Source organism: Myotis daubentonii, chromosome 16, assembly GCF_963259705.1.
Source record: "Myotis daubentonii chromosome 16, mMyoDau2.1, whole genome shotgun sequence".
Taxonomy (NCBI): Eukaryota; Metazoa; Chordata; class Mammalia; order Chiroptera; family Vespertilionidae; genus Myotis; species Myotis daubentonii.
In genome coordinates, this window is record NC_081855.1 from 46,028,660 (window position 1) to 46,167,550 (window position 138,891).

The window sequence follows — 138,891 nt, forward strand, 5'->3', positions numbered from 1 at the left end:
GAGTGATGGGAAAGCTCTTATTGCTCAATAAAAGCTTCTTGGGGAATTCTGGCTGGGGGTGTCATTGAGCTAACCAGGAGCCCATGAAATAATAATCCCACTCATTAGCCTCTGTCATCCAAGCTCTGGGCTGGCTCCACCCTCCCGCATCCCTGAGCCCTTAAAGGGATTTCACTTTGGAAAGTCTCAAGACAAGAGACCCAAACATCCCAAGAATTCTAGTTCAATCCAAGGTGCTGCTGAAGATGTTGTTGGGGTCCTAGGGTGCCTGGGCCAGCACGCTGGCCCTCGGCTCCTCCTCCCACCCGAGGAGCTGTCTTTCCCACCTGGCCAGGAGCGTGGGCACAACCCCCTGGGGCTGGGACCAGTTAAGATGACTCACCAACGGGTGTGGGAGATTCTGGGCAGAACACCCTGGGACCTTCGACCTCCTCCAATTCACACAGAGTTTCTGAGGACACTGCCCACACCCCCAAGCCCAGCGAGGTGAGCTTTTCTAACTCACTCACTTCCACGCTGGGGTTGGGGGGCAGGAGGGGGCTCTGCCAAGCCCCAGACTTGAGCTTAGAAACCCAAGTCCCAAAGCGTGTTCCTGAAAGCAGTCTTTTCAGACGGAGTAGGAGGGAGGGGAGCGGGAGGCTGGCTTCCCCACGCTGCCCTATGCCAGGCCAAAGTGTCAAATCGGGGAGGGGAAAGTTTCCTGGCCAGCTGGGCAAAGAAGAGGCAGGTGGCCTTGGAAAGCCTGAGGTCTGGGTTCATTCCCGGCTCCAGCTCGGAACCCAAATCTTCCTTCTCACTTAGTCTGAGGCTCGCCAGCCTCACGGTCCAGTCCTGCGGTTCCTGGCCCCTCCCTGTCCCGATATCCAGGGTTCCCAGGCGGCTTCCCACACCCCCTCCCCCACGCTCTTGCACACGTGCTAACCGGTTTCCATCCCGCAAAACCCTCGCACACACACCTACGGTGCAGGGGCGGAAAGGCTCCCTTTGACAGCCCTTCTAGGCAAGGGGGAGGGGGGGATTGGGAAGAGGAGGAAGAGGATGGAAGGGAAGAGGGCGGGGGAGGAGGCCGCAGGAAGGCCCGAGATGCAGGAAGCAGCTGGGAGTGGGGGGAGGCTTTGTGCCTGAGTTGTTCTCTGGGTCCTAGGGTCCACAATGTTCCTCGTTTTCTGGGATCTGTGGAGTGAAGCAGTGCATCTGGGCCTGTCACGGTTAGAGGGCGGACCTCCTCTCCCAGGCCCCGGAGGCTGGAGGCTGGAGGCTGGAGAGGAGTAGAGGGCAACCCCAGGCCCCTTGTTTGCAAGCGGGGGTGGGGGGTGGGTGGGGTGATGTGAGGGAGCATCAAAACATCTTTATGGCCCTGTCGGGTTTGGCTCAGTGGGTAGAGGGTCGGCCTGCAGACTGAAAGGTCCCAGGTTTGATTCCGGTGGGGGGGCAGGGGAGGGGAGGATGTACCTTGGTTGTGGGCACCTCCTCCAGTGGGAGGTGTGCAGGAGGCAGCTGGTCGATATTTTGTTTCTCTCTTATCGATGTTTCTAACTCTCTGTCCCTCTCCCTTCCTCTCTGTAAAAAATAAAAAATATATATTTAAAAAACCCCAAAAAACATCTTTGTGGGGTGCTAAGACAGAGGACGCGCAGGTCACTGCCGCCCTTCGGCCTTCCTCCCCGCACACAGCGGCCAGGATCCTCTTAGAGCAGAGACCCGAACCTGGGCCTCCAGCATCGTTCCTCCAAACGCCTTCCTTTTTGAGAAGGGAGGTGGCCTAGGAGGGGCATGAAGACAGGGACCTGCCGCCTCCCTTCCAGCCTGGGTGCAGAGCAGGCCGGTGACCGGACAACCCCTGCAGACTCCCCCAGGGACAAGGCCCGCTGGCGCTGGCGGGAGAACCATTTCCTTTCTCCAGCCCCTTCCTCCTCCTCCACGAGGCCAGCAACACGGGGCCGAGGTTTCACACCTGGAGGGTGGGTGCCCCAGGCTCCCCGTGGGAGCTTGTTAAAATGCAGATTCCTGGGGCAGGCTGCCGAGCTTCTACTTCACCAAGTTTGGGGAGCCCCCCCCAATATCTGCATTTTTAAACATTTAGGATCCCAGAGCGGTTTTGAGGCTGATGGCCTTGAACATGCCAGGGAGCTCAAAGGCCTTCAGGGAAATACTCGTTGGCCCCTCCCCACTGATCTCTCCTCCGAGGTGGAAAGGGGCGGCACTGAGACCACTGCGGTTGGGTTGCCTCCCCCCAGTATAGAGTGGGGGTGCGGTTCTGTGGGCTGCGATAAGCCGCAGTCGGAGGTTGGGATGGAAGCGTTTAAGCGGACTGGCCAGGGCCTGGGGTCAGCGGAAGGCTGTCGGCGTGCGGCCGGCGTGGGATCGGGAGGGGACGCGTCGGAGTGGAGGGGAAGGGGAGGGCTCACAGGCGCCGGCCCCGGAAATCCGATCCCTCTAGGACCCAGAGGTGCCAGTTCCCCGGCGGCGGCGGCGGCGAGAAGGGCAGCCGCTCGGTCTCCGGCAGCCGCCGCTCGGGCTGAGCCAGAGAAAGACCGAGGCTCGGGGCGCGGGGGGGAGGGAGGGAGGGAGGGTGGCGCGGCGGCGGAACGGCCCGGGCCGGCCGAGTAGCCATGGGCACCGGGGTGCCGGGCCCCCCGAGAGCCAAGGTCCCTGGCCGGGGTGGGGGACACCCGGGCTGCCAGCCCCGCTGACACCGCCTCGGACGATGTGAGCCGGCGCCTCCGCCGCTGCTTCGCGGGCAGGGCGCGCGGTCCCACCGGCCCCGCCGCCGTTTTCCGGATTGGGTTTGGGTTGGGGGCGACCGGACCAGGCCGCTCGAGCTTGGAAGGGGGGCTGGCTGTCTTGGGCAGCTTGATTGGCGGAGACGACCCACACCGGGGCTCGCAGATTTTTTTTTCTCCTTTTTTTTTTTTTTAAGCGGCCTTAACTGTCTCTGGCAGCTTGGTTTTGGGGGAGCCTATAAAAAGGCCTTTCGGGGTTTCTTTTCTCGCGGGGGGAGGGGGCGGTGGTTCCGACTTGGCCAGCCGCCTGTCGGAGGGGGGGAGCAGGGAGCGGGGGCATGCGAGCCCGGCTCCCCCCATCATGATGAAGACGGAGCCGCGGGGGCCCGGGGGTCCCCTCCGGAGCGCCTCCCCGCACCGCAGCGCCTACGAGGCGGGCATCCAGGCGCTCAAGCCGCCCGACGCGCCCGGGCCCGACGAGGCCCCCAAGGCAGCCCACCACAAGAAATATGGCTCCAACGTCCACCGCATCAAAAGTATGTTCCTGCAGATGGGCACCACGGCGGGGCCTCCGGGCGAGGCGGGGGGCGCCGCCGCCGCCGCCGGCCCCACCGAGGCCCCGCGGGCGCCCGAGCGCGGCGTGCGCCTGTCGCTGCCCAGGGCCAGCAGCCTGAACGAGAACGTGGACCACAGCGCCCTGCTCAAGCTGGGCACCAGCGTGTCCGAGCGCGTGAGCCGCTTCGACTCCAAGCCCGCGCCCTCCGCGCAGCCCGCGCCGCCGCCGCACCCGCCGTCCCGGCTGCAGGAGACGCGGAAGCTGTTCGAACGGAGCGCCCCGGCCGCGGGCGGCGACAAGGAGGCGGCGGCGCGGCGGCTGCTGCGGCAGGAGCGCGCCGGCCTGCAGGACCGGAAGCTGGACGTCGTGGTGCGCTTCAACGGCAGCACCGAGGCCCTGGACAAGCTGGACGCCGACGCCGTGTCGCCGACGGTCAGCCAGCTCAGCGCCGTCTTCGAGAAGGCCGACTCCAGGACCGGCCCCCACCGCGGGCCCGGGCCGCCCCGGGCCACGGCCGCCGGGGCGCCCCCGGTCAACTCGAAGCTGGTCAGTAAGCGGTCCCGGGTGTTCCAGCCGCCGCCGCCACCGCCCGCCCCGTCGGGGGATGCCCCCGCCGAGAAAGAGCGCGGCCCCGCCGGGCAGCAGCCCCCGCAGCACCGAGTGGCCCCCGCCCGGCCGCCCCCCAAGCCCCGGGAGGTGCGCAAGATCAAGCCGGTGGAGGTGGAGGAGAGCGGGGAGTCGGAGGCCGAGGCGGCGCCTGGGGAGGTGATCCAGGCGGAGGTGACAGTCCACGCGGCCCTGGAGAATGGCAGCACCCGGGCCGCCGCAGCCAGCCCCGCACCCGAAGAGCAGAAGGCCCCAGGGGCCCCCGAGGAAGAGGCGGCGGCCGCGGGGGCGCCTGAGCGAGGGGTGGGCCATGGCCGGGGCCCGGAGGTGGCCCCGGAGGAGGCGGATGAGTCCAAGAAAGAGGACTTCTCCGAGGCGGACTTGGTGGACGTGAGCGCCTACAGCGGGCTCGGGGAGGACTCCGGGGGCAGTGCCCTGGAGGAGGACGATGAAGACGACGATGAGGATGGGGAGCCCCCCTATGAGCCCGAGTCGGGGTGCATGGAGATCCCGGGGCTGTCGGAGGAAGAGGACCCGGTTCCCAGCCGGAAGATCCATTTCAGCACGGCGCCCATCCAAGTAAGTGACCCCCCTCCCCGCCCCGCCCCGCGCCGCCCCTGCCTGCCACGTGCACGCTGTCGCCCCCACTTTGCCCGTGGAGTTTGGCAGGCTGAGTCAGCCCCTGCCACTCAGCCCCTTCCCAGAAGTTGCCACCCGGAGGGGGAGTGGGGGAGTGCCCCTGTTTGTCAGAAGGGGAGGACTTTCAGGCCCCGAGACAGGGATGGCCTGCCTGGACCTGCCTCAGGTTCCCCTGTCTGCTGCCCCGCCCAGCGCTCCCGCCGCACCCCTCCCTGCCCAGTCCCCCCCGCAAGGGTCCTGGGGCACCTGCTTTCCCTTTCATTCCCAGTCATTCTTCCTCCAGAGGTGCCAGAGGCAAAGGCTTGGGTGTGTGTGTGTGTGTGTGTGTCCCCAGGAGAGCCTCCCCCTATTGGTCCTTACCCAGCTCTGGGCAGGAGGGGGGCAGGGGAGCTTGGAAACACCCTCTGGACTCCCCCTGTGTAGGAGCTGTTTAGGATGTGGGAGGGAGGAGCCAGGAACTCCCCAAAATTAAGGAACAGGGGACCATAGCCCTAACTCCGTCGGTCTTGTATGTAGCCCCCACCCCAGCTTTGCAGAAGTGAAAGAGGGAAGCAGTTCTTTGAGGGTGAGCTGGGCTTGGGTCATGTGACTGGGGGTGGGGGAAGGCCAGTGCTGGGGCCCTCTTTCTAGGGGTCTGGGTGGGCCAGGGGGAAGTGTTGGGTGCCACAGGGAATAGGTACTTGGTGTGGCCCTTGAGGGGGCTATGCCTTCAGCTGGCCAGGGAGGAGGGGGTGGGGCTGGGGACACCCCCCCCCCCCCTCCAGGGGACCTGGCAGCAGCCTGCATGCCTTTGCTCTTGGCTGCTCAATAGGACAGGCTCCCAAGGCCTTGGCAGGCCCTAAACGCTCTTGGCTATGTTCTCTGGTGCCCTGACAGGGATGGGAACTGCCCCTTTGGGAGGTCTCAGTTGGCCCCCTCACCCCCACCACGCTTGGTGATTCTTTATACACGGTGCCAGTGCCCTGAGCTCCTCAGAGCAGTGCTGGTGTGGGGGAGGGGGCATCCCCTGGGGAGACAAGAACCTCAGGCCACCTCCCCCTTTTTTCTACCCCCCACTTCTGACTGGCACATTCAGCCTAGATGGCCCTTTCTCACCACCCCTGGTTCAGCGGCCAGGTCCACTGCATGGGGGTGCCAGGTTCCAGGACTGTTCTTGGCCTGGACCCTGCCCCTCCCCTCCTGAGTCAACCCCTCATCTGTTTGCTTGCAGTTTCCATAACGACTGGTGGACACTGAAGCTGGCCCAGTTTCCTCTCACTTGTCAGAGTATCTTAACCTCTAGCTCTCTCATCAAGGGGCCTGAGAGGTGCTATCCCCACTAGGCCAGCCCCTTCCCCAGCTATGACCTTAAAGTCCTTTCTCAATCCTCTTTCCCTCCTGAAGCCGTGAGATCCTGGAGGGAACTGAGGATTATGGGGTTTCTTGGGATGCTAAGGAAGGGTGGGGGGCACTGAGGAAGTCAGGAACGCCCCCAGCCCCCCACCAGTTCTCTGAGCCGCCTGATCCCCTCAGAGGTGGAATTTGGTCTTTTAGACCTGGGCTTCTGACTGTCTATATTTGACACCTTACCCTGATTTTGGGCTAAAAAATAGCGCATGATTTGGAGCAGTGCTCCCCGACTCCCTGGTGACTGCCGCTGCCTGAGTGTGAGAGCCGGTGGAGTGTGGTCCTGCCTTATTGTGTCTGACTTTTGACCTTGTTGGGATTTCCTCCTCCCCACCCTGGGCAGCGGTCCCCATTTTCCCCTCTCCCTGCCCCCACTCTGCGTGGATGCTCAGTCCAGGGCCTCGTGTCCCGCTGGTGACCCAGTTATTGCCTTTGTGGAGGCTTCTGCTGAGGACAGAGCTCCCAGTTCCAGATTGTCACCTGGGCCCAGGGCTCTCGGAGAGGCTGGGCACCGTGAGGGGTGGTCTGGGCCCTCTGAGCCTGAGGCCTGAGTTTCCTGCAGGACTTCATAGACTGAGAACAGAAGATGAGGGCAGAACCCAGGGCAGGCTGTGAGGGTGTTTTGGAGGTCACTGCTTGTGTTCGTGCGCGCACACACTGTGAGACTGCATCGGGGAGGGGCTTGGTGACCCAGGCCACCACAAAGACGGTGATGAAGGGACCCTGACTCAGAGGCAAAAGTGGGCCAAACCCAGTTTGCCCGGTCTCAGCTCACACCAGCTCCTGTCCTAGGGCCTGGGACACGTGTGCAATGAGGACAAAGTCACAGGCGACCCGCCCACCAGAGCCCAGCTGGGCACCCTCTCATCCTGCCCTACCACTGGCTAACCCAGGGCAGCGGACCTGGCATTTGCACCCTGTGCAGACTGGGTCGCCCTCCCTCCAGGGGGCTTGGAGGCTGCTGGCCAGGTGTCATGAGGGCAGTCCAACGGCCTGCTGCACGATGACGAGCGTTAAGGGCCTGAGCTTGAGTTTCTCTGATGCTGTGAAACTGAGGGCAATGAGTTGCGTGGCCACATAGCTCCCCTTCCCCAGCCATGCTCCCAGGCTCACCCTGGGAGTGAGCCTCTGGGCTTGGGGGCATGGGCACAGGAGCCCAAACTAAAGCTGGGACCCCAGAGTGCTGCCTGCCCTGTGCTCCTGGGACACTGTACAGGAGGAGAGGGGCCCGGCAGGTTCTCGGGGAAGGCAGTGCCCCACTCCAGCTCCTCAGGCCCAGTCATCTGACAGAGCTGCGCCCACCCATTCTCGCCCCCACTAAGCTCCAAGTGGTGCCAACCTGTCGCTGCAGGCAGTGAAGCAGGAACAAGTCATGATACCCCAAATGGTGCTCATTAACCTCCCACTGGGGGCTCCCCTGCCTGGGCCCACAATCAGGCACTCCCACAGCCCCTGCCCTATCTTCTGTTCCTGGGAGGAGGGTCGGGCTGGGGGACCCCCCCCACTTTGTGCTGAGAGATTTGGGAAGAGGAGGACAGCAGAGGGGCACAGGGGACAAGGCAGAGCTGAGCTGGCCTTGGGGCCACCGCGAAGGCTGGGTTTGCTTGTCTCATCGAGGCCCAGTGCACTGGAGACAGGGCCAGCCTCAGAGAGCAGTGGTCCTACCTAGAGGGAGACTGAGGCCTGCAGGCAAGGCCATAGGTGTTCTCTCTGCTCCTACCATCTGAGGGGCACCTTAGGTGGAGGGCCTGCCCTTCCCCCATGAGGGTGGAGGTGGCCATTCCTGCCTCCCTCCCCCACCCTGGCCTCAACTTCAGGTTCAGGTCAGCCCTGTCCTCTCCATCTCTGTGTCTCCTGCTCCCCTCCCCCTCCCTGCATCTCACACCGCTCCCTCCTCTCTCCCCATCTGGCATCCTCCAGCATCTCCATTCTTTCTCCCCTCCGCCTCTTTCCCTCGCCTGCTCAGCCTGTTCCTTCTGCTGTCCTGCCCCCTGTGTCCATGTCTGTATCTGCCCTCGCCTCGGTCTGGCTCTCCCTCACCTCTTACTCGCTATTTGCCCCTGTCTGTTGGTCGTTCTCTGTCCTGGGGACCTGGGTTCCTGAGTCGGGCAGTTTGTCCAGCATGGCCCTTCTTTTGCTTCTCCTGTCGGCCATGCTTACACTGTTGGGGCTGCAGAAGAGAATCGTGGTGTGGACTGGGCTAGGCTGTGGCCCTTTCTCTCCCATGGACTCCACAACTAGAAGGGCCTTCACTCCAAGCTGGGCTTATCCTGGGCTGGGGGAGACCTTCACCTGTCTAGGGGGTGGAGAAGGCCTCTGGTAGGAGGGGAGCATCGGTGGGTGGCACAGCCTGCCCTCTTGGCATCCCCAAGCCAGTTCTGTCCTTGCCCTCTGACCAGTGTCCCCTCCCCAGGTGTTCAGCACCTACTCCAACGAGGACTACGATCGTCGCAACGAGGACGTGGACCCCATGGCGGCCTCAGCGGAGTATGAGCTGGAGAAGCGGGTGGAGCGGTTGGAGCTGTTCCCTGTGGAGCTGGAGAAGGGTGAGCGGCCAGGCCTGGCCACGTGGGTCTCCTCTCGGGTGCCAGCTTCTGCCCGGGGCCCCTGTCAGCAACCCACAGCCACACGGACTCCAGTCTAGCCCCAGGCTCCCACCACCAGTGCTGTGTGCTCCTTCAGTCGCCAGGCTCCCGAGGGCACGGTGGGGGCTGTCCTGGGCTGTGTGCTGGCCAGACATGATGGGAGACCTAAGGGGGCGGCAGACATGGTGGGACAGTCACATCTAACTACGCCCTTAGGCGCTGTAATAGGTGCTGGGGAAGCCCGGAGGGGCTGAAATAACGGCGTTTTACAGGAGACCTGACCAGACTTGGGATGGGGGTTCCCCAAGGAAGTGATGTTTGAGTTGGGCTCTGAAAAGGAGTTCAGGGGAGTTTTGGGGGAAGAGAGAAGGCGGGCTTGGCTGGATTTGGACAGTGAGGGGAAGAAGGGCGTGCAAGCAAGGCCTCGAGACCATGTGAAGGACACTGCCTTTTCCCTAAGATGGACTGGTGTGGGAGAGGTATTCCAGAAAGACCTCTCCAGGCCCTAGCCGGTTTGGCTCAGTGGATAGAGCATCAGCCTGCAGACCTAAGGGTCCTGGGTTTGATTTCAGTCAAGAGCATGTACCTCCTCCCCGGCCCAGCTGCACACAGGAGGCAACCAATTGGTGTGTTTCTCTCACATCGATATTTTTCTCTGTCTTTTCCTCTCTCTTCCACTCTCTCTAAAAATCAAATGGAAAATATCCTCAGGTGAGGATTCAAAAAAGAAAGCCCACTCCAGGCTGTGCTTTGGGGAGAAGGATCCTAGGACGACTGGTGTGGACAAGATGGTGGCCGTGCGGGAGGGAAGTGGGTGGCCTGAGAGGTCCTGGGGAGGCAGATCTTTAGGGTCTGGTGGTGGTTTGGCTTGGGCAAAGGCTGTGAGGGGGAGGGAGGAATCCAGGTGACTCCCAGGCCCCAGGAGGGAGTGGCAGACAGGAAGAGCCAGTTTGTGGGGGAAGACCATGAGTTGGGATGTCAGAGGCCCGCGGGAGGGGCGGTGCAGCTGGGAGAGAAGAGCGGGAAGTCTTTGAAGCTGTGAGTATGGATGAGATTGCTTAAAGAAGAGTGAGCCCATTGCCGCCACCCGACTCCATCCGCATCCCCCACACACCCTCGTGTGCACACACGGTAGCCTCTGGCCCGCCCATGAGGGTCACCCTCATCAGGCCCCGCTGCCCATCCATTCTGTGGTGGACAGAGGGCAGGGAGTGACCCAAGAGCATCCTAGTCGACTTGGCAAAGACAGGGTGGACAAAACTGCACCCCTTCCCCAGTTGTGGGACACTCCCAAGCGTGGAGGGGGGCCATGCCCCAGAGTGAGGGCTGGGGATGGGGTGCATCTCTCACGTTGTCCCCTGCAAGCCCTGAGCTAGACCCCCTTGTTCCTCCTTCTCCATGGCCCCCCAGCATCTCACTGCCCTCTGCTCCACAGACTCCGAGGGCCTGGGCATCAGCATCATCGGCATGGGGGCCGGGGCAGACATGGGCCTGGAGAAGCTGGGCATCTTCGTCAAGACTGTGACTGAGGGCGGTGCAGCCCACCGGGATGGCAGGTACCGCCTCTCCCTCTCGTCCTCTGTAGGTGGGTCACTGAGCCAGGCTGGGCTCAGATGGTGGTGGAGCAACACTGTGCCAGGTGCTGGTCGAGGCCTGGGGCCACAGCATGAACTTGCATTCTAGGGGGGGCTGAGGATGAGGGCTGGTTTGGGTGTCTGACTGTGTGTGGGGGGGGGGGCCAGGGTAGGGAGAGCATGAGCATGGAGACTGTGTGCCTGGTGGAGTATGTTTGAGCATTCCCTCCTTCATTCCTCAAATATCTGATTCCTGACTCTGTCCTGGGGCTGGTGCCAGGCCCCGGGGAGTCAGTGATGAGATACTTGCCCTTAGGAATCATGTGGGTGGTGTGGTGTGGTGTGGTGTGGTGTGGTGTGGTGTGGTGTGGTGAGGCAGACATTCAAGTGGACACAGAAAATGGTGAAATGGAGGAAAAATACAGGGCGCCATGAAGGCATAAAAAGGAGGGCTTGGCCTCCCACCCAAGTGAGGCTACGACCTTAAATTTCCTTTGGTACCAGGCAGCTCAGTACAACTGCCCAAGGGTAGCTGCTACACCCTCTTTGGGAAAGCAATTTGGCAATATTTACCAAAGCCTTAAGGAAGTAATCCTAAATGCAGAAAGGCTTTCTGCATGAAGATGCCCATCACAGTATCTATAGAAAAATAAAAAGTCATGTCTGTACAGCAGCAGCACGCCCAGATAGAGTATGGTGCTTCCCTCCTGATGAGATAACTTTGTTTACAATGAGCAACGTGGGGATATGTCCAGTGACAAAATGTAGGATGCACATTGTAAATAAAATCTGATCATCAGCCCTGAATTAAAAAAAGGGGGGGAGGGGGACTTGATCTCTCTGGGTATCAGGGAAGGCTTCTTGGAGGAAGTGACATTGCAGCTGAGACCTGAAGGATGAGCAGAAGTTAACTAGGCTAAAAAGGAGTATTAGGTGCAGGCAGGGGACCAAAAGCAGGCAGTTATGGCTGGAGCCTAGAGAACAGAGGGGATCCAGGTGTGTGGTGTGGCTAGAAAGACGGTGCAGAGGAAACTGCTCCTTCCGTGTGTCATGTGTGCCTGTGTTTTGATATCTGAGCTAGAGGGGGTATCTGTGGGTCAGAAGGTTCTGGAAGGACCTCCTGGAGTCCTGGGAAGCCCAGTGGCCCTTCTGTGGACAGCTCCACTGTATGTGTCTTGCAGCAGGGAAGTGGGAAGGGCTCAGGGCACCCCGGGGTTGTAAGTGGGAGGTTGACATCAAGGGTGCCTTGTGGTGGTACCTCCAACGCAGATGCCTTTCATGTGACAGAGGTGAGTGGGTATCCCCGTGAGGGCTAATGACTTTGGGGTCATGTTGCTAGAGGTGGGTTGCCTCCATCAGAGGCCTTTTGCCCACTGCAACCCAGGTGGCATGGGGGGGAGGGGCAGAGAAGAGGAAGAGGATAGTCCCTGCTCTTTCACTTACCTCCTCATTGGGACTTTCCAGAACCCTTCCTGTGGTCACCTGGTTGGCAGTTTGGGGAGTGTGTGCATGGGAGAGAGTGTCCACAGGCTCGTACCCACATGTGAGGCATGTGAAGTGTTTACAATAGGCTGCGTCCTCCCTTTCCTCATTGGAGCTCTGTGAGAAGGCTTGGGGCTCGAGGGAGGTCCCCTCATTCCATCCCTCTCAGCAGGCCATGCTGGACCACCCCCATCTCTCCCCTTGTGAGGAGAACAGGCTTCATTCAGATGCACAGCTGGACTGTTGGGGGTTGTGCACCAGTGTCAGGGTGAGAGGACCCTGTGGTACAGAGTGTGAACATGAGTGTGTGGGGCAGGAAGGAAATCTTCAGACCAGGTCTCTGCAGACTTGTATGTGTAAGAGGGCTGTGGGCCTTGCCACTGTGCGTGGCGGGTGTGATCTCTGGTGGACGTCACACTGCTCTGTCGGGTGAGGCAGGAGGAGACACGGGTGTGATTGTCATGGGAAGGGAGCTTGACGCTGCTCCTGTTCCCGGGCACCTATGTGCTTTGCTTGCTCAGGTCACTGCCCACACAGTGGGTCTGGCTGCTACCTGATCCTCAGGCCTCATGCATTTTATGCAGGTAGACAAAGTACCAGGTCCCTGTGGGGACTGAGCCTTGAGTTTCTAATGGGAAGGGGCCACCTCTACCCTAGCTCCACAGGTCCCCTCATGATGCCCTAACCAGTGTCACCTCCCCTAGGATCCAGGTGAACGACCTCCTGGTGGAGGTGGACGGAACCAGTCTGGTGGGAGTGACCCAGAGCTTTGCAGCCTCCGTGCTCCGGAACACCAAGGGCCGCGTGCGGTGAGGGCCGGGCGGGTGGGGTAGGTGGAGACTGGGAGCAGGCAGGAGGCTCGGCCTTCATCCGGCCACTCTGCCCATTTGCCCACACAGTTAAGATTCTGCGTGACCCAACTTACAGAGGAGGTCCCACTGCGTCCCTGCCTGAAGGAATTGCTGTGCCCATATCCCTTGCCTCAAGCCTACCTTCCCATCCTGAGCCCGTGACCGCTGCTGGCCACCAGCACTCGGGCTCCAAGGCCCGCTGTCCACCGCACCTCCAAACTGGCCTCTTGGGCTCATTCTCCCCCTGCCTGTCCAGGCTCATTCATTGGAAAACCAAGATGTACAGGGAGGATGCCATGCAGACTGAAAGGACTTTTCTCCCTGAGCCTGTCAGTGAAGGGGATTGTGCTAGAAGCTCCCTGTGTCTCTCTCTGGCAAAACATTCAGGGATCACTCCTGCCCCCTCCGAGGGGCACTGCCCCCAGGAAAGGGTGGTGGAGAGAAACAGGATGTGGGTGGCCACGGAGAGGAGGGGCTGGTGCCTGGAAGTTCCACTATTTCCTCTCCATCCTAATCTCCAGTCACCATCATCCCGCCCCTTCCTGAAGCTCAGGGCCTTGGAGCCTATACAGTACAAGACAGCCCTCCACAGCCCCTGCCCTGCTGGGGTGGTTCAGGTTCGCCATCCCCTGCCTCGTTTCCTCCCACATGGTGGGGTCAGAGCCCCTACACTGGCAGCTCCTGAACGCACGTCCCCTGCAGCCCAGACTGAAGTTTGGCTGGCATCACCCCTCCCCCAAAACCGGCCAGTGGGCCTTTGCCTCTCCTGGGAAGGAAACTCAATAAGGGCCCCCGGCTCCCCCATTCATTATTAACGTTCTGCAGCCTCTGGGCTCAGCCCTCTCATTTCACCTCCCCTGGGAGGGCCTGGGTGTGGAGAGAGGAGCACCAGCGGGGAGGATGGTGCCGTTCACCCAGCTGAGGACAGAGGCAAAAGGAATGACACTGGTGTCCCTGCAGGTTTATGATTGGCCGGGAGCGGCCCGGTGAGCAGAGCGAGGTGGCTCAGCTAATTCAGCAGACCCTGGAACAGGAGCGATGGCAGCGAGAGATGATGGAGCAGAGATACGCCCAGTATGGGGAGGACGATGAGGAGGTAGGGACTCCTGGCCTGGCTGCCAGCGGCATCGCCCCCTGGTGGCCGGATGGAGCTTTACAGACACCCTCCTCCTCCACCGCTTTCCCAGGCCTTGTGAAGAAGCCGGGAGCACCATTCCCTGTCCTAGGGGAGCCCCCACTCTGAGGGGACAGCACAGCCCCTAGCCCCAGGGGCCATAATCTGAGGAAGGAGACAGCTCCAGGCTGTCTCTTCAGGGGCCTCTCTTATGGGGGGATTGCCCATGCCTTCAGGGGAGACACACACCATGGCCCCAGTCTGATGGGGGCGACATGAACCAGACCCCTAAGGGGCTCCCAGTTTGACGTGGGCTGACTATTGCAGCCTAAGCCCGCCTGTCAGGCCTGCGGAAGGCTGGGATGGGCAGGGCACACGGCCTCCTCTCTCCGCAGACCGGAGAGTACGCCACCGACGAGGAGGAGGAGCTGAGCCCCACGTTCCCAGGCGGCGAGATGGCCATCGAGGTGTTCGAGTTGGCAGAGAACGAGGATGCCTTGTCCCCTGTGGACATGGAGCCCGAGAAGCTGGTGCACAAGTTCAAGGAGGTGGGAGGATGGGGTCCTGGGGGGGAGAGGGGAGGGTAAGGTGGGCCAGCATCCCACCTGCAGCTCTGCCAACCCCCCGCCCCCCGGCCCGTGAACTGATCACCTGCCCCGCTCCCCTGCAGCTCCAGATCAAGCATGCTGTGACTGAGGCAGAGATCCAGCAGCTGAAAAGAAAGGTGAGGGGAGTGTGTGGAGGGGGGAGGAACAGGGTCTGAGGGCTAGAGGGATGACCCCCCACCCCACACCTGCACACTGACACTTGCCTACCTTCCTCTACCCACAAGCACGTATAGGGCAAGCTGTCCTTAGGCAAGGGAGGGCAGGGTAAAGAACTCGAGCTCTGGACACGTCTGCCCACCATTCACTTGCTGCTCAGTGCCTCAGTCTTCTCATCTATAAAATGGGGTAATAATAGTGCCAATACCATAGGATCCTTGTGAGGATTAAGTGAGATATCCAGGGAAAGTCCTTAGCGCAGTGTCTGACACATCATAGGTGCTCAGTAAAAGGCTGTACAATCAGCTATTATCCCAAAGCACACTGACTTACATTCTAGATGTCTTCATGTCCATGCTGTCCCACGTGAGTCCTCTACACACAGGGCCAGTGATAGATGCGTACTGCCCAGAGATACTCACAGGCACATGCCAGCCTGGGCCCCGGGCACACAGTACCCACAGAGCCATTCACCAGACACCTACTCTGTGCAGGCAGAACACGGAGATGCTGGACTTACGCTTCACACGTGCATCACCCTGGATGTGTAGACTCCCTTTGCGTTGCTCTAAGACACACAGGCATGGCCATCGCACAGGAGGAGTGTCACAGGACATGTGCCTTCTCACGAGGTGCTGATGCTAACGCTCCCAGATGGTGACACACACGTGACATCCACAGTCACACGTATGCACCGCACACAGACACCCACACAAGCATGTTGGGTGCTAACTCTCGCAGGCATGGAGATGCACAGACTCCAGATGAAAAACTTGTATCGGGCCCCTGCTGGACCAGGACATTAGGAGTTCCAACTCCCGGGGGGCTTTTCGTGTAGTGGGGAGAAGCAGGGGTACACAGCCATGTGGACACGGTACACCGAGGTACACGTGTGTGCACGCCCACATGTGGGTTTACACCCACTGTGCATGGAGAAGGGAGAGTGTGAAGCGGAGCCTGGGAGAGGAGGTTAGATGCTTGCTGGCAGGAGACAAGCTTGAGCTCGGAGGCTGGCTTTGGAGGAGGCCGTGGGCTGTAGCAGCCGTTGCCGTGGGAGATGTGGGAGCAGAGCTGGCTGCCAGGGTGGGCGTAGCTGCAGTGTCCTGACTTCCCCCGAAGGACCCTAGCCTTGGACCTGTGGCCACCTGGGGGCCGCAAGGAGGAAGACCACTGCCTGTGAAGTGGGAGGACACAAGGGTAGGTGGGCAGGACTTGGAAGCCAGCGAACTTAGGAGGCAGGTGCAGGCCAGAGCTGCCCAGCGTATGGCAGAGGGTGCGGAAGGGAAGGCTGGGTTGGAGCTGCATTTCTGAGGTGGAGATGGCAGGCCAGGTTCCTGGGTGGGTGCAGAGCATTAAGGGGCAGGGTAAGTCCAAGGCCTGTTCATGCTCTCAGTCAGTAAACATCTGGCTGCCCGCACTATTCCGGTCCCTGTGATAGGCAGAAGCAGGTTTGGTCCTTGCCCTTGTGCAGCTCCGAGTCTGCGCACCAATGACTGTATCGTTACAGACGGACCTGGGCTTTGTGGGAGAGGACAGACAGGGTTGTGAGCTCTGAAGAGCAGCAGGACCTGATGGGGGTGGGGCGTGGGGCTGTGCTGTTGGAGGTGCTCCAGGAGACTTCTCTGGGGAAGTGACACTCTGAGCAGAGAACCCAAGGGTGAGCTAGTGGGAAATGATGAGGCAAGGGGGAGGGGAGATGGGAACACTCCAGGCAGAGGGAACAGCACGGGCAAACGCTATGTGCCAGGAGGATTTGCAGGAAGGCCTGTGTGGCTGGGGCCTAGAGAGCAAGTGGCATTTGCAGCCAACAAGGTCGGAGGGCAGGCAGGGGCTTGAGGCTGAGCACTGGGGTGATGGTGAGAGAGGATGGCATCTTTGAACAGAGGTGGGCTGGACAGAAAGGAGGCATACCTTTGGGGTCGGAGTGGGGGCCTGGTGCCTGTGAGGAGTTGGAAGTGATGTTAGGCTGGAGCTCAGGACTCAGGGCTCCGAGTGCACAAATGGGGTGTGGGAGGTGAGAGAGAGAACAGAGGCTCCAGGACTGAGCCGTTGGAGACGGGAGGTCTGCACTGGCGTAGCCTGCGAGCTGGGAGAGGGGCCAGGATTGTTCAAGAAGCCACAGAAGCAGGGACTGGTCAATAGGCCAGAGGTGCAGAGGGGACAGAGCGTAGTGGTGACTTTTCCCTGTTCCGCTCTCACATCTACCACCTCACGGTAGCCCTTGTGAGCGTGGCAAGGCAAACATCACTCCCATTTTACAGATTAGAAGACTGAGACTTAAGACAGAAGTTGCCTTGCCCCAAGTCACAGAGCTAATCAGTGACTAACCCAGGCCCCCTGCCTTTGGAGAGCAGGAGTGTGGCGCATTGTCAGGGACTCCAGCTGGGAGCTCTGAGGCCGAGGTCCCACCTCTTCCTTCTCTGGTTTCAGGTCTCAGGTTCAGCCAAATAAGAGTCAGTAGTTAGGGAGCAGTGGGCTCCATATCTGCAGAATCATCCAGAGGTTCTGGCCCAGGGAAAGATGGGGGTGCTCCTGGGCTCCCTCGGGCCCCCACCAACCCAGGGCCATCCTTCCTCTCGCAGCTGCAGAGCCTGGAGCAGGAGAAGGGGCGGTGGCGGGTGGAGAAGGCCCAGCTGGAGCAGAGTGTGGAAGAGAACAAGGAGCGCATGGAGAAGCTGGAGGGCTACTGGGGTGAGGCCCAGAGTCTGTGCCAAGCTGTGGATGAGCACCTGCGGGAGACCCAGGCCCAGTACCAGGCCCTGGAGCGCAAGTACAGCAAGGCCAAGCGCCTCATCAAGGACTACCAGCAGAAGTATGTGGCCGGGGCCTGGGGGGCACTGAGGGGCCTTGGTCGCAGTCCTTCCCCATCCCCAGCTGAGTAGGGAGGTGAGGAGCATAGAAGGTGGAGAGCCCGTGGTGGGGGTACCTGGGCCCGGAATGATGACCAGACCCCAGAGGCTTTGGGAACACCTCGGCCTCCCTGACCTGAGAACAGGGAGAGCGCAGAGCTGCCCAGTAGAGCTGAGGATAGGATTGAGAACCCTGACACTTTCTGGGTGGAAGCCAGGCCACACACCCTTACCCACCATCTGTCCCCCGCTGACCACCAGGGAGATCGAGTTCCTGAAAAAGGAGACGGCACAGCGCCGGGTTCTGGAGGAGTCGGAGCTGGCCAGGAAGGAGGAGATGGACAAGCTCCTGGACAAGGTAGGCCCAGGGTGCCCTGGGGGCAGGGCCTTATGGAGGTAATGGCAGGGAATCCCCCATCGGGCACCCGCTCTGGATCTCAGTCATGCTGCTGGCCGAGAGCTCAGGGCCATGTCCCCACCAGTGGACACAAGGAGTGGGGCCCATGCCTGACCCTTCTCCCCTTTGTTTTCCAGATCTCAGAACTGGAAGGAAACCTGCAAACACTGAGGAATTCCAATTCTACTTAGCAGGAATCTTTCCTTGACCAGACAATAACTAACCCCTCCCACTGTCCTCCCTCCCGTCCTCAATATTTCACCCCACCCCCTACCAGCCTGGGGACAGGTGCCCCGACTCCCCCACCCCTCTGCCCCACCTCCCCCAGCTTCAGGGACCAGAGGGCCCATATCACAGGCCCCATTATGGTGGCCCCGGGCAGACAGGTGGCTGGAAGGATGGCCTTCTTACTTCATGGGGCTGAGGCACAGAGGCCGAGGGATGCTGAGGGCTGGCCTGGGTGGTGGATGGACACAAGGATCTGCAGACCAAACTGCCAGACTTTACAACCTCCAGCCTTTGTCTCTGGACTGGAATGGGGCTGAGGGCTCTCCCAGCATTTCACCACCTGGAGGCTGCTCCCTGCCCACAGGCTCCTTGACTTGAGATTCTACCTTTTTGGCCCCTCCCCTCCCCCATCATTGTGCTGTCTCTGTTTCATTCTGATCCTCCTGGAAGGGGTTGCCTCCACACCTTCTCCCATTCCTGTTTCCCCTCCCAGGAGGGATTGAGTCCACCCCAGAGCCTGGAGGCTGGGCCTGGCCCTGCACTGATGTCTCATGTATCCTTCAGGAAAAGGGGAGTAAGAGTAGGGAGAGGGGGGCAGAAGCCCTCAGTTTCTCCTTGTGCCTCCCACCTGCCCTTCCCTGGTGCCAAATAGCCATAACCTCTTCCTGGAACTGTTCTGTGGCCTCTCGGGTCGTTTCCTGTCCAACCCTGGGAATTCTGGGATGAGAGGAAATCAGCTTTTAGGGGGCTGGCTGCAGAGACCTGGTCTTAGGCAAGAGAAGCATTTCTTACTGAGAGCCAGGCCCTGCCCTGCCCAGGGCCACACATGGAAGCCTTGTACTAACACCAGAGATTCAGCCTCACCCACCCACACCCACACCCACACCCACACCCTTCCAATGTTTTGACTGGAGGGCAACATTTTACTAAACTTTTTGGAGACCAGGGCTGCCCTGCTGACAGCCTGCTTTCTAAGTGAAATTGACTTGTTTCCTCACTTTAACCCCAAATTGGGGCTTGGACCAAGGGAGGTGAGGACCCTCTCAGGTCCCCCTCCCCTTTCAGAATCCATCTCTCATTTTACCCCTCCCTAATGCCCCTGCCCCAGCCTGGGTTTTTGGCTTCTCCTCATCCCCTATAAATAGACCATGCCATCTATCAGTATTTCTTCCCTCTCCCCTCCCTGTCTCCAGACGTTTCCCTACCCCTGAAAGAGCTGGCTGTCTCAGTGGCCTGGCCCATGCACTTCACCTATGCCCTCGCAGACGGAGGGGGCGGGGCCAGGCAGGTGGGGCCGCAGGCGCTTCTGGTTGCTCTGGCCAGTGTCGGTCCCCATCCCGCCCTCTGCAGGACTGCGTCTCTGTATATAATATATATATGTATGTATTGTTTCCGGTTTTGTACGGACCATGCCCTCTGTCAGGTCGTCCCCATAAACGCAGCCCCCAGAGCCTCGCTGCCTGGTTTCTTGATTCACGGGAGGGCGGTGGAGGGAGGACAGGGATGCCCGTCTTGCCCAGTGGTCTCCCACCACCGGTGCTTCTCCGTCCCCGAGTACCTTTCCAAGGAAAGCCCTGGTTCCCAGGCACGCCCTCTCTGCTACTATTGCCCCATCAGCACCCACGCTTTTTTATCCATTCCAACTGGGCAAAGCTGGGTTTCTAGAGAGTTCCTTAGGTGCATCCCATTCCTCTTTTACAAGGCGTTGATGGAATTCCAGGATGGGTTAGATAGGGTCAGATGAACCCCAAGTCCCTCCCTGGAGAAATCCTCTAGCCTGATGGGGATACCCAGCCCCTGCTCTCACAAGGCACCCTGAAGAATCTGAGGTTTCCAGGAGGTGGCAGCTGGGGGTGGGAGGTGACATGTCAGAGCAGTTTTGACCCCAGGGTCATAGAGAACCCCTCTGGGGGCCCACTAGAGAGGCCTTAAATAGTCTTAAGCCTCCTGCTCTGTGCCAGCAGGTCTGGTTGCTAACTCCCCAGCTCTAATATGAATGGGCCTGGGAGTCCAAATGCCAGGGTTCCAGGGACCAACCTTGGTGAAGTCCCAAAGAGGTGAGATCAGGGGGAAGAGGGCTGGACTTGGCCATTTCCAGCGGCAGCCCCACCTTGCTCGGGGCACTGGTGTGTGTGTGTGTGTGAAAACTAAAGCACAAGGCACTGGTGTTCAGTGGCCTGACCCCCCCAAGGAGAGTCTCACATTTCCCTTTGCCCTACGAAGTGCAAGTTCCAACATCAGGGCCCTTCAAGGTCACCTTGGTGGGTCCGGGACACCTGAGAGAGTGGCCGCAGTGGTAGTCTGCCCCTGAAGCACCCTTGCCGATGGCTCTATCACACACGTTTCACTCATGTCAAGCCACATCCTGGCTTCCCATGGCTTGCCTTCTCAGACCTCCTAGTTCACCTCAGGACCACACAGGACCCATCCAGTCCTGCCACCCACCCGAGGGTCACCTGGAAACCTGGGGGTGACGACCATGCCTCTCAAGGCATCATCTCCAAGTGGACCATTCTTGGAACTCTTCTGCAAGATCTCTAGGTGGCTGAATCCCAGGGTCAAACCACAAGGTCATAGGTGCTGGCTCCAGAGTTAGAGGTCACTGGGGCCCTGCTCAGGAAACAGCCAAGAAGTGAAGCGCTGGGCCTCCCTGAGTGGGGAGGGAGACATGGGGTTGCGCGTCCAGGGTGCGATCCTGCTGCTCATCTGTCCTGGGTCCTAGGGGAGGGGCCTGCACATGGTATGATCCAAAAGTTGGGCCAAGTAGGCCCCCGCCTCACATCTAAGCCTGTGTGTGGCTTTGCTGAGAGAGATTCTCAGGCCTGAGATGTGACTTGCCCATGAGCTACGTCCATGTTTGGGGCTATGTGCCAAGGGGCTATGGGCAGGCCTATATGAGGCTTACTGCCTCAGCCCACCCTGTCACCTGCCCAGTCTTAGGAGGTTGGGTAGTTTGGGGGCAACTCCAACACTTGCCATTGGGGAGGGAAATCAGATAAAGGTTTTAATTCCCAGAAGCGTAGGCACCCTCCCATAGAACCTGCCCCTCACCCCCAGCACTGACATTGCATACCCATCCCTACAGGGACCATATAATCAATCACCCTACTCCAGCCTCCCACCCGGATCTCACCAGATGCCTGCAAGTCACGTCTATAAAGACCCCGGACAATAAATAGGCTGTCACCAAAGTCACCACCACCTCCCTCATCACAAGCCAGCCAGCACCCCCTGGCTGCCAGCAGATTCTAAAGACACCCAGAGACTCAACATGCCACCTCTCACAGCCCCTCAGAGACCTGAGACGGCAGAGACACTGGCCATTGGGGAGCTCTTCCTACAGACCACACCCCTGTCCCGAGCTCCAGACCTCACCTCCTGCTCTTAAACAAGCCACGTTCATTCTTCTAAGCCTCTGTTTTCTCCTCTTTAAATGGAGAGTGATTGGAACACCTGCCTCATTCTTAATCCGAGAACAATGCTTAGTACAGTGCCTGGCACCTCCCAAGCCAGCGCAGTATGGTAGCTAGCTGTCGACTTTTACATTATCTCCCCTCGGCTGGCCTGCCTCCACCTCCAGCTCACCAGGTCCAAGTCTGATCTCATCCCTCTCATCCCCTCATCCCTGCCAGCTCCACCTCCAGGGCCAAGCCCTGCAGTCATCCTAGACCCCTCCTCCCTCAGTGGCCAGCCAGGCCCCAAATGCTGTCCATCTTTTCCCTTCTACATCCTGAATAGTTGTCAACTTGGTCTTTGATCTTCATGCCCACCGCCATCCTCTCTCTACAGCCTCACGGGGGTGTCCCTGGCTCCAGGCTGCCCTCTCCTGACCAGACGCCACGGAGGAGCCAGGGGTTCCTCCTAAAATGCAAGCCCGACCCCCTCCCTCCCCTGTTACTTCCCCTGCCGCTGAGGGCAAATGCCAGCCCTCGGTCCAGCCGGTCACCTCCACCTCTGCAGCCTCACTGCTCCTCTCTTCTCTCCACCCCCACCCCGCCTCTCACCCCGGCCCCACGAGCACTTCCACCCCGGCCTGGCTGCGGGAGTAGCCACCCTGTCACCTCCTCCAGGAATCCTTCCGGATCACCTCCATCCCCTTCCTCACCCCGCCTCCCGGCGCGGCCCAGCGCCCCGCACCCCCACCCCGTGCGCTCTCCCGGCGCGCAGGTACCCTCCGTGGACCAGGCCTCCCCCCGCCCCCCTCCCCCCGGGCTCCGCCGCCAGCCCCACGGCCGGGACCGGGTTGGTCCGTTCCCCGCGGTCCCCTCGGGCCTCCGCGCCCGCGACCACGCGGTGGAGGTCTGTTCAGTGGACGAATCAGGAGCCTGCGCGGACCTTGCAGAGGAGGCGGGAGCCCCGGGGGTGCTGAGGGGGGCCGCTCCCCCCGGGCCCCGACTCCCGGGCTGAGAAGTAGCGACAACTCCGAACCCCTCGCCGGGCCGCCGGCCGCCTCCGCCCCTCCCCCTCCCCCCGCTCTTTGTCTCCCGGGCGCCCACCTCCCCGCCGCGCGCCCCCTGCATCGCCCCTTCCGGGGGACCCCGAGACCCCCACCGCCGCGACGCGACGCGCAACGGCCTGCCCGGCGGGGGAGGGGCCGCGTCCAGGGGGCCTGGCAGGCGGGGAGGTGGCTGGCGCTCTCTCTCTCTCTCTCTCTCTCTCTCTCTCTCTCTCTCTCTCTCTCTCTCTCTCTTTCTCTCCCTCTCCCTCCTTCCCCCTCCCCCTCCCCCTCCCCCCCTCACACGCACACACACTCACGCACACGCACGGAGCATCCTCCCATTAGGTCTCCCGGTCCAGCCCCGCCGGCGCCTCCTGCTCGCAGCAAACCCTCCCCAGCGCTCCCCACGCCCCCCCTCCGGCTTCGGGACCCTCCTCGCCGCCCCCACCCCACTCCTGGGATGGAGCGGACCGAGCCCGCCCGGAGCCCCCCGCGGCCGGGGTGACGGCCCCCGCCCGGAGCACCAGGGGCCCGGGGGGTTCCTTAGGCGCCGGCCGCTGAAGATGACCGATGCTGGAGGTGAGGGGCCGGGACGGGCGGGCGGGGAAGCGGGCTGCGGGGGACCCCGAGGGGGGCTGGACGGAGTGAAGCGGCGGGGCCTTTCTTCCCCGTCCCTCGGGGGCTGCGCGGAGCCCGGGAGCCGGGCTGCCAGGGGAGGGGACGGAGACAGGATGGTGTCCCTAATCCTCTCCCTCCAGCCCGCTGCCGGGATAAATTAATTTAAAAACTGGCGTGGGAGGAGGGGGAGAGGGCTTAACTCTTTCTCGTCCAGCGCCGCGAGGGGCTGATGGATTGGGAAGAAACTGTCCGAGAGGCTCTGATGGGGGAGTGGGGCCCTAGGGGTGCAGTGGGTGCCCTGCCCTCCACCTCTCCCCCAGCTCCAGCGGCGCCGGGGGGGGGGCACGCTTGCCCGACGCCCCCAGCCTGGGCCTATGGGAGAGGGGCTCGGCTTTCTCTGGCTGCCCAACTGCCTCCTCGCACCCCAGCCTCCTCTGCCGGCCATTCCTCAGCCTTTCCCAGTTGCACTTCTCTCTCGGTCCGTTCTGCTCCTCCTGGGCGCCTTTCCTCCAGCTGCCCGGCCGGGGCCACCCCTCTCCGCAGCCCCCCTTGGGCCTCACTCGGGGCTGCCGGTGGCCTCTCCACCTCCGCTCTCCCCAGCCCCGCTGTCTCCTCTCCTTCCTTCTCTCTGGGGCTCTTGGACTGACCCCCGCCCCCCAACCGGTCTGTTCCTACTACCCCTCTCTCTCCGGGCTGTGCCCCTTTCTTTCTCTTTCCCCTTCCCCTGGGTCCCAAGAAGCTTTGAGCTCACCTGGCTCCCAGAAAAGGGTCAAAGGTCATTGGAGCTCCTCTTCCGAGAATTGGAAGGAGCGCCCAGTAGAGTCAGAGCTCGGACTGTGAGCGGAGGGTCAGGTTCATCTCTCCCTGTGGCCGTTACCTGGCTGTGTGTGTGTGTGTGTGTGTGTGTGTGTGTGTGTGTGTGTGTAGGAGTGTGATGGCTCAGTTTGGAATGAGGGGGTTGAGTGGGAGAGGCCTGGTGACCCCCTGGATGTCCTGCCTCCAGAGTAAGGAGGGTCCCCCAGCCACAGGGAGTTCTGGGTGAAGGTGGGGAAGAAAGCAGTTTGTGCTGAATCAGGATGGATTGGGCGCAGGTGGGAGCTGGAAGCCCCGCCCTCCCCTGAGGGCACCTGACAGAGGACTCCTTTCACCCGAGGGTCTCCACCTGGACTGGCCTTGAATAAAGAACACGTGGGCCCCTTGCTTCCCTCGGTGGTTAGAGCGGTGGGTTGGGGGTTCGATTCCCAGTCAAGGCATGTACCTGGTTGCAGGTTCAATCCCTGGCCCAGTTGGTTGGGCTGCTGGAGGGGGAGGCAACCAATTGATGTATCTCTCTCACATCGATATTTCTCTCTCTTTCCCCCTCCCTTCCACTCTCTCTAAAAATCAATGGGAAAAATATCCTCACTACTCGGGCGAGGATTAAAAAAATTTGAAATCAATAAAAATGTTAAGAAAAGAGCACATGGGATCTCCATGTCAGGTTGTCTAAGAGAGGAGTCACCACAGCTTCCCTCAGGGAGCCTCCATTCTTATCTTTTTTTAAATTTACTTTTTCTTTTTAAATCCTCACCCAAGGATATGCTTGTTTGTTTGCTATTGATTTGAGAGAGAGAAAGACCAGTGTGAGAGAGAAACATCTATCAGTGGATCAGTTGTCTCCAGTATGTACCTGACCGGGGATCGGACCCTCAACCTGAGTATGTATCCTGACCCGGAATCCAACCCATGACCTTTCCTGTGTGGGACAATGCTCCAGCCAACGCAGCCATACCGGCCAGGGCTCATTCTTACCTTCAGAGCGTCCCTGGTCTGGTGGGGAATACTGCCCCCGCTCCTCAGGGAGCTCCCATTCAGCTGTGGGAGAGATGTGACCCACTTAGGGAATCAATGAAATATGAAAAATTCCTCACTTCCCAGTGCTTGGGTAAGGGTGGATTTAGAAGTTATGTAGACACATGGGAGGACGGAGGGCTATCTAGGACGGCTTTCTGGAGGAGGTGGCAGCTGTGTGCTGGGGAATGAGGAAATGTGGTTTATTCTTAGGGGTAGCCTCCCTGCCCCTCTGGCCCTTCAGGACAGGAAGAGGGGTCCTACAACTTCTTTGCTACTTGCACCCAGAGTTCAGGAATGGCAGGAGGGTTCTTGGAGGGCCTGTATACCTGGCCCCTTCTGATACCTCATTTCCTGTTTTCAGCCCCAAGCACCCATAGAGCCTGCTTCTCCCAGTTCTAGCCAGTATGGAGCAGCCCCCTTTCCTCTACCTTTCTCCCCTCGGTGTCCTTTCCTTATGAGCATCTTCCAAAACTGCAGATCCTCACCCAGGATAGGGCTGAGGGGCGGGAGACCCGGGTCAAGGTGGCGTTCTGCCAATTATCTCCTGCATCTTGGTTTTCACACCTGTAACGTGGGAATACTAAGAGTCCCAAGCCTGGCTAGCGCTCCGTGAGACGATGTCTCTGTAATAACGGGACAGCTGGGAAAGGCCCAGGCACGTGACTTAGCTTTCTTACACCTACCACATGTCTGGTCTAACCCAGTGCCCTGCCCTTCTCATGCAGACCGGAGTGTTAGAAGTAACTGGAGCCCTAGCCAGTTTGGTTCAGTGGATAGAGCGTCGGCTTGTGGACCAAAGGGTCCCGGGGTTGATTCGGTCAAGGGCATGTACTTTGGTTGTAGGCTCCTCCCCAGCCCAGGCCCTGGTCGGGGCTCATGCAGGAGGCAACCAATGGATGTGTTTCTCTCACATCAATGTTTCTGTCTTTCCTTCTCTCTTCCATTCTCCCTAAAAATCAATGGAAAAATATCCTGGGGTGAGAATGAAAAAACAAACAAACAAAAAAGCAGTAACTGGAGATCATGGCCCTGGAATGCAGTGTGCCCTGCCCCTGAGCTTCCTCGCTCCCCCTTCATCCAGTATCCCCCTGCCCCTCTGACACCCAGGCCTTGGTGTCGGCTGCTGCAATCCTATATCTGCTAGGAAGCCCCAATTGCTTCAACTGCACATATCCTGCTTCCCCACCTGCCCTCCTTGCTTCCCACCAAAACCACAAAATCAGCCCCCCACCCATCTGCACTTCTTCCCAGAACATGCTCAATGCATCATAGAGAGTTGGCTGTCCACTGCTGTGCTGTGAGTACTCCTCGTACCCTCTGGCATCTGTGAGTCTGTCTAGAACTGCGAGTTTGTCAAGAACAGTGGCTCTGCTGCTGATGGCGCCAGCTTCCTGAGTAGCTCGTGTTCAGGAAGGCAGGTGGTGAGCGCACCAATGATGGGGGTAGGGAGGTAGGACTGGGTGATAGATTGGAAGGCGGATGGGTGGATAGTATGAACTGATGGATGCAAAGATGGATGGATGGAGGGATGATGGGTGGATGGATGGAGGGATGGATGGATGGAGGGATGATGAGTAGATGAATGTGTAAGTAGGGAGGGAGGTAGATGGATGGAGGGAGGGAGGGATGGATGGATGATGGGTGGATGAATGTGTAAATAGGGAGGGAGGGAGGTGGATGGATGGAGGGATGGATGGATGGAGGGATGGATGATGGGTGGATGAATGTGTAAGTAGGGAGGGAGGGAGGGAGGTGGATGGATGGATGGAGGGAGGGATGGATGGATGGATGGATGGATGATGGGTGGATGAATGTGTAGGTAGGGAGGGAGGGAGGCAGGTGGATGGATGGATGGAGGGAGGGATGGATGGATGGATGGATGATGGGTGGATGAGTGTGTAGGTAGGTAGGGAGGGAGGCAGGTGGATGGATGGATGGAGGGAGGGATGGATGGATGGATGGATGGATGGATGGATGATGGGTGGATGAATGTGTAAGTAGGGAGGGAGGGAGGGAGGTGGATGGATGGAGGGAGGGAGGGATGGAGGGATGGATGATGGGTGGATGAGTGTGTAGGTAGGGAGGTAGGTAGATGGATGGTGGAAGAACCTGAGTTCTGGTCCTGATATTGCCGTTAACTTGTTATGTGATCTTAGGCCATTCTCCCTGTTGCTTTATTTGTAAAATGAGTGGATTGGATTTAAGAATCTCCAAGATTTCTCCTAGATTTTCTGTTGGACAGTTTATGATGAGTGAAAGTTTTCTGGGAAAGCTAACGAAGGAAAGGCCTGAGAGAGTGAAGGGGGAACGTACTGTGACCTGGGTGGAGGCACACGGCAAATCAACTGGGACCATGACCACGGGACTCAGCCTGTGTCTACACCTTGGACCTGCTTCTGCCCCTGCCTTCTGCTCTGCCTCCTGCCCCACCCGCCACAATCCGGGCTATCGCTGTCGCTATCGTTCAGATAACTTCTCTTCCAGGGGCCTGAGGAAGAGTTCTGAGGGGAGGGGAGGGGCCAGAGGCCAGGAGCAGGTAGCCATTGCTGGCTCCCTGGTCTCCACCAACCTGAAGCTCTTACCCATGGTTTTTCTCTGTCTGCCCCTTTGTTCTCCCCAGCTCTCTTGAGCCATGGCTTCTTCAAAGCTCCGAGAAGCCGCTGATGAGGTGTTTGGTAAGTTCTGTTTGGCTCTGTCTCTCGCCAAGGCCACCTGGCCCTTGGTGTGGGGTGGCAGGGAGGAGTGAGTCCCTTGGGGACTTTAGTGTGTGTGTGTGAGTGTGTATGTTGTGGTCGTACAGCCTGATTCTTTGTCACACATCTGGACATGGCAATTACAACAGCAGCAATATTAATAAGGATCCTCTTTTAATAAGTGCTGTCTCATGCCAGGCACCAAGGCCAGCACCCCCATCTCACACGCCCGTCTCATTGAATCCTCACACTGATGCTAGGGAGTGTCCGTTTCACAGACAAGGAGCTCGGCACAGTGCTGGAGTGACTTGCTTTAAAGATCACGTGGTAGGTTCATGGCAGAGCTGGGACTCCAGGCTGCCAGTTCCCTGCTCTCGGTCACGGTGCGGTACACCTGTACCCGCCAGGACAGGTGACACACATCACTTTTAATCTGCATACACAAGGGACCTCACTCTGCATGGATGTACACAGAACTCAAATGCATAACACGCAGTCTCAGTACACCCTGGGTGCGTGCACACACCTGCCTGCGTCCTTCACCCCCTGCGACCTTTCTATTGTATGAATTGGGGATAGACAGCCAGCAGGGCAGAGTTCCCAGCATACAGTGGGGTGGAAAGGCTGTTTCCCAGCTGGAATTGGTGCAGGAGTCAGTGAGCAAGGGAACATGGAGGAGAGGTGGAGACGGACGGAAGCGCCTGAAGCCGGTCGTGTGCAGCTTTCAGAACTCACATTGGTGTGCATGACCTTGAGGGGCTTCTGGGTGTGGAAGGCCACAGGGCCTCCCAGCTTCTCCTCCCCTGACTTCTCATCTCCACCTTCCTTCCCTTTCCTCCTCCCCCTCCCCTGCTCACCTCCTTCTCCCCTGCCCCTGCCACATGCCCTGGCCATGCCAGGAACTGCGCCTCCCTGCTCCTGGGGGATGCCGCTTTCCACTCACTCTCCCTGGGAACTGTGAAGGGTTTGCCTCTAGGACAACCCCCCCCACCCGCCGCCATGAACTGCGGCTGGGCCTCAGACTCAGACTTGGAGCTGCTCCACCTCCACCCAGGCCTGGCCTGACCTCTGGCCTGACAGAGCCCCTTCGTCCTCCACTCCCCTCTCCCACCCAACCCTTCCTGTTTTCCTTCTCCCTGACAGCCCTGCCTGCTTCCCCAAGGCGAAAGGCAATTAAATATTCAAGACTTCCCACTGCCCTGGGCCTGAGTAGCTCCCAGGGGGAGAGTGGGGAGGGAAGCATCTGGAGGGAAGGATGGAAGAAAGGGAGAGGCTGGGAGAGCCAGGGCTGGAGGAGGGACTGCCCCACCTTGCTCCCTAGATCCTCCAAGGTAAGATGGCCATGGTCCTGTGGTCATGGCCCAGAGTCAGGAGCAAAGGGCCCTCTCCCTGGCCCTCCTCTTTCTCCCCATCCCTATGCATGTATGTGAGTGTGTGTAACAGACACATGCCAACAGTATTTTGTTGTGGGAAACCAAACGTAGGGAGAATAGCACTGTGCACTCCATCATGTAACTCAGGGTGGCTGGTCACCCGCTGAGCCCTAGCACCCCCCAGAGTGGCAAGAACGCTGGCCTGGGAGCCCGGAGACCTGCATGCCATGACCTCTGCCCCTGGGTTAAACCTTTCCTCCCCCGGCCTCACCTTCCCTACCTGTGAGATGAGGGTTTGGACTCAGAAGTCACTCCCATCTAGGCCTCAGAGGAGGTACAGCGGCTTGTTAGTTACAAACCGAGCCTTGGGAGCCAGGCTGCCTGTAACCCGCCGGCTCTTCACCAGCCATATTAAGGCTGCCTGGGGATTCCCGGAGTCTCTTCTCATAGGGCTGTGGGAGGTTTAAACGAGCTAGTAATTGTGAAGCACTTAGACCAGCCAGTGAGTATTAGCTGTCCTCACTGCTTCCAGTGTCAGGGGGCAGGGAACAGAGGGCTCCCTCCCCCAGCTCAGCCCAGGGAGCCTTCCCCAGCTCAGCCCAGGGCCTGCACTGCTGGCTGCACTGGCGCCTGCTGGTCGCCGGGCACTCCAAGCCCGAGACCATGCCATCCCCTCTTGTTCTTTCTGCAGCCTTGGCTCTGTATTGTCACCCACACCTCAGCCTGGCGACCTCATCTAGAACAGTGGCCCCAGTCACTGCCTGTCTTCCTCCTACATTTGACAAATGTTAGAGGTACCGCCGAACAAGCCAAAGTCACCGCCATCATGGAGCGTGAATTCTAGCCCAGGGCCGAGCAGGGGGGCGGGTAACAAAGCCCACACGACTAAACAGGGAGAGGGTAGAAGTGCAGGGTGCTGTGCAGAGGATGGGACGTGGGCAGTGTTGGGCAGTGACCTCACCAGCACTTGCGTGGAACTGGGGTCCAGCTCTGCACCTGCCCATGGAAGTGTGGCTTTACCTCGCTTGTCAAACGCCTACTGAGCACCTACCCTTGCCAGGCCCTGCACCAGGCTCGTAGGGTACCCATGGACAGGCAAGGGTGTCACTTCTGCTGTGTAGACTGGCATGGGACACTCATGCCCAACCAGATCATAGTGGCTGTCCGGAGTGGGGGGAGGCGACGAGGTGACATGTTGGAGTAGAGGGCCAAAGGGTGGCGAGTGATGGAGCGGAGAGAGGGAGCACAGGGATGGAGGTGGGACAGAAGGTAGAGGCGGGTGTCGGGGTATCAGTATAAGCGGTTCCATCCAGTGCCCACTGCAGCCAGTGCCTGTGAGCACTTACCACGTCACAGGCGTTATGGGGAAGCACGTTACATGGATTCTCTTATGTGGTGCTCACGGCTCCGTAAGGAAGAGACTGCTGGTATGGCCCCGTTTCACAGACGAGGAAGCAGTTAGCTAAACGGAAGTAACTTGTTCCGGGCCGACCAGCCAGCAATTGGCAGGACTGGGTTCAACCCAGGCCCTCTGGCCCCAGGGCTTCTGCTCTTAACCAAGGTGTGCCTATCCGAGCACGCTGTGCCGAGGAGGGAGTGAGGCAGCTCAGCAGAGGGGGCGCTGGGCCCCTCAGGACTTGAATGGAGGGCCGAGGGCATGGACTTGATGTTGGGATGACCACTTCCCACCCCTCACCCCTGACCCTCTGCCTGGGGTTTCAAAAGCAGGAGAGTATGAGACACAGTCAGAACTGTGCTTTAGGATTTCTTCTAACTTGTAGAAAATGGGAGGGGAGAGAGAACAGAGCCTGCACACGTTAGGAGCAGGGAACTAAGAATGGAGGGTGCTGAGGCCATGCTCTGGGACAGTGGGGTAGGGTGAGGGTGGTGGTGGAGGGGGAGGTGGGAAGCTGGGGAAGGCCTGGCCTAAGGCAATCAGTCCTGTTGGAGAAAGAGGCCAGGTTCCAGGGGTGTGAGGAGGCAAACCTGTCCTTTCATTAAAATAATATTTTCTAACCACTACATACCAGGCACCATTCTGTGCCTGTGTTAGAGCAATGGACAAAATAGAAACATCTGTGCTGGTGGAGCTGACCCTCTAAAGAGTGCAGAGAGACAGTAAATGAAATAAGATATACAGTATTCTAGGGAATGATACACAACACAGGAAAAAATAGATATGTGAAAAATAGGTTCTGGGGTTATTATAGATTATTAGAGGCCTGGTGCATGAAATTCATGCACTCAGGGGGAGTCCCTCAGCCCGGCCTGCACCCTCTCGCAGTTCAGGAGCCCTTGGGGATGTCCGAATGCTGGCTTAAGCGGGCCTAAGCTGGCAGTCAGACATCCTTAGCACTACTGCAGAGGAGGGAGAGGCTCCTGCCACCGCTGCTGCGTTCACCAGCTGTGAGCCGGGCTTCTGGCTGAGCGGTGCTCCCCCTGTGGGAGCGCAGTGACCACCAGAGGGCAGCTCCTGCGTTGAGTGTCTGCCCCCTGGTGGTCAGTGTGCATCATAGCGACCGGTCATTCTGCTGTTGGTCTGTTTGCATATTAGCCTTTTATTATTATAGATTATGTGGTCGGGGAAGTCCTCAGAGTATTTAAGCCAAGACCGGAAGGAGGTGAGAACCATGCAGAAATCGTGGCTAGAGCCTGCAGGACAGGAAGAGGAAGTGCAAAGGTCCTGAGGTGCAGGTTAGGCTAACATGAGGAAGAGCCAGGCAACCAGGACGGCTGGAGTGGGGAGAGGGAGAGAAGCAGAAGCTCAGAGAGGTGGCACAGAGTCTCTCAGAGGGCAGACTCGGGTGGAAGGCTCCTGGGAGACGCAGGTTCTTCCTCTGTGTGAGATGGAAGTCACAGAGGAGTGACACGGGCTGACATGTTTTATCAGGATCACTCTGGTGGCGGTGTTGAAAATAGACTGTAAATGGGAAAAGGAGGAGGAGGGAATACCAGCTGGGAGGCGAGAGGAGATGATGACCTAGACAGGCTGTGAGGAGTTCTCTTTCGTCTCCCCTCCTCTACCTTACCCTTTCCTTCCTTCCCCTCCTCTCCCCTATCCTCTCTTTTTCTCCCCTACTCTTCTGTGGACTGTCTCTCCTTTCTCCCCATATGCATACATGCATGTGAGTGTGCGTAACACAGACACATACGAACACTATTTTATTGTGGGAACTCAAAAGCGGAGATAATAGCATTGTGCTCTCCATGATATGCATGTACTTGTCACTCAGCCGCAACCATCGTCGGCGTGTGGATTAGCCGCGCTCCGTCTGTCCCTTTGCGCGCTCCACTCCTCTGCCCCAGGATTATTTTGAACCTAATCCAAAACATCTTGTCATTTCACCATAAATATTTCAGTCCGTGTAGATATCTGCCAGAAGCGGAGCGAAGAGGAACTGGACGGATGGGTGGGTAGGGCGGGAGGGAGAAAGAGGACCCAGCGATGACTCCAGGGGTTTGCTCGAGAAGCTGGAAGGATAAAGCTGCCATTTGCTGAGCTGGGCACACTGGGAGGAGCAGCTTGGGGGTGGGGAGTCCAGTTCTGACATGCGCATTGAAGATGCCCATTGGCCATGCACGTGGAGATGTCAGGTAGGCAGCTGGACACATGAATGACCACCTGGGTCTGAGGCTGAGGGTCAGGGCAGCAACTGGGTGAAGGAGGAGGCCTTTCACTGAGCCACGGGACAGAGAAACCAGTTTGAGGCCAGGTGGTGGGTTTGTTTTGATGGGTTGAGTATGAGGTGCCTGGTAGGTGCTGAGGTGCCCAGGTTTGGGATTCAGGGGCGGGGTCAGGGCCGGAAATAGACATGGGTGGTTGTTAAGCCAGGAGAGCCTCTGGGATGTCTGCAGACAAGAGAAAGAGGAGCAGACAGCACAGAACCGGCCTGGGGGATGGGAGGGGTCCCTGAACTCACTGGAGGTAGGGTAGGAAGGTCTAAATCCATCCTGAAGTCCCGGAAGAACCTTCTCTGCCTGGCGACTCGGAGGTTGAGAGACACACTGGGAGCAGTAGGGTTTATGCATGACCCACTCGCTGGGTTTGCCAGCTCTTCCTCCACATCCCCAGCCAGGACGTGGCCCTGGGGCACAGACCCCAGGACAGGCCCCCGGCCTCAGGGCACTGTGAGTTTTCCTCCCTGCAGCTGCCACTGGGTTGTGTGTGTGGAGGGGGAGGGGGCGGGGAGCAGGGATCCCTCTGCTCCAGTTCCCCGGAGAGCCAGTGGTGCTATCTGAGTGTGACCCCGAGCACGGCACAGCAAGCCGGTGTCCCCAGCGGGGCCAGCCTCTGGAGCCAGACTAGCCAGGCTCCAGTCCCAGACCACTGCTAGCTGGTGGCTTCAGGCAGACCTTCCCTCCCTGAGCCTCAAGTTTGCTCAGCTCTAAAATGTGCATAATAACTGCCCGAGCCTGGTGCAGTGGGCACTTCCTCAGTGATAGCCATTGCTACCGTGATCTCTCCAGTCTCATCCCCCAGCCCTTCCCTCCACAAACCTATACCCTCCAACTGCCTGGGAGGTGCCCCTTTGGCCCCGCTGCCCTACTTCCCAGCATTGCATATATGAGTCTCGCCAACCTGGCATATGCAGATCTTAAAACCCAGCCCTGGCGTGTCCTCCTCTGACCCAGCCAGCCAGGGCGGTCCTGTCCCCCCCCCCCCCCCGCCCCACCTGTGAGGGTTCCATCACCCGGCTGTATCTATGTGCCCACGTGTCTGCTTCCCCGGAGACTGAGAGAGACCATTACCCATCTCATCTGCACTCCCAGTGCCTGGCACTCGGAAACATCCATTGAATGCCTGGGGCGTGAGTGCAGGTGGCCACTGGAGGTGGGCCTCTGGGCTTGCTGTCCTCATGCATCTGGTCTCTGCCCCTCCCCCCGGTTTGCAGACCTAGACTTGGCTGTGCCAGAGACCGTCAGACTGGACAGCAGTTTACACAAAGCCCGGGCCCAACTGCTGGCCAAAGGCCGTAGACACCGGCCTTCCCGCTCCAGGCTTCGGGACAGTGCCAGCTCTGCAGAGGACGGTGAAGGCTCCGATGGGCCCGGAGGCAAGGTTGGGGCCGCCCACCCAATCACACAACCCCACCCACTCTTCTTGCCCCTGGAGAGCCCCTCCGCACCCTCTTCCAGGGAAGCCACACACCCAGGCTTCTGATCTAATAATGCTCACAAGCTGTAGCTACCTTCACATTTGGCTCATTTCATCCTTAAGGAAGAGATTATCATCCTCATCTTACAGATGAGAAAACGGAGGCTCAGAGGTTCCGTCACAAAGTCACACAGTAATGGAAGGAGGTGGGATTCAACCCCAGCCTATGTGACTGCCCCTGTTCCCCCCTCGCACTGCCCAGCCACCCCTCCGCCCGCATGGGGAGAACCCCCTCTAGGTCCCCGAAAGACAGGCGCCTCAGAGGCTCCCGTGCAGTTTACAGGGCGAGCCTGGCGCCCAGCCCTCAGGGAAGCGGGGAGGAGGGATGGCGGTGAGCGGCTGCCCCTCCCGCAGGTGACCGACGGCTGCGGGAGCCCCCTGCACCGGCTGCGCTCGCCCTTGCACTCGGGCCCAGGGTCTCCGGCCGTGGGCTCGTTCTGCCTGGAGCCTCCGGGGTTGCGGCGCAGCCTGGATGAGGATGAGCCGCCACCCTCGCCGCTCACTCGCTACCGACCCCTGCACAACGCCGCATCGCACGAGGGCCTGGCCGCCGCCTCCTGCTCGCCGCCGCGCTCCGCGCCCTCCTCGGACAGCTCGCCCAGCTTTGTGCGCCGCCACCTGCGTGCGGAGCCGCACAGCGAAGGTGAGCGAGGCCCGCGCGGCGCCCCCTGCTGGTGCGCGCGGGGACCGCAGCGGCACCGAAGCCCAGGGCTGGACCGGGTGCAGAGCGGCTGGGGGCTGGGGTGGTGACGGTGGTTAACACCTCGTTTCACTCATCTGCGCGCCTACGACGGGACGCTGGGCGCACAAGCGAGCAAACATGCAGTTTCTCAGCCTCCGGGGGCTTGTAGTTTCCGGGAGGAACAATGAAATAGTTTCTTATAGTCCACCGGTTGGCGACCGGCTCCAAAGGTTTCCTTAAAGCAGCGGTCTCCAACCTTTCGGACCTCGCGGACCACCGGTAGGCGACAGCTGGTAGCGGGCAAGAGGAAAACTGGGTCTAGGTGGGACACTGCTTCTCTGATGGAGAGACAGCGCCTGCAAGCCAAGCCAAGTCCTTATTTTATAGCCAGATTCCACGAGGTAAAGTAAGGGCGTGGTCAGGATGTTTACAATGTTCTCCAGGGTTTCGAATCCACTCAATTACACGCACCTGATCAAGCTTTGTTTCCTTGCTGCACCTCCCGCAGCCCATATCACTCAGCCACGTGGGGCCACAGGTTCGAACCATAAGGTCAAGCTTACTAGGTTCAACCATAGCCTTTGGCTGTCATTGTGCTGGGACTTGCACGTGGCTTTGTCACGAGAGGACCGTGCCCTCTCACTAGTCCCAGGCTTGAACCTGTCCAAACGCTGTAGCCGCTGCCACAAGGGAGCATATAAAAGGTGACAGGACCTAGTTGGGAGCATCCTGGAAGGCTTCTCTGGGGAAGTGACATGTGGTGCAAGATTGGAAGGCTGGTTAGAAGTTGGCCCAGATAAAATTAACACGAAATAGTAGTGGTCTCTACCTTTTCAGAGTCGTTTATGGTTTGCATAAGGTTTTCATAAACATCCCATTAGGTCCCATGAAATATCCCCGTATTTGAGATGAAGGGAGCTCAGAGTAAGGGTGACTGTCCTGGGTCACACAGCCAGTGAGGGGCACCAGAGCCAGATGGCATGATTCTAAGTCGGGAGAAATTTCCACCACCTCACACCGGCAGCTGGAGGAGGCAGGTAGGCAACCACACGGGCTGTTTCCTTCCCTCTTCCCCAAAAGATGACAGTCGGGATGCCAGCCCACCTGAGCCTGCCAGTCCCACCATTGGCCTGGATAAGAAGACTCGCCGGAAGTTCCTGGACCTGGGGTGAGTGGAGGAGGGACCAGAGCCAAAGGCGTGGAGCTGTTGGGGCGCAGGGTAGTACAGTGGGCAGCATGGGCCCACCCCCCTCTTCCCTCCCCGTAGGGTCACCTTACGCCGAGCATCTACTAGCAAGAGCCGGAAGGATAAGGGCAGCAACCGCCTGTCCATGGGCAGCAGGTAAGTGGTACCCACCACACCTCAGCCTCAGCTTCTACCCATAATTCCCTGTGGGCCCGGCCCTCTCCTCGGTGCCCACACCCAAGCAGGCTGCTCTCTCCACAGGGAGTCGGTGGAGGGGTCCAGCAGGTCGGCGGGCTCCCCGTTCCTGCCCTTTTCCTGGTTCACAGACAGTGGCAAGGGCTCGGCGTCCTCCGGCAGCACCACCTCCCCTGCCTGCTCCCCTAAACATGAGAGCTTCAGCCCTAAGAAGTCAGCTTCTCAGGTAAGTCCATGGCCTTCTTGCCCCCATACTGGCCCTCGGGCTCAGATGACATGGGAGCATACTCCACTCTGGCTCGGGCTGGGATCAGGCAGTCCTAGAGTCCATTAGTCCTCCATAAAGCCATTCGGTGGCTCACTCATTCATCCATCTGTTTGTGCATTCACTTGTTCACGTATTCATATTCTGATCAGTTAAGTTGTTGATTCATTCATTGCTTCATCAGTTCAGCACATCACTAAATACTATGATTCCCCTAGCGTATACCCAGCCTGAGGTCTCCTCTATTCCTGCTAACTTTTCTGCCTGGCTCATTCTAGCCCCATGTCCTCCCACAGGCCTCAGCTCCTAGTGCCTCTCACGAGTCACCAAGTCATGTGGTGCCTGCCCAGCTCCTGGCTCATGCATAGGGTGCCTGGTGCCTCGTCCAGGACATCTCCGTCCAGATGGGGGTGGGTGGTTTGCGGGGACTCCCTTGAGCTGGGGGCAAGCTTTCTGCTCAGCAGCATGCACACCCTCCCATCTAGGAATCCACCCTGAGTGATGACTCCACACCCCCCAGCAGCAGCCCCAAGATCCCGAGTGGTCCCCGGCAGGAGACCAAGTGCTCCTACCCCTACCACACGCTGTCCCAGTCTTCGGATGAGGTGAGCAGGCCCTGGCCTCTGACTCTGCCGGGTGTGCAGGCCCCAGGCCAGGTCTGCCCCCCTCACTCTCCTTGGTCTCCGCCCCAGTTCCTGGATGAACCTCTTCCCACGATCCACCACTGGACCAGTCAGCAGGTGGGCCAGTGGCTGCACAGCCTCAACCTGGAGCAGTATGCCGCCGAGTTTGCCGCCCGGCAGGTGGACGGGCCGCAGCTCCTGCAGCTGGATGGGAGCAAACTGAAGGTGGGTCAGCCTGAGGCAGCCTTCAAGGACTGGGCTCCCCTACCCTGACCTTGTCACTCCTATTGCCCTAACCTCTGCCGTCTAGGTAGGGTCCCTGGCCCGATCTTTGTACTCTGAAAGTGAAACTGAAACCCAGTTCTTCAGTTTGACCTTCAAGCTCCAGGCCTTGACCTTTAGGGCTTCATCTCATCTAACTCTTGACTCTGATGAGTCTCCTGGTGTCGTGGGAAGCAGGCCTCTCCCCTGATCACCTTGTCCGATTCTCAGTGGAGGCGGGTGGTAATGGAGGGGGATCAGGAGGGGCCTGATGTTTGTGCTGGGAGGTTCTGGCCTGTTTCCACCCTCTGCCAAGTTGCTTGGGGAAGGAGTGGGGAGGAGAGCCCCCCGGGAAGTCTCTCGAGTGGGAAGGGGCCTCACCAACTGACCAGCTGTGTGACCTTGGGCAAGTTGCACCCCATCTCTGGGCATCAGGGTCATGGCCAGGCTGAAATTCTGAGTGGAGGAGTGGGAGCCAGGGATTATGGGAAGTGGAGGACGGTGGGGGCTGGGGTGCTGGTAAAGGGCCTGGTACTCCCCACCCTCTTCTCTCCCAACTACTCCCGTTCACATTCTTGCCCTGAGGGTTCTGATCCACTGGCAGGTCTGGGAGGTGGCGGCTGCACTTCAGGGAGGACAGGTGGAGCTCCGGGGAGGGCACACCTGGACACACAGAACCTGGGGGTGGTTCTGGGGCGCTGTCCCTCACTCTCAGCTCCTACCCCAGAGCCTGGGGCTCAGCAGCTCGCATGACCGGGCACTGGTGAAGCGGAAGGTGAAGGAGCTGGCGGCGGCCGCTGAGAAGGAGCGCAAGGCCCAGGAGAAGGCTGCCCGGCAGCGCGAGAAGCTCCGGCGCCGGGAGCAGGAGGCCAAGAAGACCTAGAGGAGAGCGAGGAGGCATGGCACCCAGGCACGGGCAGCCGCCGCTCGGCGGGCACAGGCTCCCGGGGAAGTGGAGCCTGGGCGCCAAGCTTGGGCTGGCCCGGCCCCACGGCCTCAGGGGTACATGCCCTCTCTCATCTTGTCACTCTGTCTGGACCAAGATCCCCCAGAAAGGGAGGCCCAGGGAGAGGGCCCAGTACTAAATCGCCTTCCAGGACTGGCTTGGCACAGAGTTCCTGGGGGAGGTTGCAGATCATGGGAAGAGGGCAGGGAGGCCAGGGCTGAAGGCAGCCTGGGAGCCCAGAGGTCCCTGGGTCAGCCTGACTCTCTGTCCTCAGGCCACCGTGGTGCTGGGGCCTGCAGTGAGCTGGCATGTCTACCTGCCTGCCTCCCAGAGGCCCTGCCATGGGGCCAGGGTCCCAGGGCTGTCAGGTGGCTGAGCACCCGGGGAGGAGTGGGTGGGTGGAGTCGGTCCTCTCGGCTCTCCAAGGTGGCTGTGTGTGGGAGAGCCCTCTGTTCCCAGGGAGGCTGGTGGGCACTGCAGCCCGCTGCACTCAGGGTAGACTCCAGTCTCCTCCTCAACCGGAGAGCAGAGCAAGCAGCACGGCTGTCCGCGCCGTCTGTGCAGACTTCAGGCGAAGGGAGGATGAAACCCTCCTTTTCTTCCCCTGCCCTGCGGCCCCAATGACGAAAGGACACCTTACAGTCCTCCCCTCCCGGGGCCCAGCTAGGCCTGTGTTTGCCCTGCTCTCTAAGGCAGGCCCACTCCTCCTCCGGCTGCCCTCAGAGGGCACCTGAGCCCTCCCTGCCCACAGAACAAACTCAGAGCTGGTGGGGACACAGGACGCCCCCTACCGATGCCTGTGTGGGACTGAACTGGCGAATCCTCACCTTAGCCGGGCAGAGGCAACTCTGGGTCCCCTGGAAACTGCTAGATTGGCAGGGTTTGTCAGCCCTCCCTCACTTGGAAGACAGTGCAGGCTCTGCCTACAAGGAGGGGTGGGGCCAGCCCCCACCCCGTGGGGATGGAGTGTATCCCAGCAGCCCAGGGATGGCACCTGTCCTTGTCGGGAGGTGCACTCCGGGCTAGAAAACTAGCCCAGCTTCTGGAGCACTGGCCAGTTTCCAGTGGGGCTACGGGGCCTCTGACTAGAAGTGGCCCCACCCCTGCATCTGCCTGGAGGGGGGGACAGGACCCAGCGCATGCCGACTCCCTTCATTCCTGCCCAGGGCCTGTGGCTTGAGGGCCACCCCGTCCCTGGGACCCAGCCCTTTGCTGCTCTTTGCTAGAGGAGGGCTTCAGAGGGAAACAGATACGGGGGCACTGGCACCACCTGGGCCCGGTGGAGGCTGGTGGGGAGGTTGGCGGGCACCCGGGTCCTGGAAACTATCGGGAGCTCTATGGGTGCCCACCTGCATGTGAAGGGGGAGGCAGTACTCAATTTATTTCAATAAACACTTATGATGTGCCAGTGATCTCTGTCTTCCTGGCTGGGGGCTGGCCTGGGCTCTGTCCCTGTGGTAACACTGAGTCATGCCCTGAGCTGTCCGAGCATCCCGAGCGTGTCATATGCTGGTCACAGGGGCTGCAGTCTGCACGCACTTGTCTTTTGTTTGTCCTGTGGCTCTCCCCCCACCCACCCCCGCCTCCCCCAGGAAAGCAGCCAGGCTGAATTCTCATTGCATCTCTTTACTGTGGATGTCCCTGCCACCATCACAGCCACTGGGAAGAGCACACAACTTTAACCCCCCGTGTGCTAAGGGGAAGGGTGGGGACACTCGGGGCTATAAAACTAGCTATGTACAGAGTATTAGGGAGAACGCCACCCCAGGCATGCACATGTCTGGGCACAGTGGGAGCCGGGGTGGAGCTCAGGTGGATGGTGTGGATGTGAGGCGGGCAGGTGGGTGTGTGCATGTTAGGACGTGCAGGGAAGGGCTTGGGAGGCGGCAGAAATAGTGCTGGGCCCCCTGCTCCAAGCAGCCAGCTGGGCGTGTACCTCAGGGTCCTCCCAGGCTCCTCACTTTAGGGGTGAGGTCCTGGTAAGAACCCCTTCCCTCCTAACCTGGACCTGAAGCTCAGAGTGGAGGGTGAGGCTGCCAGGCCAGGTCCCGCCCAGGGGTCCAAGGGTGCAACCCCTTTCCCCACCCACCACCGAGATCTGGGGGACCCTTTCCTCCTGCTGACACGGACCAGGGCTGGGGTGCCTGGGCAGACTAAGGGGAAAGGGCAAGCAGGGCATCTGTTTGGAAGGCCAGGCTGTGGAGGGCGGTGAGGGGGACCCTGGCAGGAAAATGGCAGCGCTGGTATCAGGACTGCCATGGGGACACCCCAGCAGGTGGAGACATCCCCCAATCCTCAGGGATCTCCCACAGAGATTGGACACTGGGGAGACCACCTCAGAATCGCCAGACAGACAGATTGGCACTTAGGGGTCACCACAGCCTGGTCACCGCCGTGACTTCCATAGAGACAGGAGCTGGTCATTGGGGAGTCTCCCCACCTGGGGGCAGGGGACGGGGAGGGCAGCCGTGGTGGCCAGTCCCAGAGGCAGCAAGCAGTCCATCCTCTCAGGTGCAGAGGTGCCCTGGCCCCTAAGTGACACGGTACGTGGACGTGTTCTTGGGCTCCGTGCTGGGGACGCACCAGTCGCCGGCCTCCTGGATGGTCTGGTAGTGGCGCCAGGCTGACTTGTTGTAGACGGGCAGGCGCTCCACCGAGTCCGTGGACAGGGCCTGGGGAGCGTCAGGCTCAGCCTCGCCCACTGCCCCGCGCCTTGCCCACTGCTCAGCAGTCCACCCAGGCCCCAGGGCGGGCTGTGCTGGCCACTGACTGTATCAGCCCCGCCAAGTGCCAGACACGCTGAGACAACCCAGCCTGGCCCAGGGAGACCCTCAAGGGCCTGTCCCTCTGTCTTGCTCCTGCCCATTCGAGGCGGCTGCTCAGAGGGTCTGGGAGGGAGGCTGGGCCGAGTGTCCTTGAAGAAGGTCACCAGCTCTGGGCCTCCACGTCCTCCTGAGCTGAATGACAAATTCTCTACGGCCCCCCGCCTTCCGTCTGGGTCTAACAAGTCAAGCGTCCCCAGAGCAGGGGTCTTAGTCCGGACCATGGACTCCCTGAAACTGCCTGCCAGGGTGGGAGCGTCTGGGGCCTGGGGGCCTGTAGCTTTGCTCTGATTCTGTCTGGAACTAGGCAAGGGCTGGAGGGATGGAAAAGGAATCTAAGAGCCGGCGGATCCTGCCGGACCCGCCCACCAGCAGGGACCCTCACCTTGAGATAGATGACGGCGTCCGTCCCAAAGCCCTCCATGGAGAAGAGCTGCAGGTCCCCCTGGAAGTACTTGGCATAGAGGCGGGAAATGGGGAGCCCGTACCCGAAGCCAGCCTGCAAGCAGACAGGACGGGAGTGTGATGAGGAGGCTGGCGCTGCAGCGACAGGTATACTGAGGGGTGCTGAGCTGGGGTCATGCAAGGGGTCCCCAGGACTCAGATGGGAGGGGACACAAGAAACAGGAGGCTCTGGGGCAAGACAGGAGCTATGGGGTGAAGGTCAGTCTGGGGGGGGCACTGTGGGTGTGGGGGCGTTAGCAGGGCAAGGGGAGGAGCTAGGTCCTGGCAGCCGGGGGATCTGGACAGGTCCTGGGGCTCCTCTGAGTCCCAGTTTCCCAAACCCAGCTCTGCCTACTCCCCTGGGAATGGACAGGGTGCTGAGTTGAACAAATGGTTAGTAACTTTGGGGGGAGAGACACGGGGGAGGGAGAACTGAGGAAGGGTGACGGACAGACCCACAGATAGGTAGGGAGGGGCAGGCTGGGCAGAGACAGGAGGAGCAGGGGCCAGCCTCGGGAGAGGTGACGGACACCACACACAGCCACATGAGAAGGGGGAGACCCTGAGAGACAAGGAAGCGAGAGAGGGAGGGTGACAGTTTGAGGAGAGAGGAAGAGGCAGGATCCTTTAGGGGCAGGAGGGGAGCTGGAACGAAGCCATCTCACCAATGGGGTGCCCCCCGTGCCAGGCTGGGGCGTGGGTGCTGTGGAGTACATGTAGCTGAAGAGTTGTTCGATCTTCCTCAAGGGGACACCCCCACCTCGGTCACTCATCTAGGGGAGATGAGACATGGGGGCTCTCCAGCCTGTTTTCCACACCCCCGCAACCCCTGACCCCCTCGATCTTCTCCTGGGTTTCCTCACCCCCAGGGTCTTCCCAAGCCCACCTCCTGGCAGGAGGGAAATGCCTCCCACTTCCCCCCAAAGTCAAGGGTTACATACTTTGATGGACAGGTCTTCCTCTCCCAAGGCCACCATGACCTTGACAGGAGGGAGAACGAGGCTGGATTCATGGCTTTCCACGGTGGCTCGCATGGCATTCTGCGGAGGGAAAGAGGGAAGGACGAGTGAGAGCAGCCGGGCCCTAGCCGCCTCCAACCCCGCAAAGTGCCATCCCAGCCGCCTCACCTTGAAGAGTTCAAAAAGCATGTGGTAGAGATGGGAGGGGACATAAACCATGTGAACTGGCTGTTTAGGGTCGGACGCTGCGGGGAAGTCAAGACCAAAGATTAGGAAATGCATTCACCCCGCATCTAGCGCCCAACACTCACCACCATCCATTAACCATCCACCTGCTGCTCAGTTCACCGAGCATTCACTCATCCATCTACCCGTTCACTCAGTGTCCATTCAACAGTCTATCCATATAGTACCATCCATTACACAATGTCCATCGTCCATCGATCCATCCACCCTGTCCATTCAATATCCACCAATTCCTCTATCTACTCACCCATTGTCCATCCAGCCCTCCAATGGTCCTTCAGTCTATGCATCTGTTCAAACATCTATCCTTTCCATCTATCTGTTCATTCATAGAGTATATCTCCACCCTTCCATTCACCCGTTTATCTATCCATCTATTCATCATTTAAGCATCATTTAGTATCCATCTCTCCTGTACCCAGCCTCCTAGCATTCACCTGGACACCAGAACCCCCTGCTTTCACCCTGGGGGGGGAGGGCAGGGTACTGCCCAGGTGATGCTGACATCAGTCCCGTTTCCCAAGAATCACTGTCGCCTGGAGTTTCTTGGTGTTAGGGACTAAGCATTTTCCCCTGGTGTCTGGCACAGAGATTTGTAGGTAGCAGGAGCTCAATAAATGTGCAATGGATCAAGGAATGAAGGGCTCTCAGGCCCTGTGCTGGGCAGTGAGGACATAAAGAGAAATAAAATTCAGCCCTACCCTCTTAGAAATGCAAGTCTAGACCGAGAAACACACAACTGACTTTCACATCAGGTGCTGTACCCAGAGCTGGAAGCCAAGCCCCGGGCTGGATACCAAAGTGAAGTGGCCTGCCTCTGCCCTCAGGTCTTGGTCCCCAGGTAATTCAAACAGTGCGATGCAGAGGTACACAGGGACAGGCTGGTGCCCGGCTGGCTTCTCTGGGAGGCCTGGGGAGGCTTTCGGAGGAGCTGGACTTGAACTGGGCCTCAGCGAACATTAGGATATAGGCAGGTGACTGTCGGGTACAGGGCACGAAACACCTCAGATTTCTGGCACACGGGCAGGGCGTGGCTGAGGGGCAGCTGGGGGAGGGGTGGAGGTAGCTCCCAGGTCCCTGATCCTCCTCTCCCCTGTCCTCACCGGCTCTCAACAAGCCCTGACACCACTATCTCCAAGATATTTATCAAACCCACCCTCTACTTCTCACCTCTGAGGCCTTCCCCTGCCCTTGCCTGGATTCCTGCAGCGACCTCTTAGCTGCTCTTCCAGCGTCCTCTCTGCCTCCTCTAAGTATCTTTAGAATGTAAGTTGTCAGATCCTGTCATCACCGGTGCTACAAACCCTCCAATGGCTCCTGCTGCACTCAAAATCCCAGCTGCTGTCCGTGGCCCACGGGCCCGGCACGCCCCGGCCTCTCTCCAGCCCATCACCCCTGCGATCTCCGAGCCCCACCACACTGCTCCTTCTGGCCCTTGACTGCCCTGTCCCAAGCAGGACCCTGTCACTGTGCTCTGGAGCCATTCTTCCCTTCCTCATTCACTAATAGATACCCCTCCCCCAGGGCTTTCACTGGCACACGGCTACCCAGCTGGAGACGAATTCTGTGTCCCTTGCGGCTGGGTAGCCAGGTGACTTAGGGAAGTGATGTGTTTGGGCCCTGCCTTCCCCGTGCCCTTCTCCAGGCTGGAGGGGGAAACCTCTTCTGGAATTAAGCCCCTGTTATTTGGATTCTGGGAAGGCAGCCAGACTAACAGCCCAGCTAATCCACCATTCTGCCCATCACCGTCACGTGACCCCATTGTGTTTCCTGCCAGTCCCTTCACATGATATGAAAGTGTCTTGTACGCTGTTTGTTCATTGGACAAAGGCTTCATTCCTCCACCTCCCGGCACCAAGAATGGCAGCTCCATAAGCACAGGGACCTTGCCTGCTATGTTTACTGCTGGATAAACGCAGGTTTACCTTGTTCGCATGGAAAAAGACATGCAGCTATGATTACGACAATAGCTTTATCGACTCAAATTAACGTCACAAGGCAACTGTAAACCTCTGTATTTACTAAGTGAATAATAATACTAATAAAAAATAGCTCTGCTTCTCCCCTATCCAGATTACAGTTCATTTCCTAACTCCCACGTCCCAGCCCTTGGACACACACACACACACACACACACACACACACACAAACGCGCGCGCACACGCACACGCAGCCTTGCTCACTCACTGTTGATCTCCTGGATCTCCAGATCCGGTGATGCCATATAGTACTTGTCACACAGGAGCTTGGCCATGTCATAGGCATCTGAGAGAAGAGGGGTCATCCAGGGAATGGGGGGCTCACCCAGCAAGCAGTCCTCTTGGCACCAACACCGGGCATCCCCAACACTAAACCCAGGGGGATGTGGCCCCCACCCACTGGGGAATGGGTCACCCTCCGGCCAGGGAAGCTTGGCGGGGTCCCTGGGCTCCTCTGGGGACCAGGCGCACGGGGAAGGCTCACCTTTCACCACCTCAGAGATGCAACAGTTGGGGTCGATGCTGCCGATGTGTTTGGGGTGGGCCGGGTTGGTGCTGCCGTCAAAGATCAGGGCTGCGGGGGAAGGAGGGAGCTGCTGTTGGGGCTCTCCCTCCTCCCCAGGGCTCTCCACTCTCTACCTCCATTCCTAACGCCTCTGACCCTAAAGCTGCCCCCCTCCCCACCCTCCTGCCCTCTCTCCTCTGACCGACCCCTCCAGTGAGAGTTTTACGAATAACACACTGAACACTTTTTAAAGGGGTGGCCTGATTCCGGAAACAGTTAAAACGATGGATCTCACGCTGCCATGCCGCCCGCCCCCCGCCTCCCCCCCCCCCCCGCCCCCTGCTCACTGTGCTGGTTGATGAGCATGCGGATGGAGATGCGGCTGAGGTAGAAGCGGTCCAGGAAGTACTGGATGTTCTGGTTGGACACGGGGTCATCGCCGTAGGCGTCCTTGTACTCGAGCACGCCCTGTGCCATGGTGGGCACCACGTCGTTGTGGCGGTTCCGGATGGTGACCAGGGCCTCGGTGAACCTGCGGGGGAGGGCGGATGTTGGCCCCCACCCAGGCCCAGCCTAGAGACACCCTCAGACTCTCCTCTGCGTCTGGCCTCCTCGCCACGGTCACCCACTCAACCCTTCTCAACCCGGTGATCACTCAGCACCCACCCCATTCCTCCCGAAGCCCTCACTGACCTTCCCACTGCCTGCCTGACTGCCTGGGAGCTCCCCCATCAGACTCAGGGGCCGGGCCTGGATCCCCCATCAGACTCAGGGCACCCCGAGGACAGGCGCTGTCTCCCCCGTCAGACAGGATATCCTGAGGGCAGGGGTCATGTCGTCCATCCTGCCCGCACTTCTGCCCCTGGGACCATGACCGTAGATGCCGCTCGCCTACACCTGCCCTCCAGCCCCCAACAGGGCCCTCACTCACTGGCTCAGGGTGCGTTGGTCCTCTGGGTCCTTGTCCAGGAACACCATGATATCCAGGAGGCTCTGGACATACCTGTGGGCAGGGAACAGGGGGAGACATCGCCTCAGCTCTGGGCGGGCCCCCTTCCCCCCCTCGACTCAGCTGCCCCCGCCCGGGTTTTGTCCCTCATGTGGGCACCGCATGGAGCTGCGCTGGCTGATAAGCTGCATCCCAAACCCTCTTCCTCCATGTGCGTGAGTCTCCCTGACAACAGTGAGTTATGCAAGAAAGCCTCTAATGTGTTGGTCCCCCTTCGAGCACCTTTGCTTTGGGATCCTAGAACAGGAGTCTCAGAAGGGCCTTGCAGACCATCCATCCAAAGGGTCTCAAGGATTAGAAGACTGAGGCTCAGACGGGGCACGGACACAAGGGCTGGCAGTGAGAGGAGGCTGGGCAAGTCACTCTACCTCCCTGAGCCCCGTCATGGAAACTGTCTGCCCACAGGTGTTGCAGGCCATGGGCTCCCCCAGAGAGGGGGCTGCGTGAGGACAGACCATACCCCCGACTTGGGGCTTGGCGGGCTTGGGCTGGGCACCAGGAGCCGTGCCATCTGCCAGGGAACTGGATTAAATGGGAGCTGGGAAGAACTGGGGGTGGGGTGGGCAGGCCCAGCTCTGACAAGCCTGAGCGCTCACTCCCCTCCGAAGGGCCAGCAGGACTGGTGCCTCCATCTGTAGGCCTGGTCAGGAGGCCAGCTTCCCGAGGCTCTAGAGAGCTGGCAACCAAGGGGAGTGCTGGGAAGCCCTAACTAACTCAGGGACAGCAGGAGGCGAGCTACTGCAAGGGAGTTCGGCCGACCTGTGGCAGCAGGTGGTACCGATCCGGAGCCACTGTTCCCTGCTCCCCTGAGCCAGGACACCCACAGTTTCCCCGCTAACAAGCCTCTTGCAGCTTGTTCTACTGGGGGAGGCGGAGAGCTGAGCCTCTCTCTGGCAGAAACACTTCCAGCCAATAGGAAGGAGGGCTACCCATGTCCCTGAGCAGGGAGGGCCCCTGGGGCCTACCAGCCTCTCAGAAGAGGCTCCTCCCTCTCTTGCTTCAGACGGGAGAGAAGCCCTAGCAGGTTTGGCTCAGTGGATAGAGCATCAGCCTGTGGACCGAAGGGTCCCGGGTTCGATTCTAGCAAGGGCACATGCCCCAGTTGCTGGCTCAATCCCCACTAGGGGGCGTTCAGGTGGCAGCCGATCAATGATTCTCTCTCATCATTGATGTTTCTCTCTCTCCCTCTCCCTTCCTCTCTGAAATCAATAAAAAAACCTTTGTTTTTTTTTTTAAAAAAAAAAGACGAGAGTTTGAGAGAGCTAGTTTTGGAGCTGGCTCTGCAGGGTCCCATTCCTGGCTTTTGTTCCTTGGGCTGTGTGGCCCTGGGTAAGTCACGGAGCCTCTCTGGGCTTGGGTCTCCTCATCAGAAGGGGTGGGGGTGGGGTTTATACTAAATGCTATCACTGCTTCTTGTCGGGATTAAATGTGATAATTAGCTCAGTGCCCAGTACACAGTGAGCGCTCGCTACGTTTCTGCTCTCGCTGACCAGTGGGTCAAACCCTGTCAGCAGCTGAGTGCATCCTGAGTCCTGAGGTGGCATGTGACACCCTCCTCCTGGGCACAGGCTCTGACCACACCATGCTTTCCCCATCATGCTCGGGGCAGCCAGTGCTGTCAGGCACCGGGCTGTCCCCGCCTGGTGCGCCCCGTGCTCCTCAGGTGGCAGCACAGAGAGCAGAAGATGGGGCATCCCAGAGAGAAGAGATTGGCCCATCCCTGCAGCCCCAGCAGGCAGAGTGGCACTCCTAAGGCCTCACCCTGTCTCCCTGGAGAATACTAACAGCTAACGCTGACACAGTGCCCGCCAGTGCACACCTGTGCTCAGAGTCTACGCAGGCCCCTCACCTCCAAGTCACCTTGGTGAGCATACAGTACAGTAAGTCCTCACTTAACGCTGTCATACGTTCTGTCACCTTAAGCAAAGCAGGGATAGCGAAACCAGTCTTACCAGAGGCTACGTGATATAAACAAGAGCTAAATTCCTACAGCATCTCATCGATGTTATAATGAAATGACAAAGAACGACGCAATAGTTTCCGAGGACCTGCAGTATGTCCCCCTTTTTGCAGACAAGGAAACCGGCTCAGAGAGGGCAGGGGAGAGGCCCCCGGCCACACAGTAAGCAGCTGCGCTGGAATTCAAACCCAGGTCGGTCTGAGGTCAAGCCCACACCACATGGCCAACTGCGCCCCATGCGCACTGGTCCTAACAGCGATGCCGATGTCGGTGGTCATGGCAGGCAGCAGTTCCCGCAGCATTTCCTGGGCACCGGCCTTGTGCCAGGGCTCTGCTCCATGCTTCCCTGCTTCCCATGGCAACCTCCACCATCACCACAGAAGGTAGCTGCTACTGCCCATTTCATAGGTGAGAAGTTAACCTGCAAAGGGAGGTTTCTCTCTCGCAGGCCTGTGTGACTCCGATTCCTCGTTCCCTAATCATGCCCAGCATTAAGCTTCGCGTTCACGTGATTCTTGCACAGAGAGGGGTTTGGGGAGGGGGCCTGCAAGTGCGCAATGCTGGGGACAGGTAGAGAGAGGAAGGGGAGCAGACCAGCTGGAGAGTGGGGGCCCTGGAATCCCTTCCCAAGACGCAGAGGGCAGGCAGAGAGGGAGGGGTGGGAGCTAGAGGCCCTGGCCAGCTTGGTGGTACCTGGCCAGGAGCAGGGAGGTCAGTGCCCAGGGGTAGGGTTAGTGCTCTAGTTGCAAGCACCGCCCCTCGTGGCTGCCTACTGAACCATAGAGGGCAGAAAGGGGCCTGGCCACATGGGCAATGAAGTACAGCAAAGGGCACCAGAACAGACTGGCAACGGGCAGGGCCGGGATGGGGAGAGCTGCCAGCCCCAGGCCTCAGTCTCCTGGACTGTGAGGCAGGGTTCAGGCTCCTTGCCTGCCTCCCTCATGGGGCCGCTCCTGCAGGGGAGTAGTTCTGGGTGTACTCTTGGACGGGAGAGCAGGGGATGAGGATTTTCCCAGGGGACCCCAGTCTTGGCCTGACCCCTGCAAGGGCCCGGCACACACAAGGGTCAGGGCCAGATCTTGGTCCTAAGGACAAGACACTGGGGCTGGAGCCACGCTGGCTCCCGAGCTGCACAGCCCTCCGAGGGCCCGAGAAAGAACTGGGCTTGGACACGGGAGGCCTGAAAGCAGCGGTGCAATGACAGGCGCGTCACTTCCGGTTTACACCCTGGCAGGCAGCACAGGCAGCACAGGCGGCGTGGGGGCCGCATATGCCTAGGGAGGGCCGGGCCTGCCAACCTCAGCAGTAAACAAGGCCGCCAAGCCTCCCTTAGTGAGATCTGGAGCTCCCCCCTCCTACACACACACACACGCACACACGCACACACGCACACACACGCACGCACACACACGCCCAAACCCTGCCTTTTGAGGCTTTGTAGCCAGTTCAGCCGGGACAGGGGAGGGAGAAGGGGTGGAATGCCAGAGAGGAGGAGGAGGAGGGAGTGTGGGCATGTATGTGTGCGCAGCAATGTTGGAATGAGTGTGCATCGGGGGAGAGGTGCACAGAGCCTTGTATGGAAGGAGGCAGCGCTGATGCGTGTGGAGTATGTGTAAGTCTGTGTGCCCGTGGGTGTGTGTGAGTGTGTGTGTCTTGTGCATTAGTGTCCATGCCTCTGGGGACAAGGGTGTGGACAGGCAATGGGCGTTGGGGAGGGGAGAGGGGCGGATGTGTCCTGCACCTAGAAGTCACTCTGTGGAAGGGTGGGGGGTGGGGACCCTGACCAGGCAGACTTGAGCCCATTCAGGTCTCCATCTGCAAAATGGGGCTCACAGCAGTGGCCCTCGGAGATGATGCAGCCACTCGTTTCCACTCTGATTATGTAAGGAGTGGCTGAGGGAGCCAATGGGAGGGCTTGGCTAAAGCCCCAGCCTGGGCCTGGCAGAGCGGGCTGTGGCTGTGGGAGACTGTGCTGATGGTGGCTGTTCTCTTCAAGGGCCAGGATGTTTTCCTGCGGGGGGGGGGGGGTCCTCCGCAGGTGGGGTTTGGCATCCATACCCCTTGCTGACCCGCAAGGGAGGTTCCTAAGGTGCTGACCTGCGATATGACCTCCCACCCCTCTCCCCGGCAAAGACTCTCATTAGTGACTTACTGTTGTCGGATTCGACTCTGCTACTCTCCGGTACCCTCCATTTCCCCACCGACTCCGCACCCTCCCTCAGGCTGTCCTCCTCTCCTACAGGAGTCAAGGCTGCCCTGTCTGTGCTCCAGCAACACTAGCCATCAAGCAAGATCCTGTGACGTGAATCCTCCTTTCCCACCGACTGTGATGTGGAATCTGACCCCAGGCCACTGCCCAGAATGCAGCCCTCCGCCTTTCCCTTCAAGAATGCAGCCTCCAGCACACCCAGCCTGGGTGGGAATCCCAGCTCTCCCACGGACTGAGCGATCTCGGGCAAGGTTCCTAATCTCGCTGAACCTCGGTTACTCGTTGATACAATGGGGAGAGTAACAAGGCCTGCTTCCCAGGGCTGCTGTGAAGGTTAAACAGCTAATACGGAGACACACTTCGAGCAGTTTCTGATGCACAGCAGGCCCCCAGGTCTGTTTCCTATGTCATCGTCATCATTATCGTCACTACATGGTCTCAGAGAACTTCTGCCATAACCTTTGCCTGGAGGTGCTGCGGCCAGAAGCCAGGGGCATCGCTTGTATTTACAGACCCCCCCCCCCCCTTCACATCTAGCAGTGGCACTCGGCCCTTAGAAACAGCCTGGATCCCCATTTTACAGATGAGGAAACCAAGGCTCAGAGAGGCCATGTGGTTTATACCAAGGATTAAGGTCCCAGCAAGCAGCAAAGCCAAGCCTCAGAGTCAAGCTTGCTTGCTGATGCCACACCCAGGGCTTTCCAGCACCTTCCAGTCACTTCCAAACAGGGCCCCCTATACGAAGTTTGTCCAGCTGAAATAATTTATCAGGTTCATTTAACCAGGACTTCTCCTCTTGCTCTTGGTTCCTGCCTAGCACCTCTCCCAGCCGAGTAGAAACTCCATTAGCTATTGCCCCATATTGACTATTAACCACCACCACCACCGCCACCACGACTACTACTAGTATTTGTACAGGACTTTTCCGTTTTGTTCCTTATTCATCAGACTTTGAAGCTAGTGGCCTTCTTGTCATACGCCCCGGTAGGTCATCCCCCTCCTCGCATGCAAACTCTGCCCACCTCTACCGCCCCCATCCCCCAAGCTGGCAGGGGGTTCTCCTGGAGGAGGGCTGCATGCTCTCAAGGCTGCCACCTCATCCCTGTCCTGACTGGACAGTCCCTCCTTCCCTCAGACCTCACTCTCTCTTGCTGCAGCCAATGCCCGTTCTGGCAACAACCTCCGCAGGCTGATTCCCCAGGGTGCCAGGCACTCCAGCAATCCCTTCGCCAGCTCTCCGAGTCATCACTGGGGCTGTTTTCTCTTGTCTAACTTCACTCCCTCCTGCTGTCGGTTAACATTACTGACAGAAGAAGGCAGGCCAAGTTCCCACATGTGTAGCTGATTTTCAGGAAGGGACTTTGTGGGGCCCTGGGGATGTCATGGGCAGTTCAGCAGCTCCCTGTCCCACCCTCCCCGCAATCCCTGGCTCTCCCAGGAACACAGTGTCCAGAGAGGGCCTGAGAAGCCAAGTCCTGGAGTCAGGGATCAGCTGAGAGGCAGCCAAGTCAATCAGCCAGATAGAGCCAGAGACGGGGTAGAGAACAGATGGCACCTTCTGTCTCCCCCCTATGACCTCCATGCTGCCCCACGGTGGGAAATGCGCGTTAGCTCTGAGGTTCTGAGGTCTGGGATCTGGGAGGGGCAGGGCTCAGCAAGGGGTAACTTGGTTGGGCTACATGAAAATCATCTCTGTCCCCCCCATCCCACCTTCACAGCTTTCACCAGTAGCTCCACATCCACAAAACAAGTTCTTGGATGCCTTTGCCCGGCACTTTCCTGCCTCCACGCCTTCGCACTAGCAGCTCCTTGGGCCTGGAATGCCCTTCCCTTCTTTCTAGATCCAGCTCATGGAGGCCCAGTGACAAATCGCCTCCTCTATGCCTTTCATATCCATTTCAACTGCCCTACAACTTTCTGGTTCAACTAACATTCACTCTGCACAGGCCGGGTGCCTGGCTTTGTGCACAAAACACTTTCCTTCCATATTGCATCTCATCTAATTAGAATAAGTCATGCATATGCAGATCCACGCATAGAAAAAATACCGGGAGGGCTCCAATAAAACCTTATGGAGCTGAGCCAGAGCACTGAGTGTTTGGTTATGGGGTGGAGGGCAGTGGTTGGCATTCTCTTCTACCTACTTTTTTGTGTGTTTTCCAAATGCCAAAGTCAACACGTTATACTTCCTCAATGAGGGTAAAAAGCCCCAACCGGTGTTCCTTTTAAATAATATTTTTATTCTTAAATAAAACTAAACCTTCAGCAGCTCACTGTTCCTACCACTATCTATGTAGTGCTTAATTCGACTTCTTTTATTCTGCCTCCCGCCACCCCACCCCCGCCAAGATCATGGGCTCCCCTAGTTTGACCTTGGGCTCCCCTAGTTTGACCTTGGGCTCAGGGTTGGTGCGCTGCTCCTGAATCCAAAAGGAAACCGCAGCCTGATCACACCCAGGGCAGCCAGACCGAGCAAGATTTCCGGAACCCAAGACCAACCATGGTTAGCCACCTATATGCCCAGGTATAGAGTAAACGTAGTTATTCTCTACGTGACTGGCACGGGCTAATATCATCCAATTACTTAACTCTGGACAGAGCTCTTGAGTGAGCGTTACCGAGAATTTTCCTCTGGTGCTGCTGCTTTGTGCAATAAACTTGTGACCTTTGCCCTCAGAAACTCTCTGGGTGTAGGGCCTGTGCCTGTTTGAGTGTTTTCCAATCCAAACCAGTGTGACTTGTAGCTCGGACGATATGACTTGAAGATTGGCTTCTTCCTGTTTCTGTCTCCCAGCGTTGCCTCCGGTGAATATCACCGGCAGGCGCTGGGTTTTCAGGGCCAGGGCTGGGGGCGAAGGCTGATGTTAGCCTGACGAGGTTATGGCAGTGAAAGGGAGTTCCTAGGTGAATCTGGGCTTTCCAGAGAAAGGAGGGTGGTAAGACACGAGGCTGGGAGCCTGATCTCAGTCCCTGCTTTGGCCTAGCATTTTGCTTGACTTTGAGTAACGCCCCAGGCTCCTGGAGCGCTGTGCCTCCCCTCTGTCCCCGCCTCTGTCAAGGCTGCTGGGAGCATGGAGACTCCATCTCTGAGCCCAGGGCATCTGGCCATGGAGGGAGGTGTGGGGGCCTGGCCAGGGGTCTCACCAGCTCTGTACCAGCTGCACCGAGGGTGTGCCCAGCACCCGGTCAGGAAGCAGGTTGATCTCTTTCATGATGTTGGCCAGGCGCACGGGCAGCTCCTGCCTGAGGAAGGTGAAGGAGGTTTTCTCACAGGCATTACTGGACCCTGGAGGGAGAGAGAGAAAGAGGTGAGCGCACGAAGCTGCACACCATCGGAGCCAGAGGATGTCTCAAGGGTCAGGTTGATTCAGTCCTTCATTTCCTGAGGATTCAGAGAAGTGATCCGGGCACAGAGCAGGCAGCTCTCCCAATGCCCTGCAGTGTTCTGACCTCCCCACCACCCCGTCTAACCCGCTGGGGAGCGGCATCCTCTCCTCACCCCCAGCTGAACCCTGCTTTCCTCCAACAGCAGGGGGCAGATCCACTCCCAGGCCCATGTGGAGCTGGCTCCCCTGGCCTCAGTGACCTCACTGCTTCTCTTTCTTTCCCTCCTACCAGACACTCACTTCGGGGTAACTGATCCAGGTGGGCAGAGCAGGCTGGGAAATCCATCCCTTCCCAGGCCTGGGCCCTGGCTGAGGGGAGTTATTCCTGGACCACTGCAGCTACAGGCCCCCAGCATCAGCTCTGGCCCAACCCAGCATCACCCAACTGGTCTTGATGACCACGGTAGGCTGCCCCTGCGTTAATGCCCACCACCTGTGAGGCAGTTAGGGCCAAAGGATGGTAACCCAAATAACCTGGTCCTTGGCTTGGCTTCCAAATGGAAAGATGGTGAAGGACTGAATGAGGCCACAGGCTACCGTCAGGAGACCCAGGTTCAAGTCCAGGTTTTGCTTCCAAATCTGTCGCTCAGGACATGTCACGATCCTTCTGAAGGCCTCAGTTTCCCCCACTGTACTACACGTGGACCAGACTCTACTGTGAGCCCCTCCCAGCTGTGACATTTGTATAACTGGGGTCCATCCAGTCTGGACTAAACTTCTGCTGGGGGTTTCGAGTGGGCACAGGAGGCTTTCCTACATGGGGGCAGCCCAAACGGGTACAGGGCAGGTGGCCAAGTCCAGGAAACAGGTGCTCTGTGTCCTGGCTGCCCCCTCCCTGCCCACTCCCAACAATGACGCAGCTGTAACCTGAGCCAGACACTGTCTCCTCAAGTCCTGAGAGTCCCAGGCACCCCCTCCTAATCCCCAGGTGGCATCATGCAAACAACGTATAGTCAGACGGGGCCCACACGGTGACTCTGTCACCAGCTGGCACAGCCTTGCTCCTGGTCCAGAGCCACCCCCAGAACCCTGATGGCGGGTGTTCCTAGCCTAGGAACCCAGGGGCAGGCAGCCGCGGGTGGGCACAAGTCACCTGACTCCATCTCGTGGTGCCCTGGGCCCCGGCCCAGCTGGGGACACCAGTCAGGCCTAAGGGGATTTGATCTTCAAGTGTCCTTGCCCACAGCGACAGCTGGGGGGTCGGCTCCGTCAGTGAGTGGAGGGATCCCGGTCTGGGCCTCTCTCCTGTGGGCATCTTCTGAAAGAGCCCCTTCCCCACTGACCCCTCCCAGGTCTCCTTCCAGATGGCCCGCACCTCCCAGTGCTCCCCACCAGCGGCCCCCCCCCATTTCCTCTCTGTCTCCCACTCTTAGCGTCAACAGGATCCTTTATATAAGCCTGGACGGGGACCCCCTACCTCCTTCCTGCCCTAATAGCACCCATCCACTGCCCCTTATTCTCCAAGACCCTCACAAAGCCCAGTAAGACACCCTGGGCCCCTCCCCCTATTCAATGCCCCTTACTGCCCACGAATAGTCTAGTCCAGGAACCCTTCAGCCCAGGTACCCACGACCCCTTCGGGCTGGGTGGTCCCTGCCTCCCCGTTAACCCTTTCCTGCCCCGCTGCCCTCCCAGCAACCCTTCCCCGGCACGCAGGGCCTCTCTCTTCCGCGTGCATCCTTCTTGGCCGGGACCGCTCCATCCGCTCCACCCAGCACCCGCGAGGCCCACTCCGTACCGAAGTCCAGGAACTGCTTCATGGACAGCGGGGACGGGGAGAACTTGCTGAAGTGCTCGATGTACTTGGGCGCCCCGGCCAGGGACGCGTTCTTCAGCAGCGCGCGGAGCCAGCGCATGGCGGCGGGGTCGGGGTCGAGGTCGCGCTCAGGTGGCCGCGCAGCGGGCTCTCGCGCTCGACTCGGCCCGGCCCGGTTCGGCCCAACCCGGCCTAGCGGTTCCACCGCTCCTCCCCTGGCCCTGGCCGTCCTCCAAAACCCGGCCAATCGGCTGGAGGCGGCTCCCCGTCGCCGCCAATGGCCGCTCACAAACAACTCCGGGCCAGCCAATCGCGTCCCGCTCCGGCACGTGGCTTCCCTCCCGGGCCCGCCCCCTCGCCCGGGTTGGCTGGGAACGGCCTGTTGTTTTCTTCAGGCCGCGCGGAGAGCCCGCCCCCCTCGGCTCCCTCCGCGGGGTCCCCGGCCCGGCCGCCGCTTAACCCCTCGGTCCCAGAGGCCCGTGATCTCCTCCTCCTTCGCCGCCTCTTCCCTCCCGCTCCGTCCGCGAACCTCCAGTCTTGTCTTCCCTGATACGGCCCGGGTGGCTTTCAACGCGTCCCTGTGCTCCCAGAGGCCCTGTGTCACCCTGATCCCCACCTGCTCGCCCGCAGTGGGGTCCCAGCCCAGGGGACAGGGACTGTGAATGTTCACACACTTCGGGGGGGAGGATGCAGCCCCCCGGACTCGCTCATACAGTCGCTCAGCCCGCCCACGCCACAAAGACCCAGCCACCAGCGGAGGCGAGGCAGCCGCTACCATCAGCGCTACGAGTGCAGAGTTCAAAACACTTTTTATTCTCCTCCAGCTCATTTGACCTGAGAAGGCAATTCCTCCTCCCTGGGCTTCCCTGAAGAAACGTCCAAGAAGGTGATTTGTGTTGGGGGGGCCAGGGAGCCCCCTTTCTCCAGCAGCCCCAGCTCTCTGGGAGGAGCGTAGCGCGCCCTCTCGCGGTTGGACGTGGTACGTCCTATCCACCGACTCGCCTTTTTGATGGTTTTGCCTTTTCACTGTTCAGTCCTGGGCCTACACTTGCCAAGTGCTTAATATGTGCTAGGCTTTGTGCTGGGAACAGTAAACACAGACAGGATTAAGGCACATCATTTCTCAGTTTGGGAGCTAGCTGCATGAGTAAATAACTAAATGAATAGACGTAACAGAATGAGGTTATAGCCAACACAGAGCTATGGGCAAGGCCTCACAGGGAAGGGACTCTTAGCTGATGAATAATAACCTATGTGCCAGGCACTGTTTGTGCATTTTATCATTTAATTCTTCACCAGCTCTATGATGCTATTAATAGCTCCATTTTATAGATGAGGAAACTGAGGCTCATTTACAGCAAATCTGAACTTGTTACTTCTCTTGCTTACAGCCTTTCAAATACTCTCCACTTTTTCTTTTTTTTTTGACTCTCCACTTTTTACTGGAGTCTTTCAAGTTCTCACATGATCTGCGTTGGCTTAACTGTCTAGCTAGCCTCATTTCTCCATATTCCACTGCTCAACTCCAAACCATACTTCTCTTCTGCCTTGAGTCAGCCTCCAGTCTCCAAGCGGTTGCAAATGCTGTCTCTTCTGCCTGGATACGAGAGCCAGGCCCCTCTTCTGTAACGGTTGGGAGGTGCTGTGGCCCCAAGGAGCTCAGGAAGCTTGGCGGTATAGAGGGTCCTTTTATGAAAGTGGGCATTGTTGTGTCTCTGCCATTATGTTTCTTTCATAAAAGTGTAGCTGCACCAGTCCTGAAAATGACTTATTCTCGTGTGTGTGTGTGTCTCATCTAAACAGCTGCTCGCAGGAGCCTGGGGACTGGGCCCCTGAAGCTGGCTGGAAGGATGCATATAGATGCCACCTTTTTCTTTTCTTTTTTAAAATATATTTTTTATTGATTTCAGAGAGGAAGGGAGAGGGAGAGAGAGAAACGTCAATGATGAGATAGAATCATTAATCAGCTGCCTCCTGCACGCCCCACACTGGGGATTGAGCCTGCAACCCTGGCATGTGCCCTGACCAGGAATCGAACCATGATCTCCTGGCTCATAGGTCAATACCAACCACTGAGCCACACCAGCCAGGCAATCCCACCTTTCTCTTAGGCAGGAGGTGGCTGCAACGGTCTGGACTGAGCTGGTTCAACTGGAGCTGGACTTTAATAACCTACATATTATTGCTGACCTAGAGAATAACAGATTCTGGAAAATAAACTGAGGCGTCCGATGACTGGTTTTGAGAGCTCTGGGTAGGGGTTGAGGTTTCTTTTCCTAGAGGAACTGGACAGCCCACTGCCAATCGACCTGGGAGCCAGCAAATCCCAGCACAGAAAGGGGAGTGGGGCGCTGGGCCCACGACTCTGTGAGGTGGGCTCTTATGGAGGGGCGGGGGGCAGGCAGCTGCCGCATTGAGGCGGGCTGGGAGGTACCCAGGCAGACGGCAGGAGCAGCTCCCCGGAGAACGTCCTGGTCTATGGGCTCTCAGAGAACCTGTGTCTAGACTTCTCCGGGTAATAAAATCGGTGAAGTCTCACCAAAGGCCACAGCCTTGGGGAAAGTGACTAGAAGGACCTGTGCCATCATTTAGGAGGAGGTCAAGGGGAAAAGAGCCTTCCTCCATTCCCGAGGCCTGTGTGGAGGGACCAACCTAGGGCAGAGGAGGAAGCGGAGGGTTTGATCCGATGCTGGGGAGGGGGCGATGTCAGCTCAGGACTGAAGCACTCCGGGGGGGGGGGGGGAGTGTCCATGCGATGAGGGCTCCCAGAATCCTGCCCGGAAGGAGGCCTTGGGTCACTGGTTCACCTCCTGATTATCTACTCATCATGACACCTGCAGGTGGTGGGGGGAAATTGAGGCAGAAAAGCTGGTCCTCACCTGAGTTAAGCCACTGGGGCTCTCAGCTCCCCACCCTTGCACCCAGGCTCCTGCCACTGTTACCTAGGACTACCTGTTTCTACAGCACGTAGCTTCCTGCCTCTTCCAGACCCTGCATATCACCCTCCCTCCTGCTCCCTCCCCAGCACCAGCTCACTGGCCACCAAAAGCCATGTTTTATTCCATCCGCTCTACTCAAGCCTTCCTGCTCCTCTTGCGTTCTGCATTTCAGTTCCCCGTGTATGACCAGCCCTTAGACTAGAGCGTCCCTGAGAGCAGGGGAGGTATCTCCTCCATCGGCCTTAAGACCCCTGCATTGCGCTTTGTCCACCTGGGGGGCAGCCAGACGTCATGGTCCGTCAGAATGGAGGAGGAGGGGTGAGGGGTGGAGGCAGCTGCAGTGTGTACAAACGGGGAGCTGTTTATTGGTGTGAGAAGCCTATGTACAAAGAAGGCACAAGGAGGGGGAGGGAGCTCCCCTGCTACAGTACCGTGGAAGGGGCGGGGGGCCTGCTGACAGGCAGGGGGCAGGAGGGGGTTTCCGGAACCAGCCTCGACTTCCCGAATGGGCCTCAGGACTCAGCCCATAGGGAGGAAGGCAGAGCTGGTTGACGATGAAAGCCAAGGCCAGCCAAGAACTCCACTTCAAGGCCCCCAGCCCATGGTGGGTGGGGACAGAGTGAGGTGTGGCCGATGGGTCAGGGACAGGGCTCCCTCCCTGTCCTACATTCAAGTGTCGCTCCCTCTGCGATCTCTGGGGTCTCTCCAGGCCCTGCAGATGCCAGGACGGTAGTGGTGGGTGAGGAGTGGCATTTCCTCTGTATCCTTCCAGCATCTCCTCGGCCTGGGACCAGCCAGTCTGCTCCTCGGTGGAGGATGCCTCTGTGCTCCCAAGGCGGTCCCGGCGCCGCGTGTCCAGGTTGCCTAGCAGCTTGTCCATCCTTGTTCCTTCGGGCTGCGTTCCCCACTAGAGCACGCCGCGGCTGAGGACAGAGGCTTCGCAGCGGTCCATGAAAGAGAGCCATCCTGTGACCTTCTTTCTAGTTCATTCTGCTCTCGCGCCTGAGCATGCCAAGTCCTGCAAACGCCTCCTTGGACAGCCTCAGGCAGATCCAGCCCCACCCGCGTTCTCCCTCACGGTGTCAGGAACTACAGCTTGGAGGCTGTGGGCCGTTCCCTGTCAGTAGTTTTCGTCTCGAGAGCGGAGTCCACCCAGTGACTGTGGCTCAAGATGGGTCCAGTGTAAGTAGGGGAGGGGTCACCACTTCGGGGCCTTTCCTTCCCGGCTCTGGCAGAGGCCCTGGGGCTTGGTTTTGGCAGCGGCAAAGGCCGGCACACGCATGTCCACGCACCCTCTGTGGTGCACAAGCACAGTCCACCAGCAGTGGGACCCACGTGTGTCCAGGGCACAGGGCTGCAGTGTGCTCGGCGTAGCAAAGTCCACGGCCCCAGCCCTCCTGCGTGGAGAAGCCTGTGGTCAGATGGCATGTGCATGCGCTCAAGGAGGTGTGTGTGCCCGAACCCACTGGTGCCAGCCAAAGGCCGTGGCCCCTGTGGACCGTCGGGGCATAACTTAACTTATGACAAAGGAAGAAGGGGACACCAGGGGCGCAGGGGCGGGATCAGGGAGGGCGTCAGTAGTATCGATCCCATGTCTGCCAGCTGGTCACCCAGTGCTTCTTGGTGGGCAGGGTGCCCCCTGGAGGTGGGTAGCGTTCCTCCTCCCGGATCCGCACGGCGTGGTACTTGGGCATGATCTGGTAATAGCGGGTCCGCTTAAAGAAGTCACACTGGAGTTGGGGGGAGGAGAGGAAGGACATCAGCGACCGGTGGGAAGATGTGCCCAGCCCTTTCCTCCCCCACCCAGAGGTCCTCAAAGCCAGGACCCCCGATCCAAACCAAACACACACCAATGCTCTTCCCCACCGTCCCCAGAGGAAGGCCGAGAGGAGAGGGAGAGGCAGATGGAGGTAGGGGCGGCCGCCGAGGTTGCTGCTGGGAGGGCTAGGAAGGGTGGGGATCTATCCTGACCACAGAGTGGAGAGGGGTCAGGGGTCACCCTGGTGGGGGGTCCCAGGAAGGACAGTGCTGGTTCCCAGGAGGCAGGACTCTACGAGCCCCTTCCTTCTCTGGAGGTGGAAATGGGGGTGTAGATGCATCTGGAAATTTGCCTTGTGAGCTACAGAGATGAGGCCTCGCCTTGGTCTTGGCTAGAAAGCATGGGAGGGTTTTATGGCTACTCTGGGGTCCCAAGTCCTCGAGGGGCTCAGTGGGGAGGCTGGTGAGGGGAGACACCACGAGCTCTCCCGGGGCATGGCAGGGAGGCCGACAGAGTGGCCTGCTCTTCGGGGTGGCGCTGGGGACAGAGTGAGGTACAGAGAGGTCCCATGAAGGAAGAGGAGCAGACAGGACAGAGTCAGAGGCCCCAGCCAGCTGGGGGGCTCAGGGAAGAGGGCCCGGAGGCCAGTTACCCAGGCGGGGTGGGGGCGGGGGCTGCCCCCTCAGTAGTCTTCGGTCAGCCTCTCCGTCTCTGACGGCTGGCTCTTCATCTCGGCCTTCTGCCTCTTAGCTTCATACAGGGCGCGAGTGCGGGCTCGCTTGAAGAAGCCGCACTGCGGAGGGGAGGGGTGGGGGGGCGGTCAGGGAGAGCTGGGGGTCCTTGCCAGCAGCACTCATGGATGGATGGGGGCTGAGGACTGGAGAGCCTGGAGGCCCGGGTTCCAGCCCCAGCGGGGCGGTGTGGCCAGAAGCCAGAGTTCCTGGATTCCCCTTTCCAGCCTGCAGGGCCCCCCATTAACCCAGGTCGGAGCATCCCCGTGGGTGAGGTGAGGATGGGCCGGGGGTGAGACTGAAAGCTGGGGAGAAGGCGGGAGGACAGGGGAGAAGGGCAGGGTGGGGGTGCGATGGAAGTGAGGGGTGGGGTGAAGGGAGAGTGGCTGAGGGGCTGCTGGCAGGTGGTCCGGAGGCCAGGGGGGGTCCTCACCTTCCACAGCAGGAGGATGATGAGCCCCAGCAGCAGCAGCCCGGCCCCCACGGCCACAAGCACCAGCCACAGCTCGATCTCGGTTGGTATCTCCTCCCCGAGCTCGGAGTCAATGTCCACGGAGAACTGGAGCGGGGAAAGGGGCTCAGCCCTGTGTCCGCCCCCTTAGGCCCCATGCTCCTGCTTCCCGGCCCAGCTTGGTCCCTGGCCCTGCTGTTTGACCTCCTGCCAGTAGGGGGCGCGCAGGGACTGGAAAAGGCCCCTGAGAGCAGCGGATTCAGCCATGATCTGGGTTCTCCAAAGAACAGCCTCAGATCTGGGAGGCAGCCTAGAACTGGGGTACCAGCTCCATCCCTGACGAGCTGTGTGACCTTGGACAGGTCAGCTCTCCGAGTCTCCATTTCATGGTCTCTGCTCGGGATCAGAATGCCTGCCTCACAGAGTGGCCCCAAGCATGTGTTCTGGAGCCAGGCTCTCTAGAGCAGCGGTCGGCAAACTCATTAGTCAACAGAGCCAAATATCAACAGTACGAGGACTGAAATTTCTTTTGAGAGCCAAATTTTTTAAACTTAAACTATATAGGTAGGTACACTGTTATTAACTTAAGGCTTAGGAAGAGCCACCACACTCAAGGGGCCAAAGATCCGCATGTGGCTCGCGAGCCGCAGTTTGCCGACCACTGCTCTAGAGGGTTCAAGTCCCAACTGTGCTATTCACTAGCTGTGTGACCTCGGGTAAGTCGCCTAACCTCTCTGTTCATCTGTAAAATGGGGACTGGATAATAATACCTACCTAATAGGTTGCTGGGAGGATTGAATACATTAATATGAATAAACTGCTTTGAACAATACTTGGTACACAGTAAGCAATCCATAAATATTTACAAAACAATAAAGAATGCATAGCAGATAGTATCATTCTTTTTCTTCCCCTACAATGGAGATACACACATACACACACACACACACACACACATATATGAAATATATATTATTATATTACATGTAACAATATATGACATGTTATGATACAAAATTACATTATATATTAAATATATTTCACATATAACTAGAAAGTTTTTTTCTGGTTATACACGATTATTTCTTTAAAAATAATTGTATTATTTTTTGCCGAAACCGGTTTGGCTCAGTGGATGGAGCGTCGGCCTGCGGACTGAAGGGTCCCAGGTTCGATTCCGGTCAAGGGCATGTACCTGGGTTGCGGGCACATCCCCAGTGGGAGATGTGCAGGAGGCAGCTGATCGATGTTTCTCTCTCATCGATGTTTCTGACTATCTCTCTCCCTTTCTCTCTGTAAGAAATCAATAAAATATATTTTTTAAAAAATAATTGTATTATTTTTTAAACTACAGATGCTACAAAAAAAACCAAAAGCTCCTTATAATTTTACTCCTGAGAAATAACCATCTCCAACATTTTAGTGACTCTCTTTCCATATTTTAGTGCCTATGTTAAATATGTGTACTCTTTTTCGCCCACATAAATGGGATCTATATGGACTGTACACACTCTTTTGCGACCTGCTTCCCTTTTCACTAAATATCGTCACCCTTTGATGCCATTAATAAAGATCACCCTGGTCTCTTCTGATAACTGCATCGTCATTGGAGAAATGTGCCATAATTTATTGAACCAATCCACTGAAAGACACGTAGGTTGTTTCCAATTTCATGTCATTATAAACAACGCTTTAAGAGAGCCCCATATATTTATGTTTACATACTTATCCTATTAGCTCCTTAAGTCTGTGCTGGGCAAAGGAGATGTGCATTTTAAGTTGTAATAGATATTGACAAACTCATCTCCAAAAAGAATCCATCAATTTAGGCTCCAATCCAAAGCATCAGCACCACATAGAATTACTCTTCCTCATATTTCCTGATCTGATAGGATAAAAGTCTTGTTGCTGCTATTTTTATTTCTTTACTATTGAGTTAAACATTTGTATTTTACAATATGTACACTGTCTGTTTATTTTATGTTGCCCTTTACACATTAAATATATATGTCAATACTTCGTCATATGTGCCATAGACTTTTTTAAAAGCAATATATCTCTCGCCCTTTTCGTTTCCTTACCAGCTCTTGTGCTGGACAGGCAGGGTTCACGTTACTGGACTTTGAAGATATTGCTTTTTTTTTTTTTACAAGCTGAAGGTTTGTGGCTACCCTCCATTAAGCAAGTCTATCGGCGCCATTTTTCCAACAGAAGATGGTTAGCATTTTTCAGCAGTAAAGTGTATACATTGTGTTTTTTGACACAATGCTATTGCACACTTAATAGGCTACAGGATAGTGTACACATAACTTTTATATGCACTGGGAAACCAAAAAATTCATGGGACTCTGTGTATTGTGATATTCACTTTACTGAGGTGGTCTGGAACCAAACCTACCATATCTCCAAGGTATGCCTGTATATAAATTTAAAGTTTCATGTAGTCAAATTTGTCAAATTTTCCCTTTGTGACTTCTGGGTTTACTAAAATAATTCCCTCTCCACATAATTAAAAATTATCATTATTTTTTTTCTAAATTTTCTCTGGTATATTAGGCTTTATTTCCTATTTTAAATGTTTAGTCTAACTCAAACGTATATTTTTATTTATGGTGTGAGGTAGGGGTTTGTCTTTAACTTCCAAATGTGCTCTTCCAACATGACTTAACAATCCACCTTTCTCTATGATTAAAAATGCCATCTGTATAATAAAATACGTTTCTGTGCTGTTCCATCCATCTTTCTATCCCTTCTTCCAGTACCTTAATATATTTTAAGAAATGTACCATAACATATTTAACCAACCCTCCATTTGTCTCCTATCTGTATTTCCTACATATCTCCATTTATATCCTTTTCACAACCATTTATTAGAAACTTGGTCATATTTACTCTTCCAGGTATAACTCAGAATTAAGTCTGGGAACCTTTTTTCCAAGTTTGCTTGGAGATGGGACATCCTCGTGGAGATGTTGTGCGAATCAAATTAGGTCAAGCAGAGGTTCTCAACCACGGCTGCCCATTGAAATCACGGGGTGGTGGGGTTTTTAAAGGAACCACTGCCAGTCCCACCTCCACAGACTCAGATCTCATTGCTCAGGGCTGTGGTCTAGACATCAGGAGTCCTCCAGAGGATCCCAGTGTGCTGCCAGGACGGAGGACCACGTAGCTGACGTGTGTGAAAGTGCTCTGAGGAGATGCCCTGCGCTCCAGGCCCTGGCCAGGCAACATGCTCACTCACCCGCACAGTCTTGTTCTCCATGTTGATGGTGGGGACGCTGGTTCGGAGGAACAGGGTAGCCCAGCTGGTTACCCTGACTCGGTCAAAGTCTCTGTAATCCTGCAGGGAAGATGGGTGGGTTAAAAGAATCAGATGAGCCTCCCTCCTGACCCTAAGCTTCCGCCCCCGCCAGGGTACCCCCTCACCACACAGCATCCTTAAGCAGCACCCAAAGGATCTGACAGCCAGGCCTCCCCCCACACAAATGCACATCATTCATTCATTTGTGCATCGGATCCTTTGCTAGATGCTGAGAACAACAGAGACAATGAAGGTCACAGTCTAGGGCAGGTGTGTGGCCTAAGTCTGGCCTGCCGCCTGCTTTTGTAAGTAAAGTATCTGGGGCACACAGCCATGCCGAATCATTTACTGTGATTAAATGATGGCCTACGGCAGCTTTGTGCTGCATGGAGGAACTGTGTAGTTGCAACAGAAACCGTACGGCTCACAAAACTGAAAAGATTTATAATCTCGGAGGACAGGTCATTTTCAGCTGGAAAGACCTCACTGGTGGTGAAGCATCTGAGGGGGACTTTTAAGGGTGAATAGGAGTTTACATCCAGAGATAAAAGAGGGGGAGCTGGCATTCTAGAGGCAAGGAGTAGCATGTCAAAGGCATGGAGGTGGGAAAGTCGTGGGCACATGACAGAACAATGGACACATGAGAGAAGGTCATTTTGGCTGGAGACAAACATGTCATGTCCACATACAGGCACAGAAACTAACACTGACACAGCACACAACGACAGGTGTCCAACCTGTCCTGTATAAAACATGACGCTGTCCTTGACACACATGCACACACACACACACACACACACACACACACGCACGCACGCATGCACACGCATGAGGCCTTGCTGTGACCCTGGCCTCACCCTCTCCCTGTTGTTCTCCCCACCCAGGTAGGTGGCAGGGGAGACCTCCAGACCCAGGCACTGACCTCAATGAAGGTGCTGTTCCACACTCGAGCCCGCACTGTCACATTGGTGAGGACGGAGACATCAGGAATGGGGCACTCCAGCCACACACAGCGGGTGTGGACACTGCCACAGCTCTGAGGTAGGCAGGGAACACAGGGCACGAGACAGGCTGGGTGTCCAGAGTCTTCATGCTTCGCTCCTTACCTTTGACTCCTCCCCTGCCCATGGCTGACCCAAAGGGCCCTGACCTCAGCCCTTCACTCATGTATACCCTCACCCCCATACTTACCAGTATATGTTTAAGACATATTCTTTGGGTCAACCACTTATAGATGCCAGGGACATGGATAACATGAAATCTGATATCTGCTCATGGAAATGGGGCCCAGTCTACAACATCCCTTTCCCAGCCTCCTCCCACACTGAGCCCCCACCTCGGATACTGCCTCCACCTCCACCCAGCTGGGCCTCTACTTCCTTCCAATTCTCTTCCTGTCTCCCTTTGGCCAGGGGCACCCTACTCCGCCTTCCCCATTCCAGCCCTAATGTCCAAGGCTGAGCAGCTCTATCACCCCAACAGGTTGGGGGGTCCTGGGACTAGAGCCAGTGTCTCTTCCTTTGGTCCATTGTATTGACTGTACCCCCCAGGGCAAGTGCAGGGAGGTGCCCTCTGGGGGCAGCAGATGAGTCCAGCTGCTCTGACTAGGGGCTCCTGAGGACATGGGTTATGTCACCTCATCAGACTGGGGTCTCCTGGTGAACAGTCCCTATTCCCCTTGTTTCGCAAGCCCCCTGGATGTGTGGCCACAACCCTCTCCAACCCTGGCCACTCACCAATACGGTCTCAGACTTGGCTTTTTTGGCAGCAGCCAGAGGAACAGGTGGGGGGCCCTGGACTCCCCCCGGGTCCAGCTGTCGCCGCCTGCGCTGTGGTGATGGCGGTCTGTCCTCAGGGACCTGAGGAGGGAACAGGAGGTTTGCTGGGAGGAAGGAATGAGCGGAGGTGAGGAGAGGAAGAAAGCGCAGGGGGAGAGGCAGGATCCCTAAGAGTGTGAGGGGAGGGGTGGGAAGACGCTGGCCTTTCTGCCCTGCAGCATGCAAATGAGATGCAAATGAAAGATCCCTGTGGTGTCCTTACTGAGAGAGTGAGGTTGAGAGGGTTGACAAGGTCTCCTGGTGGTTGGCAGGTCCAGGACCCGTTGCCTCGGATGGTGATCTCCGTGGGGTACAGCAGCCACTTGCCATTGGCGACTTCATAGGGCCACTCCAGCCCTAGGACCAGGGTCCCCAGGACTGCCAGCCCTTCTCCCACTGGGCCCACCTGTGGGCACAAAGGGTGTCAAGATTACTATCTCCTAGAAAACCACCTCCATCTCACCAACCCCCACCCTCACAGCCTGACATCCCAGACAGAAAGAACTGCCCCATCGCCCTTCCCAGAAGTCTCCGGCCCAGGGTCCCAGAGTCCCCTTACCTGGAACTCATACTTGAGAGGGCTTCCCACGTCCTCCACAGTTTTCATGCCAGACTCGCCCATCACCATTCCCCCAAAGTAGCTTTGTAGCCGTTGACTCACCCTGGTGGTAAGAAAGATGCTGGAGTCACAGGAGGCAGGAGGGGCTCTGGCAGAGGGGGTGGCACCCAAGTTGGTTAACTCCCTCAGACATGAGGCAGATCTAAGATAAATTCCAGTCCTGCCATAGCTGTGGCCTCAAGCAAGTTATTTACCCTTTTTGAGCCTCAGTTTCCTCATCTGAAAAGTGGAGTTAATAATTGTTGCTATATCATGGGCTGTTGTGAAGAGCCAATGAGATGATGTATAGAACATCCTTAGCACAATGAGTTGTCAAGAGATGGTACCAACACCTTATTCCCCAGAGCTGCTGATTCCTCCACTGCTGCTGGCTTTGCAGGAGGAATAACAACAACCACAACAATGACAGTGGTTGTTGTTAAGGGGAGGGATGATCCAGGAGATGGAAAGGCCTTGGGAAACCAGGCCGAGAGGTGTGTCAGAGAAGCTTGGAGACACCTTGAGGACAGGGAGGCCCTAGCTCAGGAAGAGAAGACTGGGGGTCATGGTAGTACCTACATGCTAAGCGAGGCCTGGAGAGTGTAGTCCACCAGCAGAGTCAGGGTCATGGGCAACAGGTTGTCCTGGTGACTTGACCTGGGAAGGAAGTGCAGGGAGTGGGTAAGGAGATATGTCAGCTGAGGCTGGGGCTGGGGGAGGTCCCAGGACCCCTTAACCCCAATACAGCCTGGCTTTGCGAGGTCACTTACGTGGACAGCTGCAGCTGCGCCTGGAATTCCCTTGTGTGCAGGGTCACTCCAGTGATCTCGAAGGTGATGAGCAGCTCCATCTGCCATGATGGCCAAGGAGGCAGAGAAGGGTGTTTGGGGCCATGCAGGGGTGATGCCCTGGGGCGGGGGCTCAATACTATGCTAGATCGGGTCTCTGGCCTCTTCTTCCCCCGATCCTGGGTGAGCGTTCTCCACCTCCCCACCCATCTCCACTCTTGTACCTTCCCAGTCACATTTCCGCGTCCCCTCTCCTCTTCTCTGTCAGTGACAACTGGGCTACTTTTGAGCTACATGACCTTAAGTCAGTTATTAAAACTTTCTAAGCCTGTGTTTCCATCTGCAAAACAGCATCTGCCACCTCAGAAGGCTGTAAGAATTACAGTCATAGAGAAGAAGCAGAGTGTTGGGCGTGGGGCCTGGCCCAGAGGAGGTGCTCTGCCAAACTGGTTTCCTCACCTCCACCGCCTCGCTTTGTGCACAGCTCACTAGTGGCTCCATTTTTCTCAGTCCCCAGATCTCTCCGCACCCCTTCCTTGATCTCCTCTTCCCCCACGCTGGCTCTTTGCTTTAAGGAGGGCCCGGAAGCAGGCAGGCAGAAGCGAGAAGAATAGGGAGTCGCCTTGGAGAATGCCGCCAGGGCTTACCCTCTGGTTCCGTTTGAAGGGGTTCCCCAGCTCACAAAGGATGGTCCCGTTGGCCTGGCAGGTTCCAGTCTAAGGAAAGAAGATAATGAGGTCTGGGCGGTCAGAGGAGGGCTGGTCCCGCCCCTTCCCTGTATCACAGGGTCTGAAGCCCTGGAGGCATGAGAACAGGGTTCCCTTAGCAACAGAGATGCCGCAGGCACCCGAAGAGGCCCAGCCCAGAGAAGAGGGGACACATGACAACACATGTAAATGACATGCATCTAAGGATGCAAATACATGATGGAGCCCGGGCGGGGCACTCACAGGGCGCACTGAGGACAGCAGCAGGGCGCCGGGCACCACCAGGGTGAGCAGCGCCTCATGGGCGTCTTCCCCAGCCCACTCCCTGCTTGGGGTGTTGGTCACATTGATGCTCAGAAACAGTTTCTGGCGGTCTTTGCTGTACTGGAGCCTGAAAAGGGAGGAGCCTTAGACTGAGCCCAAAGCCCGCCCAGGCCCCGCCCCGCCCCATTAGGCCCCGCCCCGCCCCATTAGGCCCCGCCCCTCTGGTCTACTAGCTCTAGAAAGCCCCTACTCCGGACAGCCAGGTGAAAGAAGGCCGGTGAAGGTCAGTTACACATCCTACCTGGACAACTAAAGTCCAGCCTCTCAGCCTCGCGTCCCTCTGAGGCCCCACCCCTGGGATCTCCGCCCCTCAATCCGGGTAGCTAAGGAAGGCCTCCCCACCCTTGGCCAATAGGTGCGGCCCAGGGTGCACCTGCTCAGCCGCTGCCCCTGCTCCGACACGAAGGCCGCCTGCATCTGCAGGTTGCTGTCGCACTTGTTGTCCTGCCCGCACTCCTTCTGGAAGTGGACCTGGGGGGACAGAGGCGTGAGCAGCGCAGGACCGACCGCGGCGCCTTCTCGTCCCACAGCCCACAGCCCTCCCGGCCCCGCCCTGCCCGCCCGCCTCACCCACCTCCGTGTGGTTCTCCAGAGCCTGTGCCTGGTTGAGGACCGGGTAGGCGTCCAAGGACCGCAAGCCCAGCCGGGGGTGGTCGGGCAAACGCAAAGGTAACGAGTAGTTCATGGAGATGATGATGGGGCGGAGTTTGTCGCGGATGTTGTCCTGGGAAGGAGGGCGAGCTGAGCCCAGCTCTGCACCGCCCTCCCTGCCGAGTTGAATCCTGACACCACCCTGAGTCCCCAGGGAGGAGCGTGGGCCCCCCTCCACCTGGGAAGGCCCCCCAGGAAGGCTGAACCTCCTCTTGTCCTTTAACCAAATTGGTCCCCTTCCTATCACCTTGATCCACAGATGAGACGGGGTGCAGGGGTAGCCTGGGGAGGTGTGAGCCTCCCCTCATCCCTGGGCTCCACAGCTGAGGTCTCCCTTTCACCCCAAGGTCCCAGAGAGTGGCTGAGTTTGCCCCCCACTCACAGACCCATTTCCCCAGAGCCCAGCCGAGCCAGGAATCTCAGCCCTCACTCTTCTCAGGTCTCCATCTCTCCTCTACCACATGCTGGGTGCTGTGTACTGTACCCCCGAAGACCCATGGGTTTCCAGGCAACCTCCCCCACCTCTGTCTCTGGGGAGACCCCAGTCCCGCACCCCTGACCTGGGGGTGGGGTGCTGGCTACCTCTTTGAGGGACGTGGCCCTCCCCCTGGCGCCTCCCTCACCATCAGGAGCAGCTCTAGGTTCTGGCAGCGCCGCTCGGGCATGGAGAAGAAGCCATGGAGGACAGCCGACTGGCTCTGCGCAAAGCGAACCCGGGGTGGGCGGCGGTCCCGGTCTGCCTCCAACGTGTAGGCCAGGGCTGCAGGTGGAGGACCAGGTGGTCAGCAAGTGACCCGGTGAGCCTGCCCCCCCCCACCTTGCACCCCAGCACTCACTGATGTTTCTCCTGTAGTTGGGGTTCCCGGCACTCTGGTTGTAAGCAAAGCACAGCTCCACCTGCACACTGTTGGGGGAGGCGGGGCCATACAGGAGGGCCGGGTCACAGCGGGACCCAGATATCCAGCCCTCGCTCTTACTCCCCTTACCGGGCAAGGGGAAACTGGGCCCTTCAGGGGAGAGGTAGGGGCAACATGGGGGATCCACGTAGCTGGTCTGGGGTGTCCCTGGCTCCTTCCCTCCCCACTCCCATTAGAGCCATAGAAAACAGGGATAGAGGTCCCCAATGGGGAAACTGAGGCCGAGAGCAGAAGGGGTTGCCTGGAGTTGTGGCCCAGCCAGTCTTATTCAGGATCCCTAGTCCAGATCTCCTTCTTTTTTTAAACCAATTTTTTTGTTTTTATATTTTTATTGATTTCAGAGAGGAAGGAAGAGGGAGAGATAGAAATATCAATGATGAGAGAGAATCATGGATTGGCTGCCTCCTACATGCCCCCCACTGGGGATCGAGCCCACAACCTGGGCATGTGCCCTTGACCGGAATCAAACCCGGGACCCTTCAGTCCGAAGGCCAACGCTCTATCCACTGAGCCACACCGGCTAGGGCCAGCTCTCCTTCTATGCCCCGCTCACCCTGCTCTGTCTCCCTCTGCCTTCTGACCCAATATCCTCCCTCACACAAAGACCTTTGGGCCATCCGCATCATGGTCACCATCCTAGCAGCTAACATATTTTGAGCATTCAGGGTGCACAGGGTACCATGCTAAGGGCTTTTTGTACATTATCTCCTTTAACAATCACAACAATCCTGCAAATTGGTTATTACTAACTTTGCTTTATAGGCCAGGAATCTGAGACTCAGAAAGATGAATCATTTGCTCAAGGTGGCTCTCTCCTTCCCCCCTCCACCCAACTAGGTGTTCCCCTTGTCCCTCCTCCCCGGGATCTCACTCCCAACCCCCCTTCCGCTGCCCCCCCCCCCCCGTACCACTGCAGTGGGCATAGCTGGAATCTGAGGCAGGCAGTCCAGAGCTCCCACTCCTAACCCCCATGCCTACTGCCCCCCCACCCCAATGCAAGGAATTTTGCTTTTTAACGAGGTTGGGTAGGCTGGGCAATGCTTACCCAAGAATCAACCCTCTACTGGTGGGATATCAGGAGTTGCCGGGGGCGGGGGAGTGGGAGCCAGGGCCCTCCTGGCTTGCCCATACATAAGGACAGGGGTCCTCAAACTTTTTAAACAGGGGGCCAGTTCACTGTCCCTCAGACCGTTGGAGGGCCGGACTATAGTTTAAAAAAAAAACTATAAACAAATTCCTATGCACACAGCGGCGGCAAAAACACCCGGCGGGCCGGATACATGTTTTCGGCGGGCCGCATGAGGCCCGAGGGCCCTAGTTTGAGGACCCCTGCATAAGGAGAAAGGTGGGCAGAACGGGGACTGCGAGTCTCACCAGGAGGTGGCTGTGCAGAGCGCGGGGTCCAGCACGGACGGCCTGGCCACCAAGGTCCTGTGGAGGATGTTGATGACGGGCCTGGCCCTGCATAGGAAACACCCAGACATCAGCACCCCGCCTGCCTCAGGCCAGGCCAGGCCAGGCCGGGGCTCAAGCTTGGGTGGCCCTGGTGATGAAGGCGGACGGAGATAGGGCTCCCTGCAGGCAGGGTGGGAGGGGAGAGGCCCCTATTCACCGTCGCCTTGGCTCACCGCAGCAGCACGACGCGGTCCGACAGGCTCCCCACGAGCAGGTCTGGGTAGAAGTTCTCATCCACATCCATCTTCCCGCTCAGGGAGTAGCCGAAGGAGGCCAGGCCAGGGAGTCCCAGCTGCTCTCCGCGGATGACCTGGGGGCAGGGGGAAGCCCTGAAGACAAGCTCTAGGGTAGGATCTGGGGAGGGGGGCCCAGGGGGAGTAAGAAGGGGGTGAGCGAGCCAAGGAGGGAAGGCCCCAGGCCCTGTCCATTCATACCTGCTGGGGCTGTTGCAGGAGCCCCCTGGAGCTGCTGTGGTAGATGTATACTGTGCCCAAGCCCTCAAACGGAGCTCCCACAGCAATGTCTGGGGAAGAGAGGCAGGGTGAGGTCACCCTGGGGACTGTGGGCCCCCTGTCGCCCCAATCCTGTGCTCCAGCCACAGAGCCCAGCATGGCCTTGACCCCACCCTGCCAGGCAGTACTCAAATCACCAGAAAACAGAGCTCTGTGGCTCAGGATTGAAACTGGGACGGACGGGCACCCAGCTGCCTCCTTGTATAGGTGGGGAAGTAGGTCCAGGAGAGGGAAGTGACTTACCCAGTCAGACAGCTAGTTAGTGTCTCAGGCAGGCCCACCCTCCCAATTCCCGCCAGCGGCTGCTGTTTATTTCCCCTTATTACAGTGCCTTCCATCTCCCCCACCAGCCTCCCCTCCAGACACCCGCTTCTCCTAAGGTCATTCGCCAGCAGGGTCACAAAAGCCGGGGCTCCCCATGCTGACTGTGCCAGGTAGGTAGCAAGCCACTCATTTTGTTCAATCCTCACAAGGGTGCTGGCTGTCGGTACCACTGTCCCCACTTTATAGATGAGGGAACAGACTCAGAAAACCCAGCGTCACACAGCTGATGAGTAGAGAAGAGGATCCCGGAGGCCATGCCTCTCTAGCGTGGGGGGCGGGGGGCGGCTGGGATTTTAGTCCCAGCACTACAGTGTTAAATGTTCAAGTGTCCAGACTTGTAAAATTCCAACCATTATTTCCACGCATAAATCCAAACTGCTTCAGCTTCTTAAACTTGACTCAACTCTGAGTTCGCTGCCTTTGATCTGATAAGGCCTCCGTACACAGAATGCCAAGCTTGCGGGAGAAGTATGTGGAGGAAGAACACGTGGGTCCTGAGTGGAAACCGGGTGACTCCCGTATCAGTACGGGCTTTGGGCTGCATCAGCGGAACCCGCTGTCACCTGTTTGGACTATCTGGAGGCTCCTTTGCCTTCCGTTTGGTTTTCAGCTATATTCTGGGAAACTGAGAGTGCCAGAGAAGCGACTTCCAGATACACCAGGTGCTCCCATGGCAACCAGGCAAACAGCCAGGTCTGATGGGTCCCTACGTGCTGCAGAGTTCTGGTGACATCCTCTATATCCAGGGCTCCCACCTTTGCCCGGCTCTTAACACCCCCCTTCTGACACACGACATTCCTGATTTTAACACCCCAGCCTTGCTCGCCCCCATTCGTCCCACATCTCCTTCCAGGGACCAGGGACCAGGGCACCAAGTTATCATATCTGGTCCCTGCCCCCACAACACCTTCTCTGGACACCCCTCTGTCATTACCCAAATATAAAGCCTGGCTTTCAACAACATCCACCTCACCCCCACGCTGCCTCTCTGAAACGAACCTCCCACACCTGCTAGATCCGGGGACCTCAGGCGGGTGTCCTATCTCATCTCGTACCCCTCGGCTCCCTTCCGCGGTGCACACTCAGCCCAGCCCTCGATGCCCAGCAGTATGTTCGCTCCTCGCCCGTGGTGGCTCCCTCGACACATCCCCTCTTAGCGCTGCTGTACGCTCCGGGCCCGGGCCCATCTCCTCTCCTCTCCGGGCCCTGCCACGCTTGGTATGCGGCTGGCACTCAGTCAGTGGGGTGCTGGGGCGGGTGTGCTGGCTCATACCTTGGAATCCGTCCTTGTTGATGTCATCAATGCTGGCCACGGAGAAGCCAAAGGCGGAGCCACTGGGGCCGTGAAGGAGGAGGGAGGGGTGGGCGGGGAAGGAGGTGCCTGCCTGGTTCATGAAGACATAGACGGCACCCCCTACCTCTTCCTTCTGCTCAAAGTAGTAGGGGGCACCCACCAGGAGGTCCTGCCACCTGCACCGAAGAGAAGGAGGGGGACATGGGAGTGTGAGGCCAGCCATCAATATGCAGCATAACTGTGGTTTAGCAGGCATAACTGTGCCAGGGCACACGGCTGTACAAGTGGCATCTCTGGCCATGCGTCGTGGGAAAGCCAAGGAAATGCCAACATAACCCCATCTAATAGAAAACACATGCGAGGAAGACATGCATGCACAGATCACACCCAAACAGCCCACATGCACTAGAGCCAGAGAAATGACCGGCATAGACACGGAGAAGCAGGTATCATGCAACTGACATGCAAATGCCTAGAATCCCAGAAAGTCTGATTGCAAGTCAACAGACAAGAGTAATTTGCAAATCCCTGCAACAGCGTGCAAACAAATGCAAGCCTCCCTGTCTCTGCCTTGGCAAGCCTGCTCCCCTCACCACTCTCCCTGGCCCCAGAGAATGTCCCTGGATTCTCACCCATCATTGTTCAGGTCTGCCAGGGCAATGGCGCTGCCAAAATAGGAGCCCACCTGTGTGCCCTCCAGCACCTGCCTCCTCCGCAGGTCTCCGCCTACCTCCTGGCTCAGCAAGAAGACAGCACCCATATGTCGGTGCCGCGGGGCACCCGTCACAATGGTGATGTCTGTAGGGTGCAGGATGGCACTGCCCACCTGCACCGTGTACCCTGGGATGGGGGAAGGTGGTCAATCAAGGCCCCAGGTAAACTTTGTTGCCTTCTACTCTGGATGCACCCCCGAGGTCACCCCCCATCATCTTCTATTCCTCTATTCTACGTTGGGCAAGAAAGTGGCTTCTGGATGCCCACTGGACTGTGAGCCCCATGAGGGTAGGGACTTCGCATCTTGGCGCTCAATAAGCGCTAATTGAACGAAATACCACTAGTTACATCTGTACCCTGGCCTCACCCTTCCACCAGGCACCAAAGGTGAGAGGGCCAGCGTGCCAGGGACTGAGCCCCTCCCCTCCTCTTCCACCCTTTGGGGCACCACGACTGGACTCACCAATATAGAGGTTTCCTTGGTCCTCCTGGTCCTTGTAACTGTATTCGGATAAATCCCACTCCTTCCGCTGAATCATGTAGCTGTTTCCTTCAGGAGGATTTGGGTAGAGGAGTGTAAGTCACCACCCCTTCCTCCACCAGGTCCAGGCCCCCTCCCCAGAGAGGGGTAATAATAACCTCTTAAAATATTTGTGCGCACGTTGCCAGGTGCAAATCACGTCCTCTTTATTTTAACAATTCTGTGAAGTAGCCTGGCTGGTGGAGCTCAGTGGTTGAGCATTGACCTATGATCTAGGCCAGTGATGGCGAACCTTTTGAGCTCGGCGTGTCAGCATTTTGAAAAACCCTAACTTAACTCTGGTGCCGTGTCACATCTAGAACTTTTTTGATATTTGCAACCATAGTAAAACAAAGATTTATATTTTTGTTATTTATTTTATATATTTAAATGCCATTGAACAAAGAAAAATCAACCAAAAAAATGAGTTCGTGTGTCACCTCTGACACGCGTGTCATAGGTTCGCCATCACTGAACTAGGAGGTCAGGGTCCGATTCCCAGTCAGGGCACATGCCCAGGTTTCGGGCTTGATCCCCAGTAGTAGGGGGCGTGCAGGAGGCAGCCGATCAATGATTCTCTCTCATTGATGTTTCTATCTTTCTCTCCCTCTCCCTTCATCTCTCTGAAATCAATAAAAACATATCGAAATAAAAGCAGCCCTAGCTGGTTTGGCTCAGTGGATAGAGCATCGGCCCATGGACTGAAGGTCCTGGGTTTGCTTCCAGTGAAGGGCACATACTTGGTGGCAGGCTCGATCTCTGGCCTTGGTCGGGGTGCATGCAGGAGGCAACCAAGCGATGTCTCTCTCTCTCACATTGATGTTTCTTTCTCTCCATCTCCCTTCCACTCTCTCTAAAAATCATGGAAAAGGTATCCTCGGGTGAGGATTAACAACAACAGCAAAATAGAATGATGGCCCCTCCCCCCATTTTGCAGATGAGAAAAGTGAGGCTTCGGCATGAGGAGCTAGTTGTAGGGACATGACTGGAATCTGGTCATCCAGGCTCGTGGAGACGAGATGACACTTCCCCCGCTCTGGACACATGCCAGACTTCATGCCATTATCTCCTCCTAGTCTTGCCCCCAAACTGGGGCTGCCCACCGGGCCCCTGCTCCCCGGGGCTACTGCTGGAGAGTACCTGCGTTCCACCAAGGTTCTAAAGGACCGGGGTGGGGGTGGGGGTGGGGAGCAGAACCACAGGAATGAGCAGAGGCCTCAGTTCAGGTGAGCACAGAGCTGTGACTAAGACCCGGGCCAAGGGCCAAGGTTCTGGGCTCCCTCTGCCTGTTGATTCTACAACAATAGGGCACAGTAAGAGGAGATGGGTCGCTGCTGCTACAACCTGTGTGGCGGAGAAAAGCAGAGATGCAGGGGGTGTGGGCCGTGAGGCGTGTGCGCCCTGGTAGTTACAAGCATGGGTCTTGGTACAAGGAAATACTCTGCAGCCCCCAAAAGATTGACCTATATGTCTTGACATGAAAAAAAAAAATGCCCCCCATTTACTGTAAAGGGAAAGCAGTAGAACAGCCTGCTTAGTGTGAGTCTGTCTGTGTGTGCACTAAAGGTACCTCTATCGTCTAAAATAAGTCTGGAGGGTCCGCAAGATGGACTGTACACTGGGAAATGGGACGAGGGAGATGGGTGATGGCAGGGAGGAGAGGAGGGGCACTTTTACTCTTTATTTTACCAAATCCTACTGTACCATTTAGTAGCTGCACCTGGAGCATGTCGTGCTTTTTAAATCAGTTTTTAAGTGGCTACACTAGACGCAGATGGACCTGCATTCTCATTCAGGTTTCAGAGCCTGCTGTCGGCGTGAGCAATTCACTTCACTTCTCTGAGGCTCAGTTTTCTGTAAAATGGGTATAACAATACTTGCCTCGTAGAGTATCTGAAGGTTAATTAGGATAATATGTGTAAGTGCTTTCAAATAGTAGGGCTTGTGGTGGTTGCTGATACTGGCCAAGGGGGTCTGTCTCCTCTGCCCCCTAGTGTGGAGGGTCTCGGCCAGCTGTCCCAGTGGCTAACCCTGCCCCTAGGGTCCTCACCTTTCCAGTTGTAGGCACCGGGAGCGCCGAAGTACACAGTGTTCTTGGTGAAGCCACCGCTGGTGCCCAGCTGGCACATGCCCGTGTCCAGGTAGTCGGTGTTGCTGTTGCACATCTCGTTGTGGTAGGTTTGCCAGTCGTCAGTGTGGTCCAGCTTCAGGTTGTTGCCCCGCACGTAGCACTTGCCCACCATGCGCCACTGCTCCTCCGACCCCGACCACAGCACCTGGGTGTAGCGGTGGGCACAGACCTGGGGACCCCACCCCAGCGCACAGCCTGAGCCCGCAGCAAGGACTCAGGGCCCGCTGTCCCTCGGCCCTGCGCACCCCTGGCTTTGCGGGACAGGAGCTGAAAGGGGAGCCTCCTAGGGATGCCTGGACCTGCATCTCCTTTCCAGAATCCAGAAATCTGCTCTGAAGGTTGGAAACACTCTTTGGAAGGCCAGAAGGTACTGGATTTGAGAGTGGCTCAGAGATTCTGGCAAAAGGAAAGGGGGAAAGGACGAGGGAATGTGGGTTCAAGCTCTCAGGTCTTAAAGGAGCTAGATCGCCAGCAGATTAAGGGACTTGCTTCTCTGCTGTCCCCAAATGACCTGCCCTCTTAATGAAAGGACAACTAACAACAACAGCAGCAGCAGCTGAACCGGAGTGCTTATTACATGCCGGACACAATTCCAAGCTCTTCACATACTAAGCCTTTTAAGCCTCCTAACAACACTATGGAGTAGGGACAACCACTTTCTCCATTTTAGAGGCACAGAGTGAGTCTCTGTCTAAGATCTCACATCTCGAGAGAGGCTGTCCGGCTCTGAAGTCTAAGCTGTTACGCACTAGGCCGCGCTGCCTCTCTCGTCGCCTCTCCCAGCACACGGCCGATAAATAGTTATTGGGCAAAATCAATCAGAATAGGATGCTTGCGAAACAGCCAGGGGCCAGGCAAAAACCCCGCACCAGGCCTCGTTCGTGGTGGCTTACTTTCTGTGTGCCTTCCTGCTGTGAGCTTCACTCCCACTGGCCCAGCCTGACCTGTCACCACTAAGTTCCTGGTGCTGGCACAGTGCCTGGCACACAGTAGGTGCTCGCTAAAAACTTGTTGAAGAACAGATAGTTGGGTGAGCAGACAACACAGAAGGACCCAGTATCTAGAACGGCCTTAAGTGGGTCCTAGCCCCACACGATCCATAACAGAGGTCTGCATAAGGTGTCTGAGTAAAGTGATGCAAACCCGGAGCTTAACACAGTGTTCAAATGCGAAGAGCACAGCAGTGATGGGTCTGGAGGTGATGATTGGTTGAAAGGGGGCACACTTTCTAGAATGCTGTGAATACGCTATTTCTTTAATGGATGTTGGTTACACAGGTGTATAATTTTCAAAACTCAATGCCACTTACAACCTGTACATTTTGCTGTATCTGCGTTTTATATCAGTTTTTAAAATCTCTCTCTCTCTGGGACGCAGAAACTGAGAGCCCCCGGGGCCAGCGCTGAAGAATGTGGGCAGGATGCCCGCTGGCGTGGCTCTGTGGTTGAGCACTGACCTATGAACCAGGAGGTCACGGTTAGATTCCCGGTCAGGGCATATGCCCTGGTTTCGGGCTCGATCCCCAGTGTTGATTCTACAACAATAGGGCACAGTAAGAGGAGATGGGTCGCTGCAGGAGGCAGCTGGTCAATGAATCTCTCTCATCATTGATGTTTCTATCTCTCTCTCCCTCTCCCTTCCTCTCTGAAATCAATAAAATCTATTAAAAAAAGAATGGGGCAGGAGGTGAGAACTGATAAGAGGGACAGGCCCTCAGACCCAAACCAAGTGAGCTGAGGTCAGCAGGACTGTCCCTCTTCCGACAGCCAGCCAGGCTCCCGGAAGGAGCAAGACCAGGCCACACGGCCTGAGGGCCTATCTGCCCTTTTTTCTTTGCTGTTCCTGTAGCTGTTCCCACGAAGGGTGAGCAACCCAGGGGGTGGCAGGGGTGGGGCAGGGAGGAAGTGTGATTCAGACCGGACCCAGGCCATGCTGGGTCTTGGGAGAGTGCCAGACCGCCCCCCCCCCCCCCCATAAATGCAGGGTTGAGACACAGAGAGCCATAGACGTAGTCATTTGCAAAGCCCCCGCTCATGCACCAAGGACCCCCTCTGTCCTCTGATTTCTCCGCAGCTCCGGGGAGATGAAGGAGAGGGCTGAAGCGGGGAACCGACTGGAGTGCCCACTTACCAGGACTCTGCCTGCGGGGCCCTGGCTGGCCACAGTCACCCCAAGCCACATGTCCTCAATTCTGTGATGGTCAGGGTCACCTGTGGGCATGGGAGGGATCATGGGTCAGGGCACCCCATCCTCCCAGTGCCCAGAGCTTCCAGAGGGCAGGGGTTGGTCCCTCCTCCCTCCTCCAGCCCCCCCCAGTCTGAGCTCCACAAATCCCATATGGTCCCATTCTCCTCTAAGACTCCCTCTTCCCAGCTGGACAAGAAGTGACTAGAAACTGCCCAGGTGAGCCTTCATCTCCTCCAGGTCATTTCTCTCTTTGCTACCCTCTCCACCAGGCTCCTGACCCAGCACTGATCCCCAGCCCCTTCCCCTCACTTTTCTCTGTGATGTCCATCCTCTCACAGTCGTCCTTGCGGTCACTGAGTGGGCACAGGTACACAGCACCGGTCCGGTTGGTATAGCCATCAGACATGGCGAGGTCACGGGGAGCACCAACCAGGAGCCTGTGGGGCAAGGAGGTAGGGGACCTGGGCTCAGACTCCCCAAAGCCCACTTCAAGCAGCTTGCTGTTTAACATGTATTTACTGAGCATCTGCTCTGCCAGGCTGTGTGCCAGGCTCTGGGGTCAGGAGATAAATGGATCCCAGCCCCTGACCTCCAGGAGCAGGCCCGTAGGAGAAGGCAGGCAGGAAGCAGACCTCTGCAGTCAGCGCCTCATGAGAGGAAAGCAGGGTGCAAACCAGCCCCGATTCTGCATGAGGGGCAGCCAGGGAAGAGGGGATCTGGTCTGAGTCTGAGAATGATGACCAGGCCGCCAGGTGAGGAAGGGGAGGAAGGGCACTTCAGGCATATGTGTGGTGTGGGCCAGGGGCCAGGAAGCATGAGCAAGCAGGATGACTCAGGTATCTGCAGGGTCCTGGCACAGCTGGAATCCAGGAACCTGGGGAGAGACAAGAGTGCAGGGTGCAAAGGGCCTTGGGGAGCCAAGGAGGGATATTGAGCAAGGTCAGATCTGGGAGTCACATGGTCAGATCTGGGAGCCACATGGTCAGATCTTGGAGTCACATGGTCAGATCTGGGAGTGACATGGTCAGATCTGGGTTTTGGAAGGAATGCTTTGGCCTCTGAGATGAAGGTAGACCGAAAGAGAGCAAGCCTGGAGGGATCCTGGCGCAGGGCTCAACTTCCAGGAGGACCTGGGAGAAAACGTGTAAGAGGTGGCGTGGGGTCAGTTGTTGGGACCCTGGGTCCTTCCACTCTAAGCCATCTGAGGACTTAGATCTAGGAGGAGTGGACCCCTAAGGAATCTGAGTGATGCTTACACCCCCACCCCCACTGCCACCTTAAGACAGGCTCACGGGTATTGGGTGGGACTGGGTACTCGACATTTTGGACATTCTGTCCCCAGGGCAGTGTTCTTGGAAAGTGGGAATGAGAGTGGACATGGGTCGCCAGCCTGCCAATCTTTAGGAACATTGACTACAAGTTCCAACAGGATGCTTAGGATCCCAGCCACCCATCCCTACCAGAGAGGTGACTAGAGGACAGAAAGGCAGGGGATTCGCCTCAGAATCATATCTCAAGAATTCTTGGACCACCAGCATCAGAAATCCCTGGGATATGTGTTCAAAAGGCGAATTCCCCAGCCCATCACAGACCACCTGAATTGAATAGGAATATTCAAACCTGCATGTTTAACATGTACCCCAAATATTGTACACCCAGTTTGAGAACCCAGTTCTACCACTCCTTACTCTCCCAGCCTCATCGCATCATCTCTCTGTAGCCTCTGGACCTTCTGCCAGGACCGCCTCTTTGATTCTCATGGACCCAGCCTCCTGGGTGGCAGGCACCTCCTAGGAGCCCCTCCGTCGGGCCTCAGCAATACTAGCGCCCTGAGGCTCCCAGCTCAGAACTCAGGCTCTGGGCCTCTTGCCAGAGTCTGGAGGTGCCATACCCCGCCTGCAGCTCTTGCCTGGAACCTGTGAGTGAAGGTTTCAGGGAGTGGGCAGGGCGGGGCCTAGGCATGCCAGGACTTGGGTGCCTCTGCCCACTGGGTGTCAGGAATGCACGGCCTGGAGGTGCTGGGAAGGGGGTGGGGCCCTGCCTGCACCTTACACCTTAGCTCAGACCTTACCCTGGGGAAGTGTTAGGCGGTGGTAGGCAGAAAGGCTGGCAGGGGGCCAGTGTGGCAGCCAGGCCCAGGTAGTCCCCCTCTGTCTAAGCTCAGGAGGGTGCCTGACCACCCATGGACACCCACCCCTAGGGAGCCTGAAGGTGAGAGAGGGAAGCCTTTCGAAAGGAGCATTCCAGCTTGGGAGCCTAAGGGTCTGGCTGTGAGGTTTGTTCTGCTTCAAGGGGCAATTTCCTTTCCCTTTCTGAGCCTTGAGTGCCTCATCTGTGAAATGGGAACAGCAGCTGTCCCGACAATCTCCAGGGGAACTAATGGCTTCTCCCTTTGGAAGGACTTTCTGGCTATGAAGCCATGGTCGGTGTGAACACTGTCCTTCTGATTATTGAGACACCAGGACTGGCCCCAGCACACCCCAGGCACCCGGGAGTTTCGGTCCCACCAGCTTAAGGAGCCTGGAGCTGAGGACACATCGCAGACAAGTCCAGTTATTTAGAAGGAGCAGAGGATGGGGCACAGCAGCACTTCCAATGCCTAAGGAGACCAGGAAACCACTAAGGTGGGGGTGGGGCCTGGCAGCTGGAGTCATCCCAGGGTGGGAGCTCAGAGTTGGCTGGTGGAGGCTGGGGTCATGCTACAGTGACCCTGAAGGGACTGCAATGCCATGAAGTGTTGCTGCTCCTGCTGCTGCTTGCCCAAGATGTCTGAGGGAGGGAGCTGAGGGTCCCCTCCTCTTAGCCTCCTGGGCAACCAGGCAGGCAGAGCTGGGCACAAAGGCAACTGAACTGAAATAAATCCCCTTACCATCTATACCCTCCCCGGCCTTGCCCCAACCAGTCTCGTGCCTACTGATGGGCGGCAGGGCAATGCCAGGCCCACATCTCCAGCCCCACCCTCCCCAGAGATTCCACAGGGAGCCCCCACTCCCACCCCCTGGAGTATTTTTAGCTCCAACTTAGCCTGTTCAGAGGCCCTTTAAGGCCCTCTGGCTCCCAGCCCAGGATCCAATGGGTCTACAGTCAGAGGACTGCGAGTGGATAGAGGAAGGTGGTGTGCAGAGGGTCAGATCCAGCTGCCTCCAGCCACAGCCAGATGTGGGAGCACCCAGAGGGTGGGAGAGACCTTACTGACATGCAAATCTATTACACATTAATATGCAAATGAGCGCTCTGCTGCCTGCTGTTGGATCTGGTCCAGATCCAAGAATCCAAAAGCTGACCCCTTCTGGACCACCACTGAGCCCACCCTCCCAGCGGCAGTCAGAAGGAAGGAGGCTAGGAGGGAGGCTTTGCCCAGCCCCTGGAGCAAGAAGAGATCAGATCAAACCTCTCCTGGAGTCTGGGCTGGGGTTGGTGGGCAGGGAGCCGCTCTGGGAGGTAGGGGAACGGGTAAGATGACCTCTTAAAGGCTTTCAAAGAGCTGCCTCCTCACCTTCTCCTGTGGCTCCAGCCAGACAGCCCCGCCTGGCCCCTGGGGAGCCCCCTGAGCCCCAAGTTCTGGAAAAGCACTTCCTCACTCCTGCCTCTCACTTCTTTGACAGTTCAAGGCTAATGCAACAGCCAAGTAGAAAGTAGTAGAATGGGAGGGGCCTGGGGTATGAGACCCAGGGGTGTCAGGGCACCAGGCTGGCTCACCCCAAAGAGAGGAAGGCCCCCCTGGGATACTGGAGTGTGGGGTGATGCTCAGAGAAACAGGCTCCTCCCCTCAGGGGGGCACTGGGGTGGCTCCAGTGGAGAGGGCCAGAGCGTCCAGCACTCAGGCTAATGGGCCCCCATGCCTTACTCCTCAGGGCTAGAAGCTGGTTGGGGAGGGGGCTGCCCCAGCTCTGAGCCTGCGGTGGGGTGGCAGCAGTTCTCAGATGCCTGGATCCCAGCTCTGTGCCAACTCTGCTGCCGGAATTAGGCATCTCCCAGGGGCCGGTCCTGTGGTGGCTGAGACTGCAGTCCTCTCTGTCCTCCCCTTACTTCTTACGCTGCCCAGCCAGCCCCCTCTCCTCTCTGGTGACTCAGCCCTAGAACCAGAGCAACAAGCGGGAGGAAGGGATAGAATGAGGGAGGACGGGAGAAAGAGACCTAGGCCCGAGCCTCCAATAAAAGGGAACAAGGCCGGTTTTCTCATTTCTTCTCCTCTCCCTTGCTCCATAGTGTTTTTTCCATATTTGATCCCTGAGGGCATTCTTCATGTCATCTAACCTCAACTCCTCTTGCTGCAGCGGACATCCTCTTTCCCCTTTGTTTAGCTCTGGCCGAGCCCCTCTCTTTTTCTACAGGATTGGGCTTCCCCTGCCTCCCACCCCACTGGAAGCTCCTGGGCCCGGACTGGTCAGTGGAGAGAGCCAGAGGAAAGGACCCTAGGCCACATGCAGCCTTCTGCCTGCAGCGGCAGCCTGCTTTGCCCGTTTCCTTTGGCACGAGCCTTGGAGGCTGCCAGGTGGCTGTTCTGCCCGGGAAACATGTTTGAGGAGAGCACAGCAGGTAATCCTGGTTCCTGCCTCCCTTGGGGATGACCTCATCTTCCAGGAGGCCCAGCCACCCTCACCCCAGGCTTCCCAGAAACCTTCATTGCCTGGCAAGGGCGAGAGGGAGACAGGGCCCCGGAAGTATCTCCCCAAGGTCAGGCCAGACCAGGACACTGGATTCCCAGGAGGCAATGAAGAGCAGGTGCTAAGGGTGGGGGAGCCAGTGGCCATCTCCCTGAGGAATAGTCCCTCTGCCTCCCCCGGGGTCCTCATGCACCTCACCAAGAAGCCCAATGCAACCGTGTCCTCTGCCCCACTCCTCACCCCTCAGGTCCAGCGACTGAGAAATTGGGGCCTGGGTTGGGGGGAGCCTCTTATGTTGTGGGCAGGGAACCCCAGCCCAAAGGTGGAGCTGATGGGGAACCAAGAGGGTCCACACCTGGGTTTTTAACCATTTCTGAAATAAGACCTTCTTTGAGAATATGATGAACGCTACGCTCTCCCAGCTCCCACCCCCAGAACAACACGCAAACACACATGATTTTACATGTGCTTTCGGGGATCTCTGCCCCTCCGAAAAACCTCCGGTGAGCCCCAAACGAAGAGTTTGTTCAGGACCATGGACCCTTTCCCTTTTCCGAAGGGACTGTGACTTGATTGCTGGTTCCCCTGAGCTGCGCACTCAGGCAGCTGTTCACATCTGGCTACACAGCTGGCTACAGCCAAGCCCAGCTGGGCCAGCTGGCTCTCCCAAAGGGCCAAGGAGCAGAAGTCAGTGAGACCAGGAGATGAGCCAGGATCTAGAACCACCCCTGGGGAAGACTGAGGGTACTGAGTGGCCCAGAAGTCTATCTAGAGCTTCCTGCTTCTGAGGTCCATTAGTTTTAGAACCTCTGGGCTCTTGTGAGGCCTAATGCCACCTCTAGCTGCCCAGGGGGGAAAAAAAAAAGTAGAACTTCTCTGCTCAGCCATCTTGGGTGAGGCCCATGGATAGTGAGGGTGCATCCAGGTCCTGGCAGGAGCCCTCGGCTGCAGAGCATGTGACACACATTCTCTCATGGAAGCCCCACTCTTACCCCATGAAGAAGGTGTGTTGGTCCCCTTCCCCTGACATGGGAGGAAATGCAGGCCCCGGTATGAGTGACAGATGTGAGAGACAGGTAAATTGGCAATGGAACTCTGCAGCCTCTTCTCTCTCCACAACGCCCAGTGGCCTCTTCTAGGGCAACAGAGGCCGGACGGAGCAATACAGATCCAGGTCCAACCCAACTCCTCTTTGGGGAAAACTGGCCCAGAGAAGAGACATATCTTGCTCAAGGTCACCTAGCAAAGGGGGGAGGGTGTGACTGATCCTTTATTGACTCCAGTTTCCCATTATTTCCTCTTGCTTCTCTGATCTTCTCTTTGCACGATGCTGCCTTAGCATGGAAAGCCTTTTTCCGGATCGGGGCAGAAAGAGCACCAATTATAGAAACTTGTGTTGACGGCCACTTAGAGTCTCCAAAAGGTGGAGGACTGGCCAAGGCCGGGCCGCAGCCACTGGGGCAGGGCTGCGAAGGCTGTGGTGACCTTAGCCTCTGCAGAAGCGACGTGGAATTAGGCCAGTTCAGGTAGGCAGACTGGGCCGGGGCTGGGCCAGCAGGCAGGAGCCAAGTTTGGACTTTGACATTCCTCAAGTTTCTACCGGCCGCAGCCAGAGTTGGAAGAGGTTTCAACACACCCTTTTTATGACCACGTCTTCTCGCTCAGAGGGGTCAGACGCCAGGTGGGGGCAGAGGTCTGGTAGGGGACCCGACTCAAAGTGACAGGGCCTGCCTGCCTGACCTGTCCTAACTACCTTCCCTCCTGGCACAGCCTCCCCTCCCCACCTCCCTTCCCTTCCCGAACATCTGAAACCTGGACATGCCCCTCAGGGCATGAGTGTGTGGTGAGCATGGAGGAGGGGCCTGGAGCGCTGGATGCGGCCTCGTTCCCCTCTGTCCCTTATGCCTAGCTCTTCCCTTCCTTCTTGCCGCTGGTAGGGAAGGAGAACAGAAGGAACAGAAAAACACCATTTCCCTCTTCAAACCAAACAAACACTCTCAGGGTTAAAGACTCAACATGAATCTGTGGAATGCAGGAAAGATGTCTGCTGGGAGGGTGTCACTGCTGGCCTGGGGGTGAGGGGGCAGGAGACCCAGCAGGATTTGGGACAGCCCCTCCTCTCTCTTCTACTCCCCCACCCTCAAGGGCTCAGAGGGAGGCCCCTGGACAGCTCCAAACACCCAGACTCATCACCTCACCCTCCAGCTGCGGGGAGGCTGAGAACCCCTCCAGTCTGTCTCTGCAGAGGGTGCGGCTGGCGTGGCCGCAGACTTAATGGGAGGTGTCAAGGGAGAGAGCTTAAATGCTTGTGCCCATAGGTCCTCCCCAGGAACCGGGTGAGGGAGATCCAAAAGGCTTCTATCCTGCAGTTTTCCCAGCTCCGATCCCTGGAGAATAAGGGGCAGGCGGTGTACTAGGTACTCAATTCACAGACGGGAAGGGGCTCAGGGAAGCGGAACCCCAATGCTGTTCTCCAGGGAGGTTTAAAGGGCTGAGGGGCTGCGTCTAGACAGGTTCTGGCTGGGTCAGCACTTGCCAATGATGACTGCCCCACCCCCCATGCCCATCCCACGCCTAAACCCTTCACTTCCCGCCAAATCTCCGCAGCAGGAGGGCTGCCCAGGTCCCCACCCGCTTAATCTCTGCTCACAGTCGCCGGAGGCCCGTGGGCCAGGACTCCGACTCAAGTCCGGATCCGCACCGCACCCTGCACTCGCACACACTCTCTCTCGCCCACTGCACCCCCGCCGGCCTCACTCACAGGTTGCGCTGCTGCGGCTCCGTCTGCCGATGGAGGGCGACCGAGTAGCCGAAGAGGCTGCCCGGGTTCCCGGCCTCCTTCACCACCAGGAATCGGGTGTCCAGGTTGAAGGCGGAGGCGACGCGACCGCCGGCGGCCACAATCAAGGCGAGCGCGCAGAGCGTCGGGCGCAGGACAGGGGTGGCGAGGCGGGGGCTGGGTCCCATGGAGGCGAGCGGGAGCGGGCACCCGGGCGAGAGCGCGTGTGGACGCGGAGCTGGGCGTGCGGACCTGTTCACCTGCCCGCGCACCACCGCAAAACCCGCGGCCCGCCGCGTCCTTCAGCCCCGCAGCGCTGATCGGTTTCACATCCGCTCCGGGTCCGCGCTCTCAGGTGCGCTCCGAGGTCCGCGGGTCTGGTCGCCGCGCCCCCACCCCGGACACCCTGCCCCGCTGCTCGTCCCGGCCGCGCCCCCTTGGCCGCACGGTCGACTTCGATCCCGGCTGGGTGACGGATCTGGGCTGGCAGACTGGTAGACCGCAAGGAGGCCGGGAGGGAGGGGTGCTTCCGCGCGCCCCGCCTTCCCACGCCCAGCGCCGCACCTCCCCACCTTGCGCGCCCAGCCGCGCTCCCTCTCCTTCCGGGGAAAGAGAAAAGGTCCGGGCTCCGCCGCCGCCTCTTAAAGGGGCAGCACCGCCCCGCCCTCCTCATCCTGCCCAGGACGGCTCCGCCCTCTCCCCCCAAACACCTGTCGAGAGCCCCCAAAGGCTTTCATTCCCCCGCCCCGTGCCTTGCTTCTCCCCAGGAGCGTCGCCTTTCGATCAAGATGGATTGGACGGGCGGGGCCGGGGGTGGGATCTGTCCTGCCGGTTTTGCTGCCGCAGCTACTGCTGTTGCAAAGGCCGTTGCAGGCGTGGCCGCCTCGGCCGGGAGAGCCTGGCGAACGGAGCTCCGCGCGCCCCGGGCTGCAAAGTCCGCCTCGCCGCCGCTGGGCTGGGCGTCCCTGCGAGGCGGCTGGCGGTCTCTGGGCGTTCTTCCTCGCGCGCAGCCCCTTCGCTGTCCTCGTGGAGATTTTTTCTTTTTTCCTCTTGCCCGCCCGCCCCCATCCACCCTGAGCCCAGCTGGGAATGGTCCCTCAGCAAAGCCAGACAGTAGTAAATAACCAAGCAGCCGCAGTAGTTAGCAACAGGTCAGCCTTTTCCCCCGAAGGACTGCGCCTTCTGGTATCCCTTGGAAGCCCATAGATGGGGAAATGATTCCCTTAAGAGTGCCTGCGTGGCCAGGGAGCTGGACCCAGACGGCACCCATTTTCACCCACCCCTGCCTTCAGGTACTAGCCCGGCACAACCCCAAAGTTCCCTTCTCCCACCCAGGCTCAGACTGTTTGGAGACTAGGCGGGGATGCCAGCGCCCACAGGTGTGTAGGGGGTGGTGCCGGTTGGCATTAGGTGGGCGGGGCCTACAGGTTATCAGCAGAAAAATCAATCAACTGAAAGGGAACGTCAGAGGTCACGGTGTGCTTTATGAAGTCGGACTCAGGTTTCCCTCCTTGCAGCACACAACTAAAGGAGCTTTATTATCTGGGCTCAGGAGTTCAGCCCGCGGCACTCACAGCCTTCAAGTTCGGTTTAGTACGCCTATCTCTGAGCGTTTAGAATGATCAGAAAACTACCATATGGTAAGTCCTTATGCACCCAGAACTATGCTAAGGGCTTTACAGGTATTATTAAATTAAACCCTCACAACAACTGATGAGGGGTTGTCGCTGATTCGGGAGGAGAAAACAGGCGCAGGCAGGTCAAGCCACTTGGTGAAGGCCACGCACACCGCTTGGATTTTAATCCTGTGTTCCCCGACCCCAGAGCCTCTCTCGACCACTTACGCTAAAAATGGACATTTGTATAATACCCAGGGCAGATCTAGTTTTGGTGAGGCCTGCAGCTTGTACAATTTGGAGCCCTCTTTAAGGAGAAGGGTGAGGAATGAGGAGTCCAAAATTAGATTCAGAGCCCGGGAGGGGCTCACGCCTCACGTTACAGCTGATGAAACATTTCACACGACGACTCTCATTTCCTCCTCCTGGCCTCCCTGTGAAGTCAGGATGATCATCCTCATCTGATTGATAAGGGAACATAAATGTCCAGGATCACAGAACTCGCGGGAGGCGGTGCGGACTGGCAGCCACTGGCCACAGCTGTGTCTTTAAGAGACACACTCCAGGCAGATGTTGGTCAGACAGCCAGATATGCCTAAGCAAAAGCAGCTGCGATAACAGTGTTCTCTGTGGTTTGGGGGAGTGGACACTCACCCATCCCTGTCTGTCCTTAGGACAGCGTTTGTTCCAGAGCCACGCAGCCTCTCTCCATGGTCCACCTGCGGCCCAGAGCCCCCGGGGTTCGGAGATACAGGAAGCGGACTTGGCTGGAAGTTGAACTTCTCTGGCTCTCCTTACGATGGCGGCTGGCTCCTCCACCTTCTTCCAGGAGAAGAGGAGGCAGCCAGGGCCAGGAGCTCAGGGGCCAAGGTGGACACTCAGTGTGGCCAGGGGTCCTGCCTATTGGAAAGCGCTGTGATGACACGGAAGGGCTCCATGCCAAGCGTTATCTCTTTGGCCATCCCCAACAGGAATGACCAGCATGTCCGATCCCAGGGCTGGGGGCAGGAAAGGGATGACGGATGGTTTTTCCACTCCAGGGGAGTGTCCAGAGGGAGTGTGGGAGCAGGAGCAGGGCGCCTGCTAGGGGGAAGGCCCGGGCTGAGGAATGTGGAGGAGTGTCAGGCAGATCTGGGGGTGGTGGGATGGTGAAGGGAGACCTGGAGACTGGAAGGCCTCTGGGCTGGAGAGTTCGCGCCAAATACCCCAAATGCTCTGGTTTCAGTGACAGCATCCACAGCCTCATCCCATCCTCAGTTGACTTCATCAACTCTTCCCCATGGCGAAGGGGCTCACCTAGAACGTAGGCACAGAGAGAGACAGAGGCACAGGAATACCATGTGTAAGGAGGCATTTGGGTCCAGTTTTTTAAAAAAATATATTTTTTATTGATTTCAGAGAGGAAGAGAGAGATAGAAACATCCATGATGAGAGAGAATCATTGATTGGCTGCCTCCTGCATGCCCCACACTGGGAATTAAGCCTGCAACCCGGGCATATGCCCTTGACCAGAATCGAACCCAGGACCCTTCAGTCCGCAGGCCGATGCTCTATCCACTGAGCCAAACCTGCTAGGGCTTGGTACAGTTTTGTGTGTTTTTTAAAATATATTTTATTGATTTTTTTTACAGAGAGGAAGGGAGAGGGATAGAGGGTTAGAAACATCGGTGAGAGAGAAACATCGATCAGCTGCCTCCTGCACACCCCTTACTGGGGATGTGCCCACAACCAAGGTACATGCCCTTGACCGGAATCGAACCTGGGACCCTTCAGTCCGCAGGCCGACGCTCTATCCACTGAGCCAAACTGGTTAGGGCTTGGTACAGTTTTTGATGTTTGATTGCTGACAGCTCTTAAGCCGTCACCTCTCCTTCTTTCCCTTGTGTCCCACACCTGGACCAGCTGACGAGAAAGCCTGGGCACTGACTGCACTCCCTCCTTTGGCATCCATGGGAGGTTTGAACCATGCAAGCCCTGCTCTTCCCACACAAATACTCACCCTGACCTCACTCCCAACCACAATAAAAATCCTGGGCCAATCTCCTTTCTTGGCTCTCTCCAGCCATATAAGACCTGCTCCCCTGAGACCTCAGTTACGTAAATAAAACTTGTCATACTCTCTTGGGGTGTGTGTGGCGTCATCTGTCCTGACATTGATGGGATCCATCTACCTCTGCAGTGACCACAACAACATGCCACTGTGGATTCTGCCGAAGGGTCAGGGAGGCTCCCTGGAGGAGGAGGATCTGGACAAGGGACGAGGAAAGGACTGGCAAGAGGGAGCTCGGAGCGGAGAAAACAGAAGAGTTGGGGCCTTGCTTGGGGTGAAGTTTTCCAGTTGCAACAGTGACGTCAAAACTTTATAAAAGCACCTTTTGTTTACGCAGTGTTTGCTGTGTTCACACCAGCCTTCCTCTGCCTGACCCTCCCCCCCTCCCCCCCTACACACACACCCCATCTCACTCTCTCCTTGTCCACTTGTCTCTTGAGGCTCCCAGACCATACCACTTGCTCACTCACACCTCACAGGAAGGTCAGGCCGTGGACAGGATGTACGCAGGCAGTTAGTGGGCAGATAGTGATGGAGTGGAATTGGGGTGCCACCGGCATTGAGTGCAGGCTACCTTCTGCCCTCTCACCTCGGGCAAGTTACTTTCCTCCTCTAGGCCTCAGTTTCCCCGGATCTATGAAAGGAAAGGGCTGGAGAAAATTTTCCCTTATTTCTCTACCGGTATCCTTCCTGTCCCAAAGCTCCTAGTATTTGTCAGACCAAGTGGAACACACAACTGCTACTGAACTAGGACTCAGGTCTCTATCTCTGACTTGAACTGAAAATGCAAATCCCGAGGAGAGGGGGAGGAGCTGCGAAGCTTGAATGGGTTTATCAGATTTCCTTTCTCCAGTGACCCAGTTACAGGCCTGGGGTGGGTGGGGCAGGCGCTTCGCCCTGACAATTTCCCTGGCTCAGAGTCTGTCAGCCTCATTCACTGACAACCTACTGTGTACAGGCACCGAGCTGGGGACCCCAGAGATGAACCCGAACATGTGCCAGAGGCTGCAGCTTTATCATGGCCTCCCATTCTGAAAGCTCTCAAATTCTTTTTCTTTTTTTTTTTTTTAAATTTTTTTAATTAAATCTTTATTGTTCAGATTATTACATTTGTTCCCCTTTTTTTTCCCCCCATAACTCCCCTCCTCCCAGTTCCCGCCCCACCCTCCGCCCTCACTCCCCACCCACTGTCCTCATCCATAGGTGCACGATTTTTGTCCAGTCTCTTCCCACATCTCCCACACCCCTTTCCCCCCCAAGAATAGTCAGTCCATTCCCTTTCTATGTCCCTGATTCTATTATAATCAACAGTTCATTCTTTTCATCAGATTATTTATTCACTTGATTCTTAGATTCACTTGTTGATAGATGCATATTTGTTGTTCATAATTTGTATCTTTACCTTTTTCTTCCTCTTCCTCTTCTTAAAGGATACCTTTCAGCATTTCATATAATCCTGTTTTGGTGGTGATGAACTCCTTTAGCTTTTCCTTATCTGTGAAGCTCTTTATCTGACCTTCAATTCTGAATGATAGCTTTGCTGGATAAAGTAATCTTGGTTGTAGGTTCTTGGTATTCATCACTTTGAATATTTCTTGCCACTCCCTTCTGGCCTGCAAAGTTTCTGTTGAGAAATCAGCTGACAGTCGTATGGGTATTCCCTTGTAGGTAACTGAGTTTCTTTCTCTTGCTGTTTTTAATATTCTCTCTTTATCTTTTGCTCTTGGCATTTTAATTATGATGTGTCTTGGTGTGGTCCTCTTTGGATTCCTTTTGTTTGGGGTTCTCCGCGCTTCTTGGACCTGTAAGTCCATTTCTTTCACCAGGTGGGGGAAGTTTTCTGTCATTATTTCTTCAAATAGGTTTTCAATATCTTGCTCTCTCTCATCTTCTGGCACCCCTATAATTCTGATGTTGGTACGCTTGAAGCTGTCCCAGAGGCTCCTTACACTATCCTCGCATTTTTGGATTCTTTTTTCATTTTGCTTTTCCGGTTGGATGTTTTTTGCTTCCTCGCATTTCAAATCATTGACTTGATTCTTGCGCTCCTCTGGTCTGCTGTCGGGGTCTGTATAATATTCGTTATTTCAGTCCGTGTGTGCTTAATTTCTAGTTGGTTCCCCAATATAAGATCGAGGGTCTTATTAGTTTTCGTGTAGATGTCATTAAGTTTATCGGCAGCTTCTAAACAGTTCTTGAGAGACCTTAAAAGTGTGGTTCTGAACTCTATTTCTTCCATTGACAATTTTGTCCTGTTTCTTTGTCTCCGCATTTTGTTATGCTTCCTTGGTGCACCCCCTAGTGGTCTTTGTTCGCAGTCTTATAGATAAATCTTGATTGTTGTAGCTAATTCCAGGGAGGGTTTGACCTCCAGGCCAAGTGGCTATGAGAATCAGCTGTGTCAGCAGTGAGAGAACTTCTGTCCTCTAGGGAGGTGCTAATCTAGCCTTTGCCTGAGGCTATCCGGCAAATGCCTCTGTGCAGGGCGTGGGCAGGGCGGGTCGCACAGGATCAACAGGGTGGGCCGGAGAGAGCAGTTATGGCGGCTCTCAGTCCTGTCCCCAGGGGCTCTGCCTCTCTGAGTCCCAGCACCCGCTGCAAAGCTCGGAGAGAAAGCTGCACTCGCTCTGACCGAAGCCAGACAGTCCCGCTTCTCCCGTTTGAGTCTGGGTCCCTAAAGACTCGCCAGGGTCTGGTGCTCAGAGTCTGCGACTCCCTCCCGATTGAAAACGCCAACCTCGCCCTCCGCCGCCAGCCCGCTCCGCGCACTCCGCACCTCAGAATTTGACTTCAGCACTGCGCCTCCTCTGAGTGTCCGTATGCGTTTCTCTTTCCTCCTAGTTGTAGGACTTCCACTCAGCCAGCGTTCCTGTGGTTCTGGGTGATGTCCGTTCCGTGTTTTAGTTTCACTTTTGAAGTAGTTGTTCAAAGCAGCAAACTCCGGCGTTAACCTATGCCGCCATCTTGGTTCTCGAAAGCTCTCAAATTTAAAGAGGCTAAACCCACGTTATGTTGTATTTCAGGGCTGGTGCCTGGGGGCAATGGGTGGTGTTAGAAAGAACATTTTGGCTACAGCATGAAGCTGGCATTGGCAAGAGAGAGTGAGCTAGCGGGAAGGGGCTGCTGTAATAATTTGGGCAAGGGGTGAGGGGCAGAGGAGGGAGAGAGTGTGAGAAGGCCCAGGGCATGGGGTGGGGGGACCAGAGGGGTTCTGAGAATCAATAGGCAGTGACCCAAAGAGGGGCCTGGTGTGCTGGCCCCAAACACCAGTAACCTTCCCTGCCAGCCAACACTACTTCTCCCCCCTCCCACCCCCCACCCTGTCTTTCTAGTTCCTCCAACACTCTCCGTGGTCCCCTCACTGCCATCCATGGCGTGGCCTTGCTGCCCTGGCTGGGAGATGAGAACTCTGGTGGGCTCTTCAGCATTCTCTCTCTCTCTCTCTCTCTCTCTCTCTCTCTCTCTCTCTCTCTCTTTCTCTCTCTCTCTCCTGCCAAGGTGGCCCCTTCAAGGTTGGGAGGCCATGTGATCACCCCATCTGAGCTGAGTCACCACCCCCAGGGGCCTTGTCATTTCTGGGGGAGATGCCTTCTTACTGGCAGGGTTCTGTGCTCAGGTGGGAAGTCTGGGCAGGGGGCTTCACCCATGCCTCCTACTCCTACTAACTCCCTAGAGACCCTCCTGGGGGTGGAGGATCACGTGTGGTTGTCAGTGAAATGCTCCTACATGTATGTTGATTGGAACATGTGTCTGTGCACATGGTCCCTTACACATTCACACATGTTTGCCTATGTGTCTCTGAATGTTTTATGTACATTTGGATCCTGAAAGGAAACTGATATTTATCCATGTACGTTAGCATTCACCTACCTGCTGATGACAGCCGCCCAAGCTCCTCCAGGCTCCAGCCTTGATGTTCAGCTCTCGCCAGCCACCTGGCTGGCCACCCACAGGCCCCTCAGACTCTGAGTATCCAGAAGGGGCTCCGCATCTCCTCCTTGTCCCCACAGCCCACTCTCCTGGAACGGCCACTGAGTCAGCAGCTTCTCTCCAGCAGGATTCCACAAACACACCTCGTCCACCTGGAAAATACCCGCTTGTTCTTTTTTTAAGATATATACATACATATCCTATACAATAAAAGTGTAATATGCAAATCAACCGAACGGAGGAATGACAGGTCGGCGGGGGGCGGGGCTGGTGAGGCGCATGCCAGCAGGCAGAGGGAGGGGACAGTGATGGGGGTGGGGGTGGGGCCGGCTATTCACCAGCCAGCACTGTGCCTGGATCACCCACCCAATCGCTTCCCAAAGAGGGAGGCCAGACTGCGGCTTAGGCCCACTCCAGGAGCGGGCCTAAGCCATCAGTCGGACATCCCCTGAGGACTCCTGGACTGCGAGAGGGCGCAGGCCAGGCTGAGGGACCCCCCCCCACCCCCCGGCAGTGCATGAATTTTCATGCACCAGGCTTCTAATATATATATATATATATATATATATATATATATATATATATATACACACACATACACACACATATGTATATGTATATGTATATATATGTGTGTGTGTATATATATATATATATATATATATATATATATATATTACTTGTATTGATTTTTAGAGAGAAACGGAGAGGGAGGGAGCGAGAAATAGAAACATCAATGAGAGAATCATTGATTGGCTGCCTCCTGCATGATTGGGGATTGAGCCCACAACCCAGGCATGTGCCCTGACTGGGAATTGAACCATGACCTCCTGGTTCATAGGTCAACGTTCAACCACTGAGCCACGACAGCTGGGCAATACCCACTGGTTCTTCAACATCTTTCCTGAGTTTTCACTTTGCTCCTTCACCCCTGGACCCTATATCACCCACACTCCACGCCACCCTTGCATGTAGTCCCTCTTGAATCTCCCAGGCCTTGCACTGGCTTGCAGCTGGGCTTCTAGTGTGATTGTCACCTGCCAGGGCTGTGACCTTGTGCAAGTCCCTTCACCTCTCTCTGCCTCCGTGTCCTCACTGTAAATTGGACATAAAGATACCAGACTCACAGACCTGCTGAAAAAGTAGTCATGCTCATTGTTGCTTACACCTGTATTTCCAGCACCCTCCCACACAGTAGGTCTTCAACCACTGTGTGTCCAGCACACTGTGTGCTCAGTTGGCCACAGACTCTTCATGGCTCTAAAAAAGGGAACTCCGTGGAGGTGAGGGAACGGCCAGCTCTGTGTTGTAAATAGCCTCTTGCTCCCGTCCCCTCCCCCACCCCCACCGTGGGATCCTGTTGGGACAAATGTCTTGGCTCAGTGGGCTGAAAAGGAAAGTCAGAATTCTGAGGCATGAATCGCTGTGCCCACTGACTCACTTCCTCCTCCCCACCCGCTCCGGACGGGCCCGGGCCCTGAGTAACACAGGTTGTAGCTTCCGCCCAGCCTTCGCCCCTCATCCTGGCGCCCCAGCCCCTCACTGTGGACCTCACCCCTCCGTATCCAGCAGCAGAAGGTGAATGGAATCAGTTACTGCTGATTTGAAACCTGCATTCAAGCTGAGGAGTAGATTCCAGGGCAGACGGGGAGGCCTCAGCCCCGCTCTCTGATGGGCAAGGCAGTGCCCCCTTCTGGAACTTGACCTGAAGGGCAGCAGAAGATCCCCTTCCTTCCCTGATCACAGAAATTCTCATGGTTGGCCAACCCTCCAAAGCTTAAGGCTTCCCATTAAAACACAGGCAGTGCTGCCTGGCAGGTAGCACATGGGCTCCCTGGGAGGGGCTGGGAGAGTATTACAGCGTCTCCCACAGAAACCAGGGCCCTGGGGTCTGAATGACACAGGAAGATGTAGAGGTGAGGGCAGGGCAGGGAAAGGTGCTGAAGGAAGAGTGGGGATAAAGAATGATTTAGTGGAGGTGGGTGGCCCAGGCAGGGGTTCTAGACCGGCCTCAGGCGCTGCCCTCTCCAGCTGACTGTTAGCACGATGGGTGCCATGAGGAAGATGTCTCTGTCCGGCCAACATACCCCCAGGTCTTGGCCTTTACCCTCTGGGGGTCCCTTTCCCCACCTTGTCCAGGACCTCACCGGTTCCTCTGAGGAAAGGAGTCAGATGGGGTTTGTGGGGGGTGGGGAGGTGTAGGCCACCCCTTTAGTGGCAGAACTGCTCTGGGCAGCCCAGGGCAGGCATAGTAGGAAGGCAGAGTGAGGGTGCAGCCCGCCTCCACTGCCACTCCTGAGAAGGGAACTGCAGGGAGGGGGGGTGGGGTGGGGCGGGGGGGACAGCCAGATACACTGAGGGCACCAGGGGGCAGGGAGATGCCAGGGCAGCAGGCACAGCTCGGCTGGCTGTACAGGATGCCACCTTCCCAGGCTCCCTGGGTCTCTCGGCAGGTGCTTTCTGCTCCAGGGTAACCCTGTCTCTCACTCTGATAGAGCCCTTGTCACGATTGGCCAGATGTCACTTACTAGCTCTACAAAGTTGCTTACGCACTCAGTGCCTCAGTTTCCCTACCTGTAAAACAGTTAGAAATTGCACCCTAATCATAGAGTCATTGTGGAGAGTCGATGAGAAGCGGCACGGTGCATGCCGCATAGCGACAGCTCGATCAATGTTACTTTTTTATTGGGATGGGGGTGGGAGTAGCAGCAGCTACAGAGGGAGACTCCACAGCCCTGTTTTCCAGGAAAAGCGAGCTCAGACCCCTCTTCCCACCCTGCCAATGGCTCCCACTACAGGGCTCTGCTTGGCGTGGGGGTCAGGGCTATGCATCAAATTGAATCTGGTTCTTGGAAAAAACTGATGAGGTTCACCAAGGGTTCCCTTCAGTCCCACTCGCTGATACAGACATGGGCACGTCTATACCAGGGAAATGGACACCCGAGAGCTATGGGGGGCGGGGGGCAGTATCAGCATCTGGGGAATTCTGTCATCTCACCCTCATCACAAGCCTCCTCCGAGGTTCCGACTGGGACCCGACACAGGAATGGGGAGACGGGGAGGGTGGCCATCCTGGAAAACTCCCTGGAGGAGGAGAAGGGGAAGAGACTGAGCAAAGGGGTAATAGCTAATACTGGGAGTCTCACTGGGCCAGGCCTTTCGTGTAAAGCATGTCTTTTATTCTTCATGACAAGCCTGTGAGTTCGGTCTCTTACCCCCTTTTCCAGCAGAGGAAACAAAGGCCCAGTGACATGCCTGAGGTCACACAGCTGGTGGGGGAGTGGGATTCGCATCCGGGTCTGTTGGGCTCCAGGGAGAGGACCCAGCTGAGAGGCAGCTAACACTGAGGATGGTGGGGAATTCCAGTCCCCGGCCAGCTGCCCACTCATCCAGGGAGGCTGTGGGTGGGGCGGAAACAGCCAGCAGAAGCCAGGGGCACGTGGCAAACAAGGGTGCCAGGAAACGAACCCTACCCAAGGCCCTTCCTCCCGGCCCGCCCTGTGCCCCTGGCCGGCCGCTGGCCGCCTCCCTCCGAGGGAACAGAGACGTCCCTGGAGCCCAGAGGATGGCCCTGTGTGGGGGAGGAGCCAGGAGTGTCTTAAAGGCCAGGAGGACCCTGCCAGGCCTAAGCCCCTGTCCCCGAGGAGAGAGACAGGGCAGGGTTCCAGGGTTCTTGTTCCGTTGGCCTCAGATGGAGCTCAGACAGGGGCCTGGCACAGAGAAGGTACTTCGTGAACGCATGTCGAGTGGAGATGCAGCAGGCGTGGCATCAGCACTGCCAGGCAGGAGGTGGAGAGACCTGGTCCTGACATGATCTCTGCCACCTGTGACCCTGGAGGAGTCACCCAGCCTCCCCATCCATCAGATGGAGTTGTTGCCCTGGAATGTACGCCACCGCTTGGGTCCCTTCCAGCCCCAACAATGCAGTTCTATTCATTCTTCTACTCGCTCGCTAACTTGTTATTTCAGCGAAACACATGGTAGAGCTCAGTCAATATATTTTGGTACCAAGGAAAAAGTGAGCAGGAGCGGTGGTGAAAAGCAAAGGTTGATGGGAGGGTAGTGCTTTGTTAAGATGGACTCAGATGGCCTTGGTTCAAATGTTCCCTCCATTACTTGCTAACTGTGTAACCTTGGGCAAGTTACTTAACCGTGTGGTACCTCAACTTCCTCACCTGTATAATGGGGGTAATCGGGGTGCATACCATGTGGCTAGTCTAAGAATTAAATGAGGCCGAGACCGGTTTGGCTCAGTGGATAGAGCGTCGGCCTGCGGACTGAAGGGTCCCAGGTTCGATTCCGGTCAAGGGCATGTACCTGGGTTGCGGGCACATCCCCAGTAGGAGATGTGCAGGAGGCAGCTGATCGATGTTTCTCTCTCATCGATGTTTCTGACTCTCTATCTCTCTCCCTTCCTCCCTGTAAAAAAAATCAATAAAATATATTTTTAAAAAAAAGAATTAAATGAGATAATACAAATGCGTGCTTAGGTAACTGTTTGGTACATAGGAAGCTAGTATTATTCCTTAGAGGAGGGCGGATTTCATCTGGCAAAGATGGATGGTGTGGGGGTGAGGGTGGGGGCGCCAGAACAATGCAAGTCTAAGAAACAGCAAGAGGCCAGTCCAGGTAAATTGGGAAAAGGCAAGTTGGGAGGCAGATGCTGAAAGACCTTGACCAGGCTAAAATGATCTTGTCAGTTGGCATTTCCCAGTTGGTGTTCCATGAGATGCTGCTGGATATTTTGTAAACATACGAGCGGAGCTGAGGAGGAGGACTGAATATCCATATGCAAAAAAATAAAGTTGGATCCCCACCTCAGATCATATACAAAAATTAACTCAAAATGGATCTAAACACAAGTGCTAAACCTTTACAATTCCTGGAAGAAAACAGAAGGCTGATTCTTTGTGAACTTGGATTTGGCAATGGATTCTTAGATATAACACTAAACGCATAGCAACAAAAGAAAAAATAGATGAACAGGATGCTGTGTTCTGAAGGTTCGTGTCCACCCCAAATTCCAATACCCAAGGTAATGGCTTTCAGAGGTGGGGCCTTTGGGAGGTTATTGGCTCGTGAGGGCAAAGTTCTCATGATTGGGATGAGTGTTGTCATAAAAGAGGCCCCCAGAACTCAGCCCCTTCATCACGTGAGGATAGAACAAGAAGTCTGAGGCCCAGAAGAAGGCTCTCACCAACCATGCTGGCACCCTGATCTTGAGTTCCAGCCTCCAGAACTGAGAAACATACATTTCTGTTGTTTATAAGCTACTAGAGGCCGGGTGCACGAAACTCGGGTGCAGGTACAGTCCCTAGGCCTAGCCTGCGATCAGGGCCATCTTCCCCAGCTGCCGGCCCGTCCCCCCACGCCACCTACCCTGGTTCCCAGTTTGCCACTGGGCGATGAAGCCTGATGGCCGGGGTGGGGGTGGGGGTGGGGCCCACTTGTGGCCCCACCCCTGCTGTGGGTTGCCCTCTGTGTGTGGGGAGACCAGCAGGGCGGGGGCCTTGGCCTGGCACCGCCTGTATCCCCCGCCACCCCCTCCCAGGTCCCCGTTTGCTGTGGGGCAATGGGAGCCTGCCGGCTGGGGAAAGGGGCCAAGAGGTGGTCAGTGCACCCCATAGTGACTGGTCGAGCGGTCGTTCTGGTTGTTCTGCTGTTATGGTTGCTGGGCTTTTATTATATAGGATAATTTTTATAGCACTCTGAATGAATGAAGACACTGAAACTTTTTAAAAAAAACATTTGTGCTTCAAAGGACACCTTCAAAAAAGCTCACAGATAACCCATAGAAATGAATAAAATACTTATAGGTCCTATATCATGTAAGGAATTTGCACCTAAAATATATAAAGAACTCTTACAATTCAATAATAAAAAGACAAACAACCCAGTTTAAAAATGGACAAAGGATCTGCATAGACATTTTTCCAAAGAAGACATACAAATGGCCAATAAGTGCCCTAGCTGGTTTAGCTCAGTGCATAGAGTGTCAGCCTGAGGACTGAAGGGTCCTGGGTTCGATTCCAGTCAAGGGCACATGCCTGGGTTGTGGGCTCCATCCCCAATGTGGGGCATGCAAGGGGCAGCCAATCAATGATTCTCTCTCATCATTGATGTTTCTATCTCTCTCTCCCTTCCTCTCTGAAATCAATAAAAAAATATTAAAAAACAAAAAAACAAATGGCCAATAAGCACATGAAAAATGTTCAACTAATTGTTACGGAAGTGCAAATCAAAACCACAGGGAGATACCCCTTCACACCCGCAAGGATGACTAGAACCAAAAACTCAGATACGCGTTGGTGAAGACATGGAAAAATTGAAGTCCTCCTTCACTGTTGGTGGGAATGTAAAATGATGCAATTGCTTCAAAAAATAGTCTGGAATTTCCTCAAATCGTTAAACATAGAGTTACTGTTTGACCCAGCAATTCCACTCCCAGGTGTATACCCAAAAGAATGAAAACATGTAACCACACAGAAACTTGGACATGAATATTTATAGCAACATGATTTATAATAGCTCAAAAGGAAAACCAACCCAAATGTCCATGAGCTGATGAATGGATGAGCAAAATGTACAGATTCACACAACAGACTATTATTTGGGCATAAAACGAAATAAAGTCCTGATACACATTACAATATGGACGAACCATGAAAGAACCCATTCACAAGAGGCTGCATAGGGTATGATTCCATTCACATGAAATGTCTAGGACAGGCAAATATAAACAGAAAGTCGATTAGTAGCTGCCTGGGTTGAAAGAGAGAAATGAGGGGGCATGGGTTGGAAGTGATAGCTAAAGGGTATAGGTTTTTTTGGGGGGGCGGTTGATGAAAATGTCCTAAAGTTGATTGTAGTGATGGCTGCATAACTCTGAATATACTAACAACCACAGAATTGTGCACTGTAAATGAGTGAGTTGTGTGGTATGTGAATGATACCTAATAAAGCTGTGAAAATAAAATGCAAGGGGAGGGGTGTGGGTTTATCGTCAGGTTCATTTGGGAAAGGCTGGGTTACGGGGGATTGTTTTCGGACTTCTCTGGTCCAACATGCATTGGCAAACTCCTGGAGAGGATGAGGACAGTATTTCCCCAAACTTGGCCCATAGTTTGACCATAGAATCATCTTCAGATCCCTCACAAAACACCCTTCACAGAGCATAATTCGGCAACTTTGGCTGCAAGCCATGGGGAGCCATTGAAGGTTCAAGCAGAGGAAGGGCCTGGCCCGAGCTGCACTTGGAAGGAAGACAGGCTTCCTGGGGGGAATGAAAGGGGGGAGGGTCGCCTAGCAGCTGGGTGCCAGCAGGTGGTTCAAAAAGCATTTGAATAGACAGTTCTCCGAAGAAGACATACAAATGGTCAATAGGCCCTTGAAAGGATGATCAACATCATTAGTCGCCAGGAGGATGCAAATGAAAACCATCAGGAGATCACTTCATACCCACTAGGTGTGCCGACAGGGATGGCCGAGGTCTGGACATGGACTTGGGGGGACCACCCTGCCCCCTCTCTCCACATTTTCTGGAAGGGTGCTTCCCCTACTCCCTGGGCTCCATGACCCAAGGCCCAGGAACTCCCAGCCTCTATCCCTGCCGCAGACAGGAGCCCTGACCACCCGGGCGCTTCCGGAGAGGATGCTAGGGAATTCATCCATCAGAACTATGTTTATGTCCCTCTTCCTGGAAGTGGGATGGGCACCAGCCTGCCCAGGCTGGGGCGGGGGTGGGGGGGAGGGGCACCAGACCTGGGGGCCCGTGAGAACCCAGTGGGGAGAGTAACAGTGGGTGAGAGCAGGTTGGCCTGATCAGGGCCAGGCAGGTTGAAGCAGGAGCCTGTGCATTATTTTCCACACATCCTCCACCCCCACCCCCCCCCCCCCCCCCCCCGCCGCCGGTCCATGAGAAACACAGCAAGTTCAGGGCTGAGAGAGCCTGGGGAACTTGGCCTTTAAGTCTTATGTCTTAGTCATAATGGTTCACCTTTATTGAGTACTTTACTCTCTACTTTTTCCCGTGCTACGTGTCCTGCGTGGATCGTCTCATCTGATCCTTAGAACAATCCTATGAAGTAGGTGCCATTATTATTCCCACTTTACAGATGAGGAAACTGAGTCCCAGAGGGTTTCGATAACTTGCCCTGATATTACACAACGGGACCGTGACCCAAGGGACTCTCCTGAAATGAGGTGAATTATCCAGCTGTAGACCAGGGACCAGGGTTGGAAAAGTGGGCCCCACTGCCTTCTTCCAGCCCCAACTCTAGCTTCCTGGCTCCACAGCCTCGCCCAAGGCCCGAGGAGGGGGCGCAGGGGCCACTTCAGCCATCCCCCTGCAGCAGGCGCTGGTGGTTCCCTCACTCCCAGCTTCCTGGAGTGGGGGCTGTTCAGACTTCTTTCAACAGAGAGCCTTGTTGTCTCCATCAGAGGCTGTGGGAGAAGGACAATCAGGGAAGGCTGAGGGCGGTGTGTCCCCGCCAGGCTCCTGGTGGGGCCGGGAAGGGGACCCCCAAGGAGTTTCGGGGGACCCACCCAGAGCTGAGCCCTTTCAGACAGGGTGACAGCCGGTGGACAGGGCTCCAGGGAGGGCACAGAAGAGCAGGTTGAGGGCCACTGTTAACTTTCCAAAAGCCAGACAGGGTTTGTTTCCATCCCCATACCACGTAAAGGGGTCCCGGAAGGCCCAAAAGACAAGGCTTGGGGTCCCCGGGCAGCACTGACACTAGAGGCGGGGGGGGGGGGGCTGCAGTGGTGCTGCCCTGAGTGATGAAGAAGTGGTGTTCCTGTGGCCAGTCCTGGCAGAGGGCCCAGCGGGCTGGACCCCAAGGTCTTTGATGCTGATCCCAGCTCGGAAGCAGAGTGACGGACTTCATGGCCTCCTTCCCCCGCCCCCTCCCCCAACCCCCCTATCTCTCCACAGCCTCTGTGGCTGCAGGAAAGAGCTGTGTGTGGAGGGGTGGGTACCATTCACTCCCCAAATATTTACGGACTGTGTTCCTAGCGCTGGGCCTGGAGCCAAGGCCCTCGGGTCAGGCCCTGGCTGTGTCCATTACTCTTGTCTCACTCAGGCAAGCAGGCCCTGGACACAGGGAGGGGAGGCGGGAGGAGGCAGGGGCCTGGCTCCCCCTGCGTGGGGGATGGGCGACGCAGAACAGTAGCCGCTGCCTGCGGCTCCCTCCCACAGCCCACCCGCCTGGCAGGAGTCTGGCTGCATCCCAAAGGCTCAAGCCTGCTCACCCAGGAGAGATGGGGAAGCTGGGGGCAGGGAGGGGGCCTCCCAGGCTCCCAGCTGGGGGTGGGAGCCATCACTCCTGTCCGCCTTCCCCTGGCTCAGATAATCCAGCCCCCCAGGAGCTGGACTCCCCCAGGGCCAGGCTGGGTCAGACAAGCTGCAGCCTGCCTCACATCCTGGGCGGGAAGCTGTCCCTGGAGGCAGAGCCGACAGGAAAAAATAATCAAGGAGCTTGACAGGGTGGGGGTGCTGCCCTGGGCCTGTCATTCCCTCGCTAGACAAGCAGCCACTTCCCAGAGCATGCTGTCCGGCGTCCCAGGCACAGCAACCCTCGGACACGCCCCCAGAACCACCGGGCACAGAGAGGCTGGGGCGGCCCCCAGAAAGTCAAGATACCATCCTGGGCAGCGCACAGGGCCCACCCGCCCTGCGTAGCTCCCTCCCGCTGGGCCGGGACACCAGGCGGGCGGGCGGCCTGCCCCCTCCCCAGACCTTCTGGAGCTTCCTCCCTTGCCCCCTCTTCTGCCTCCATCACCTCACTTCTGCCCCCTGGTCCTGTCGCCCTGTGTCTCTCTGTCCCCTTTCTCCTTGTCTTTCATCTCTGGACAGGCTGGGGCAGGAGGGAATCCAGGTTCTGCCCCCCTAGAAGGGGTTTGGGGTGGGGGAGGGAGGAAGGGGTGAGAGCCCAGACCATGGGCCTTGTCTGTCCCTTCCAGTCCCCACCCCCACACCCACTCCACCCCTGTGCCCTAGGAGCAAGCTGCGTCTCTCTCCCTCGTCTCTCTCCCTCTTGGTGTGGTGTAAGTAGCTAAGCTCGCACTTCAGCCAAGCCTCTCCCAACCAGGTAAACATCTGCTCCCCTTTCTCCCAAGGCCACCCTGGCCCCACAGCCACCCCTGAGGACAGTGGGGGAGCTGCCCCACCTCCTCCCGCAGCGCCTCCATTCTGCTCACAGCAGTGTGGGCAGGGGCTGTGGGCCTGAGACTCCAGGCCTGGGGATGGGGTGGGTGGGGATGTGAGGGCTCCGGTAAGGGACAGGCCCACTGCCCCGTCATGGCCTCTCCTCTCCCGGGCCTGGTTCCCCGGCTGGGACTGGTCCGGGGAGTAGGCAGGTCCTTCCACACCTTTAGGGGCTCCCAGCCAGGGCAGCAAGGGCAGGTCCACCCTAGAACGGGGTGTGTGGCGGGAATGTGGCTACCATAGGAGGGCACAGCACTTCTTCCCAGCTCTTTTCCCCTCTTTCCCCAGTCTCTAGAAGATTCTCCCCCCTCCTGAGCTCAGGACTCCCTCCCTCGCTCCCTCCAGAGGTCTTCCAGGTGGAGCTGACCTCTCTCTGGTTGAGCCATGACACCGGTGAGCACCCACCCAGCACAAAACCCACCCTGGGCACCTCCGGGGAAACCCAGAGGAGCCCCACCCCTGCAGCTCGGGCGTCAGTCAGGATGAAGTGGGGAAGAGGCAGAACAAAACCGCTCCAGGTGGCCTGTGTTCAGGGAGGGTGGGGGGTGGGGATGAAGACGTCAGGATGGCTTGCTAGAGGAGGTAGTGTTTGGAGAGGGGCCTTGTTGAAGAGGGTCCTATCTCTCTTGGTGTCTATGTCCACCCCGGTGGCCCCTCACCCCCACACCTGAAGCCTCCTTAGCCACTGGGAGCAAAGATGCTCCTTGCCCTCCTGCCAGCTCCCGCAGGGCACTGCCCGGGCTCTGCAGCCCCACCTCCTCCACCTGCTTCCCAGCTGTGCACCTAGGTGTGTGATGGAGCCTCATCTGTGCAACGGAGAGACCGAACCCCTGCCTCTCGCGTTGTTCCTGCTGGAGGACTGGGGTCCTGCTGCGGACAACTCCCGGAGAGGTGAGATCCCACAGAGTGTGCCCCCAGCAGAGGTTGGGGGTTCCAATTTGTGAGGGAAAATGCAACATGGCAGGTAAATGTCCTTCTCCCCCAGTGGCCCCGGGGAGCTGACCCCTGGCCTCCAGTCTCGCTCCTCCAAGCTCCGGCTCCTCAGGGCCAGCTCTCTCCCTGGGCCGGCGGCCTGCATTTAACTCCTTGTCTCTTTGGGGATCAGAGTCTTCCCACCCGAAGAGAGGCCTGGAGTGCGGCTTGAGAAAGTGTCTCTCCTTCCAGCCTTGGACTGTGAGTGAGGTGAGTGTCCTCGGCCTCCTCCAGCGGCCTTGGCCTTTGGCCGCATGCCCGGTGTCTGGCTGAGAGGGGCTGGGGTCCCGCAGCTCCGCCCCAGCCCAAGAAGGGGCTCGGGGAGTTCACTGAGAGGGGTGGCCCTACTCCGTGTCTCATCTCCCGCTCACTTTACATGAAACCCAAGGGTCGGTCACCCAGGACCTTGAATTCTCCAAAATTCCAGGCTCCCCCTTCCCCTCTTGCATTCAAACCATCCCTGGGTTTTAAGCTTAATCCCCTCCCCCGCACCACCCCCGCTGCCCTGGGGGTCCTGGGTGCTCCCCTCTTCCTGGGATTCCAGCTTTTGCTGAAGTCCCTAGTCTCTGCCTCTCACCTGCAGGCTGTTGGCCCTGCGCTTGGTCAGCCCAGGTGTGGAATGCAGCCCCCCTTCCTTCCATTCCTCCCTAAACACCATCCACTCAATGCAGTGAGCCTGGAGGGTCATTCCTGAGAGATGGGGTGATGGAGGAGGGAGGCGGCCTCCTGGATATGAGACACCACCGATCTTCAAGCACACAGTGGCCCGTGCTCTCCCAGCCGGGTTTTTATCTCACCCTGGTGGCCCGCCACCTTGCCATCTAGCTGCTTCTCAGACCCCCTCTCTCTCTGTGTCTCTTCTCCACACCCCGCCCGTTTCACATCTTCCTTCAAGAACTCTCTCCTGAAGCCCAGATGCTCTCGGGCTACTAGCCGAGCCACACTTCTCTTCATTTCATGTCCAGAGAGAACCAGCAAAGTGTGTTCCCAGGCAGAGCGCTCTGCCTCTCACCGCAGTGAATGGGAGTCTTTTCTTCCCGCTCCGCTTAGATGGAACACGGAGTCTCCAAGGAGACAATGACCCCCCAGGGGCCTTCCAGAGGGAGGAACAAAGCAGGAATAAGAACCTGGGGCTCTTAACCGCCTGCTTAAGAGCTGTGAGACTCCGGCAAGTGAATGAGTCTGTCTGGCCCACCATGTTATTTTGTTTAACGTGCATGTTTTGTTGAAGTGCCACATACAGACAGAAAAGTGGGTGGGTTTTCACAAAAGGGACACATTTGTGTAACCAGACCCAGACAGAAGAAGACAGTATTTCCAGTCCCCCTCACCCCCTGTGCCTCCTCCCAGTCTCTATTTTCCCGGGAAAGAACTACATCCTGACTTCTACCACCATAGGGTAGTTTTGCCTGCTTTTGAGCTTTCTATCAACAGAACCACACAATATGTGTTCATTCGTTTGTTCAACGTTAAGCTGGTGAGATTCTTTCTTTTTAAAAAATATTTTTATTGATTTCAGAGAGGAAGGGAAAGGGAGAGAGATAGAAACATTGATGATGAGAGAGAATCATGGATTGGCTGCCTCCTGCACGCCCCACACTGGGTATTGAGCCCACAACCCGGGCATGTGCCCTGACTAGGAATTGAACCGTGACCTCCTGTTTCATAGGTAGACACTTGGCACTGAGCTATGCCAGCTGGGCATGAGATTCTCTTTCATATGTTCAACGTTAAGCTTGTGAGATTCATCTGTGTTGTTTCTTGTAGCTGCTGTCGGCTCCTACCCGTTGCTGTAGAGTATACCAACATACGAATGTACCGCCCTTTATTTAGCTCTTCTGCGGCTGATGGGCATCTGGCTTTCTCAGTTTGGGGCTGCTGACAATAGTGCTGTGGTGAGCATGCTTGTGTGTGTCTTAGGAGCATACTGTCTGCTTTCCTGTTGGACACATGCCCAGACATGGGATTGCTGGGGCATGGGGATCGGATATGTTCAGCTTTAGTTGATGTTTTCCAAAGTAAGTTGTGCCAACGTACATTCCCACCAGCTGGGTACAAGAGTGCTCCACGCTTCACATCCCTGCCAATGGTTAGCAGTGCCCGTCTTTTTCATTTTAGCTCATTACTAGTTTTGCATTTCCTTGGTGACTGATGACATCACACACCTTGCCATATGTTTGCAGGCCATTTGGAAAGCCTTCTTTGTGAGGTGCCTGTTCAAGTCCTTCCCCTGTTTTCTGTTGGGTTGTCCATCTTGTCCATCCTATTGATCTATAAAGTTCTTTTATATATTCCAGACACAAGCCCTTTGCATTGCAAATATCTGTACCAGCTGTGTATCTTGCCTTTTACTTTCTTAATGGTGACTTCTGAAAAGCAGAAGTTCTTAGTTTTTTGTTGTTGTTGTTGTTGTTTAGAGAGAGAAACATTGATTTGTTTTTCCACTTATCCATGCATTCATTGGTTGACTTCTGTATGTGCCCTGGCCGGGGATTAAACCCACAACCTTGATGTATCAGGACCATGCTCTAACCAACTCAACTACCTGGCCAGGGCCAGAAGTTCTTAATTTTAATGGAGAATAATTCATCATGTGTGTTTTCTTTATGGTTAGTACTTTTTGTGTCTAAGAAATCTTTGCTTACCTCAAAGCCATGAAGATATTCTGTTTTCTTCTAGTTGTTTATCATTTATATTTAGATCTAAATTTGTCTGAAATTTATTTCTGGTATGGTATGAAATAGGGATCAAGATAACTATTTTCTGGCCCTAGCTGGTTTGGCTCAGTGAATAGAGCGTCAGCCTGCGGACTGAAGGGTCCCAGGTTCAATGCCAGTCAAGGGCACATGCCTGAGTTGTGGGCTTGATCCCCAGTGGGGGTTGTGCAGGAGGCAGCCAATCAATGATTCTCTCTGATCATTGATGTTTCTATCTCTTTCTTCCTCTCTGAAATTAATAAAAATATATTTTTTAAAATGATAACTATTTTCTGTATGAATAGCCAAGTGACCCAGCATCATTTATTGGAAAAAAAATTATTTTTCCTAGTGCAGCATAGCAGTATAATCTGTGTCAAAAATCAAGAGGCCATGTTTGTGTGGATCTGTTTCGGGGCTCTCTATTTTGTTCTACTGGTCTGTCTTTGCACTAATACTGTGCTGTCTTAATACCTAATGCTAGAAATCCTCCAGTCTTACTCTTCTTCAAGAGTGTCTTGGCTATTCTTGGTCTTTTGCATTTCCATATCAAGTTTAGAATTTGTCAATTGTCACTACAAATTTTGACAAATTTGTAAATTTGTCAAAATTTAGAATTTGTCAACCTATCAGTACACACACATATACACACATATGTTCCTGCTAGAATTTTGGCTGGGATTGCATTGAATCTATAGGTTGATTTGGGGAGGATTAACATCTTTACAATATTGAGTCTCCCAATCCATGAACATGGTATGTTCTCTTTATTATGTAGATATTTAATATTATCTCTCAAGAATGTTTTGTAGTTTTCTGTGTATTGTGTGATCTTGCACTTTTTTTGGTTAAAGTTATTTCTGGTTAAGTATTTGATATTTTTATGGTGTATAAATGGTGTTGTCTTTTTAATTCCTTTCCTTATTTGTGCATTAGTAGTATATTGAAGATCATTTGATTTCCTATACAGACCTTTTATCTAGTGACCTTGCTAAATTCACTTAGTCATTCTTTTTTAAAAAAATATTTTGACATTTTACTTTTGAACATAAATCACCCTTTGCAAGCTAGGGAACAGAATCAAACTAAGACAGTCTAGTGTCCCTAGGGATCCAGGCCAAATCTTTTGATCTTCAGCAGAATGACATCAGTCCAAGGTGCTAACAATGTGGTCATAAATTATAAATAACCACTTATCTACATTTTCCTTAAAAAAAAAAACAGCCAAAAATCTAGTCCTTAAAGGTATGATACACAGAACATCTTAATCTATAAATGATAGAATTACCTACATTTTATGGTGCCCAACCTATTGGTGAACCAGATCAGATTTTGAAAACTTGCTCTGAGGTTGAAAAAAATTCCTGATTGCTCTGAGTAAGAAAGCAAGTAAAACATAGTACAGATGTATCTACATTAATATTTGATTCTGCCAAGATCTTCCACTAGCCAACTAGCACATGAAGCAGGCATGTCAAACTCACGAGTTCGACATGCTTGACTTAGAGCATAGGGGAGAAGATACTTAGATATTTTCAAAGTAAATTACTTAGTAATAAGAAATTTGATGTACTGCATTCTTCCATTTGTCACAAGAACAAATTGACAATAAAGACTATTTAAAAGAACTGCTCACCCCTAAAATGCTCAGCACTTCTAATTAACATTGGTCTTCTTCCATGGTACGGACTCAAGTGGTAGAACTTGTCAGCTTTTTGTCAGGGCCAGGAGATGAAAAACAGAGCATGCCCTAATTAGCTGATGGTAAGCTCAGTTAACATCTTTAGGATGATGGACTAATAAAATCTGGCCATTGTTCTGTTAAATTACAGAAAACCACAGAATTCCTTAGCCCTTAGCCATAGTTTCTGCTCAATATCTTGAAGTTGAGCTCAGAACCATCTGACTCAGCTGCTCAGGGCTGAGGTGAGTACTAGTCATCAAGGCCTGGACTGTCACTCATTGTAGGAGTAGCCCTGGTAACTTCTGGATGCATAGTAGGCGATGTGCAGGTGGTAAAATCCTGGCGGGAACACGACGATGCCAATGAACAGGACAGGAGTGGCTGGTCTGCTCCCTTTGAAATACAGTGGAACCTTGGTTCTTGAACTAAATTCATTTGGGAAGGCTGTTCGAGAAGCGATTTGTTCGAAAACTGAATTATTTCTTCCCACTAGAAATAATGTAAATTGAATTAATCTGTTGCAGACTCCCAAATGATTCCCTGCTTTAACTTTTCTTATCTTTATATATAAAAGCCCAGTGACCGGAATGGCGGAATGACCAGAACGACCAGAATGACCTATGGTGATGACGCACACTGTGGCAGCCAACCAGCCTGATCCGGGCCCCAATCAGCCTCCCCCGCCTCCCCCCCCTCCCCGATCTGGGGCAGGGCCAGCCAGCCAACCTCCCACAGCCCCTCCCCCCTGCCAGCTGGGCCCAATGGGCCCCCATTGAGGTGGGCTGGCCGGACCCCACCTGTGCACGAATTTGTGCACTGGGCCCCTAGTATACAATACATGTTTAATGTACTGTTTTCTCTATAAATTAACACTTCTTAAATTTATCGATCCACCCCCTACTAGCCTTAAACAAATTTTTCATATATCACTGCCTCTGAAATGCTATCACCAGCTACCTGCTTTTTGTTTATCTGAATCAACAACAATTTTTCTACCTATTCCACTGCCTGTGATTGTTGCTTTGTGAGCACTTTCACACCCTTAGCAACATTAGCACCCTTGATGGCCACTTTATGTTTTAAAATTGTGCTAATTGTCGATTTTTTGCCAGCAACAAAAGCGTTCTCTCCTTTGTTGCCTGAGATACACTTTTTGTCCTGCTGAGGTATCAGCATGAAAGGGTTGTCAGGTTCAAAAACCAAAGTTTTGTTCCACAACCGAGACATTTTTCCCATGAGCCACTTGGTTGAGAGCCGAATTGTTCGAGGTAGGAGGCTTGTGAGAACTGAGATTTGACCGCACTTGACAGCCTTCACTTTTCAGCTCCAGGGTGACATCCTCATCGCACACAAACATGGTGCGGGGATGCTCCTGGAAGGTAGACACGGCCCACATATGGTTCGCACCCTCCTCGATGGCGTTGTACAGAGCAAAAGCCTTGGGAGCCTTGTAATCCTTACGATAAGGATTATCACCTCTCGCATCCGTGACAGCGCTCATGCCAGGGCCATCGTGGCATCTTGGAGAGCTCTCCATCGAAGAACCTAGCACTGGCCAGTATGGTGTTCTCCACACGGGTCCTGGACGCCAGACTGGAGCCCAGCTCAGTGAAAGCAATGGGTTGGGGCCGATGCCTCCGACAAACAGCTCAGTCCACCTGCAGCCTCGATCTTGTCCTCAGAAGCGTCGCTCCCGGCCTGCAGGCCAGCTGCATGCCCGCCCAGGATGTGGCGTTTCCTGGGTGGATGTCAGTGTGCTGGAGGAAGCTGTTCCACAGGAAGGACTGGCGACTCTCGAGGAAGTACTCCTCCGTGTTGAAGGTCTTCCCATATTTGGACAGGTCTCCGTTCTTAGGGTACTTGATCCACAATCAATGGGGTGCTCCAGGGGGCAGCCCCAGGATGAAGTACTTGTCAGGTCCTGGGTTAACCTGGACGATGCGGTTCCTGATGTGTTTGGCGGCCCCCTCGCTGGCCTAAGGACAGTCGTCCAGGATGATGAGCTTCTGATGGCAGATACCTCCCTCAGCAGCCGCAGCAATGACTTGGGTCACGTGGCTGAGGGTGAAACCCTTTGCAGATATAACCTGCCAGCAGGAGGGAACCTAGGATAATGAGAAAGGTGCCAATCAAAGACAGCACTGTAGCCCTGGCCGGTGTTGGTTGAGCGTCATCCCATGCATCCAAAGGTCACAGCTGGATTCTGGTCAGGGCACATGCCTGAGGTACAGGCTCAACCCCCAGTAGGAGGCATGCTGGAGGTAGCTGATGGATGTTTCTCCTTCATCCATGTTTCTCTCTCTCTCTAAAATATCAATAAAAACATTTTTAAAAAAATACACACACAGCCGAAACCGGTTTGGCTCAGTGGATGGAGCGTCGGCCTGCGGACTGAAGGGTCCCAGGTTTGATTCCGGTCAAGGGCATGTACCTGGGTTGCGGGCACATCCCCAGTAGGAGATGTGCAGAGGTGGCTGATTGATGTTTCTCTCCCATCGATGTTTCTAACTCTCTATCTCTCTCCCTTCCTCTCTGTAAAAAATCAATAAAATATATTAAACAAAAACACACACACAGCACTGTAGCAAGCACCATGGCTTTATATGGGATCTTAGGAGGGCTTTTCTTAAACTGAAGGTCAATGTAGCCATCATCTGTGTTGGAGAGCCTTGAGTATTTCATTTAAAAAAATATATTTTCTTGATTTTACAGAGAGGAAAGGAGAGGGATAGAGAGTTAGAAACACTGATTAGCTGCCTCCTGCACACCCCCTACCGAGGATAGAGCTCATAACCAAGGTACATGCCCTTGACCAGAATCGAACCCGGGACCCTTTAGTTCACGGGCCGATGTTCTATCCACTGAGCCAAACTGGTCAGGGCGAGTATTTCATTTTATTTCTGGGGATTCCAGTAGCCAGGTTGGTACGAGATGGCATACCACATTGACACAGCCGACATAGCCACACCAAGTCACCCGTGTGCTGACAGCTTGCTCATCGTTGGAAACACAGATGCTCATGACACCCCTCACCTAACTGCCACCCACCCTACTCTGCCCAGACAAGCTCGGTACCGGAAAGCTACTCATTTGTTCGAATCGTTTATACCTTTTTTGGATTTTCTCTGTGTAACCTTACGCCATCTAAGTATTGACAGTTTTATTTCTTCCTTTACAATTCTCTTAATGTTTTGTTCTGGCCTTAATGCTCTGTCTGGGGCTTCCATTGTAGGGCTGCACAGATGTGATCGAGAGATCCCTGTCCGGTTCCTGATCTCAGTCTTGCCTAGGGAATCAGAGGGTAGCTCCCTTTGGCTGGAGGCCAGCAGTCTATTCCTGCCATTTCTCAGGGGCCCTGCGACTCAGATCAAGATAATGACTAACTTCAGGTCACACAGCAAGTTAGTGGCCGAGTCAGAATTAGAACTCAAGCTTCCTGGAGCCCAGCCCTTCTTCAGCCACCTCGCTATGGTCAGGATTTGGGAGGTGGCCAGAGGGCAAAACAATGTGCCCGTATGTGTTTTAGGAACAAGACAGCTTTGTCCACGTACTGGGCCCGAGATCCACAGTTTCTGTGTAAAGAAGGTGGGCAGACAGCCCCTCCTGCAGCCAGAGAGGAAGGGGGCTCAGGGCTCATGGAGGGGGGAGACAGGTGGAGGAGCTGGCCCTCGCTTCTCACCCTGTGCCATTTGGAAGAAGGCTTTGGGAATCTTTCTCCAGGTAGGACCCAGACCACCAGCCTGTGAGGGCCTTAGAGGTCATTGACTTGGACCCCAGGACCTCAGGGCTCCAGGGGGTGGGAGGAGCCCATGGCCAGAGAGGGCAAATCTGGACTCGTGCGCGATGCACAGGACGGTGATGCCGAACTGGGGGCAGACCAAACCCAGAGTTCTTGGATGCCTAGAATACAGACAAAAGTCCTGGCCGAGAACCTGGCCTGGTCCCCCCACTTCCTACCACAAATTCTAGGGGTGACAGAGAGGAGAGGGCCCAGAGAGCAAAGAGAAAATGGAGGGAAAAGAAGAGCAGAACAGACCAGGAAAGGAAAGAGTAGGGATTTAGACATGAGTCCAAAGTACAAGGGCCTGGGCGGTCCATGGAGGGAACTGAGTCGGTGGCCTGGGTCTGAACTAGGGAGAAACCAGCAAATTGAGAGCAGCACTCTCCTCTCTGGCCACCCCTCCCCCACTCGGGGGGAATGTCTGGAATGTGATGAGCTGATAAGATGGGACTCCTACTCCACCTGGCACAGAGCGAGCGCTGGTGGTGGGTTGCTTTGCTACCCCCCTTATTGGAAGAGATGGGGGCCGGTATGAGGAAGTCTTCAGTGGCCATATCCTAATGGAGGACTTCATGGAAGGTCCGAGGGAGGGGTGCTCCTCTTGCAGGGCCAGCGGGCCAGCTGCCAGGGCCATGTCATGGCCAGATGCTCCCAGCCAGCTGTACTGTGAGTCAGAAGGCACGGGCCTGGGCTGAGGGAAGGTGTTCCTGGTTGGCAGGGCAGCTGGGACAGGAGGAGAGGGGAGAGGGAAGGAAGGCAGAGATAGGGCTCCATGGCTGCCGGCCAAGGAAACCCTCTAGCCGGCCCTTCTAAAGAGTGACCCCAGTAGGTGCTGCCCCCCTGCTGGGTCTGGAGTCCGTGCATAAGAAGCGGACTGTGGTCCTCATTGAGGTGGGTCCACGGGGTCCTCTGGTTCAACCCCAGGCAGTTACTTGGGCAAATGGACACTCTCAGGTGTGCCCTCAGCGCCCAGCTTGCCCTTGCCACCCTCCTTCCGGTGGCTCCGTGGGGCTTCCCTCTGCAGACCTGGAAGCCTTCGCAGAGCTGCTTTCCCTCACCTCCTCTGAGAGCTTCAGCCACGTTAGTGAGACTCACAACCTACCAGCCACCGTGCCAGGTCCTGGGGCTTTGATGAGCAAGGTGGCATACCTGCCCTCCTGAGGTTATATCAGCCAACGGTGAACACTGGCACTGGGAGCTCAGAGGAGGGGGGAGGGGGAGGAGCGAGGCTTGAGGAAGGCAGGAGGGGTACAGCAGCCTCAAGCTGGGACCCGGTCTGCACCAGGTGCCCACTTTCTGCTCCCTGGATGATCATTTCTGAGACAGGTTGCCAGAATAAAGGGAAAGAAGAAGTGGCAGGGGGGTGGGGTTGCGGGGGGGGGGGGGGGGCTGGTGGTTTGAGGTTGGGTTTGTTTGGAGGAGCAACAGAGAGAGAAAACCTCAGCCCCAGGGACAACTATGCAGCTACACTTGTGACCTGCTGTGGGCAACCTGAGACCGGATGGGAGGAGATCCAAACCTGGCTCTCACTCCAGAACAGAGGACCAGGGGCGCCATCCCACGTGGCTGCAGCGGGAGCAGGCCCGGGCAGCAGGCCTGCCCCGCAGACATTGATCAGCGGTTACAGACCCTGGCCTGGGCGTATGACTGGCAGCTGGGTAGAGAGTTGTGCTTAGGGCCACTTTTGTTTCCTCCTCACACCCAGCACAATGCCTGCTGGCGCATATTAGGAGTCCAAAGTACTTGGGGAATAAAAACCATGAATGAATAAATGATGAATAAACAAATTCATCAGCCAATCTGAGTTCCCAACAGCCGGAGTTCCCATCTGTTAGAAATGGGCAGGCCTGCCACCTGGTGGCAATTGGATAACTGCAGCCCACAGTTAGGGCCCAGTATCTCCCTTCTCCCCAGGGCCAATCCCCTGGATTATAACCATTAAGACAGATCCCCCAAAAGCAGCGGCACATCTATACAACGGAATATCACTTAGCCATCAAAGGGAATAAAATCTTACCATTTGCAATAGCATGGATGAATCTAAAGGGTGCTGCACTAGGTAAGTCAGACAAATACAAATACCACATTATTTTACTTACATGTGGAATCTAAAGAACAAAACAAACAAACAAACTAGAAAGAGACTCATAGATACAGAGAACAGACCGATGGTTGCTAGACGGAGGGCTATTAGGGGGCGGGGTAAAAAAGGTGAAGAACATAAGAAAAACGTATTGGTAGATACAACGTAGTCATGGGGATGTGAAGTACAGCATGGGGAACATCGTCAATAATACCGAAATAACTATGTATAGTGCCGGGAAGGTCCTGGAAAATATTGGAGGAATCATTTGGTAAATATAAGGTTGTCTAACCACTACGCTGTACCCCTGAAACTAATACAAAATAATACTGAATGGTAAAAAAAAGACTAGTCCAGGGGCGGCCTTCACCCCCCACTCCCCACCCCTGCTTGTCTCTAGGCCATACCACCTGATTTTCCAGCACATTCAGGCAGTTTTCTTTTATTTTTTAAAACCTCCAAGGAAAGAGATACCTCCCTCACCTTTGCTCCTTGGAAAATCCCTACCTTTGGTCTCGCCTTTTCAGTTTTTCTCCTTGGGCAGAGCAGCGGGGCCAGAGCCTGCAGGACCAAAGCTGCTGGTGTGGGTTTGAAGGTGAAGGTGAAGGTGAAGGTGAGGTGATGGGAAGCATGGAAGGTCTTTGAGCTGGGGCACAGCTACAGAGGCAGGACAGGCTGAGGGAGGCCTGGTGCAGGGCGCTGAGGCCTGGGCAGGTAGGGCAGTGAGGGGGGGAGGGACGGGGATTGAGAGGTATCTGGGAGGCAGGATCAATAACACTGGGGGATTAACTGATTGTGGCTGAGGAGAAGGTAGTGAGCTGAGTACCTGGTGGTGCTGTCGCTGAGAAGGGGAGCCGTGGAGGAGAATGGTTAGGGCTGAGGGTGGCAAGTTCAACTTTCAACAGACAGTGTTTGAGCTGCCTGTCGATGTCCACGTTAGAACATCCAGAAAAGCACTAGGATCGCCAGCCCTGGGCTCAGCGGAAGGTCTGTGCCGGAGCTGTGGATTTAAAGGCCACAGGAGGGAAGTGATTGTGCAGGAAACACGTGAACTGCAAGCAGGGCCCAGGGCATCCTGAGGGCAAGTGCTGGAGAAGAAGCAGGAATCGGACCCGGTCCCTGTCTTTGAGAAACTCCCTGTCCAACCAACCAGTACGAGAGACAGCTCAGTAGATCGTCCTATATAATAAAGAGCTAATATGCTAATTAGACTGAACAGCAGAACGACCGTCCGGACGACCTTCCGGATGAATCCAGGGCTGCGACCCTTGCACGAATTTCATGCATCGGACCTCTAGTCTCCATATAATATGGTAAGTGATAAAATGGATGCATGTTTGTTTGGCTCCAGGGATCTGGCCCAAGACAATTTAGCGGAATGCACTTTGGCTCCCCGCCAAGGGCGTAATGGACGGCTGAGGAAGCTTTTGCCTGCACAGCATCTATTCCCTCTGCTGGTAAGAGCCACGTCTCCACGCTCTCAACTTGTGTTTGAGGGAGCGGCTCCCTCCAGCCTCCCTCGCTGGAGTGAGCGCAGGACCCAGGCTTAGCCATCCCTTTAGACACAGCACGTAGTTCAGGGACAGGCGTGTGACCCAAGGGCACCGGCTGAGACGCGCCCCAGGCCTGTCTGGGGACATGCTTTCCTGGCGGAGGCTGCTGGGTGAGCAGCATGTCAGCACAGGCTGGGTGGCTGGGGGCCCAGGAAGCAGGCGGAGACAGAGTGGACCTGGTGACATCATTTGAATTCTGTGAAGGGAGCCAGGAGCCCTGGATTTCATCAGGCAATGAAACCCCTCACCCGCTGTGACCAACTTCAGAGGGCCAACCTGGGACACAGCCATACCAGACACTCACCCAAAAATAATATAGCTGTTTCACGATTTTAACATGGAAATGTGAACACAGGTACTTATTTGAAATTATATACTATTCTCTATTACTTTTCTGGCCCATAAATGCTGCTATGTAAACAAAAGAACAATAAGAGGCCATTAGTACTAAATGGATGGTAGGGCTAATTAAACAAATATATGTGTGAGGAAGATATAACAATATCTTTGTGACATCTCTTTTTTTGTCCTCTGATATGATTTTATACATTTTAACTCTTTCTTAAAATTTATTTTTAATTACAGCTGATATGCAACATTATATATTCATTTTAGATGTACTTTATAGTGACTCTACATGTTTTAACTCCTTAAAATTCTTTATTGGATATTTAAATTCTGTGAGCTATATTATTTTGTATTCTTAAGATACATAAATATAAGACTACTAAAAAAGAGAGCACAAATCAAACAGATATTATCTATATTTAATTTTTAAAAAGAGCACTGACCGGTTTCTTTCTGTCCCATGATGTGGAAGGATAATTGGACTCTATTTTCTATCCTAATAATACTCTGAACTGCCAACAGCCTTAGAACAGCCTGCTTTCCTCTTTTTTCAAAATATGTGTGGTTGTTTTTTTTAAAATATGGTTTTATTGATTTTTAGAGAGAGAGAGAGGAAGGGAGAGGGATAGAAACATCAATAACAGAGAAACATCATCTGTCTGTGGCTTCCTGCACGCACCCCCACTGGGGACTGAGCCCGCAGCCCAGGTATGTGTCCCAGCCAGGAATCGAACTGGCAACCTTTTAGTTCCCGGGTTGACACTCAACTGCTGAGCTGCACCAGCCAGGCCAGCCTGCTTTCCTCTTATGCAGACAATCAACTTACCATTCATTTTGACCTACAGCTCTGCTCTTGTCAAGCCCACGTGGTCCTGATTCCTGTGTCAGTCCAGTGCGATGACATCGAACTAAATAGCCTTTGGACAAAAACGTGTGAGCATGGAATACTTGGGAGTTTACTTATGGCAACAGCAGGTCTTCAGACTTGTGGGATTAGAGCTCTTCAAACATCCCTGGCCACCTTAGCTACAGGCCAGCTGCTGATCCATCTGGCCCTTTGCATCTAGAAGTTCATCATGTAGACTGTCCATGGCTAAAACGCCCATCATTTTAAATGCTAGGATGTCATCAGAAGTTTAACTTCTTTCTCAAGGAAAATGGTTTTAAAGCCCAGAGGTAGCTCGAACTGGTTTTGAAATGGAACTTGGAATCTGAGGGTTAATTTTATGTGTCAGCTGACTTGGGTCATGGGGTGCTCATTTGATTGGCTAAACATTATTCCAGGTATGTCTGGGAGGGATTTCCTGAAGGAGATTAACATTTGAATAGGTAGACTGAGGAAAGCAGATTTCCCTCCCCAATGGGGAGGTGGGGGTGGGAAATGGGGTGGAGGAGCGGGCTCATCCAGTCCTCTGGAGGCCTGAGTATCAGACCTGAACTAGACATTATACTATGGGCTCTCCTGGGTGTCAGGTCTTGGGTGTCAGGTCTTGGAACTATCCCATCCAATTGGTTCTGTTTCTCTGGAAAACCCAGACTACCATAGATTTAAAATAAAATAGTTTTAGTAAAGAAATTAAGTCTTATTTAGCTTGGCTGTCCTTTTCTGTTAACTTTTTTTGAGTTCTGAAAAAGTCTTATTTCCAAAATATGTCTTCTTATTTCTGCATGAGGCTACACATGACATTGAACAAATCAGATGTCAGCCCATCCTTTTCCAGGCTCCTTCTGGCCTCTCCAAAGATCATCAAAGAGTTTTGGGAGAACAGCATAGGCATTCCTGTTTTATGATACCGCCCTTCTCCATCCCCATCTTTCATGTACTTCCACATTAGAGAAGGGCATTCTTTTGATCTCGCCCTTTAAAAATGTGACTTGACAGCAGGTCAACATTTGACATCTCTGCCAGGGACAGCAACACCAACACGACGGTCATCCTGTAGGCACATGGCCGAGGAGGACTCCCTTCCCTTTACAGAAAGTCGATAATCTCGTTGAGCGCTTCTGCACATTTTGAGGAAACTGGAAAGTGACTAAAAACAATCATTACAAAGGCCCTCGTGTCACGGATAAGCAAGGCGTCTCCATTCAGCCGCACGGTGCACAGGATGTGCAGGTCATTTAGCCGATAAGATCATTTCTGTTTGTTCATAAGAAGTTTATGGACTGAAGGCAATTCGCTAAAATTTGCATTTGTCCTGTCTGCTCAATCTGTATCCTGGGTGAGCAAGATTGATTTGCATCTGGATAAGATCTCAACAACCTGTGGTTTTCATTTTATTACTTTTTAAAATTGATTTTTAGAGGGAAGGAGGGAGAGAGAGAAACATCAATTGGTTGTTCCACTTACGTATGCATCCATTGGTTGATTCTTCGACGTGCTCTGACTGGGAATCGAACCCCTCCCTCCCCCGAGCCAGGGTTTAACAACCTGTGTAGTGTTTGCTATGGATGTGTGAAAATCTTCATAGAAACCAAGATGACTATTTGAAACTCCGTTTTTGTGTGTATTTTTTTCAAAATCGAAGTACCTAAGAGCTGGGGAGAACATCTGTTGCTATGACTCGGACTTGATAGACTGTCAGTAGCATGATTGTTGGTTAGAAGTAACAAAAGTGCGCTCTGCACCGTCGGAGGCCACGACATGTGTCATAAAAACTCCTCCCTTTGTTCTCCCACAGGACATGGTAGCCGCGGCCTGTGAATCACACAGTGTGACTTCACCCTGTTTCACAGAGTGATCCAGGGGACAATATGGTGACACTTGCTTCCTCGTGTGGTACGCCCAGGTTGCTTCAGCCGCCACTGTCTTGGACTGAGGATTGGTGTCGTTTGGGGCGATAAAAAAAAAACACCACCTTTTGATTGAATGAGAAGTGCTTGCCTGTCTCACCTGCACTTGTGAGATTCCCTCTACGTGCATCTCCAGAAGTGCTTCAGAGCCCCCTGGTCATTGTGGCCAAGCGCCAAGTCTCTCCTGCGTACAGTCAGGCCTCTGTCTTGGTTCTTTACCGCCCCAGCCCAGTGCCGTGGGCCCTTTCATCTGCCACTCAAATAACAGTCATTTTGCCCTTTTGTCCTTGTGGTGTCATTGGGACTGTCTCATATTGTAATCATTCTCACTTTCATGAACTGAGCTCTTAGAAAACATGTTCACAATATTCACGCTAGAAACTGGACTAGCGCCATCTCAAACCACAGGCCAGGTCAGAGCAGACTGTTAAGGCTCAGATCGCAGTCACTGAGGTTGCACACGCAGGTCTGTCACTCGCGGTGATACGGTAACAGTGGGCCGCCTGGCACCGCTGACAGCATCAGCAGTCCTGTCCGCATTTGGTTGTATTTACACCTGTGTATTTCTCCTGCTCTTTTCTTTTTTGTTAGAAATTGTAAATGATATTGTATTTTTAATTTCAGTTTTCACATGTTCATTGCTAGCATACAGAAGTACAATTGATTTTTAAAATTTTTTTTCAATTATAGTTGGCAGACAATATTATATTAGTTTCAGGCGTATGACACAGTGTTAGACATTTAGTGAACTTACGAAGTGATCACTCGGGTAAGTCTAGTACCCATCTGACACCATTCAGTTATTATAATAGCGTTGACTATATTTCCTAGGCTGTACTGTACATCCTGTGACAGTTTTTATAACTGGGAATCAGTACATCTTAATCCCTTCCCCTTTTCCATCCATTCCCCCAAACTCCCTCCCATCTGGCAACCAACAAAACGCTTTCTCTATCTATGACTTTGTTTCTGTTTTGTTTGTTCATTTATTTTGTTTTCTAGCTTCCACATATAAGTGAGATCATACAGTATTTGTCTTTCTCTGTCCGACTTGTTTCACTTAGCATGATCCCTTCTAGGTTTATCCATGTTGTTTCAGATGGCAAGATTTCATTCTTAAGAGGAACCAAGATGGCAGCATAGGTTAACGCCAGAGATTGCTGCCTTGAACAACCAAAATCAAAATACACCTAAAAGACGGAACGGACATCATTCAGAACCACAGGAAGGCTGGCTGAGTGGAAATTCTACAGATAGGAGGAAGGAGAATATCATACCCAGACTCAGAGGAGGCGCAGTGCTGAAGTGAAATACTCAGGTGCGGAGTGCGCGCGAGCGGGCTGGTGGTGGAGGGCGCGGTTGTTGTTTTCAATCGGGAGGGAGTCTCAGATCCTGAGCTCCAGATCCAGGCGAGCCTCTAGGGACCCAAACTCAAACGGGAGAAGTGGGACTGTCTGGCTTCAGTCGGAACTCGAAGGCAGCTTTCTCTCCGAGGTTTGCAGCAGTTGCTGGGGCTCTGTGAGGCAGAGCCCCTAGGGACGGAACTGAGAGCCGCCATAACTGCTCTCTCTGGCCCACCCTGTTGATCCCATGCGACCCACCCGCCCCACCCAAGCCCTGCGCAGAACCATTTGCCAGATAGCCTCAGGCAAAGGCTAGATTAGCACCTCCCTAGAGGACAGAAGTTTTCCCACTGCAGACACACCTGATTCTCACAGCCAGTTGGCCTGGAGGTCAAATCCCCCCAGTATTACCTACAACAACCAAGGCTTAACTACAACAAGACTGCGCACGACGACCACTAGGGGGTGCACCAAGAAAGCATAAAAAATGCGGAGACAAAGACACAGGACAAAACTGTCAATGGAGGATATTCAGTTCAGAACCACACTTTTAAGGTCTCTCAGAACTGTCTAGAAGCCGCCGATAAAGTTATTGAGATCCTCAACAAATCTAATGAGACCCTCGATGTTATGATAAAGAACCAACTAGAAATTAAACATACACGGACTGAAATAACGAATATTGTACAGACTCCCAACAGCAAACCAGAGGACCGCAAGAATCAAGGCAAAGATTTGAAATGCGAAGAAGCAAAAAACACCCAACCGGAAAAGCAAAATGAAAAAAGAATCTGAAGATGCGAGGATAGTGTAAGGAGCCTCTGGGACAGCTTCAAGCGTACCAACATCAGAATTATAGGGGTGCCAGAAGATGAGAGAGAGCAAGATATTGAAAACCTATTTGAAGAAATAATGACAGAAAACTTCCCCTACCTGGTGAAAGAAATAGACTTACAAGTCCAGGAAGCACGGAGAACCCCAAACAAAAGGAATCCAAAGAGGACCACACCAAGACACATCATCATTAAAATGCCGAGAGCAAAAGACAAAGAGAGACTCTTAAGAGCAGCAAGAGAAAGAAACTCAGTTACCTACAAGGGAGTACCCATACGACTGTCAGCTGATTTCTCAACAGAAACTTTGCAGGCCAGAAGGGAATGGCAAGAAATATTCAAAGTGATGAATACCAAGAACCTACAACCAAGATTACTTTATCCAGCAAAGCTACCATTCAGAACTGAAGGTCAGATAAAGAGCTTCACAGATAAGGAAAAGCTAAAGGAGTTCATCACCACCAAACCAGTATTATATGAAATGCTGAAAGGTATCCTTTAAGAAGAGGAAGAAGAAGAAAAAGGTTAAGATACAAATTATGAACAACAAACATGCATCTATCAACAAGTGAATCTAAGAATCAAGTGAATAAATAATCTGGTGATCATAATAGAATCAGGGACATAGAAAGGGAATGGACTGACTATTCTTGGGGGGAAAGGGGTGTGGGAGATGCGGGAAGAGACTGGACAAAAATCGTGCACCTATGGATGAGGACAGTGGGTGGGGAGTGAGGGTGGATGGTGGGGTGGGAACTGGGAGGAGGGGAGTTATGGGGGAAAAAAGAGGAACAAATGTAATAATCTGAACAATAAAGATTTAATTTTAAAAAAAGATTTCATTCTTTTTCTTTTTTTAAATATATTTTTATTGATTTCAAAGAGGATGGGAGAAGGAGAGAGAGAGAGAAACATCAATGATGAGAGAGAATCATTGATCGGCTGCCTCCTGCATGCCTCCTACTGGGGATCAAGTCCGCCACCTGGGCATGTGCCCTTGACCAGAATTAAACCTGGGACCCTTCAGTCCGCAGGCTGATGCTCTATCCACTGAGCCAAACCAGCTAGGGCTACAGTCCCTATTTTTAGATGACTGGTAACACACCATACACATTTCTCTCCATCTTGGTTTATTTTTTTCATGTTGTTTTTGTTTGGTGTGCTTAACTATATATCTTGGCGAGAGTGAGCTTCCTAACTCAAGATAGGAATGACATCAGACTGTTACATCTCTGCTCAAAAGTATGCAGAGGCCCCTCGTCTCACTGAGAGTAAAATTCTGGATCTTTATAATATCCCCCAAGACCCTACATGTCCCCCTGCCCCTGCCATCACCTCTCTAACTTCACCTGCCGGCATCCCCCTCACTCTTTCTCCAGCCACACAGGCCTCCTTGCTGTTCTTCAAACACATTAGTAAATCTTGCCCACGAGAAATTCAAACTCAGTTACTAAGGAAGGAGTGCTGAAGCCTCCAACTGTAAAAGTGTTTATTTCCCATAGTTCAAATGCTTTTTGCTTCAGATATGTTGACATTCTTATTAGGTACACACACATAAACAATCGGTGCGCCTTCTTGGAAAACTAAATCCTTTATGATTATATAAGCCCCTCTTTATCCCTGATATTTTTCCTTGTTCTAAAGCAGAGGTTCTCAACCTGTGGGTCGCGACCCCGTTGGCGGTCGAATGACCCTTTCACAGGGATCGCCTAAGACCATCCTGCATATCAGATATTTACATGACGATTCATAACAGTAGCAACATGACAGTTATGAAGTCGCAACGAAAATAATTTTATGGTTGGGTCACCACATGAGGAACTATATTTAAAGGGCCAGAAGGTTGAGAACCACTGACTTTAGAATCTAAAGTCTGCTTTGCCTGAAGTTAATATAATTACTCCATCTTTCTTTTGATTCGTGTCAGCGTGGCATATATTTCTCCATTCCTTTGTTTTAAATCTATTGTATCTTGTAGTTCAAGGGGGTTTCATGTAAACAACACGGAGGTGGCTTTTGTTGGTTTTTGCATCTGCTCTGGCAGTCACTGTCCTTTCACTGGTACATCCACACCACTCACGTTTAAATGATTACTGACACCGTTGAATTAGCATCCACCACATCCGTGGCTATTTTCTATTCGTTGCATTTGTTTCCTATTTCTTTTTTCTGTCCCCTCTTTTTCTACATTCTCTGGCTTTAGCTGAACATTTTATATGATTCCATGTTCTCTTCTCCCTTATCATACCAAGTACTGTATACTTCTCTTCCTATAGTGCCCTTGGCGGTCTGGATCCGTCTCCTGCTTCCACACTGTTTGGACTGAACCGACCTCCAGAACCACCTCTGGAACCACCTTCAGAATCACCTCCAGAACCACCTCCAGAACCACCTCCAGAACCACCTTCAGAATTACCTCCAGAACTACCTCCAGAACCACCTCTGGAACCACCTTCAGAACCACTTCCGGAACCACCTCCAGAACCACCTCCAGAACCACCTCCGAGACCAGCCAACACACCGGGGTTTTTCTACCTTAATTCCTCCTTTTGCCTAACCACCATGAGCTCCCAAATTCGTCGGAATTATTCCACCGAGGAGGAGGCTGCGGCCAACCGCCGGGCCAACCTGCATCTGCGGGCGCCCACACCTACCTCTCTCGGGCTTCTACTTCCACGGTGACGACGTGGCTCCCGAGGGCGTGGGCGCTTCTTCTGCGAGTTGGTGGAGAAGAAGCCGAGGGCGCTGAGCGTCTTTTAAAGGACGCGCTGAAGCCAAGGTGAGCGGGCAACACTCAGGAGCCATGGAAGCCGCCCTGGCCTTGGAGAGGAGCCTGACCCAGGCCCTTTGGGAGCCGCAGGCCCTGGTTCTGCCCGCGCAGACCCTCAGCTCCGTGACTTCCTGCAGAACCACCTCCTGGGTGAGCAGGAGATGCTCATCAAGAAGATGGGCGACACCTGACTCACCTCCGCAGGCTGCGGCCCCAGGCTGGGCGGGGCGAGTATCTCTTCCAAAGGCTCCCCCTCCAGCACGACTGGGAGCCTGTGGAGCCCAGAGGCCTTTGAGGGGCCCCTCTGCTTCCCCCTGGTGTCTGGCTCTTACCTGAGCCTCGCCCGGAACTACTAGCCATTCTTTTAACCACCCTGGAGCCCTCTGCATTGGACCAGATGGAAACAATAAAACTTTCTGCAGAAAAAAAATATTTTTTAAAGCACTTTTAGTGGTTGCCTCAGAGCTGTGATGTATCTTCAAACTGATCTAAAGTCATTTTCAAATAACACCATTCTGCTTTATGGCTAGTACAGGTGCCTTATAACAGAGTATCCCCTACTCCCTCCTTATAGCCTTGCTGTAATTTATTTCACTTATCCATAAGCTATTCACGTATCCAGTATGTCGTTCTATCATTATATGAACGGTTTTCTATTAGATCAATTAAGAATAAAAAATAAGATATTTTATTTTGCGTTTATTTATTCATTCTCTGATGTTTTTCTTTTCTTCATATGGAACTGAGTTTTGTTTTGTGTGGTTTTTTTTTTTATGTCATTTTCCTTCTCGTTGAAGAACTTTTTAACAGCATTTTTCCCCAGGCAGGTCTACTAGCAACAAATTCCCTCAGGTTTTTTATTTATGTTCACTTTTAAAGGATAATTTCACTGGATACAGAATTCAATGTTGTTGTTTTTCCTTCAATACTTTAAAAAATTCATGTTGTTCCTGCTTGCATGGTTCCTGCGGAGTCCGATGCAATTCTTATATTTGTTCCTCTCTATATATAAGGTGGCTCTTGCCCCTCTGGCTTCATTCGAGATTTCCCCTTTTCTTTGTTTTCCGACATTTTGAATAAATTCTAACCTCCCCCTCTCTGACCCCAAGGACACCCCCTCTATGATCTCCTTGCTGGCTGCCTCTGACCTCTCTGGGGACCTTCAGCCTGGACCTCTCCTCTCCTCCACCTGTCACCCCGCTCTTCCCTCCCTTCCTTCCTGCTTGGCTTACACTCCCCTGGAAACCACATGAGCAACCTCTGCTAATGTCTGTTCCTCCCTTGCCTGCCCAGCAAACTTCCACCCTGGTCAACCCAACTGACTCTCCACAGCTGACCACTGAGCCCGACTGGAGAGCAGCCCACCAGCTGGTGTGGCCTCTCATGCCTCCTGGGGTCACTACCACCTCAGAGCCCTCCACCACAGGAAGGGCTGTCCGCCCCAGAGCTTCATCCATGCCCCCTGGTGCGTCCTCTTCCTGGTCACCATGGCAGCAGGCTTGCCCGCCTTTCCCCATTCTCCTTGAACCTCTGGGCCCACCTGCTCCCCTCTCCGCAGCTCTGAACTTCACACCTGCCTTATGAACCCACCCGGGAATCTCCTAACATAAGGAACGATTCCATTTACTCTGACATGTTTCAAACATCCCAAACACACAGAGAGCACCCATGTGTCCAGTACCCAACTCGGTCAAATTACCTTCTGCCCCAAACCTGCAAACGAGCCTGCCCACCCCATAGAGGGTAACAGTCAGAATGCCCAGGTTCAGATCTCAAGTCTACCGTTTACTTATGTGCTCTCTGCCTCAGTTTCCCCTTCTGTCAAGACAGAAAGGAGCGTGCCCATGCCATAGGCTGTGAGGAGTGAATGAACTCCTCTGTGTAGAATGTTTCGAGCTGCCCCTGGCACAGAGTGAGTGCCCAATGAAAGCCAGTATTGATGGTCTCGTCTTCCCTCCTGACTCAACAGAAGGAGAGGATCTGCTGTGAGGCTAAGTCCTTGGGCGGCTTCCAGATCCTTCCCCTCCCACCTACGGAGGGACGGCCCCCTTGATGAACCCCTCCCTCCTGGCTGCTGTCAATGACATCTAAACAGGCTTGCTCCCATTTAAAACACACACACACCCCTCTCAACATGCCAAATGCCCTCCAGGCACCGCCCTCTCTGCTCCCTGGGGCCTTGCCTGCACTTGTTCTGCCTTTTCCTCCCCTCCCACTCCCTCCCACTCGCCCCTCAGCCAGTGTAAACAACCTCCCAGCTTGCCCTCCGCCTCACCTGCTCTTCCCCATGCCACCAAATGCCTCCTTGAGCTGCCATCCAGTGAGCCAGCTGTCTTCATTCTGCTCAGACCACACGTCCACACAGGATTTGACCTTGCTGACTACTCCCTCCTTTTAAAAATATATTTTTTAAAATTTATTTCAGAGAGGAAGGGAGAGGGGGGAGAGAGATAGAAACATCAATGATGAAAGAGAATATTGATTGGCTGCCTCCTGCACGCCCACACTGGGAATCTAGCCCACAACCAGGCATGTGCCTGACCAGGAATCGAACCGTGACCTCCTGGTTCATAGGTTGACACTCAACCCCTGAGTCATGCTGGCCGGTCCCTCCTTCTTGAAGCACTCACCCAGCCCCCTCTCCAACACAGGGCCACCTCTGGGCACTGCCTCACTCCTCTCTGGCCGCTCTCTCACAGGTGCTCTCCGGGACCCTCCTTGGCCCTCTGTTCTCTCCCTCCCTTCCGGGGCCATCTCACCCACACCCATGGCTCCACTTACCACAGGATGTCCCTGACCCCCAAGGTGCATCTCCAATCCCAGCTTCTGTACCGATCTTTCAGATCCACGGAGCCAGCTTCTGCTGGACAGCTCCTCCCAGATGTTTCAAAGACACTAGAACGCAAACACGATCAAAACTGAGCTTCTGGCACAACCACTCTGGAGAACTATTTGGCAGTATCTTCTAAAGTTGAACACACGCACACCCCATGGCCCACAATCCCACTCTCAGGCACCGGACGGCAGTGTGTACATAGGTATGTGCGCCAAAAATCATGTACAAGGATGCTGACAGCAATATCCATGGTACCCCAAACAGGAAACTACCCAAATGCCCATCCGTGGTAGAACAGGTAAGTAAGTGGTGGGATAGTCATATGATGGAGGACCCATAGACGGCTCTGAAGGCGAACGACCTACAAACATATTCCACGAAACAGATAAAGGTCGCAGACATGATGCTGAGCAAAAGAAGCCAGACGTGAGCGAGCACATGCCGCCCACGTTCATTCACAAAAGTCACGACACCGACCCACGGAGCCAGGAGTTAAGACTGTCTGCCCTTGGGGAGCAGTAACTGGAGGGAGCAGGTGGGGCTCTGAGTGCTGGTAACACTGTTTCTCAACCCGATACTCACCCGGGTGCAGGCACACAGCTGCGTTTGGCTCATGCAAACCCACTGATGATGATTTCTCACTTCTCTTCATGGATGTTCTACTCGAATGAAAAGTTAAGAAAACAAAACAGGACACATCTTCCCCATCCAGCACCCTCTCCCCGCAGTGTTCTCTCTCGGAGCAGGTTCCAGCTTTCCACTCAGTTGCCCATGTCAGAAGTTGGGGTCATTCTCCGCTGTTCCCCTCTCCTTATTACTAACATCCAAGTGCCATCACCAGACCACCTTCTATCTCTCAAATCCAATCCCCCTCCCCCCCACACACACACACGCTGCCTTCTCCTTAACCCACACCCAGTTCCCCTCTTGCCTGGCCTTCTCTGCAGTGTGTAAGCCTCTCAGCCTCCAATCTTGTCCCCTCTGGTTCATCCCCACGCAGCAGCTAGAGCAGCCGTGGGCAAACTACGGCCCGCGGGCCGGATCCGGCCCGTTTGAAATGAATAAAACTAAAAAAAAAAAAGACCGTGCCCTTTTATGTAATGATGTTTACTTTGAATTTATATGAGTTCACACAAACACTCCATCCATGCTTTTGTTCCGGCCCTCCGGTCCAGTTTCAGAACCCATTGTGGCCCTCGAGTCAGAAAGTTTGCCCACCCCTGAGCTAGAGGGACCCTTCTAGAATGCCTCGTTTATGTGGCCCGTGTGAGCCTTTGAGTTTGACATGCTTGCTCCAGATGACAAAGCCCATTTTCCTGCTGGTGGGTTCCAGGCCACTCCAGCTCTGCCCCCCCCCCCCCCGCCAAGCTATGCCCCAGGCAGTCCCAGAAGCCTTTCACCTGTGGCTGGAAACTCTCTTCTCCCTCTCATCCCCGCTTTTTAATATATATATTGATTGATTGATTTCAGAGAGGAAGGGAGAGGGAAAAAGAGATAGAAACATCAATGATGAGAGAAAATCATTGATCGGCTGCCTCCTGCACGCCCCACACCAGGGATCAAGCCTGCAACCGGGCGTATGTCCTGGCCGGGAATCAAACCATGACCTCCCGGTTCATTGGTCCACGCTCAACCATTGAGCCGCGCCGGCTGGGCCCTCACCCCTGCTTTTCCTGCCAAGTCCGGCACGGCCTTCAGGTCTCAGGTCAGATCGCCTCCTGCCTCCGTGAAGGGGTGGAGGTCCCTTCGGCTGTCACAGCGGTGTCTGCCCCCCCATCTGAGCACTTGGAGCTCGAGCTCCACGGGGGGGCACGCTGCGTCTGCCTTGCTCATCACTCCGTCCTTCGCACCCAGCACAGCAGAGGCTCAGAAAGTGTGTGTGGAGTGGACGAAGGCCCCCAGAAGGACGCCCAGGCTGCACAGGCCTGGAGGCCTGGATGCACCTCCAAGGGAGCTGGCAGGAAAGTGGGGGGGGTTCTCCCTGGGAGACAGAAGTCCTGGAACTTAGAATCATAGAGCAGCAGAGCTTGAAGGGACCTCAGAGGACGCGTTGGTTTACAGATGAGAAACCTAAGGGAAGGAGCCACTGGCGAGACAGGGATGGGCGGGAGAAGGGAGGGGTGGCAGCTGCAGAGGAAGGCAAGGTCATGGGGAAAGGTGGACATTTGGTGCTGATGTGGCTCCTAAAATAAGTTAAGGTTATAGTCCTTCCGGGTATGAGGGTGAGCTCACGCCCCTGCATGGGCCCACTTCCCAGGTCCCCCCATGGAGCTGGCCTCTGGCCTCCTCACACTGACCACTAGATGGCGCCAGATCCCCAGGAAACGGAGAGAGCAAGGGCTGGTCCGTCCACCCTCTAGGGTTCATCCTCCGTCCTGAGTTCCTCCCCCGCACTCTGTGAGCCCAGTTATGGGGGCCGTGCCCAGGTGGCACGACACTTGGCCTCTAGGAAACAGCTCACTTCAACAGGGTTCCTTTTCTCACGCCAGGTAGAGGGTGGGTAATGGACCAGCCCTGACCTTTCTCCCTCCCGCCAGCCGCCCAGAGGCCACGACAGGCTGCCCTGCATCACCCCGCCACCAGGGGCAGGATTCTGACCAGGCTGCTGACACCTGCTCTTCTTGTTGGTCCAGACAAGACGCAGTGGGCGGCACTGGTCCCACTACATCCTCCTGGAACCTCACCACCCTGAGCCAGCAGGTGCCCGCCCAGCGGCTGGTGGCTCCAGTATTGCTGGCCTGACAGGCCCCTTTCAGGCCATCGTGGCCTCGTCTGGGAATCTGTTCCGGCTCCTGCCCTGGAGTGGGGCAAGGCAGTTGGATGGCAGTGCTGCTCCGTGACCCCCCCCCCCTTTCCTAACCCTGCAAGCCTATCCAGCCAGGATGATTCAGCTGCTCTCCAGCATTAGGGAGTCTCGCTCATTCATTCAACGCACATCTATTTGCACTGAGGTTGTGTGTGCCCAGACCTGCCTTGCGTATCTGGGAGGTCGCAGTGAATGGACAGACACAGCCCCTGCTGTCGTAGAGCACACAGTGCAAGGGGAACAGATGTTAACCTCACATTACCTAATTGCTCACGAAGGTCCCTAATGCTGACGTTTTAGTCCATTTCTAGACCTTTTAGATTTTCAGAGCAAAATGGAGCATAGAAATTAATGTCACCCACCACCAACATCACGACTGTTTCATGATTCCTGGACTCCCAGTCCAGTGCTCCTTCATTCATTTTACTCGGGAGCCACAGGTAGGAGTGGGAGGGAGGAGGGGAAAGGAGTGAGCTTCTGTGAGGACCTCATGAGGAAGGTAGACGCCCTGCCATCTCTGAATCACCTGGCCCTCTTCGTGTAGGTTGCTGAAAGAATGAATGAATGAATTGATGGACGAATGAATGAATGCCAGAGAAGGGGCTTGTCTGACGCTGCCCCTTCTCTGTAGGGAGCTGGGGCTCCAAAGCAGGCCCTGCCCGCCTCTCCCCCTCTCCCCCGCTCCCATCCTGGGAGGGGAACCGGCCTGCCCAGTGCCCTTCCTGCCCCCGACGCCGTGGGCTCTCTTGGCACCCTCTTGGCAACAGAACAGAGGGCATCCAGAGCGGGTGGCAACTCGCCCCGCCACGGGCTCGAGCGGCGGGCGATAGGCGCTGGGGGGACGCGGAGATAGACAGACAGATAGCGCTCCCCTTTCTTGGCCCCCGCCCCCACCTTTCCCATGCCGAGGCCTCCCCGGAGCCGCTCAGACCTGGCGGGCACCCCTGCCCCTCGGCACGCGGACTATGACCCTCAGTCTCTGCCAACTGCAGCTCTCAAAGCCCTTGGAACCCCGGGCACGCTGCCCGGGGAGTCTGAGTTTGGAAAGGCGCACACATCCCGCTGGAGCTATTCTCTGCCCGACAGAGTCCACAAGAGACACCCCCTCCCCGGGCTGAGGGAGGCTGCAGAGCCCAGGCGTGACCACAAGGTGGCGCGCTGGCACTGCCTGTCCCGGGGTGGTTGAGAAGATTCAAATATTCTGCTAGGAACTGAGATTTGTGGGAACTCCTTCTCATCCCAAAGAAAGGCAGGAGCAGAATTGGGGGTGGAATGGAGACATGGGCTAGGTGTTGGGAACAAGTTGGATGATCTAAAGGGCTGGCCCTGTGTGCCAAACAAGACTAGGATCTGGGGACGTCCCCAGGTCGGGGAGCCCCTTCTTTAGGACCTTTCGGGGTTGGGAACGAGGTTCAAAAAAGCATCCTGGTTCCCAGGTACTGGGTATTGGGAAGGGACTGAGAGTCTTATACACCTCTGCACACAGCCACACATTCACATACAGACACGCCATCCCAGGACCCTCTCCTTCCACTGCTCACACACACACACTCTCACACACACCTTCTCTCACACACAATCCTGCACTCACATACACCTCAGCATACTGAAGAATACAGGAAACCCTCACATTGCACACCCCAAGTACACCTGTCTCATACACCTGATCTCTAACAATGCCCACACTCCCCAAATGCACAGACTCTGCCCCCAAACTTATTGAAACACAGAGACCCAGCCTGTGTGTCCCCCAACTTCATGCCGACCCCAGGTCCCCGGCTCCTGGGTGATCTCTAATACTGCACACGCATAGTTTCAGAGACGGCTCTAATATCACTACGGATAGCTGTGCACTCCACCGTCCAGTAGGCCCCCACCTCCACACACACACACCTGCCTCCCTCCGCCCCTCCAACCCGACTCTCCCAGGGCTCAAGTATGACTTTTGTAAGCCCAAGGCACGTTTGCCTGATGGACACCTTCCTCCATTAAAAAAAAAAGTTTTAAAATTACCTTTTTATGACTGCATTGCTGTAAAGGCAATTAATATTATATATTCAAACATTTTCTTCAACCTAGATTCTCTTTTTCCTTTCTTTTGATTTTAAAAGAAATTAAAACATTTTCATGGGCCCTGGATCTTTCCCATTTGGTCAGGTTTGTCTGCCTGTCACTTGCGCCCTGCCTCCCCGCCCCCCCCGCCCCCCCCGCCCCCCCCAACACACACATCCCTTTAGACCACCTCCCTCCACAAGCACCCAATGGGCAAATCCCCCTCCTTCCTCACTTCACCTGAGCCCCCCTCTCACCCCCCACCCCCCACCCCAGCCAGGGAAAGGGACACACTGACAGATTCTGGGGTCTCTTCACAGACACCCTACCCCCACTCCTGCCTTCAGAGATCCTGGGGTTTATCGGGGCTGGGGGAGAAAGCCTGGAGAGGAGGAGTGAGGAGCGGGTGTGTGTGTGTGTGTGTGTGTGTGTGTGTGTGTGTGTGTGTGTGTGTGTGTGTGTGTGTGTTGGTAACAACAAAGAATGGAGGGGAGAGGAGAGCGGCGAACGAAAGAGCACTAGAGCGTGTTTTGCCTCGAGGCAAGACTTGCAGCCAATCAGCGCGCCGGAGCCTCCCTGGGCGACTCCTCCGAGTCTATAAGCGGCCGGCCGGGCGGCGCTGGCGGCATTGGACTGCGGCTGGGGACGCGGCGAGAGGCGCGCGCAGCGACCGTCCGAAGTCCGGCGCTCAGTCTAAGCGCCCCTGGGCCTCCCCTCCCCCGAGACGCCGCCGGACCCTCCTCCGCGCTGCGGACACACACCCCCGCCTCGGCTCCTCCGCCTCCCCGCGCTCCCGCCGGCGGCCGGGCCAGCCCCGGCGTGGCGCGGCTCCCGCCACGATGAGTGGCTCCTTCGATCGCAAGCTCAGCAGCATCCTCACCGACATCTCCAGCTCGCTGAGCTGCCATGCGGGCTCCAAGGACTCGCCCACCCTGCCCGAGTCGTCCGTCACCGACCTGGGCTACTACAGTGCCCCCCAGCACGACTACTACTCGGGCCAGCCCTACGGCCAGACGGTGAACCCCTACACCTACCACCCCCAGTTCAACCTCAACGGGCTCGCGAGCACGGGCGCCTACTCGCCCAAGTCGGAATATACCTACGGGACCTCCTACCGGCAGTACGGAGGGTACCGGGAGCAGCCGCTGCCCGCCCAGGACCCAGGTGAGAACGCGGAGAGTGGGAGGCACCGGCGGGCTCCCCGGGGGAAGGAAGGCGGGGAGTTGGAGCCGAGATCTAGAGGCGCGTCGGCGACCGACAGGGACGGCCCGGGGCGAGGGAAGGCCGGAGGCGACCCCGGGGGGAAGCCCGGCTTTCCAGCCCCGGCACTGCGCGCGTCTGGGGCGCGCTGCTCGCTCCGCGCCCGGGCCTCGGAGGGAGATCGGGGAGAGTTAGGGGGGAGCGGAAGGGGGCCGCGGGTTGTCGGGGAGCCTCCTAATGGAGGTGCTTTCGCGGGGAGCTCGGCAGACAGTCCTCGCCTGGCTGCAGAGGGCTTGGGGGTGGGCATCGGGGACAGCAAGCGCCAGGGACGCTGTGGATTTGGGCCGGGAGAGGGGGATGGTGAGGGGACCTGCGGAGAGAGGCACCCCAGAATTAGGGAAGCAGCGACCGAGAAGTGGAGGAGCTGAAAGAGAAAGGTGAAGACAAAGTGAGAGAAAGGACAGAAGGAAGGAACGGGGGACCGGACGGAAAAAGAAGGGAGAGAGGCAGGGAGGCGGGGAGGAGTTTGCACTATGCTTGTAACTTCTCAGAAAACCGAAAATTCTCCTAAGATAAAAGTTTATTTTAAAAAAGCAGAAGGAGGAATGAGGGTCGGGAACGAGGAAAGAAGCGAGGCAGCCAGCTGGGGAGAGAAGGGCGGCGAGCAGGGAAGGCGCCGTGAGCAAAGCCTTGGCGGAGCCGGCCCGGGAGGTGCGGGCGCCGGGACTGTGCGCCGAGCCGGGCGCTGGGCGCTGGGAGCGCCGCGGCGAGGGCGGCCGCCGGTCGGCTCTGTGGCCGCCGCTCCCTCCCCGGGCGCCGGCGGCGGAGCGCGCAGCCTGGAAATCCCGGGGGAGTTCGTGGGCCCGAGGGTGGGGCTCCCCGCGGGGCCCGGGAGGTCGCCGGGGCCGCAGGCCGCGACTAAGCCGCCTCCCGCCCGGTGCGTTGCTCGCAGTGTCGGTGAAAGAGGAGCCGGAAGCCGAGGTGCGCATGGTGAACGGGAAACCCAAGAAGGTCCGCAAGCCGCGCACCATCTACTCCAGCTACCAGCTGGCCGCCCTGCAGCGCCGCTTCCAGAAGGCCCAGTACCTGGCGCTGCCCGAGCGCGCCGAGCTGGCCGCGCAGCTGGGCCTCACGCAGACACAGGTCAGTCTGGGGGACATCTAGGCTTGCGGGGCGTCGGTGGGGCCGCGCGCGCGGGACCCCGGACTCCCCAGGCACTACCGAGCCTGAAGGGCCTTTTAAACTCCCTGCAGCCCTTGGAAGCCCTTGCCTGTGGGTAGAGGGGCCCCCCAAGTCTCCACTTCTGTCCGAAGTTCCCGATTAGCACCGCATGGGTGTTTGAGAGCCTGTGCAACTGTGTATGTGTGTGGCCAGCAGAGGTGTCGTCCTTCCTCTCTACTCCCGACCCCCAAGCTCCCACAGTCCCCCCTCCCCCCCACAGTGCTCGCCCCTCGCTTGATAGGAGTCCACATGTGTCTTCTCAGCAGGCCAGCATGTGTGCAGAGGTGTACGTACATGTGCACACGCGTGTACAATATTTGCACTCATGCTCTTGTGTCTGGGTACACGTGGGAATGCGCACATAAAGGGGGGTGACCTGTCAAGGGTCATGGCGTTTGTGGAGGGGGGCTGTGGACGTGACTGTGCACACTGGTGAGTGCAGGCACAAAAATGCATACTTGCTTCAAAACACCACACTGCTGCTCACCCTCCCCATGCTCCACCCTTCCTCTGCCTGGAGCGGAGAGGAGAGATTCCCTCCCAGGGGGGACAGGGACTCAAGGTGGGAGCCCCGCCCTCGGCCTAAAGCCCCCAGCAGCCTGTCCCTGCTCAGGGGAGGAGTGGTGGCTGCCTGGCTCCGTGCAGGTGTTGACAGGCTGGCCTGGGCTGCGGCTGCCTGCGTGGGGCCCCGTCGCCCGGGAATCTGGGTCACCCGGTGAGAAGCTGATTCATTGTTTGTACCAGTCATGGGGTGGGGAGCAGCAGGGGGAGGGGGAGATACCCCGGGGAAGTGTGGGGAAGCGTGGCTCACCTGCTCCCCAGTCCCCAGGTCACCCCCATTAGGCAGCCCCGGAGGTCTCCTCCGTGCCCGGGTGTGTGACCACGTCTGTGGGTGTTTATCTGGGAGGAGGATCTGTGTGTGTGTATCTTTATAGTCTGGTGTCTGTGTGTGAAGTGGCGAGTGGGTACGTTCCTGCACATGGAGATGCGTGTGTGGGTGTGTGTTTGTATCTGTGTGCCTCTGGGTTTCTAATGTGAACAAGAGGCCACCAACTGCCCATCGCCCACCTGGGTGCCTCTGACTGGGCGTTTGCTGTATACCCGGCTGCTCTGAGTTCTTCCTCTGTCTTAACTCCTTTGAGCATCGTAATGACCCCGGGAGGTAGGTGATGGGGCTTTGACCACCCCCACTTTCAGATGAGGAAGGCCAGAACCAGAGAGGTTAAGTAACTTGCCCAAGGTCACAGGCGGAGTGAGTGGCCGAGTAGAATTTGGACCCAGGCGGTTGGAAGTTCCGGCCACAGCTCTATCCCGGGTAGAAGAAAAGATGGTGGCCCGGGAGTCAGGAGGCCAGGGTTTTGCCTGGGTCCCGGCGTGTGGCATGGGGACTGGCCGTGCCCTCTCTAAGCTGGGTGTCCCTCTGGCTTTTCTTTTCGCTCGGCATGCTGAGAGGCTAAACTAGCTCCCCCTTTCTTCTCGGGTACAGGTGAAAATCTGGTTTCAGAACCGCCGCTCCAAATTCAAGAAGCTCTACAAGAACGGGGAGGTGCCCCTGGAGCACAGCCCCAACAACAGCGACTCCATGGCCTGCAACTCGCCTCCGTCACCCGCCCTCTGGGACACCTCCTCCCACTCCACTCCGGCCCCTGCCCGAAGCCAGCTGCCCCCGCCGCTCCCGTACAGTGCCTCCCCCAGCTACTTGGACGACCCCACCAACTCCTGGTACCACGCACAGAACCTGAGCGGACCCCACTTACAGCAGCAGCCGCCTCAGCCGGCCACCCTGCACCATGCCTCGCCGGGGCCCCCGCCCAACCCTGGGGCTGTGTACTGAGCACCCACCTGGCCTGAACCTCCCACGAAGGACTCCCGGGACCAGACAGAAGGCGTCTCTGTCCTCGCCGACACTCAGGAATCATCGAGGAGCACTGGGGAAAGGGAACGCCCCTTCCCCTGCCCTTGTCCCTTCCTCCAGGGACCCAAGAGCTCCAGATGAAATTTGCATGGGCCACGGATGTCCCCTGAACCTCTGTCCCCCTGCCTAGACACTGGGGTACCCTTCCAGATGCTGGGACACCCCACTCCAGCTGGGACAGGTGCTCTCCTGTCCCAGGGGCCTGGATTGGCTTTACGTGGCTTGTCACCTTGCCGCCTCTAACACTTAGTACTTGTTTCCCAGACTGGAGACCGTGGGGGCTGGGGGACTGGGGAGTGTTTGCCGGTCGGGCCTGGTCTGGGACACCAGGCATTGTGGGTGCCGGGGCCTGCCAGGCCTGGTTCCTCCTACGTGAACTGTGGCCCCCTCTTCCTGAGCATCCCCGCTGCCAAAGAGACATTGAACGTGGAGACTGGGACTCAGGGTGGGACCCCAGCCAGCCCCCGCCCCGCACTTGCAGCCCTCATTTAGGATTTGAGGGTCAAAGCAAGGAAAGTGGAGGGGGATATTTTAATATTTGGGGCGTCAGAGGCAAGAACTCCAGGAGTCATCTCCCTCCTCTCCCGGCTCTGGTTGGAGAGGAGCGGTGGGTCTTAGAAGTCTTTCCTAAGGACCCATTTCTTCTTCTGTGTACAGGACTTTGCACAACTTTGGTTTTAAAAGCTGTTGAAAAATAGGAAAACAAAGGGCATTGTTAACAGATAGGATCAATCTCCCCTCAGTAGGCACCTCTGCTCTGCCCCCCCCATCCTCTCCCCCCACCTCTTCCTCTCCCCCCACCCCACCTCTTCTTCTCCTCCAGTAAGCTGGCAGTTTTGGTGCCAAACCCCAAGTCTCCAAGGAGACATACCAGGCAAGACAAATCCCAAAACACCCCCTTTCCGGTGGCCTTGGAAACGGAGTGCATGGGGTGAGGTGCACAGGAGGCGGGGGGGTTGTAGCTTGGTGCCTTGAGGGGTGAAGGGGTGGCTATCGGAGGGCTGGTGGCACTGCCCCTTCTGGCCGAGACATCTCCCCAGAGCTAACTTTCCTCCACCCCTGATGTGGTCAACCCTTGCAGAAGAGGAGAGGTAGAAGACTGTAGCTATATATATATATAGTCTGTATTTTTCTAAGAGCAACAGAAAGAAGCTGCCTCCTCCCTGTGTGGTTTCCTATTTATGTGTCCCTTTCCTCCTGGATGTACCTGCCTGTGCATTGTGAGCTGAGAGACACAGGCCTGGGCTCTGGCTGGATTGGGGTTCGGTGGGGGGTCCAGAAATGAGAAGAGAAATGGTGGATCTCCAGCAGTCCCACCCAGGGGGGCAGGAACGGAGCTAGCTCCTACTCCCTCCCAGGCTTCTCATTTCTGCTTTCTTACTGGACCATCTTTATATGTAAT

General features: G+C 55.9%; 5 protein-coding genes across 7 annotated transcripts; 3 read left to right on the forward strand and 2 right to left on the reverse strand.

Moving 5' to 3' along the window:
- Window positions 1-2,558: 2,558 nt before the first annotated feature.
- Window positions 2,559-19,204, forward strand: PPP1R9B (protein phosphatase 1 regulatory subunit 9B). The gene is made up of 10 exons (XM_059670661.1): window positions 2,559-4,464; window positions 8,324-8,456; window positions 9,931-10,051; window positions 12,256-12,360; window positions 13,363-13,498; window positions 13,912-14,064; window positions 14,187-14,240; window positions 16,863-17,092; window positions 17,391-17,487; window positions 17,664-19,204. Exons 1-10 carry the CDS (start codon window positions 3,085-3,087, stop codon window positions 17,715-17,717), a joined length of 2,463 nt encoding a protein of 820 aa, XP_059526644.1. The 5' UTR covers window positions 2,559-3,084; the 3' UTR covers window positions 17,718-19,204.
- Window positions 19,205-22,470: 3,266 nt separating this feature from the next.
- SAMD14 (sterile alpha motif domain containing 14) lies at window positions 22,471-39,434 on the forward strand. Of its 3 annotated transcripts, XM_059670664.1 has the most exons (10): window positions 22,471-22,771; window positions 27,264-27,318; window positions 33,602-33,768; window positions 34,219-34,507; window positions 35,627-35,714; window positions 35,814-35,888; window positions 35,994-36,153; window positions 36,678-36,797; window positions 36,885-37,040; window positions 37,804-39,434. In XM_059670664.1, the coding sequence occupies exons 2-10, from the start codon at window positions 27,276-27,278 to the stop codon at window positions 37,957-37,959; spliced, it is 1,254 nt and encodes a 417-aa protein (XP_059526647.1). In that variant the 5' UTR covers window positions 22,471-22,771; window positions 27,264-27,275; the 3' UTR covers window positions 37,960-39,434. The 3 variants fall into 3 exon arrangements, with proteins under 3 accessions (XP_059526647.1, XP_059526646.1, XP_059526648.1); XM_059670663.1 differs by having other exon boundaries at window positions 36,678-37,040; XM_059670665.1 differs by lacking the exon at window positions 33,602-33,768.
- Window positions 39,435-39,632: 198 nt separating this feature from the next.
- On the reverse strand, window positions 39,633-59,116 carry PDK2 (pyruvate dehydrogenase kinase 2). Its single transcript, XM_059671680.1, is given in 14 exon segments — window positions 39,633-40,694; window positions 41,230-41,343; window positions 41,954-42,061; window positions 42,230-42,328; window positions 42,416-42,492; window positions 44,681-44,758; window positions 44,957-45,046; window positions 45,325-45,509; window positions 45,909-45,980; window positions 53,300-53,441; window positions 55,280-55,665; window positions 57,182-57,573; window positions 58,492-58,507; window positions 58,668-59,116. Coding segments are annotated over 14 exon segments (2,349 nt in total). The 3' UTR covers window positions 39,633-40,553.
- On the reverse strand, window positions 58,577-87,196 carry ITGA3 (integrin subunit alpha 3). The gene is made up of 26 exons (XM_059670660.1): window positions 86,786-87,196; window positions 79,727-79,854; window positions 79,361-79,440; window positions 77,150-77,399; window positions 75,043-75,129; window positions 74,498-74,705; window positions 73,845-74,041; window positions 72,170-72,258; window positions 71,909-72,045; window positions 71,655-71,741; window positions 70,200-70,267; window positions 69,987-70,123; window positions 69,287-69,436; window positions 69,086-69,183; window positions 68,632-68,779; window positions 68,329-68,397; window positions 67,664-67,743; window positions 67,473-67,550; window positions 66,855-66,957; window positions 66,519-66,701; window positions 66,215-66,337; window positions 65,401-65,514; window positions 64,419-64,517; window positions 61,160-61,285; window positions 60,648-60,788; window positions 58,577-59,966 (listed from the first exon to the last, which is right to left on the reverse strand). Exons 1-25 carry the CDS (start codon window positions 86,989-86,991, stop codon window positions 60,678-60,680), a joined length of 3,156 nt encoding a protein of 1,051 aa, XP_059526643.1. The 5' UTR covers window positions 86,992-87,196; the 3' UTR covers window positions 58,577-59,966; window positions 60,648-60,677.
- Window positions 87,197-133,782: 46,586 nt separating this feature from the next.
- Window positions 133,783-138,296, forward strand: DLX3 (distal-less homeobox 3). The gene is made up of 3 exons (XM_059670666.1): window positions 133,783-134,317; window positions 135,306-135,496; window positions 137,061-138,296. The coding sequence occupies exons 1-3, from the start codon at window positions 133,993-133,995 to the stop codon at window positions 137,406-137,408; spliced, it is 864 nt and encodes a 287-aa protein (XP_059526649.1). The 5' UTR covers window positions 133,783-133,992; the 3' UTR covers window positions 137,409-138,296.
- The last annotated feature ends 595 nt before the right edge of the window (window positions 138,297-138,891 follow it).

Coding starts and splice junctions, on each gene's coding strand:
- PPP1R9B (XM_059670661.1), top strand. CDS start 3,085: ATGATGAAGACGGAGCCGCGGGGGCCCGGGGGTCCCCTCCGGAGCGCC. Junction 13,499..13,911: donor ATGGGGAGGACGATGAGGAG/GTAGGGACTCCT, acceptor CTCTCTCCGCAG/ACCGGAGAGTACGCCACCGA. Junction 14,065..14,186: donor TGGTGCACAAGTTCAAGGAG/GTGGGAGGATGG, acceptor GCTCCCCTGCAG/CTCCAGATCAAGCATGCTGT.
- SAMD14 (XM_059670663.1), top strand. CDS start 27,276: ATGGCTTCTTCAAAGCTCCGAGAAGCCGCTGATGAGGTGTTTG. Junction 33,769..34,218: donor CCGATGGGCCCGGAGGCAAG/GTTGGGGCCGCC, acceptor CCCCTCCCGCAG/GTGACCGACGGCTGCGGGAG. Junction 35,715..35,813: donor CGGAAGTTCCTGGACCTGGG/GTGAGTGGAGGA, acceptor CCCTCCCCGTAG/GGTCACCTTACGCCGAGCAT.
- ITGA3 (XM_059670660.1), bottom strand. CDS start 86,991: ATGGGACCCAGCCCCCGCCTCGCCACCCCTGTCCTGCGCCCGACGCTC. Junction 68,780..69,085: donor CAGGGGCAGCGGCTGAGCAG/GTGCACCCTGGG, acceptor CTCCCTTTTCAG/GCTCCAGTACAGCAAAGACC. Junction 66,702..66,854: donor CTCTCAAGTATGAGTTCCAG/GTAAGGGGACTC, acceptor TTGTGCCCACAG/GTGGGCCCAGTGGGAGAAGG.
- DLX3 (XM_059670666.1), top strand. CDS start 133,993: ATGAGTGGCTCCTTCGATCGCAAGCTCAGCAGCATCCTCACCGACATC. Junction 134,318..135,305: donor GCTGCCCGCCCAGGACCCAG/GTGAGAACGCGG, acceptor CGTTGCTCGCAG/TGTCGGTGAAAGAGGAGCCG. Junction 135,497..137,060: donor TGGGCCTCACGCAGACACAG/GTCAGTCTGGGG, acceptor TCTCGGGTACAG/GTGAAAATCTGGTTTCAGAA.